Source organism: Centropristis striata, chromosome 8 (genome assembly GCF_030273125.1).
Source record: "Centropristis striata isolate RG_2023a ecotype Rhode Island chromosome 8, C.striata_1.0, whole genome shotgun sequence".
Lineage (NCBI taxonomy): Eukaryota > Metazoa > Chordata > Actinopteri > Perciformes > Serranidae > Centropristis > Centropristis striata.
The window spans coordinates 26,468,192-26,572,967 of record NC_081524.1 but is presented as its reverse complement, the minus strand read 5'-3'; the positions used below and the strand labels follow the sequence as shown (position 1 = coordinate 26,572,967).

Genomic DNA, 104,776 nt, shown 5'->3' with positions numbered 1-104,776 from the left:
AAAGAAGTTAGAAGTTAGGTTCAACTAAGTAAAATGAACATTCGGGGGATGGACATATTGAAATGTTATAAGTATCTTCGTGTTCACCTCAACAACAAACTGGACTGGACTCATAATGCAAATGCACTTTATAAGAAGGGCACCAGCAGACTCTACCTTCTGATGAGACTGAAGTCTCTGTAGATTTTGTATGACACTGTGGTGGCATCAGCAATCTTTTATGGAGTGGTCTGCTGGGGGGGCAACATCTCAGCCCGCGACAGGAAGAGATTGGTGTTGGGAATTTAAGATGCCTCTTTTATGAATAAATTATACCTTGCACGGGCGTCGAATACTTAAAAAAAAAGGGGGGGGGGGGGGGGGGGGGGCATTATCATAAATGCTATCCCTCCCATAAGGATATCAAATATGTAAGGATGAACCTGAGCAACACTTGTGTGGATCTTGTGGTTCAAAAGTGTGGATATCAGAACTATTAATAATTATTAATTATAATAAATGATAACCATTGTCACCTTCAAACTGTTGGCCCCCGTCTTGTTCATGTCCCACTGGCAAACTTATTGCTGACTGGCTGACCCAGTGACCTCCATTAACACAATTTTCTCGGTCAGCTCTGTTGCCTGTTGCTAGCACTGTCAGTACCACTGAAAATACCATCCAGGTCCACAGTGGCAGTACAATGTTATCAGCTAGGTCACCCCAGAAAGTGTGTACGTCGTACTGCCACCCTGGGTCGTGATGGTGTTTTTTAGCCAGGTCACATGATAAGTGTGAGTAAACAGTGCAGTTTAATTGTATGTTGGGGTCTCCTGGGGAGCACATGTGTAAAAAGGAGACCCATGTGAGTTTGGTGTGGGTGAGCCGTGGGAGAGAGGCTTAGCCTGAAGCAGAATATAATATACAGTATGTTTGTGTGGAATGTGTGTGTGAGTGTGAGGTCAGGGTTGAGAACGTATCAATGGCCACTACTCCATGTTGGTTCAATGACCCTTTGCAACATTAGAGCGTGTAAAATCCCAATACCAAACAATGATAATGGATTGGACATCTAGGCTGAAATAAAGCTTGAGATTCTCACTGGTAAAGTGAAGTGTACCTTGAGAAAGGAATATAATTAGGGGTGGCCAGCACTTATACTATTACCTCTAATAACACAAATCTGGAATTGTCATTATGGGAAGCCAGCCAACACATCCAAAGCCAACCACTTTGTGCTTTTAACTCTAAGTATGTACCAAGCTACACTGAACAACACTCAGCTCTGCTTAAATAAGGAATGCACTTTCACTCTTCATTCAGACCACATCAGTACACAGGTTCAGCTGAGCCTGAACGTGGAGGAAATTTATACTGACCCACACTGGTTACAAAAGCCCCTTTCAGGCTGCCGGCTATCCTACACCATCTGAAGGAAGTGGCGTAGTGCCTGTGCTAATAGAACTAAGGTTATAAAGGCATATTGCAGGGCCTTTCTTGGACAGGACTTTCCTTGTCAGACTATCCCGTGACCTTAAAGAACTTGGGAAGTTTTGTGGAATATAAAAGGATTTGGTCTGAGAGTTGCCCTGCAGTGGTCACAGGGATGCATCAAGCAACAGGGATGTACCAACAGGGGGTTAGTTCAAACACTCTCAGCTGATGTCAATGCAAGCAACACAGCTGTCTAGTTCTTGGCAGAGGACACAGAGTGCAGTGTGAGGAGCAGCAGTCGGGGTGTGCAGGGGAATATGGCATCGCTGAATAGGAAAGCTGCCGTCTGTCCTCCCTTGATATGTGTGTGGACTGAGTGTGCAATTTACACTCCACCAAGAAAGAAAATTCAGAACACATTACTGAATTTTTGACAATGAAAATATTAGATACTGGTGCTGCATATTTTTTTTTATATCTGTCAAATATCAGTACGGTTATTGGCCTTTTAGGAAACATCAGTTGAAATCCGTCACACTCTCTTGCTCTCTCTCTTGCTCACTCACCAAACTAATTGTGGACATTCTGTCACCATTTGGACAAACCATACCCAGTAAACTGGTCTTTGGTCTAAAATGTGTCCCCATAGGTGTTTTAAGTCAGAAAAATACACAATTTACAATTTACACAAATTACTTCAGCAGGGTTCTCGGATGTCTGCCGCATCTGTTGCTGTAGTAGCTCAGGACACAGTCAAAACCCTGCACATGGTATTGTGTTTTATATAGTCACATTATAAGGGAGGGAATTTCCCAAAGTTTTATGGACTCTTTTTTTTGGTAATGGTGGTGGTTGACATGAAAGGAGGGTGTGAAGAGAGATGGCGCTTTACTTTCTCAGCAGCAGTGAAGAATGGAGCTGTAGGTTCCAGACCTTGCCCTGGCATTCTGCTATAATCATTTATAGTCCTACCATTGATCTGCATAATTTTTTTATGTTTTCATTGCGGAGGCTGGTAAAAGGTAAGTATTATACTACTTTGATTCTGAGACAATGGCAGAGCAACCACTCAGAACTGTGGTTCAAGAAAAATATTTATGATTAACCTCAGGATTCAGTCATAAAAATTAGGCGAAACAAAACAAGCTAAAACAAGTGGCATAGTTTCTTCCCAGCAACACATTGTTCCTTCAAAAGTCAGAATCGCCAAGTCTGCTGGTGAGTGGTATGTGAGTCAATTCATTGATTTTATAATCATATGTTTCACTGAAATGTATTTATTGAGTGAACTTGTAAAAGCACACTATATACTATCCACCGGGCTTCTTCCTATTTATTCTTCCATTTCTTCTGTGTTTTTTTTTTTTGGTCAACTACTCCTCCCGGAGTTTTGGTTGCACATACAATAAGGTATCAAATCGACCGGCTCGGCCATGACAAGGGTGCAATGACTTTTCTAAGGGTTTTGGCAAATAGTTTGCGAATTATTCGGCAAAAACACAACAGAGAAATATCCCCCCAATGTTACCCTATTGAGAGGCTAGAGTGGATCAGATGCCAAAGCTGTTAGAGTAATAGTATGTGTGTAGGACGCACAGATGATCCACCAACACGCACCCATAGCCTCATAGACCGCCATGGTAAAAGGCGGGAGATTTTCTGGAGGAAAGTAGAGGTACCAGTTTCTTCTGATTGCTCTACAAAAACAATTTCTTTATTTTTCTTTACAAAACACATATGTAGACGTTCATGAAGAACTCAGGATGCTCAACGTGAAGTTGGTTATATGATAGTAACAACGGTTTGGCCAAAAAAGCTTTGTGTTCGAGGGGCACGTTCAGCTGTTGTTCTCTCTCAGTGTCGTTAAATGGGTGAGAGTCACAGGCCAGAGTCAACACACTCAAAATTTCTTTAGAAATGTTCTCGTTTCTCTATGAAATGTACATTTTTGGGACTCCAACACTCTATAACAAAAAAACAAACAAACAAACCAAAAAAAATCAAAATTACTTTATTTAAATTCAGGTAGTCGTTTTTTTGGTCCATAAAGGTTTTGTGTAGTGGATGATCCGGGTATTTCAAGATGGACTCCAACATCTTGACAGGTCATCTCTCCACCACCTCCTCCAGTGTGTCCAACCTGGCTGACATCTGCAGCATCTTAATACAGATGTCCAGAGATCTGAGCTTCCTTAAGAAAAAGAGGCGGCTCTGCCCCTTTTTGTAGAGAGCGTCTGTGTTTAGGGACCAGTCCAACTTATTATCCAGTTATACACCTAGATACTTATAACTTGGCACCACATCCATGTCCACCCCACAGGTATTCACTGGCTGAAGAGGGGCTTGAACCTGCGGAAATCTATGATCATTTCCTTAGTCTTTGAGGTGTTCAGTAGGAGATAGTTGTTGTGACTCCAGTCACTGAAGGCTTTTATCAGATCCCTATATTCAGATTCCTGTCCATTCCTGATACAAGCCACAATAGCAGTGTCGTCGGAGTACTTCTGGATGTGGCAGGACTCAGAGTTGTATTTGAGGTCCGCTGTGTACAGTGTGAACAGGAATGGAGCCAGAACAGTGCCTTGTGGAGCCCCTTTGCTGTTCATTAATGTCCCAGAAACACAGTTCCCCAACATGACATACTGTGGCCTCCCTGTCCGGTAATCTGTGATCCAGGAGATGAAGGAAAGATCCACTCCCATCTCTGTTAGCTTGTTTTTGAGTATTTTGGGTTGGATGGTGTTGAATGTGCTTGAAAAATCATGATCAACATGATTCTCACATAAGCACCAGTTTCCTCCAGATGAGCAAGGGCACGGTGAAGCATGTAGAGGACAGCATGGTTCACTCCAATGTGTTGTTTGTATGCAAAAATGCAAACTCTCAGGAGGCGTAGAATCAGCCGCTCCAAGGTCTTCATGATGTGAGAAGTGAAGGCTACTGGTCTGTAGTCATTAAGTTCAGCTGGACATTTTATTTTTGGTACCAGTACAACACAGGAAATTTTCCACAGTGCCGGCACTCGCCCCAACTGTAGACTGAGGTTGAAGATCTTGTGGAGAGGTTGACACAGTTGGGCAGCACAGTCCTTGAGCAGCCTTGGACACACACCATCTGGACCAGCAGCAAAAAGGTCATGTTACTTCCACCATAGCTGCTGCCATTGTTTCTGATGACAATTGTATGGTGGCAAACACTTGGAAAATGTGACCCTATCAAGTGTCTTGGTCTGGTTTGGTTCTACTTATTAATGTTAATAATTGTATTAATAGGGATCACTAATGACGCTACCCTGGGATATGGGACTGAGATCGGTGCTTCATAATGTAAAATAATCTTTAAATATTGACATTTTTTGTGAACAGTGAAGGGTTGTATCTGAGCAATGACATCTCAACCAGCTGTTATGTGTCTATGGAGAACTGGAGTCCTGGGGTTACAGTTTCACTCAGTACTGTGGATAAAGATGGAATGATTAATCTTCTGACTCTGACTTTCAAAAAAGGTTTTTTTTTCAGGGACATGTTTAGAGCTGGTGGTGCCCCCTATTGGAGGATTTAAAAATAAAATTTGTAGAAGGATGGTCAATACATCTCTGTGGCAAGTTTCGTGTAAATCAGACTCATGGCGTAGGAGTTATGATCTTTCAAAGTCAACCTTTAATTATAGCACCGTATTCAGGCTGATTGGGGTCACATTTGTTGTGCAAGTAATAAACTTCCTTTCCAATCATTAGAGAGAGTTTAATGTCTCTATGATTTTCCATCTCAGGGGAAATTGCACAAACATTTATAAATAATTATAATAAATCAGCCTCTTTAGGGCTTGGATCCCTAAATATAGCCGTAAGCGGCCATTCTGGGTTCAGGCCCTTTTACACTCAACAGGAGAAAGCAGTTCAGTTGCCAAAATTAAATCCACAAGTAATAGTGAGAAGGTGTTGGGCTTCATAAAACTGAGCAAAGTCACTACAACTGGTTTAATTCCCTCTAAAAAAGGAGTGAGAGCAATCATAACCTTCACTCATTTCACCATTATAAAGAATGCAGCCATTTAAGTCCCAAAACTACTCTGGAATGGAAAACGTATGTGTGAATTCACAAAGAATGGATTGCAGCTGCTGATAACATCACTTGCAACCAATATCTGCCTCTTCATAAGATCTGATTCAGAAAAGATATTGCGCTCATATCACAGGCCTATAAAGTTTTGAAGTTGAGTGCAATTTGTCTCCTTATTACACATGATTGCAATTATCCAAGTGGCAGAGTATAAATGCACTAGAGGTTAAAGTGTGGGTTGTGATGGATGAAGCCCTAACAAACTCACAATCTCTGCTGATTATTTAAATCTCCAGAGTCAGACCAGCCAATCAGTCAGGAACTAATGGTATTTAGTGTTCTGTGTTGTCACGCGCACTCACAGACACACAAATATATTTGTTTATTAATCTTATTAATTTATTATGTATTTATATATCTGTCACAGGGTTTCTCTTTTCAAAAATCCAGGCTTAGTCGAAAAAAAATGTTGAGAGTTTTTATTCTCCTATTCACCAGGGGAACAGTGCCAATATGTACAACCCAAAAATAAATAAAACAAAATGAATGAAGCAAAAATGCTCTATATACATGTGCAAAACAACAACAAAAAAGAAAACAAAACAAGTTCTTCAATACTTGATTTTTCTCAATAATCAACAAGACTTCCAATAACTCCTCTGTCACCAACCACTCTCTCCCAGACCAGGGCTCTGGTTGCCCCATTTAGAGTGTTAGCTTCTCCCACTAGGGCTATTACATTTCTATAAAAATAACATAAACATCTTTTAAAAAACATAAACATCAATTTACTTCACATGTGATCATCACCAACCTTATACAAAAATTACCACAGTTTGGTCACTGTTTCTCTTCCATAGAAACTGTCTTCTACCTGGACAATATTTTTAATTAATAAAAACACTTTATTCTGCGTCACATGATCAATAATGATGCGTCATCCTCCTATATAATGACGTCTGTCATGGCGGCTTGTTTCTCCACCGGAAGCAGGCAGATAGGTTGTGGCAGATTTCCATACACCCGGTAGGTTTTACACATGTTTGTTTCTATGCATTAAAATTATCCCACTTCTGACACCAGGCCTCAGGTTGCCACCATTGCAGCCCCGCTCACAGCACTGACCAGCAAGGACCAGCGGAACCCAATGACTGTGAAACAGCCTTCAACACCCTTAAAACCTACATGTGGTCCTCGCCTGTCCTCCAGACTTCAGTCGAAGGTTCCTGGTTCAGATGGATAACTCTGCAGTTGGCCTCAGTGCAGCCCTAGCCCAAGGAAACCTAGAGGAACAGCCAATTCTGTACCTGAGCCGCAAGATGCAGCCACATGAAACCAGGTATTCCACTGTGGAGAGAGTGCCTGGCCATGAAGTGGGTACTGGAGAGCTTGCAGTACTACCTGCTTGGAAGGGAGTTTGATCTGGAAATAGACCATAGAGCTCTCACGTGGATCAACTCCATGAAGGACCACAACAGCCACCTGACTAGATGGTACCTTTCGCTCCAGCTGTACCAGTTCACCATCCGCCACAGAGCAGGCAAGGCCAATGTGGTGGCAGACTACCTGTCTAGGTTGCCGCACATCGCTAACCTCTGAGAGGAGGGGGATAATGTGACGGAGCTGTCCCGTCACTGACCGCGGCCAGCGGCACACGCACACACATGCAGTACACACACACAGACACACATACTACACATCTTTCCCTGTTCCCCTCTGCTCCGCGCTAAATGTGCATAACAACACACACATCCCTCTTCCTTTCACTGTACGATTTTGTCCCAAATGTATGCATATCATCTTATTTAGATACATGCAAATAGAACCGGAGCACGGAGATGAGATGTGCTTGGTAACTCAGTTAGGAGTGCAATTCACCCTTTGCGGTGCTACAAAGAACAGAATAGCAGAGAGAGAAGCAAAGAAATGCTTGGAGACAACTCCTCCCTTTACGTATTGGGGGATGGACTGTTTGGTCCATTTTAAGTTAAAGAAGAAGAAGGGAGTCAAAGCACTATGGTCTGCTATTTACCAGTCTGTGCTCTTGTGCTGTTCATGTTGAACTACTTGACGGTATGATGACCGATGCCTACATCAATGCGGTTCGTCAACCTATATGGAAACGTTCAAAATTTCCGATCTGACAAGGACACTTTAGACAACAGAGTCTGGGCTAGTTGGAGAGAAAGGATAGATAATATGGTGATTGTGTAAGACAACACTGCACCACAAAATGAATGGAAGCTGGCCAAGGTCACTAAGGTGTACCCTGCCAAAGACGGAGACTATCGTTGCTGATCAGTGAAACAACAGATAACCAAGGAAAGCTTGATAATGACTATCCACAAGATGGTCATTACTATGAGAAACACAACACCTTCCGGCTGCAATTCCATTATTTATCACTAGTCTGTACAGGGAGGATGATGCAAGTTATTTTGCTGTGTAGTCATGTTGATGAAGGTTAAAATTAGTGAAGACTTTTTAAATTAAAGTTTATTTGTGTTTAGTATATTCCCCTAATCAGAATTGTATAAGCTTATGAGGTATCTAAGGGCTAATCTGCTAGCAGAGTTTATACGATAGCAAGATGACAATCTACCTATGTTTCAGTGCTACAAGCTAATTATCTTGTAATGTCATGTTTGTGATTTAAACTGTGAGGAGCTACAGCAGCCCCCCTCCCTCTACCAGTTTCAAGGAATTACAAGTGGCAACAGAAAAGCGAGGACTCAATTGCAAGGCTCCAAATCCAAGAGGAATGTGAATAAAAGTCTACGAAGGATTAGATCTGTTAAAAAAGCACAGTTGAAAAACATAACAGCAAAACCACAGGGATAGGCATATGAAAACCTGCAGGGTAAAATAGGAGAGAATATACAAAGGGAGTGTCACATTAGCTTATCAAAAGCAGTGAAGATGAACTGGCAACAGACACAAGGAAAGACCGAGACTAAATACAGGAGGATGAGGCACGGGTGAAACCAATCAGGGTGGGGCAAACAATCAAACTGGAGGGAAAGCAGACTAAGACAAGAAGTTAAACAAGACAGAACACATGAGATTTGGCTATTAAAAAATAAAACAGGAAACACCTAATATGACCCTAAACCAGGAAAACAAAAGCCTTGTGATCAGTAAACTGGGAAACAAAGGAAGATGAACTAACAAGAATTACTATTAACAGAAAATGCAAAACAAAAACATACTGTGCATAAACCAGAATATAAACACTAGAGTGAAAACTAAAACAGAACTAAACTAGGCACTAAACAGAGGGACTGACAGTGACTGATGTCTGTGTCCTTTATTCTTTTTACATTTTATTTGGGATTTTTTTTTCTAGGGAGATATTATTGCGTTTATATAAAAACCATTTTTCATGTAGCAACAATAGTAATAATATTTAAACAAAATATGTCAGTTCTAATCCTATTCTGAAATTAATTATAAAGAAACCATTTTTTAGTCTTATTCTTTTTTGTCTTCTAAGATTACTTTTTGGGGGCATTTTCATGCTTTATTGATAGTGACAGAGAGAATGCAAGGGGGAGACAGAAGGGAAGACCCAGACTCAGTCTTCATGGTCTGTCCCTACCAGTGAGCCTCTTCTTTTGTAATGTAAATCAAAAGTATTAGGGATAACTTAAGGACATCACGCTTACTTCATCAGTGAGCTTATTTGTTTCATCTTTTTTTCTTGCTTATGTCAGAGTGACTCTTAATTACCTGTATGAGTAAATTAGAGCATGAATCTGTCTCTATGTGTCAGCCCGGCGACCTGTCCAGGTCAGGTAAATAAGCTATTAGGATAATGAATGAATGAATGAAATTGGAGGGGACAATCCTATGTTTATGTGTGTCTGAATGACTGGGACCAGTAGGACACAGATTTACCTCTGGGCCTACATAGCTATGTTATACCATAGTGTTATACACATGAAAGGGCCAGGCCAAAGGATCATTAAAGAGACAGAGGGGTGAATTCACTAAAGGATTGTGCAACTTTTGCAGATACTAAACGTGAAAATAAGGCAAAATCAAAGGCAAATGGTATACTGCACCCCTAACTGCGCTGCCAAGAAAATTGTGTCTCAGTGCTCCGATTCTATTTGCACATATTAAAATGAGATAATATACATACATTTTAGTGCTAAGTCTGCTTCTTTCTATCCAAATGAACCTCATTGCAAAAAAAAAGTCCAATTCACAAACACCAGCATAGCCACACACAGTGTCTTCAGAGAGCTGGTGGTAAATGAAGCGTGTTTATAAGAAGGAATATAAGGCCGACTCAAACTCCTTTATTTTGGGATTCAGTGACAGAATACTCCTCTCAGCTCCCCTACATGTCATTTTTGAAAATACACGAGAAAATAGGTTAATTAACGAATAGATTTCTGGCTGAGTCTGACTGTCATGATGTCTACAGCTGATGCGCTCACATACGCTCACTATGTGAAATTGGATTGTGTATTTGTTATCTTTTGGATGTGTAGACAAACACAAAACATTAATAAACATTAGTTCCTGAGCGATGAGCTGCTGACTCTGGAGATTTAAGTAATCAATCTAGATTAATAATCAATAGTGCCTTTATGTAAATAGGCACTGTGTCTTTCTTATCTCCGAAGATACACTTATCTTTGCGTCTAAAGGAGCTGATTCCGATCTATAATCAAACGGCACAAGCCCAGCCCAAGTACGTGTCAGATTGGTGATTCAGGGCTTCACCCCTCACACCCCACACTATAATCTTTAATATGTGTAAAAAGGAGACAAATTGTGCTCAGCTTCAAAACTTTATGGGCATGTTTCCACTGTAATATAATTAGCGCAATATTTTTTGTGAATCTGATCTATGATGGGGCAGATACAACTATCAACAGCTAAAGAAGAACAAAATAAAGGCACATTTTCCTCTCCTTCCCTCTTCTATGAAGGCTAAACAAGATAAAGATGAGCAGACCTGTGGTCCTAAATTACAATAACTAAACACTGCTGTTTCTTCTAAATTCATGTGAATTAAGTTTTTAATCATTCAGCAATACAGTAATACTCAGTATGTTTTCTGCAAAGTTGATCCAACTCTCTGAGACATGAAATATTAAAGTTATATCATCATTGCTTTAAACCTGTTTGTACCACATGACCATAACACCACCTTGTGGTGGTAATGTGTCTAATCATTAAGATTCTTTTAGCATATGCTTATGGGAAACAATACTTTTTGTAATGTAATATAATCCGTTTGCAGTCTGTTGCCAACCAACACTTGACAACCACAGCAACTTCCCCAGATGACTGCTGCCTCATTCCACCCTCATGCTGCAGGACCTCCTTTGCTTCTGCTTGCAGGTCTTCATCTGCCTCTGGTGTTGCCTGTGAGCTTTACTGACAGCTGGGCTTTTTTTTTTTTTTTTTACAACAACCACGCAGCTCTAAAGCCACCAGCAGGTAAATCGCATCTCTAGCTGTACTAACACAACACAGCCACCTGGAAGGCAGCTCAACTTTCCCGCTAAATGTCTCAACAAGTAGGCTTATTTCATTTCTTTCCATGTGATGAGTTCAAATGAAATAAATCTTAATATGTAATTTCTTTAGAAGTTAATTTTCCAGAAGCATCTAGCCATTTTGTTAAGAACTTTAAATTACTTTCTCCCATGATTCACATCACTGTCAAACCTCTTCTCACAATGTAAACAATTTGTTTTATTTTTCATTTTAATCATTTTTTCAATCATAAACACATTTTCATACTCATTATTAATCCTACATTTATAAGGTTATCATTTGGTAGCTATGAATAAATATTGTATTCATCCCCATGGAAGACAAGTGAACATATGTCAAAATAGCTCCTATTGAAAAGAGAGAAATTATTGAAGAAAATGATTTATTCCTTCTAAAAAAGGTGGAGCCCTTAAAGAGTGGTAACTTTGATTTTAAACGTAGTATTACACCCTACAAAATATACTTTGCATATAATTATGTAAATCAGATGTTTTGTGAAGCATGAATAAATATTACACACTATACAGAAGCAGTGCAGCCATCTACAGTACCTCAGTCCCTTGTAGCATCCCTGTGTGATAGAGCATTGGTTTCACATGACCTGTCTGTTATCCTGCAGCCCTGATAGAAACACAGGTAGGCTGTAGGTGTGATGGGCACACAGGCAGCAGCTATTGAGATGTGCACAAAGCAAATCTAGTGCAATGCTAAGTAAGTAAATCTTTTTAGATGACACAACATCCAGACAGCATGGCAGGGCAGCTACATTTTTCTTACAGTGACTGTGGAGCGTTTTCTGAGTAATATTTGACTACAAGCTCTGGAATTCACACTTTCTCAAAGAGCCTTTGTGCTTTCTGTAGATGTGATTCCCAGAATTCCTGTTCCGGAAAGACATGCACCACAACCATATCCTGTAGAGTCCAAACAGCCAGGTCACAATGGTTTGACCACTCGTAAAGATGTGTGTTTGTGTATAGACACAATGCATTTTCCTAAGCTAGAGGTGACAATTAGACAGTTGCAGGCAGAAGTCCTTGTCCTTTCTAAGGCTTGCCGGATGCTGCATGGTCTATATTTGGAAGGACACTTAATTTCCAGGCGGCCTTTTCCACAGCAATCACACATTGTGAGTCCATCAGGACAGGCTCCGCTGGTGTTAATTATGAAACCAAACTTTTAGGTTTGTGTGACAAGGGGCTATGTTTAAAGTCTTTCAAGCATCTTTCTCATGCACCCATCTGGTATGGTGGTTGCAAACCTTATTCATGACTGTCAGGGATGCTCTTTCCAAAGTGGTGGAAAATACAGCATGCATATGTGAGGCTGTAATTCTTCCAGTCTGACGTGCATACCAAGAAGAGTTGTGCGGCTGCTTTGTGCACATCTCAATAGCTGCTGCCTGTGTGTCTGTCACACTTGCAGCTTCACCTGTGTTTCTCACAGGGCTTCATGACAACAGACAGGTCATGTGAATCCATGCTTTTATCACACAGGGATGTTACAAGGGACTGAGGTACTGTAGATGGGTGCACTGCTTCTGTATAGTGTGTAAAATTTCTCTATGTCTGACAAACCAACAGCCTTGCTCTGTTGCAGCATTGTTTCAAGTAGTGGTGACAAGTCCTCAAGATAAGCTGGTGGATTTTTTTTTCGTGGCACTACTCATTATAGCCGATGTGGTAAAGCTTCAATTTATGGGCTGGTCAAGCACCTTCTTCTGCACAGCAGAAGAGGTATGGTCAATCCTGTATCACACAACAGCATGGATCATGCTCAAATTGCTGGATGAAAGCAAGCATGCTGGCACATCTGTGTCAGTCTTTATTCTGCGAATCCTCACAGTAGCCTTTAGTTTGAATAACGAAGCTCCTACATGGGCACATGTCCCTGCTGCTCCGACTATACATGTGCAGTATGCACATTCTACCTTTCCACTGAAACCTACCTACTGTGAAATATTTTTTCAAAGCGCAATACCTGGCAATGTGCAATAATTGTCCCTATATTTTGCAATATATAAATTGGTTATACTGTATATAGCATTATATCTGCTTTGGCAAATGAAGACTGTGCACCTCCCCTCCCTTTCTTGCCCATGTTTATTTATATTGTATATCTTTTACATTTTCTTGCCTATGTTTATATTGTATATTTTTACAATTCATATTTATTTCTTTTACTGTTGCACTGCTTTGTGGAGTCAGCTTTTAATCTTATTGTACATGCGTATAGTGACAATAAAGGCGTTCTATTCTATTGTATTCTATTCTATTCCCATCACATACTGCTGCAGTTGTATGGATGGAAGGAGCTTTCTGTTAAGGTAATCCTGGCCACCTGGTCCTAGGGGGGTCTTCATACGGACATGGCATCAGTGGCACCCACACACCTGGAGAACACTGGACTACTGGCCAGCTGTACAAATGCTTGGCTAACCCAGTCCAGTGCTTCAGTGCTAGTCCAGTTTGGCGCAGGGCTGCAGTTACTTCTACTCCAGACCAGTTGTGGAAGAAGTATTCAGATCCCTTACTTAAGTAAAAGTACTAATACCACACTGTGAAAAAGTACAAAAGTATCGACATCAAAATGTATTTAAAGTATCAAAAGTAAAAGTACTTGTTATACAGAATGGACCCATTCAGATTATTTATTATAAATATAAAATATTACTAGATTATTATTATTGATGCATTTATAGAGTTTTATTTTTAGAGTTATTGGTTATCATAGTTTTAAACTGGCCCATAGTTATAACTGTGTTGAGTTGAGTGAATGTTGTCAGATGTTCCAGTTCGTTGCAGCAGAGAAACTAGAGCAGTTTTTCCAAATTCAGTATTTGTCCGGGAAGCATTTAGCTATTAAGCAATCACTAGAGCATGTTGGAAAATTACTATGTGACCAGTTTAATAAAGTGCTGAGGTATGGTATATGCTGATGTACATGACAAGCCTTAAGACTCTGCTGTCTTATGATGTCATGGAAACAACCCCTATGTTAGTCTTACAAGTGCAAATGAATGAAATGTCATTGGAAATTAGATATATTGGGAAAATATAAATGGAGAGTCATCCAACTCAGAAAGTGTTATATCCGTAACAAGAGAAAGAAAAACAACACATCAGGAAGTTTGGGTGGACAACAGTTAATGAAACAGGGTTAGGTGATATATAATGTTAAGCCCCACTGTGTTGTTTTCCGTTGTCCCACCAAGTTAGTTAAAACATAGAGGGACATTTCTGACTATATTAGAATGTACACTGATGCCTCAAAAGCAGTGAGTAACAGAGAAGGTGCTCCTTTCATAATTCCAGAGTTAAATGTAATGTCAAACAGAAGATCATTTACAGGCAGCTGTTGACTATTCTTCTAGCACTGAAGTGGATAGAAAGTGTCAAAACCAAGCAGTCTTAATTGGCTTAATTGGCTCAGATTCCAGTAGTCTATTCAGATCCTTTACTTCAGTAAAAGTACTAATACCACACTGTGAAATGACTCCACTCATTTTAACTACCTAATAAACTTTTAACTGGTTTAATTTATTAAATGGGTAATAATTTTAAATGTATCATGTTTTTCATTTTAAATCTTGACCTGAAATGTAATTCAAGCTGTCAGCTAAATGTAGAGGAGTAAAAAGTACAATATTTGACTCAAAATGTAGTGGAGTAGAAGTATAAAGTTACATAAAATGTACATAAAAGTACCTCAAAATTGTACTTTAAGTCCAGTACTTGAGTAAATGTACATAGTTACTTTCCACCATTGCTACCTGCCTCTTCTAACTTATACATATCAGTTAAAAGTCCTCCTTCAGACACTGTATGAGGATTAAAGGGATAGTTATTATTACAAAATTGCATTATTATACAAAACTTGGTACAATTATTGTCAATGCCCTCCTGAGGATAACCCTTTAAGGTTTTATTGATCGGCCCCTAGGTGGCACTGTGGTGGCAGTCTAATTTCATATTTGGTACCGTGGCCACACTATAACACTTAAGGCAATGAAATTCATAGGGGTGGTATAGACTGGCCCCTGTAACCAACCTCTCATTGAAAAATAAAAACTCAGTCAACCAAATAGTAAAGTGGTCTAGCAGACTGATTGGTGAGCCACAGCTCAACGTGGAGACCTTGTACACAAAACAATTACAGCGCATTACTGGTTCAATTTTAAATGACAATTCCCATCCATTGCACACAGAGTTTCAGCTCCTCCCCTCTGGGCGTAGGTTTACAATCCCTAAGTGTAGAACAAAAAGACACAAAAACAGTTTTGTCCCTGCTATGCTTTGCACAGGTGTTTATTTATTGTTGCTTTTATGTATGTATTTACTATTTCTATATATACATTTTAACCTTTATCTACGTTTTTGCAGCCTAAACATGTTTTATTTTATTTTGCTGTTTTATTTTGTTTATTTTTCTGTATATTGTCACAGAGTTACGAATCTTTCACAAGCCACGTCTTCTGAGCATTCTGACACAAAAATGGCAATTTTTTTGAGGGACAAATCATGAGGAGAAAATCAACTTTGAGACCTGTCTGTTCGCAACTCACTCTCGCGAGATCTGGCGACAAAGCGAGGCTTGTTACGGTATTAGGTGTTACGGTCTCGCGAGAACAAGTGGTGTTTGCTAAACTGTGTCAAAACGTCTACGAACGTCCTAGCTAACTACATGTCGTACTGCTAAATATGACTGTTAGCTGCGGAAATATCTGAAGTTATAAAATGTGAAAATATAAAACCATTATTATTGATGTTAACAATACCACACCCACTTAGCAGACAGGAAGTGTGCATGGTTTCATAGCATTGGCGAAGCTTGTACTGCGCCATCTCTCCTGTATCCAGTATCTCTGGAGCTATGCTGCTGACTGAGCCATCTCTGCTGTATCTAGTATCTCTGGAGCTATGCTGCTGACGTGTAGCTAGGTAGGAAGTCACTCGGTCTGTTCTCTACTAGCTATTAACTCTTAGCCCTTCATCACAACCCTTTGTCAGATATATACCACTATGAAAAAATCTGGCTTTGAACTTAGGTAGCTATCTGATATAATAACACCGACAGACAAACCGGGCCGGTTGGACAGGTAGGGCTAACAGGCTTTAGTGCTAACTGTAGCTAACATTACAGCTAAACGATACTGACACATTGCTAACTGACACTAAGCGGGTAGTATAATAATAATAGTATAAATAATACGTAGTGTTACATTGTTGCTACAGGACAGAAAGGGTTTTCACACACAGTGACATGTATTTATCCCACAAAGCTGACTGTGTTTAGCCCAGGTAACTTCTGATCAATTGATGGGTTCAGTTTCTAAACCATACATTGTATTGTATTTAAATAATATGTTTTTGAATGAGTTGGTTGGACCATAAAACACAAAAAAAATTGTGAAAATGTTCTTGGTGGCTTAAATGATGTTTCCAGATGTCTTATCTTTTCAAATTCCCAAAGATATTTCATGCACAGAGAAAATTAGCAATTCCTAATATTGGAGAAGGTGCAACCAGGGAATGTTTGATATTTTTCTTAAAAGAAATTGTCTACATTTATTAATCATTTTTAAAGTGTTTTTTTCCCCCCACAACAACAGAGTAATTGCTGTCAATTGAGTCTTTGATTGACTCATTTTTAGGATCTACCCAAACAGCTCTGTTGTGGCAATGATCAGCTTTTTAGCATCCAGTAGACAAACATTCTGTATCTACTAGTATTTTCTGTTTTGGAAGTGTATTGCTTTAGTTTTGCTTTCAGTTTCTATTTTACAGTTTAGGGCTGCCACAGTTGAATATTTTTCTATTGAATCATCCATCGACTATTTTATTGATTAATTTGAATGATTTATTTTCCTTCAAAGAAATCTAATTGACCATTTCATCAAAGTTAAAACTGTATGTCATTGTATAAAGTAGTGTCTTGTCACTAAATTGAGAATAGCTGATCCACATTAAACCAACATTAATGTTACACAGAATTGTTATTTCTTGAGATAACACGTGCCCACAGATCCAGAATGCAGTCCACTTCTACAGTGCTGTTGTAAATGTGAACAGCTGGACACATGCATTTGTGATGATTACATTACTTATGATAAAAAAAAATTCTTGTCCATGCTTAAAACCTCCTCCTCCTAGTGAGTTCTCCAAAACTCGGGTTTAACACAGCTAACTCACTGACATCAGCTAGCTAGCATTACAGTTAACAGCAGTTAGCATGTAGCATCACTTCAGCAACAAGTATGTATTGGAAAAATTATCAATCTCAACTCTAAAACAATAACAACTCATGACACACTGGATGACTTATGTTGAAAAAAAAATATTTTTAAATTCTTGGCCCAGGAGAATCAACCATTCACCACACAGAGAGAGCAGGCATGGTGTCATTTCTGAAAACCTTTCCCCCTCACTTGAGGATATTAAACCACATTTCGTGCCATGGCGAGGACTAAACATTGATAACATAGGACCAAGCAGCCTTGGCTGGCATAGCATAAGTCAAAGCTGACTGCAGCTTGACAGTGAACTAGGATGAAAGTCATAATATAATTTGGAAAACTCCACCACAAGTAAAGGTTTCTGTCCATCAGGAAACTATGTAAATCACCAAGAGTGTAGACAGAACAGTCTGAGGACATCAGAGGGAGCTATAGCGTTCCTGCTAACTCAGTCTCTCTTAACAACCAGTTCAGTGTCACCATAGCTGCCCTGCCAGTAGCCTACATGAGGATAAATGGTGCCATGCTGCAGTGGCAGGAGCTCCCCTGCTAACTTCAATGAGCACTCAATGAGAATGACAAATACAAATTAGATCAAACAAAAAAGACTGGTCGATTCAATATATTGATGTCAACGCATTTTGAGCATTGACTCTATTGGTTATGTCAACAAAATGTTACATCCCTGTTATAGTTGATTATTACACAAATGCTGCTTCATTGATTCCTTTGTACAGATCTCATCGTCATGTTTATATAACAGTGACTGGCCACTGTATATGCAATATGTTTATGCATTCATTGCATTCTTGTCATTGGTACATATAGTCCTCCAGTGTCACAGGATAAGGTCATGAACAATTTGAGTACCCAGTCTGAATTCACTCTATATAGTGCATGGTTGTGTGTTTTAACTTGCTCATGCCTAAACCTTGCTGTTCCAGGGGTTTGTAGCAGACTCACTGGACCACTGTAGATGAAAGACAGAGGATGTCGCACATAAATTAATGCTCTTTGCTTTCCACAGGTGTGGTTGAATGCAGAGGTTTTATGAAGACGTGTGAGTGACTTGCAAAGCAACTATGGGTAAAAGGAAAGTGCCAGATCTGTACAGAGCCCCCTTTCCACTATATTCCATTAAAGTGGACCCTAGAACAGGGCTGGTGATCACAGCAGGAGGAGGAGGGAGCTCCAGGACCGGCATAAAGAATGCTGTGGTAAGAACTAAGGATCAACTGTTTTCCTGATTGAACTGTTTAACAGGATGCTATGGTGGCCCTTAAAGTTCACTGCACTGCAGCACTGCAACACATATGCAGTATTCTTAAGTTGTGGTGCATTAAGCTTTCAGAGCCACCACAGTAGAAGAGGGTATGATGCAATGATGTTAAGTCTCAGTGTATGAATGGAAATCTGGCTTTATAACGATATATATCATGACTGTGTTTCAGCAATTCCTGGATCTCCAGCTGGTTGGAGAACACCAGTTCAGTGCCAGTCTCCTTCACTCTCATGATACCGACACACGCGCCACCATGAACATGGCCATAGGTGACGGTGTGATTGCTGCAGGACAGGACGGGACCTGCTGTCTGATGAAGTTTAAACACTGCACACAGAAGGAAAAAGACAAAGCTGCTGATAAAAATGGTGAGGTTTACTTCCACAATCTGAAATATACCTGCTACATTAAAAAGATCATCAAAATCATGTTACATAATCACATTGATTTGATGGGTGGCTTATTCATTATTCACAGCATATTTTAAATGTGCCAGTTTTGAAATGTATTACATTGTTCTATAACTGTAGTGATGGTTGAAGGGAGGAGTTTGGTCTTTGAGATTCACAAAAATATGTATGACAGACAGTGTCTTTCCACCAGAGATCAACCAGTAAAGATGATAAACAATACAATATAGATTTTTGAAAATGTACACCAAGTGCCTGTATAACTGATAGAAGGGAACTGGTTATCAACTGGAGCGGCTTCTACAGTCTTTACCCAGGCATGTGCAGCATTAACTGAAGCATAAGTTGTAGGGATGACGCCGGACCGATCGGCAACTGATCGGATCGGCCCGATATGATAAAAAAATGATCGATCGAAAAATCAGAATGCAGTAAATAAAGGTCAATCAAGGTAATCTAGTAGAATCTAGTAAATAAATGATTACAAGGTTAACATAAATGAAAGACTATAGGCCTGTGCAGGAGTGGATGAATTGATGGGGGGGTGTGATTGATCGGTTCTGATCGGTAATCGGATCGGTGAGGCTTTAGGTGATCGGTATCGGTCCCAAAAAACCTGATCGGACCATCTCTAATAAGTTCAATATCTGCAGTAATATGGCATTAAATGATATGCCTGTAGGCAAATTAGGTTAATGCAAAAAGTGACTGGAAGTGGCTGGAATAATGTCCAAATATTATAAATTGTATATGTCCAAAGTGAGGCTAAGATTATAAGTTATTATATTGGCCTTTTTAAGTACAGTTGGAATTTTCTGCATATTTGGTAGTGTACAGTGAGTGTGGCAAAAGGAAAGATTATCCTTTTTTTTCATGACATGCTCTTTTTTTTCGCAATGAACAAAGGAATTGCAATAAAAGGAAAAATAAGAGGAAAAATTCAGAAGCGCTTTAAAAAAAGGTCTGTCTGACTAAAATATTGTTTTTATAATTTACTGAGCTGACTTTGTGAGCTGTTCTATTAAAAATAACAGCATGTATCTTTTCCTGCTTACAATTATCAACTTATTAAGTCTTAAAAGTTTCAATACTCACAAAGTAGCCTCATGTTATCTAAACTGCAGTGATGGAAAATATTTTAAAATTAAATATTTTAAATATATTTTAAAATTAAATATTTATATTGTATCTTCTTTAAAATACTAATACTAATGTAGTAAACTGCCTGTTTGTTTGAAGGCCAATTTAAACCCAGGGTGGACACATGGTTGTGCAAAATAACATTCTTCTAACATTCTTCTTCTAATTCTGACAAACGTGGTCGTTCTATTGATGAATTTTAATCTGATCCTCTGAAGTTAAAATGTTTTATAGCAGGTTAGGTGTGCAGCCGAGGTTGTGATTTCCCCTAGATGTGATGGTGGCTTTGATGTCATCTTTTGTGTTTACTTGCATATTCGTTTACATAATAGTGTCACCAACATTTTAGTCAACATGATTTCAGACAGCAGGCTTTTGGACCTGAGCGCTGCACATAGGCACATTTTCACAGTGCCTAAGCCAATTAAACAAAAATACAAAATACTGAGACACGTTTTATTAATTTTTGGTCAGTGCTTATGAGCGATAACACATCTGCACGCGCGACTTATGACTCAAATATGACACCATAACTGCTCTCGTCTGCTCCCCGAATCTGAGTTTGAACCGGTTGTCATTCAAATGTATCACATATGCCCTCTGCGTGTGGTATGTATATATCACGAGTATATCAGTGTTAGGAATTGGAAAGATTACAATTAGATTGTTTATCGAATCATTTCTGCTGGAGTATATCACATTAATACTACATTTCATTTGATTTATTTGTATGCTTCTTTCAGTGACTACAGTCTCTTGTATTGCTATATACGTACTAAAATAAAACTGGCACCAATCAAGCTGTGCTTTTAGACAAGTGCTCCTGTACTAAGCATGACAGTTAAATGTAGCCTGGGAAAATTAATGTAGCTGTAACAGTTCAACTCAAATAGACCATAGAAGTTATTGGTTATCAGATGTTCAGAAAATGTCAGTATCATATATTACTAAATATATGTGTAGTAATATGTCTTTGTTCACAAAATCCCATGTTTTTTTATGAATCCAGTCTTTGTTATTCATAAAAATGAGTGTGTTCTGTGCAGCAGGGAGCAGCGCGGCGCAGGGTAATGCCAGGCGACGAGCTGGGAAGAAAGACAAAGCTGGAGAGGATGAAGCTGCAGCATCTGGAGACATGTCAGATATGAAGGATGAGACGGCTCATATCTCTGTGACTAGTTTGGCTGAAGTGCAGTCAGACCTGAACCCCAAGGACCCACTCCAAAAGGTGGTCCGGTTCAGCCCTGACTTGAGCCTTTTGCTGACAGGTGGCACAGATGGACACATACGAGTGTGGGAGGTAAAGATGTTCTTTTCATTTTAACCTCTTACAGCACAGTTTTAAAACTACTGTACTTGAAAGAAATTGATATCACATGAAACTAGAAGACCTGAGGAATCCATTGGTAGCAACCATGTTGTCGGGAAGATGGGAAACTATTTCTTCAAAAGAAAGACTGAAGTGGCCATTTTTAAAGGGGTCATTTGACCCTTGACCTCAAGATATCTGGATGAAATGGGTTCTATTAGTACCTACCAATCTCGCCTTTACAGACATTCCCACTTTATGCTGTACCATGCAGTTTAAGGCCAGTTTTTGACCTCTAGGATAATAATAATATAAAGTAAAAACATTTAGTTGCAGTACTTAAGTGTTACAATGGAAGGGAAGACCCTGGGACACTGTCCGTAATGTAGATTTTGGCATGTGCTACAGACATGTATGATGTGGTGTGACTGGTTTGTAACATCAGCTGTAACCTTTGGGTTAAGGTGTGTTTCATGTACTTACTGAGCCAACCAAGTAGGGGTCGCCATCTGGCAGGTCATGTTTTCCTGGAGGAAACGTGTACAGTGTAAGCTATTGAATTATTATGTATGCTGTTATATGAATCTATGTCCTGTCTACTCCTCGGAAATCAGCACTTCATTCTCGCATGCAGAAAAATTTGGGTTTTTTCACCGTGCAGCAGATTGTTTTGCTGCTGTTTTGTGGACAGCGAGGGGTTAGCTGGAGCAGCTAGGGCAGTTGGTGGCTAGTGCATGTGCACTTAAATTCAGGTTGATTGGGACATATCAAGAAAGATGTGCAGAACCTGGCATGAGCACAGTTTGAAACATGTGGAAATACATTTGCATATGTACATTTGCATATGTACTGTGTGAGTAAGAAAGCTGTACATGTTTTGATGCCTGAGGCTCCTGCTATCTCACCCTGAAAATCCACCCCACCCACAATCCCAAGTTTCAGGGGTTGAACTGTTGCTTCATTCCATCAGACATAAAATAGGTAATAACTTGTGTTATCAAAACCAAATTGAATGATGGGTTCAGCTACAAATATACATGAGTTGACCTAACTGGACACTGGGCATATGCATTGATGACTTGATTTGGATTGTATGTCCTTGATTCTTCTACAGTTTCCATCCCTGAAGAAGAAGTATGACTTCAAAGCCCATGAGGGGGAGATTGAAGACTTGGATATGAGTCCAGGGAACAAGGTGAAGCATTGACACCTCATGAGAATATTTAATGTAGGCTGGGCAATCCTGGAGTGTGTGTGTGAGAGTGTGTGTGTATAAATGAAGAAAATATCAACAGAATAAAAAAATGAATCTCCTAAAAGGTACAAATAAATATATTTTGTGTTCTCTTGCAGCACCTGGTGACTATTGGCCGAGATTTCTCCTGCAGCGTATGGAGTGGCAGCCAGTTGTCTATGAGTCTTAAATGGCTTGAAACCATGCCTCAGATAGCTGAGAAGACTTATCGATATATGGCTTGCAGGTAAAAAGAAAAAGAAAAATTCTTCTTTGAAAGAGAATGCCAGCTGTTAACCTTACCGTATAAAACATGGATAATATGGCAATGACTCTTCATGATTGTATTTATGTGTATTTCAGGTTTGGGAAGGTAGAAGACCAAAAAGATGCCCTGAGGCTTTATACAGTCCAGATCCCCCATAAACGAGACAGAAAACCTCCTCCTTGCTACCTCACCAAGTGGGATGGCAAGAGCCTCCTGCCCATGCTGACAGCTCCCTTTGACACTGAAGTTGTCTCCTGTCTGGCCGTCAGGTAACTCATACATTTACAGGTACATTTGAAAAAATTAGAATATCATGACAAAGTTCAATATTTTTTGTCAGTAATTTCAGAAAGTGAAACTAATACATTATATAGATTTATTACACATAGAGTGAAATATTTCAAGCCTGTTTTTCTTGATGATTCTGGCTTAGAGAAAATGAAAACACAAAACTCAGTTTCTCAGAAAATTACAATATTGTGGAAAAAGTTCAATATGTGAGTCCACAGTCAGTCAGTGGTGGTTTGGGGCCATGTCCTCTGCTGGTGTTGGTCCACTGTGTTTTCTGAAGTCCACAGTCAACATAGCAGCCATCTAGCAGGACATTTTAGAGCTCTTCATGCTTCCACAAGCTCTTTGGAGATGCTGGTTTCATTTTCCAGCAGGACTTGGCACCTGCCCACACTGGCAAAGGCACCAAAAGCTGGTTCAGTGACCATGGTGTTACTGGGCTGGACTGGCCAGCAAACTGGGCTGACCTGAACCCCATAGGAGTCTATGGGCCAAATATTGGGTGTATAGAACATACTTTTCAGAAGCCTGACATTTGAGTTTAAAATCATTCTGCTTATGTAATATTCTAATTTTCTGATCTTACTGATCTTATGTAATATTCTAATTTTCTGAGAAACTGAGTTTTGTCTTTTCATTATCTGTAAGCCAGAATCATCAAAATTACAAGAAAAACAAGCTTGAAATAGTTCACTCTATGTGTAATGAATCTATAATATATGAGTTTCTCATATAATATTGAACTTTTTCACGATATTCTAAGATGAGATGTCCGTGTATACTATAGCTAGGGGTGGTAATCCGATCCAATAGGTACTGAGCTCTGATACTGATGATTCCTAGTATGTATAAACTGCCTGCTATTTTTTTGTCATCTGTCTTTTTAAACTGACATAGTCACTTGTGTTGCTTTAAATTCTATAAAAATATTTTGGTCTCTTTATTCAAATGGCAATGCATTTTGTAATTGGCAATTCAATGCATAATTTTCTTGCAAAATGTCAATGAAATCCTCAATTCAGTTTGAGTAATTTTGACTAAAAATGCCATTGTTTTTTGGTGTCTTTATTTTAATAACTTGGCATAAACAGCTCACCTACAGTCTATTGCATTGACATTTACATATCACCACACTCTTTTTGTTTCAAAATTCAAATGGAAACACCATCTGTCAGTCCACAAGGTACTTATGACGTCAATTCCCTCACTGTAACACCCGGAACATACAACATTAGTTTTATAGTAAGGCCGTCTCAGGTATTAAATCTTAAAAGAGTGTTGGTGGTTAATATCTTGCTAACCACCTAAACTAATGCTAGCATTGTTTGTTAAAGTTGACTAAGTTCACTGCTGGTTGCTCATACATTTGTAATGCTAGTGACAGCAGCAATGGCAGATTGCAACTTCAGGTGGAATGCACTTATTGTAAGTCGCTTTGGACAAAAGTGTCTGCTAAATGACATGTAATGTAATGTATTACTTACAACATATAAACCAGCTCTCTCAAGTAAGCCCATAGGCAGTAAAAAAAACTATTGGAAGTTTACAATGTAAAAAGCACATTTATTATGCTATACGCTACAATACGACAGCTGGCACATAAGTAAGGGCACTGCTTCATCCCTTTGTCTCACAAAGCTGATGTACCTAAGCACGAACAGGATTGTTATTATATTTTGATAACGGGTTATGGATGATCCAAGTGACCCACCAATCTCCAGGCCAAGTGGAAAATAGTGTTTTCAGGAACTCAAACCTGACCATATTGACCATGACTAGAGCAAAATGACTTCAGATCCCCAGGTTGCCCACTACCAGATGATGTACACCACTTTAGGTGCCATATGCTGTTGACCTGCTATCTCCCCCTAAAAATCCACTGTCCCCTCAACCCCAAATCTGTGTACAGTTGGCAGTTAGGAAGAAAGACTAGGGGCTAAGGTGGTTTGTGAATAACTTTTCTTTACCAATGTACCAATGTATTTGTACAGGGTAGCTTTATAAATACGGCCCCAGAAATCTATTTTTTTCATGCTTAGAGAACCACATACTTCAGATTGTCGTGGTCAGCCCCTGCATGTTTGTGAACTCACACAGTACACTTAATGGAATGCTGGACCCCAAACTAAACCACCAGACCACCTATTTGAACCTCTAAGATCTTAACGTGAGTCAGCAAGATGTAACTTCTGTTACCACTTGGATAGACATCTGTTGTAGATTATCTTTCAAGACAACTCACAGAGGCTGGACTGGTCAGACTAAGTCTTCCCCTGCACATCATGATATTAACTTGAACCTTGTCTTTGACAGTGACTCTGGCACCTTTCTTGGCCTTGGAACTGTGACAGGCTCAGTGGCAATCTATATCGCTTTCTCCCTACAGGTAAAGATAATGTGGGCACACATCTTAACGAAGGGAGCAGGAATTAACCAAGCAGCCCTGCTGTATCATGATAACCTGTCCTTACTCTCTGTGCTTGTAGAAGCTGTATTTTGTGCAGGAATCCCATGGCATTGTTGTGACAGACTTGGCCTTCCTGCCTGACGTGCTGAAAGGCAAAAATATCAAAGGGAATAATGAAATAGCCATGTTGAGTGTAGCTGTGGACAGTCGCTGTCAAATACATGCTGTCCCCAACCAAAGTAAGTCATCATTCAGTCAACACACTCAGACCATGTATAACAGCTTCATACCTTTCACCCTTTAACCTTGGTCCTTGGTTTTCCATTTTCTCTAGGATCCTTTCCTATCTGGCTTGTGCTGTTCTTCTGTGGCCTCATGGTTGTGGGGATCATCGTCCTCCTACAGTACCTCTTTCCAGGATTTATTTAAATCATGCAAGTGTTGTCACAGGTCAGGGTTTATGGAGCTTGGAAACATCTTCACATGACTTATTCACTCTTGACATCAGCAGCCCTCAGTCCAACATCAAAACCTCTGAGTGCTGCATCACATCTCCCAGCTGAGCCTATGAAGGGTCCAGCTGCAGCGCCCACTCTGAACAGCTTTTATGGTGCCCTGACATTCCTCAGCTCTTACTCAGGGTTGTTCCTCTCAGACCTGTAAACCCAGTGGAATCAAACCAGGATAAACTGGGAGATTTTATGTTGATCTATACCAATTACTCTTAATCTTATTCGGATTCATGGTGGAGAGCAGAAGGGTTCAGGTTTATTAATCTTTAAAGTCTGGGATCTTTTTATTGACATGTTTAAGGAAGAATGTAAAACTATATAAATGGTTGATTCTTAATGTGTCTCGTTTTATTTTTTGTTTACACATAGACACTTTGAATTGTCCATTAGTCCCTGAATAACATCTTTTTATGTTTTACATTGTATCTGGTAGTGGGCAGCAGAGAGCGGACAGTCCTCTGGTAAAGGACTGTCATTCAAATATTACATCATTCATTTTTCTCTGTGTGAGGGCTGTTTCTTTTAAGAATATTTTTGTCTAGGTAGTAAAACTGAAGGTGGACAGGAAAGGAGGGAGAGTGACATGAGTTGGAATCAAACCCAGGCTGCTGTTAAGCACTCAGTCTTAGTACATGGGACGTATGCTCTACCGGGGCGCCCCAGTATAATGTTGTTTTTTAATTCAACCCTGATTCCAGAGGAATTGGTGTGCTGTGAAGACGGTAGATTAAAAAAAGAAACATCACCTACCTTCAATTGAATATAGTACAAACATGGAATTTTATTTTTAAACTGATTAACTTTTTTGTTGTTTTTTTGCATTTTGCACAGCATCCCAATTCTTTGAAATCGGTGTATATCAGCAAAACAACATAAGTTTCTATAAGCATATAAGAAGCAGGGAGATGTGTAAACTTAATGTAAATGTTATTACAGTAAGAGTTGGACATTTCCCTTTTTTATGAAGACTTAATTTAAACAATGACTGTAAAGGTTGCCTAGCAGATGTACAAAAATGTGAATACATTTTTTTAAAATGATGCCCATATAATCGCTACTAACTTGATTGAAGAAATGCAATATTAAAAAAGGTAGATTATAAGGAAAAAAATCACTTTTGGTCTCTGTGCTTTATGCTTTGCAATCCAGTCTGGTCTATAAACTTTACAACAATAAAAAAATGAAGTAAAAAGCATGCAATGACTGATTGTTGTTTTTTTTGCCACTTGTGGGCAGTGGAAACAAATTGTTAAGACAACACTGACCTGTCACCTTTATGTTGATAGCAAAACGATTTGTCTTCTTCATCCTGTTTTTCCCCAATCATTGAAAATCATATACATACAAAACAGAACACAACCCTTCAGAAATTAATTCAGATATACAAAGAACATGTATGTAACAAGAATACATGTCAAGGATAAAAATTAAAACTAAACTTTCACCCCTTCTGAGGGTAAAGGATATTCATTTTGTACATTTTTAGGGCCCGAGCAGGCAACGACCTGCGAGGTCCCTATTGTATTTTGAATGATTTTTTTTTTCTTCTTCCCAAATGATCGCATTTTTCACTGCCTGAACATACCCCAAAACTCATGAAACTTTAAATATAAGTCACACCTGGCGAACAATTTGGCGAAAGTGCGTTTTGGCTAATAACTCCCACATACTTTATCGCACATTCAAAAACCTTATATCCACGCGTTCACTGAGTTGTGCTGAATTTCGTGATATAGGCCACGCCCATTTTCGCCCAGAGTTTTTTTCCGCATATTTGCAAAATGTCGTAAACATACTTTTTCGAACTCCTCCTAGGCAATTTCATCGTTTTGCACCAAACTTTGCACACAGCATCTATGGACCCTCATAACAAAAAGTTATTAAAATAATTTTTATTTAATTCTCCACATTGGTGTGTCTGAATGACATGAAACTCAAGATCCTACTTCCCCATGAGCCCCTGAGGCTCTGTGCAAAATTTTGGCCGATGACCACTAGGTGGCGCTCTTTAAATTGAAGTATTTTATATCTCCAAATCGGTTGGTCAGATTAACACCAAACTTGTTATACTTATTGTCAATGCCCTCCTGAGGATAACCCTAGAAGGTTTTATTGATCGGCCCCTAGGTGGCGCTCTGGTGGCAGTCTAATTTAATATTTGGCACTGTGCCCAGACCATAAGACTTAAGGCAATGAAATTCATTATCATTATCATGTTTTTTTTTAATCTTTTTATCTATGTTATTTACTTCATACTGCAAACAAAATCTACCTCTGGGTACAAATAGAGTCCTCATACACACACCCAAAAGAGGAGCATATCACACATCATTCAACTTAAGACAGTAGGAGTTAAGAAATGGCAAGTTAAATAAAAAAATTAAATTAAAAATTATTAAAAGTTCTTAGAGGTCCAGACTATACTTAGATATTGATGTGAACTAAAATACGAATAGCAAAAAAAAGGGAAACAGAACAATAAACAAAATAAAACAGCAAAATAAAATAAAACTTGTTTTGGCTGTAAAAAACGTAGATAAAGATTAAAATGTATGTATAGAAATAGTAAAAACATACATAAAAGCAACAATAAATAAACACCTGTGCAAAGCATAGCAGGGACAAAACTGTTTTTGCGTCTTTTTGTTCTACACCTAGGGATTGTAAACCTACGCCCAGAGGGGAGGAGCTGAAACTCTGTGTGCAATGGAATTGAACCAGTAATGCGCTGTAATTGTTTTGTGTACAAGGACTCCACGTTGGGCTGTGGCGCACCAATCAGTCTGCTAGACCACTTTACAATTTGGTTGACTGAGTTTTTATTTTTCAATGAGAGGTTGCCGTCGGGGTGTGTGCGTTACAGGGGCCAATCTATACCACCCCTATGAATTTCATTGCCTTAAGTGTGGAAAGTAACTATGTACATTTACTCAAGTACTGGACTTAAAGTAAAATTTTGAGCTACTTTTATGTACATTTTAAGTAACTTTATACTTCTACTCCACTACATTTTGAGACATAAATTGTATTTTTTATTCCTCTACATTTAGCTGACAGCTTTAGTTACTTTTCAGGTCAAGATTTAAAATGAAAAACATTATACATTTAAAATGATTACCCATTTTTATAAATTAAACCACTTTCATGTTTTTTTATTTTTTTTTATTAGGTAGTTAAAATGAGCAGAGTGAAGTCATTTCACAGTGTGGTATTAGTACTTTTACTGAAGTAAAGGATCTGAACACTTCTTCCAGCACTGTCTTTTTTACTTCTTTACTTTTTTTTAGCTTTTTTAAAAAAAAATTATTTTTTATTTTTTATTTTTTTAAAACATTTTTTTCTGCGCTTCTGCGCATGCGCGGCCCTGCTGTGCTCCTGCGCATGCGCGGCTTTTTCCAGCTTCTGCGCATGCGCGGCGTTTCTGCGCACGCGCATTTTTCAGAAAAACCGCGCATGCGCAGAAGGGGAAAAAAGCGCAGGAGCACAGAAAAAACAAAAAAATAAAAAAATAAAATAAAATAAATAAAAAAAAATGTTAAAAAAAGTAAAAAAAAAAAAAAAAGTAAAGAAGTCAAAAAGACAGTGGTGGAAGAAGTGTTCAGATCCTTTACTAAAGTAAAATAAACTTTTAAGTGGTTTAATTTATAAAAATGGGTAATCATTTTAAATGTATCATGTTTTTCATTTTAAATCTTGACCTGAAAAGTAACTAAAGCTGTCAGCTAAATGTAGAGGAATAAAAAGTACAATATACGTCTCAAAATGTAGTGGAGTAGAATTATAAAGTTACATAAAATGTACATAAAAGTACCTCAAAATTTTACTGTAAGTCCAGTACTTGAGTAAATGTACACCACGACGTCAGCATGCCCCGACACGCGTGTACTGCGAGGGCCCGTTCAGTACTGCTTGTTTTTTATTTGTTTTTGGGAACATTTCACATCCATAAGAAGAAAAATGGGCGGACTCTAAACCTAATTTAGAATTTTTTCACTAAGCACCAGCCTAAACAATGAGAAGGCAACAAAACCCACTATATTAGTGATACATATTTTCCACTGTTGTTATTTTCAATATTTTTTCGGTAACATGTTTCTTCTTAATAAATTGTTTTATCACTTTTTTTTAAATTTGTCGGTGTTTTATTTATTTGTTTTATTTATTTATATGTATTATTTGTTTGCTTGTTTATTTATTTTACTTTACTTATTTTTTTGTCTGTATATGTGTTTTCTAAAATAAAATGTATTTTTTTAAATAGAGTATATCGGCGCACAGCGTCAAGAACTTGCTGTTAATAAATAAATAAAAAACACATTAACAGAAGTAGCCTTGAAGTAGTAATATTAGTATTTTGTTCGAAGTGGAGCTTTTAGTTTAAAACCGGTAGGTGGCAGTAAATCAACTTGAATGATGCCATCCGCTTCTAAAAAGGGAAGAAGAAGAAGAAAAAACAACTGAGCAGAAGAAGAAGACGAAGAAGAAGAAGAAAAAATGGAGGCGGCAGTGTTCATTCTTTCACTTGTAGACTGCTGTGCACTTATTTTCCTTTCGGTCTACTTTGTATCCTTTTTGTATGTGTTATGTGTTACTCGGCGGGTGTCGAGGTAACCCTTTGAAGCGGTCAGGTGGCCGAGAGCACCTATGAATTCCTTTTTACATGCTAGTAAAGTGAATGTCTTGTTGATGGCGCTTAGTGTGACTAGCTAACCGGTTAGCCGTGACAGGCTAACGTTAGCGTAAACTCAGTTAAGATGAACCTGTTTAAACAGCAGAGTCACTGAATTACAATGTGTTGTTAAAGAAAACCATAAAACCCGTTATTATATGGAAAGGTATACATTGAATCGACTTAACATACTAGGTGATAAAAACAATATTTGGTTGCTAAGTTACCTCTCTTACTGATACAGCCACTTGTCTGCTCAAAATATGTGACCATTACTGTTGATTTGTGAGGCATTTAGGCTACTAATGACCTTAAAGTTATTCATACGACAATAACTTGTAAATTGTTCTTGTCTCTATCGTTGCTATAACACTATATTCAACTCTTGTGGCAAATTAGCGTTATTTAATGAGATTCCCCTTTTGTTCTTGGCATACATGAAGGAAAAGTCACTTTAAGTGCAAATTATATTCATTGGGTCCCGTGAAAGAACCAGTAGTTCACTAGTACTAGTAGCATGGCTTATCACTAATGGATTGTTTATTTAATTACTCTGAAGCGGTTTCGAAAATCCTGTAGATATTATAACTTATAAAGTAATAGAAAGTTAAGATGATATGAAAATGTTCGTGCATGAGGCCCATTGTTTGATCCAAATTGATGTGTAACAGTCTCTTGTAGGGTGTATGCTCTGAACCTATTTTGCCCAGTTGAATAGAGCTGATACAGACACTGATTTGGAAAAAAAAGATTTTCTTTTTGCAAGATTATCACCGCATTGTTTGTGGCAACTTGACTTATAATTCAGATAATCACCCTGTCTGATCTAGAATGTGACTACATCAATGCTCGAGCCTGCTGCTCCAAGCTGAACAAAGTAAGTGACATAGTGATGTCAGTGGGCATACACATACTTGACTTTTTTTTTTTTAACCTGAGAAAAGTTTATTAGTATTCTGATCTATGATTATGTATGTTCTTTTTCTAGTGGGTAATTCCAGAGATGGTGGGCCAGTGTCTCTCCACGATGCTAATGTTGGTCTCAGTTCACTGGTTCATCTTCCTCCTCAACCTGCCTGTAGCAGCCTGGAACATTTATAGGTATGCTCACAATGCAGTAATTTCCTGCATTGTCTCTCTGAGGGCATGCACTTCTTCTGGGTTGTGTTATGGCGATAGATATTCAGTTAAGATAGAATAGATATTTCTTAATTATCCGTTGAATTGAAAACAATATTCTAAATCATCGAGCAGAACCACCTCATGGCAACACTAGATTCTTAGATATCTCATTCACTAGATAAGCCAACAGACATTCCTATTTTATCTCTCAGTTGAATTTTCATGGAATATAAAATATTCTGTTACAATCCTGACTCCAAAAAGCTGGGATGATGTGAAAACCAAAAGCATTAAATTCAGAAAGAGTGTATATTCACAAAAAATAGTTTCCCAGTTTGAACGTTAGACTTGGATAGATATGACTTACAAATCATTTAGATATGTTTATATTGTATTTTACTAAATGTATATGAATAATTTACAAACTACATAAACTATCAACATTTTATCCATATTACACCCCTGTAGTATTCCTCAGGTATGTACTATGCTGTGTTCACACCAAAGGGGAAGCAAATTTTGCCTTTAATTACTCGCGCAAGTTTGACCTGGGATAATTTGTGTTTACATTACTCGAGCAAGACGTGCTGTTGTAGATTGCTACTTTGTACTTACTTTGGAACTCAGATATGTAGGTGGGTAGTAACACGTTGCATTTACACTGTTACAATTAAGTAACTTGGATAAATTGTACTTGCAAAAGTAGTTTTAATGTAACATACTTTTTACATTTACCTGCTTATATTTGTGGAGAAGAAATGCTAATTTCACGTCGTTACATTGGGCTACATTCCGCTCGTTACTTTTCTTTTTACCCATTTTTTTATTCAATGCACAGTCTGTTAATTTCTGTCAGACTTCTGCCAAAGGCTCTGTCACATGACTCCGTTCCACTAAGCAAACATGGCCAGGCAGTCACATGACAGCACACAAAATCTCAGTGCCCAGTTACATACACAGCTGCACCGTGACCACTGTGGGCACGCAGGAAAGGATGAAAGGACAACAATGGCTGAAACAACGGCGTGTGATTCGGGATCGGAAGAGGCAAAGCACCCCTGGCTTCACATTCAAACTATAATAGAATTACAGACTATCAAAAATAACAACTATGTCATGCGCTACCATCTGTGTCTGCCTAAATTAACAAAATAATTTATTTTGTAGATATAGTGATAATTTAATTGATTATGGTTTAAGTTAAAGGGATATTGTTTGGCATTATCTAAATTTGCACATTACTTTTTTATATTTTGTCTATTTGATAACATTCATGCTCTGATTATTGAAGCAGAAGTTACTCAGCAGTTACTCAGTACTCTTTTTTTTATTTGCTTTTTTCCCCACTGAATACTTTCTTACTCTTACTCGTGTAATTATTTGGATGAATACTTTTTACTTCTCCTTGAGTCATATTATTCTAAAGTAACAATACTCTTACTTGAGTACAGTTTTTTACTCTACCCACCTCTGGCTCTATCTGGGTTCATAACATGATCTTGAAGTGCACACAGCTCAGTGAATTCACCGCCTTCTCCAGAAACTCCACATCCAGTGCTACTAGAGCCTGATCTGAGCCTTGTTAGATAGGATTGGTGCAGGATTTCTCAGCTGGAAATTAACTACAGACAATCTGTCTCAGCTGCACCTCTCTGGTGAGTGGCAGTTTCATAATTGGAGTGTCACAAACAATTATATATTCACCATTTCCAGCAAGTCACAAGTTGGCTGAATGAATGTGTGTTATACAGCGGTATGAAACCAAAATAAACACATTTTGCTATGATTTAATGCAATGAACGGACTAAAAGGATTCCAGAATATCCAGATCATGATCATGATATGTAAGAATCTGAATTCATTTCCAGACGACAAGCAAAAAAATAAAAGATTGATTAGGGCTATGCTATGCAGGAGAATCTTAAAACTGACAGGCCTTTGCAACACAGCCTCATATCATGCGAATATGTAGCATTAGCATTTCCCAACGCAAATTAGTATTTTTGCATTGAGTTTGTATCTAATCACACAACACGAAAGTTTTGCTTTGCGTTTGATGTGAACACACCATAACTGTCCAGTAGCAATGGCTGTCAGGCTCTTTGGTTTACTCTATTTTTTGTCCCTGCAGGTATGTGAGGGTTCCAATGGGAAACATGGGCTTGTTTGACCCAACTGAGATCCACAACCGCGGTCAGCTCAAGTCCCACATGAAGGAGGCCATGGTTAAACTTGGTTACCACCTGCTCTGCTTCTTCATTTATTTGTATAGGTGAGTGCAAAAGCTTTTAAAGATAACATTGACATTTAGGCTGCGTGTATATTGCATCAGGCAGTGTGGTGTTTCGCTGCAGGGCTGCACAGCGGTGAGGGAGTCACTCATGTTGTTAACAAAGACTAAAAAGACTGTTGTTTTCCGTCAGGGGTTTTTGATCCTGACATTATCTGCACTTGAAGGCAGCTTCATTCATTTTACAGCAGCTAGATGAGACAGAGGGACTGTGTTGCAGCTTCTGTTGCTGCTTGTTTTTTTCTACTCTCATATTTTTAAAAACTTTCTTGTACCCAAGTTGCCCCCTTCTTATGGTAGCAATAGAGGCAGGCATGTTTACTGTACTTTCTCACCAAAGCTGGTTAACTTGAGTCTGTTTCAACTTTTCTGCTAGTCTTTCTGCACATTTTTTTCTGCAGCTCCACCCACTACCCCCACTCAATTGAATAGAATTACTTGCATTTCGCTGCACTGCCGAATTTGGTCTGAACTTAGTGACATGTTAGTCCTTGTGGTGTTCTGCTGCTGTTGCCCATCTGGTTCAAGGTTGGCATGTTGTGCGTTCAAAGATGCTCATCTGCAGACCTTGGTTGAACAGTCCTCTTCACCATGTCTACATGCCAAAGGCCGCGTTCAGACTGCAGGCGAATCTGATTCAAATCAGATTCCTACTCAAATCCGATTTTTAGGGCTGACTGTCCACACTATTTTTAGCAAGTGTCCAAATCGGATATGGCTCTGTTCAGACTGGGCCACATTATTGACTGATCTGACAAGTTGCCATAGTAACGGCGTCAGAGCGTCTGACGTCGTCAGACGTCATATAATTGCGACAGCGACAAGAACAACAACAAACATGAGGGAGGCAGGTCACCTCAGTATATTGGCCTTATCAATGTCCAGTAGAGGTGCAGAACATCTCAGACGCACCAGGGGAGAAACCGGGCGGATGGACGCCTCCGTCGGGCCCGCATGAGTCGGGCGCGGCTGCCGGTGGACACCTCGTCTCCGCGCTGCCGGCGCTACGTGTAGAGTGACGTCACGGACAGTCAAAACCGATCTGAGTGTTTGGAGCTGTTCAGACTGAGACGCATCTGTCCAAATGCGATCTGAAACTACCTCCCAAAGGTGGTTTTGATCCGGTTTGCAAAAATAGGATTTCATGTGATTTGTGACTGTTCAGACTTCAAAAGAGCCATCCAGTTCCTTTCTGGATGGGCTAAAAATCGGATTTTGGCTGGCAGTCTGAACGAGGCCTAAGTGCATTGAGTTGCTGCCATGTAAGTGGCTGATTAGATATTTGCATGAACGAGCAGTTGAACAGGTGTACCTAATAAGTGTCTGGTGAGTATGACAGTGGAGGCTGTGCACAATCAGTCATGTTTTAACTCAAATCTTTTCCACCCTTGTTATTCTAGCATGATCCTGGCTCTGATCAACGACTGAAGCACCAAACAAGCTGCCAAACTCCAAACTCCAGGCTGTTTCCTCACATACATCCTGCTCCTGTACTGTATGCATAAACTCTTTCAGAACAGAAGTGTGACATTTACCACCACTGTCGTCCTACTGAGGTTTACGCTGTTATTTGTGTTGTCAGAATCCCAGGGTTTTGATTTGACCAGAATTCTAAGATTATTATTGAACCATTTCAGACTTCAGTATCATCATCACAAAATCTTCTACCAGTCGCTTTGTTTAATTGTAAAGGGGATCATTATTGAGGTTTCCTTTAAACCTCTGTTTGCAACAGTGACGAATTACAACATTAACATAGTGGCTGTAACAAATATTAGACATTTTTACACTGAAGAGAGCAAGTAGGCTTCCTAATGCAAAAATAAACTGAAATAGCCAGCCATATATAAAGTACAATGCAGAGTAATATTTCTCTGACTATCTAAATATAAGGTGGATTCTCTGAGTGTTTTTTCCACTAATGCCAAATTCTAAAAAAAAATGCCATTAGTGCTTTAAAGCTCAACTTGCATTGTGTTGTTGAGACCCTGTTCCACTGTCAGTTTTCCCTTTTTTCTTGGGCCTTTTCTTGTTTTCCCCCCCCCAAAGTACAGTAATACTTATGTGCCATTTGTCCCTGTCAGGCATATTTAATTTAGAATCCATACAACAAGGCTGCAGAATCAGATTGACAGTAGAAATGGTTTCCTGGTTTGTTTTTAATGTCACTCCTTAATGTTCTTTGGGTAGGAGCACAGACTACTGACACAATGTTTCCTCTCACACAGGCACAGTGCATACAGGTGACAAATAAGTAAAAATCCAACATTAAGTTATTAAAAGTATTACTTTATTTACAGAGCATTTTTTCAAATACAAAGTTACAAAGTGCTTTACAGTAAAAATAAGGAATATAAAGTAAATAAAGTAAAAAATATCATTGGTAGAAAGATGAATGAGATAAAAGTGAGTTTTAAGAGAAGATTTAAAGACGATACTGATTAACCCTGTTGAACCAAAATCTCCCATAGCTGATTTGCTGACTGAAGGACATACCAAATGATTCACATCATTTTCATCCACTTTCTCACCTCTTTATACGTGTACAATCATCTGCTGCTGATGTAGTGGTGTGGTCAGGGCATTCCTACCTGTTTAATCCTATGGTATTGTTAGGCCTTCATTTTTCTGAACTACCCCAGTTGACACATTTAGTCAAAATATCAATTGTTTTCAAAATAAAATGTTGAAATCAGTGGTTTGCGATGGTATTCAAGTGTATTGAAAACTATTATGCAGTTATCATCAGATGGTGGATTACTAACGGAATGAAGTGCTTCTGTTGTTACCACCTAATACTTTAGCTCATGGAAATGCCAAAATAACTGGTATAATGTGTAAGTAACTGAACTGAGCTTGGTGCTCACACACCTCAAACCTATTCTGAGACTTTTTATGCATACAGGGCCTGCCACACTTCCAGCATCACACTCCATCCCTGACCACCAACCACAGCTCAACCCACATGCATGTACACACAATATTTGATGTATATACAGTTGTATCTGCCTGTATGTATGCGCATGTATTTACACACATTGCTAAATGTGTCAGTTGCAGTGACGTGGTGCTGCACAGTTCAGAGTGAAGGATAATCACACGAAACTACATACACTTCAAGTGTTGTGTTGTGCTGGAAGTGTGTCACCTCCCAGAGCTGGATGCTGCATGAACCCAGAGGTTCATGTGTTTTGCTATTACAAAAAACGGTTCTGTTCAGTCTGAAAAAAATAATACTGTATGTGAGTAATGGCTGTTGTACTTATAGTTTGAGTGATAATTTGACCCCATGGACTTTTTACAGACTGACCTTTGCATTGAACACACACTGGATTTTAAAGTCTGACATTCCTTGTTTTAACATGCCCTCGATCAGCAAAAGCCTCAGCTTTTCACTAGGATGAGAGATGTATGCTTGCACTCCTTTTTTATTTGTTCAAGTGTATCGATAGAGCAGTCATGAATGTTCAATACATTTATACCTGTTCTATAGTGAAGGGACAACAAAGCTTCTTGAACCATTTATTTACGCAGCCCACTAGATGGCGCTCTTTGTTCAACAATGGGTGGAAAACACTCAATTACCATTGCTAAAGCCTTTTTTTTAAGCCAAGACCTCCATCTAGTGGGGTCAAAAAATAAAGCAAATGGTTCACGAAACTTCATTGTCCCTTCACTACTGTTCTGTATTATGAAAGGGTTTTTGGGTGAGCCTCATGTGCCGGTATTCTGGAGCCATGTTTCCCTTCGACAGAGGGTGAACAGAGTATTGCTGATGAATAAGTTTGTCTGTTTCACACCAAACTGTTTTATGTGGTGTCTTTTCTCTGGAGGGTGAGGGTGGGGGTTATAAATAAACATGAAAAGACAAGTTGTTTGTCTGAATCTTTTTCCGGTTATTGTTGTTATTCTTTGTCCTTCTTGATCCTCAAATCTATTCAGTTAATTTCTGGAAGTTCTTTCATTTATGAGAACAAAACACCAAAGCTCTCTAGTTTTGTACTTAACAAAAAAAAACTTAACAAACTGCAGAACCATAACACATTTTAGGTCCCCTGGGAAGAAACTGTAGAGGAAGCATACGAGCGCAAGAAGTTGACCGGTTAAATACCAATAGTAGGCATGTTTTTATGTATCAGGTGAATGTTGTTCAGGGATTGTTACATCGAGTCCTATTAACTAATCCTAAAGTGATTGTGATCATTTCATAAACCCCCAGAATAATATAATTATCAGAAATCTTTGACTGAAGCGTTGAAGCTGGTGATGGACTCTTCCCACAGTCCTGTGTGCCATTTCTACACAGCCTCATAATACCTGCCATAACATACAAATAAACAGCACATATTACATTGAAAATCATATTAGGTGATTGTTCTTTTGACTCTATAAAGGAAAACACTTTATATTTGGTGCCAACCACACCATGATACTTTGTCAGGACGGGGATGAAATAACATGCTAAAATGAAACTATTTTTTTATCCAGGACATGGCAATTACTAATTATTATTATCAAAGCAGCCCTTTGACCTCAGGTTATCTGAATGTTGTATTCTATACAGTCTATGATTTGAGTATTTCTGCATACTGGGGTCTTTGAATTGGGCCTCCAGATTTATATACAATCTATGCTCCAGATGACATTTCAATGTTATTGTGTTGCTCAAAAATTCTGTTGCGACCAAAATTATTGAAATTTTGTTCCAACACAAAGATTCTTTTTACATACAAATCAGGAGACAGTCATTGTTTAATTTAAAGCCATTCCTTTATTATTGGCACTTTCACATCTGTGTTAGAAAACAACAATGTCCCTGTCATTACCAATAAATAAATATGATCAATAAACACTGTATGAACACTTAAGTACAACCCATTCGGTTCTCTTTCCCTTTCTTTAAATAGAACAAAACTTGTACATTACATTATAAAATATGAATTAAAGGGAAAGTATTGAATTAACCTTCATAAGGAGAGGAGTGTCAGGTTTGTAAAATAAACTATTGCACTTTTATCCTGTTCTACAGAGACAGTGATTAACTTTGCAATCAGGCAGAGGAAACCGCTGTACACACTTTACTTGTCCCCAAAACACAAATACACTAAATCTGCTTCCTGTCAGGTCGCTGTGCTCATTTTCTCCTTCATGTCACTGTTGTCAGGTTGAAGCCATGTACATCTGAAATACAAACTAGGGAAAGTAATATCAGAGGTTCCCCAAATGCAGTCTAATTTGGTGTCTTAAAAAGAAGCACTGTGACAGGCTTTACTCCGTGCATGTGTGCAGACTGGCTAGTAAGACCTGTTTGTAGCCTTGCTCACCTCCTCCCAATACATGGTTTGGCTGCATTTATTCCAAAATGCCATTGGTTAGCGAAACATCTTTAAGTTTATAGATTATAAACCATTTGATTTGGAGATTAAAGGTTTGGCATCTGCCAAAACAGTGAGATGAAATACATGAAACTGAATGTGATTGACCAGCAAATCAATTACAATCATATTTAGAATCATGTTACAGTCTGTAATGTACCTATTTTTTATTTGGACCATTGGCTCCATTAACTCACTGGCTTGCCATTGCAAACCAGTTAGCCCTGCCATTCATTACTCTCAGGTAGTAGAAAGCATTAGTTTGTTATACACCTCTGCATTGTACCGGTACATCATATTGTTGGCAGTCCTGGACCACCCAGACCCCCTGCTGGATCAGCAGTCTTTCTGTTGCCATTACACAGGTAAGACTGTAGCTTTTATATTTTGAAGAAAAATGTTAAGAGACATTTACACAGAATCAGTCCACCAGCATATTTACTTATCTTTTAAGATAGGCTAAGTTACAATCTGTTCTCCCTTTGGCAAAGAGATGTAAAAAGTTACAAAGAACCTTTAAACCAGTGCTTGAAGTGGAAACAAGTGCTGGTACTGTCCTTTTACACACTCACACACACGGTTTGCTGATCAAAATGAACTAAAGCAAGTGATGACAAGATAAACATGGGGTTGGTAATGGAATATAATGCAGTAAGGCTCTCTGGCATTCTGTATTGCTTTTAAATATGTATTGTTCTATAGTTGCAATTAACGTGGTGCACCTGAAAGCACCACAACGTCTGTCACCACTCACCATACAATTCCCCCAAAGGAGAAGTGACCTTATGGCAGTTGGCTTCTGCCAACCCTGCTGTACTTGCGCTGTTGTTTACTTGGTGTTCATGACTCTGTAAGTGACTTCCTACCACTGCTCCAGCTGCTTATCCTCAACAGTTTCTTTGAGCTCAGTGGAGCAGACAGCTCTGCAGAGTCATGCAACTGCTACGTCATATTAATGAAATTATGAGGGAGCCATGGCACGCTGCAAAATCTATAAAGGTGAAACACTGCAGTTTATCTAGGGCCATTATAAATAGCCCAGAGAGCCTGGTATACAGAGGGCAGGAAAGATTAGTGGCAGCTTGTGATTAGTGCAGGTACCCAAAAAAGTCACATTAAGCCAAAAAATAATATAAATTGCCAGAACTGCATACCAGTGAGTACTGGCCCACTTCGAGCACTGCTTTAAACTGAAAGTAAGCCACAGAAATGACAAAAAAAAATGGAAAAACTTCACTTTTTCTCTTCAAAGAAGACCTGATTGATTCTCTGTCTACTTATACTTCTCAACCCAATGGACCTAATTTTGGTGATGGTCACCATGTTTCAAGATCTCAGCTATTTTTTGTACAGTGTTATTATAGCGGATAGAATTAAAGACCAAAGTTAGATTAAATAAATTGTAACTATCCTTTCAAATCACTGATAAAGAAATCTAAGAACTTTCCTTGCTTGTAGAATCTTGTAAAATACATGAAAACATGGTGATAGGCACTTCCAACAATCCACAATCAGTGTGAAAAATATTTCTGCCAGGTTTGCTACCCTGTGGACACCGTCAATTGTCTGTCTCCTAAAACACCAAGTACACATATCTGCCTCCATGTTCCCACAGCTGGGAGCCACATGAATGTCCAGAGGTCGGCCATGTACTGTAGTGTGCTGTAAGTAGAGCACAGTACTGACGGACCTGACCTTTTCCTGAATCAGAATCAAGGGGACTATGGAAAAATACACATTGTACACAACCATTACCACACATGTTGCAGGTTGCAAAACAGTCTGTTATTATCACTTCTCATTTGTCCACTTCAAAATCCTCTTCCTCAAAGACAGGAAATCAGACCTCAGATCAGTATGTCAGGCTTCCATACATGGAAGTATTTAGTAAATTGGCTGCGGTCCAGATTTTAGGCTGCACATCCAAAAGCTATGTAGTGTGTTTGTGTATTGTGATCAATGTTTTGTTTCTTATCTGAGAGATGTCTATGAGAAGAGACAAATTCCATCATTGAATTTCATTTTCTTCCCCAAAATTTCCACTAGAATATAAAGAATAGAACAAAAATGTAATATTTTCCGACAGTTATATGAAATGTGACTGGAATTTTATTTAATTAATGGGGTGTCTTAAAGGCCCAGTTGGTAACTGCTGACGACGTGCCCCCCAAAAATAGGGTGCAGTGTGTGCAAGAAATTCATGATTTATCAATTGCAGGGATGACACCAGTCAAGACTGTACAGTTAGACACGCAACAGTGTCTTTAAAATGTACAGTGAACTTTCCAAACTAAATTTAAGACCTGCACCCAGACAGATATTCTGTTTTAAGATACTGTTGCACAAGACCCTGAAGCATCTTCCCAGATAAGATTACTCACTCAGAGAGCATCAGCCCAGAAAAAAAGAGCACTCACAGGTGATGCAGAGTAAAGTTTGGGGACAATGTGGCCTGCTTGCTCTTAAGCTAAAAGTCTTGGTTGTTTTCGTGCAGCCTGTCTTATATCGCCTTAACTTAGCAACCACGCTGTGGTTTGTAATGCCCAGTCTCGTGTCATCCAGCTTGCTGACAAGACAGCAGGCACTGACAAGAATGATGCTTGGTACAGCAGGCTTACGATGGGCTGCTATAGAGAGCAAACAAAATTAAGTATTTTTCTAGGCCAATTCAGAAGTAGCATCTCGATGGGGTCTATTGAGAATTCGCCTATTGGAGTTTTACATTGGATTTTGGATCATGGCAGAAAATAATCTCTGTGGTAAACACATTTCTGATACTTGCACGTTTCGTTAAGCAGGATAATCTTCTCAAATTATCACTACTTTTATTATGCTTGAAGCGTTAATGCAACCAACGAAAGCAAAAAGGTAACGTTATGCTATGGTGAACTAACCAGCGGTACTGACAAGCTAGCAAATCCGTAGCCTAAAAAAATCATTTTTTTTAACATAATTTACAATCTACAAGAGTTCTCAAGAGCCCTGAAAAAACATGTCCAGAGGCTGTAAGGCGGGTTAGTTAGAGCGTTGCCGCTATGTCCAGTGTACCACTGTAGTCTCATTTAGCCACTTGTTAGCAACTGCCTTTTTAAGGGCACGTAAAAACTTCAAAATTCACAAGTGGGGTTATTTACTAAAGTTTTTTATGTCGTACAACAAAATGTGAACATCTCTTAAGCTTGTATTAACCACAAAGCTTATTTCAGGCATCTAACCAAAAACACGTTCAAAAAACTCATTATGTGATTAGACCTCATGGCGTAAAAATGCTACCTTACTTCCGGGTTTAAGACCTCATTCCTGTGGTGCCATATTAGCTTAGCCTGGATCCTGACCAGCCTGTCTCACTCGTGCTTCCTCTCACATCATTGCCTGGGACTCCTGGACTTTTTTTCAATGTACTCTGCTGGATGAGAAATCTTTACACTGAGAAGCAGCTGAACCATTGCAACAGTCTCTTAAGATCAGAATCTTAGTTCATGGATGGGCCGTAATTATAGTTTTAGTTGTTAACTAAAGCTGTTTACTGCTGCACAGCTAACAGTGCAGCTACATCTACTTCTTCCACCTCTCTGAGGGCATTCTGGACGCTAGAGGGACTTACTCTCGCCTCTCGAGGCACAAGTGATATTACATGACAGGACAAGACAGGGTTAGCTGGTTAGCATGCTAATTTCAGAAAATATCTCTGTAACAAAATACATATGTCTTTGACATAATGTCAACACTGTCAATTCTTCCCACTTTGTTGATAATGTTATTTATTTTTATTTTTTAAAATTAGAAATCTGGCCAAATACTACACGTTGCACCTTTACTTGCTGAATGCCTGAGGTGCATACTAAAGGAACCACAACATTCCATGTTTGATAAATAGCTCCTAAAACAGATTTCTCTCCTTTTATTGACCTGTAGCAGAGGCTAGTGTGTGTGTGTGTGTGTGTTTCCAAAGGTCTGACAGAATTGCAACATTAGTCAGCACGGAGACTGTTTTCATTCAGGAGACACTGTCAGTGTGGGGAAGAATGCTGCTGAACAAGTTTCATGTCATTTTTTGGAGGATGTAAAAAAAAACTAATCATTTGAGCTTACTCATTACTTCAATTACTAATGAAATCCAGGATTTCTTTAAAGAATTTCATAACATTTCAAGACAGTACATATATTTTAAGTTTTATGAACAGCTGCCATAAATAAAGAAAAATGTGGCCACCAATCTATTAAATATTTGGGAGGCATTATTATTTGTCATACTTAGGCAACAATTCCATAATATTTTTCAGCACATTGTTATTGAAGTGTGTCCGTTTTTTTTAATGGAAAAGCTGGTTTTCTCCCAGACCACTTGAAACACAATATGCTGAGAAATTAATTTTAGTTTTTGCCCAATGACACCAAAACCTTATTACAAACCTTACCTTCAAGTGGCATGATGTTACTTGACTTGACTGTCGTCAGTCTATCATCATTTTTAACGCTCTAATCTTATATAGGGTCTGAATCTAGATGTCTGGTGTTCCTGTCAGTTTCTAATCTCTTCTGTTAAGTCATTAATCTATCCACTTATTCATGATTTGAATTATGTTCTTCAACTTGAACATGACATTCACATTTAAATACAATCTCTACTGGAACATATATCTTCCAACAGACCGTGGGGCAGGTGTGTGTTCAGTAATGAGTGATGTGTTGTCACAGGTGTGCATGAGGTGTGTCAGTGGTATTTTATTTTGACTTGTAAACATTCAGTTTAGTCCAGGTACTGGAGTGTTTTTGGCAAATGACTTCTCATTCAAAAAACTCTCTCCTCTGTGTCACTCTGCAATCCTCACACACTAGATGTGATTGCTGGGGAGCGTTTGTGGGTGTGTGGTCCTTAGCTGTCCACCACCTGGTGTGGCAGAGTGACAGAGGAGCTGTTGATAAAAGAGCCTTGTTTGTCTCTTCCCTTCAGAAAGTAGGTGAGCAGTTCCCCTTTCCCCTTCACAAAGATGGGCCCTCTCCTCACAAAGCGAAAGCCGTACTCCTTCAGGATGTTGTAGCAGTCCTCCACTACCTGAAGGCAAGACACACACACAGTATTTGAGTTTGTAGACCGAAACGAAGTAAAGCTGCCCTGATGACACTATGGACATTGGATTTTTTGACAACCTCGAGAACAGAAGCAGCACTGAACTCAGATTTGGCACACGTGATGGTTTGTGACTAGGATGGACTCCTTTCGCATCACACTTAATCATTAAATCTGACGTGGATATAAAAATATTAATGAGTGGAGCTTTCATTTTATAGTCATGTGGAACTGCTGACCAAGGTGGTTACCTAGAACTAATCCACTGAAAAATCCACTATTTTCATCCTAATCCTTTACTAGTCTCCAATACATGAAGAAAAGCACTGAGGTAGTTTAAGTAACTTAGCCAACATTTAAAATTGTGTGAATAAACAAAAACTACATCAATGGCAAGCTTCAAATCAACATCTGTTAAACAAGGAATTAGCCATGCTTACATGGCTAGCGGCACACTAGCTAACAAGACAGCATCCTTAACAATGGGAGCTAACACACTAGCTATTGCTACAAATGTGTTGAAAGAACTTCAAGCAACTCTACAAAAGGCCTTGCAAGAAATGTCTTGAGTTAGCAGCAGGCCTGGAATTGCTTCACTTTAGGGGCAAGGCCACTTGGTCTTTGGTGTTGTCAATTTTGATCACAAAGGTCAAACGCCAGGGCAAGAACAGCATCAAATAGAATGATTTTAGGTCCACAGAAATAATGAAGTTAACTATCAGTGAAATAAATAAATAAAGCTATTTACAAAACAATGTGGATAATTAACTTTCGCAAAGTTTAACAATTTTACTTAACAGATTTTAGAGAGAAAAATCTTTTTGTGATGTGTGCATCTAGTAGAATGTTGTGAGGGAAACATGTCCCCTAGTCAACATATGTACAGTAAACATACACAGATACAAAGACAGAGTTTCCTTTAAAAACACTTTGGCTAAGCAATTTTGAAAGTTGTATAAAAAGTGTTAAGAAATCAAGAGAGCTGCAGTAAAACTCCACACAGTACCTGAATGTTTCCCATCACCCCTGTGGACTCCATGCGGCTGGCCACGTTCACAGTGTTGCCCCAGATATCATAGTGGGGTTTTCGGGCACCGATCACTCCTGCTAACACACCACCCTTATTCAGACCTAGAGGAGAGTGTTGACACATCTGACAAGTAAGATTAAGACTGTTATGTGAAATGTATAATTGCTAAGGCTCTATCTTATAGTATAGAATCTGCCTCATCATTAACCCCACCTCAATACGATTTCTTATGCTAATCAACCTTGAGGACCATGGTTTCAAGGTTCCACCCAACTTTTTTTGTTTTCATAGTGTTGTTGTCGATCATTCTTTTTAGTTATGGTAACAATTTATTCATCGGTTTTACAGTGGAGTTCTGGGGAGTCAGTGACACCAGCAGCCTACATTTTATATTTGTAGGACAAGTGTTAAGGTCCTGAGTCCTGGGGCCACAAGTGCCAAGAGCATATCCACCTACTGCTGCTGGTTACACCGTGCACCAGGGGCAAAGGGATTGCATTTCATTAATTAAATCAATTGGAGTATAATCTCCCATTCCCTTTACAATACCTGGTGCATTGCTATTTACATTGCAGGTTTGGCAAACTAGAGAAGTGAGAGTCAGTACGTTTACATGACACAAAAAAAGGAATTATTGCCTTAATCAGACTGTAACTGGACAACTGAAGTGCATGTAAACGTGTTAGTCTATCTAATGTCGGAGTTCTCCAACTCCGATTAAGACACCCAGATAATGTGATTGGAATAGGATTTTCGCCAGCATGTAAGACAAGACAACACATGTGCGCTTGCTTCAGCCGCCCAACCACCCCGGAACAAAAACATCCAAGAAAGCCGGTCACAGTAGCCAGTCACGCTAGCGGGTCAGTAGCAACGGCACAAAGTGTCGAACCGAAGACAGGCTTCTGTTGTAACCCTCCAACAGCATCCGGCATTTTTGTCTGCCCCTCAAAATCACCATGCATGTTGTTGTTCATGTTGTTCGAAAATGCCGGTTTCCCACCTTTCTCCACTTGTTTATTATGACGTAATAGATCAACTGGAAAGGGGGACGTATAAACCCGCTGAAACTATGCATATCGCCTTCCAGTGCTGAGGAGGAGGACACGTTCCCGTCAGTTATTCAATTTTCTCAGTTGTATGTAAACTGGGACTAGGACAAAAGTCCGATTAGCTCGACTAAACTGTGCATGTAGACACACTGACTTATAGTTTAATAATAACACCAGTGGACAAAGACAGAAGTACATTACACACAAATGTACACACACAGGAAAAAAATGAAGGGTTAAGCACGTACCGATGCGTAGCATGAAGTTGTTGAATGACTGGTAGTTGATGTTCATCAGTGTGACCTTCATGGCCAGAGCAAAATCTGCCAGGTCTGCCAGGTGCTGCCAACGCTCCCTGTCAGACTGCTCCTCCTTCTGTCAGACAAAAACCAGGTAAAAACAATCAGTGCAATGAAAAGACCAACACTCTGTACTGCATCACAATGTCCATACAATATCTATTCTCATTTTAAATGCAGGGTTATTTTTATTTTATGTTCAGAAAGAATTTTCATGTTGGTTCATTCACACACTGAAGCCGTGGGAAGACAGATCTGACCTTCATACAGCTGTAGCCGTTGCTGATGTCGGGGGTGACGCCCGATGCTGCCATGTAGGTGCTGCCGATGGTCTTGATTTTTGTGATGCAGCGGAACTGAGGCTCATCCAGCAGCTGACATGATAACAGGTGAAAGGTTACTTTAAAACAGACTGAGGGTGGAAGAACAGGGATTCAATCTTCAAGTACTTCAAAAACAACTGTTCTTTTGTTCAAGAGGAAACATATCCCCAGAGCTAAAACCAGCAACACATTCCATTACTCTATTTATGAATGACTTTAATTCTATGCCACTAGCCGTGTTTCCTTTAGGGGGAAGAGTGGCCACAGGGAAAGTCTCAGGCCACGCTCTCTCAAATGTCCGCTCACTCTGCGTGTCTCCATTACAAAAAGGCCCCCAGAGGGATTTACGAGACTCCAAATGATGTGGTTTGATGTGAGGTGATGTATGGTTTTCGATTGTCACGACGGATTAAACATGGGAGACGCAACTGTGGCCTCCGTCGCTAACTGTGCAAAACGTCAGCAGCTGATCATAAACAAAGCACCATGGCTAATTATGCACAGCATCTCCGCTGATCATAAACATAGTGATCTTGAATTAACCGGCATCACTAACTGTGCACAGAGTGTCCGTTGCTTGTTGTAAACAAACAGAGATCGCTAAGTGAACACCTCCTGCAGCAGCAGCAGCACATACACACTGTACTGCTACAGAGCTAACTGTTAGCCTATTAGCAATTTGCAGACTGGACGCTAAGGGGTTAACATCCCCTCCGGCTCCAGCTGCAGCTGGGAGAGACTGCTGCAGGAGGACTGTGCCGATTCGACTCGTTCTTACTCTTCTTAACGAGCCGCTGGCCCCCACAGCTTGTTAAGAAGAAGAAGAAGTCTCCAAAAGTCTCCAATAACACCAGAAAAAGTCGCTGGATTTTTCGCCAGTCGCTTTTTTGAAAAATATTCGCTAAGGGCGTCTGAAAAGTCACTAAATATAGCAACAAAGTCGCTAAGTTGGCAACACTGCTTCGCCGGCTTTTACAAACGGTGCGTGTTGTTGTGGCATCGAGTACTACGTCACATCCTGCTTAGCGTTCTATCCAATCAGCAACCAGGCTTTTTTCAGGGGAGAAAAAATGTCCCTGCTCAAAAAAGTCCGGTCAAAAGACCGCTCCGGACGGCTCATATTCACGTTAGGGTTTTTCGGCGAGTGAGACCTGCCTCATTCCGGGTATTGGGCTGGAGTGGAAACACCCTTTCTGTCAAAATTACAGTCTTATGCTGTGTGTCCACGCCATTCCTAACAGCCAAACACACAAAATCAGAATGAAGAAAGTTGCTTACACTATCAAAGTCTGAGATAATCTCATTGAGGAACCGTAGGCATTCAATTCCTCCATTATTGATGCTTTCTTCTGTGTAGAAGTCAGAGAAGTTAGGAATTGAGGCAAACATGACTCCAATCTCATCATAGGACTGGCTGTACAGCTCCTGGAAAAGGTGGAAATAATAATGTGTGGAGCAAGACATCAGGCATTTTGTGAACAAAGGAACCAAACCTGAATGTTGAGGAAATACTGATGTATAATTTTATATGAAACAGTTATGATCCTGTGAGGATCTTACCTCATCCCTTTTTTTGGAGCCCAGGAAGTGTCGTGCAACATGTTCAGGCAGCATGTTGGTCACCAGTGCTTCATTCCAGCGCCTCATCTCATACACTTTCTCCTTCTGCTCGTGGACCTCAATCTTCCACAGGAACAGGGTGCGGGCAAGCTTCTCCACCTTCAGGTAGCAACAGGGACTGATTTAAGCATTTGCTGCACCAGTATATGTATTTAAAATCAGGACTGACTGAAATATTTTGCTGGTAATTGATACACAACCATGTTAAACCCAAAAAGTGTTTGCTGTTTTACTTAACAGGTGAACTTTTGGAGAAGCTTTCAAAAGAGCATCTATTTGTGAACTATTTTGCATTTGCAAATGCCATAGAGAATGATGGATACAAACAAATATAATATTTTGCACACATATTTACACTTGGACTACTGAGCAGAAATCCATTGAGAAAGGAAAACACAACACAAACACAATATCAGGAAAATATGTCTCAAAAGAACTTTGCTTCCAGAGTTCAAACAGATCCATTCTGAAGCATGGATAAGGGATTTAAGATCATTTGTGACATTCACCTGTTTACTTGAATTTAGAATCGAGAAATTTTTCCTCGGGACAAACAAATTGTGTCATCTAGAAATATAATTTTCCTTAATCTGAATAAACTTTAAAATACCGAAACTAACTCAAATACAATTTAGAAAATTAGAAACTAAAGAAAAGATACAGCAAAATTAAAATGAGGTTTAAGCTATTCTGTTAAACTGAATTACTAAGTTTTAGGTTTTACATTAGATTTTGAGATTCTGAGATGTAGATATTGTATTGGCATGATTCAGCACAGAACAGAAATTGTTGCACCTGACAGTGTCACAATGACTTTCATGTTCCCCCTTTAAATGGCCCATAAATTAGTCAAGGAATGCTTTACAAATACATTACAAATAATGATAATAAAGTATAAGGAGTGTTAATTAGTTTAGTTGTCTTGCCATCAACTCTTAGCTGTAATTGTAATTGCTACTAGGTGTTATCTGCAACTAGATGCTGTTCTTTTTAGTAACTTACCGAAGGCTAGAATATTGGCTCTTTGACTTTCACATTCCAGAGACTAAAATATATAACTAAGTCTTCAGCCTTGATTTAAATGACGTGAGAGAAGCAGCATTTCTGGCTTGTTCTGTAAATTTTTAATATTGCAAACTGAGCGCTGACTTTAAATCGTTCCGCCTTGGCTCCAAAAACAACTACCCCAGTCTGTCTGTTTATTGAATTAATTCTGGCAAACCAATCGTTGATGTGTTCTATGCACTTACTCATCACTTGTATTGGACCGAGTTCAAATGTAGAAAATGCGTTTTGTCTCCATGTTTATGGTAACCTATTTTGTGTTGTGTTTTTGTTTTGTTTTTTATAATTTGAGCCTGTGGAAGCATCTACATGACAATAAGAAGAGGCCGCAATGTAGAGGCTTGGGGAACTTTACATGTCACTTCTGTCTGACACAAAGTAGTCCCTGCTCATTAAGTAGGATGAAGTTGCAGAACGCAGAACTGAGAACCCTTAAGTACTAGTCTCAGTTCAGGCCATAAAAATGATCACCTATGATATCTACAGTATATAAGTATAATATAAGTATGGAGGAGCTGCTGCTAGTAGTTCCTGATATTCACAATGAAGCTTTTATGAAATAGAGTATTCCAAGTGACCAATAAAAAGAAGATTTTTGTGTCTTGAAAATTTGAAGCACAAATGGATACAAAACAAACAGAAGTGTTCACTTTTACAGAGGAAGTACCGCATACTTCTCTTTTTGTCTCTGTTCTGGGTCCGGTTTGGTGGAGCTCAAATGGTGAGTTTGTTATTAATGTAAATTAAATTTAAATTTTAAATGAATTTATTCTAAAAGCCGCTGGTGCACAATTGTGACATTTAAGAACTTGGATTGCCAACTTGCACACAGTGCAATGAGGAGCTTAATTCATTTGGAGGCGGGGGAAGTAAGTTATAGTTAAATGAGTATTACTATAACAACAAACATGGCATGACATGTTTATGTGTTCATCATCATCTGGACTTCCATATGAAAAATAATAAGTGCTGCCCGATTGTTTACTTTAGTACAAATCAAGCTTCTTGTAACTTCATCTCACACCAATCAAAATTTTTTCCAGTATCCAGCACTGCTCTCATGTCATGTTGTTAGCAGCTGTAGTATTAATATTTGTAATATTTTCTTGGGGTATTTACACCGTTACTACATTGCTAAAAAACATGTAAAAGGGATAGTTTTTTTTTAAAAATTAGGTTGTATGAGGTATTTACCCACAGTCAGTGGGTCATTTATGTGTGCGTTATATTAACACTATATTCACAGATTTCTGTTGTCATCCACAGCCGTCTCATTTGGCACTACTTTTTCTCAACCGTAGAACTTCCATGTCATCGCAGTCTCTGTCTGCAGCAATACATTTATTTGTTTCCTGCCTGGAATATCTGGTTCTCCAAACGCAGGCCATCACCTACTGCAGGTAACACATTGACTGTGGGTAAATACCTCATAAAACCTCACTTCAAAAAATCCAAACCATCCCTTTAAGCAATTCTTTCTGCATACTTAGGCACATGGAACACAGTAGACATTTACTTACATGTCGGGAGAAATAATAGAAGCTGACCATCATAATGAAGATCATAATTGTCATTGTGAACTTGGAGGGCACCAGATATGACCTGCAGAGAAAACCATATTGCCAACTGTTAAAAAAACACCACATTACAATCCCTGTATCTTCTCTAACACACACACACACACACGTTTGCTTTTTCAGTTGAATGTTGGTATTTAACTACAATAAAACAACTAAAAGAGTGCTGCTTTAGATGGGTGACACTGTCTTTTTTTGCCTCACCTGTAGTCTTGGAAGCGGGACGTGTCATATCGGTCGAAGATGTCCTTCCAGCTGTAGATGTTAACGATGCCGGTGGCCACTGTGATGAGCAGCATCAGTGTGAGCTTGACCATGTGACTGACCTGCACCAGCATCGTGGTGGCCATTAATGCCAGCACAGCGATGTAGCTGTAATATTTGGGGTTATCCAGGCATCCATCAGGAGCAGAAGAGGAAGAAGAAGAGGGAGCTACTGTGGCGCTGCCTGAGTTTGGAACTTGAGGCAGACAACTCAGCTAGAAAGTGAAGAGACATAAAGTCATGAGCTCAGTACTATAACTATTATTTCTAAAGCTGCACTCTCTGGTCTTTGCCCAGTTCTCCTTCAACATTTTTATAATAGCTAATATATATAACAAAAAGCTTCCTGAAAACTGGGTCTATTGGTGTCAAACATTTGCTAATGGAATGAATACAAATCTACACATCAGTTTTGCTTTTTGAGGGGGTGTAAGAAACAGCAGAGAGCAGCTCACCATGTCAATGATGTCAGCCATGGTGAGAATGAAGATGGCGGCCATGGCCCAGGTGTTACGAGCCCAGCGGGTGTGGTCGATCCAGGTGGAGAAAGACACCAGCTTCTTGGGAAAGACCTGACACAAACACCATAGTAATAAGGATCAAACTGTTGCAGTGTAGTTAGGCCTAACAAATACTTTAACTCAGCTGAATCCCAGTGTCATGCTATTAAAGGGGGGGTTAGATATAACCCTCCATAGGGCTAGATAGCTTTTGATCAGTATCAGATTGACTTATTGGATCCAAATAATTTAAATATTTGTCAAATCTTATTCGGTTTATCTTCCAACTCTCTCTACTCACTAGCAGTGGGTGATATGGCCCTAGGAGAATATCACCATATTTCACATAACTTTTGCAATAACAATAATCTTGACGATATGACAAAATACTGAAAAATATCCCTACACACCCCTACTACTTACCTTTGTTGGTTGAGCCATCTGAAGTTTATAATGGCAGCCTATATAGAGCCTGACCATGCAAAGCAACATAGTTCCCAGCACCAGCAGTGCTAGGAGCCCTATCGAAATTGTTACATCTTTATTAAGGGTCCTATATTAAGGGGCTGGGGGCCACGCTCCATTTACTACGTGGCATTGTGTTGCATTTGAAGCCAATCAGGAACTACATGGCACTTTTCCCCCTGAAATTGCAAAATATGCAAACCCTACTTCTTTTCATTCCTTCTAAGCTGTGAGTCTGATTTGTACAAAACTTTACACATAGAAACTTTGGACACTCTTGATCAAAGGTTATTAAAAAAAATTCGATTGTACTAAAAATGTGCATGTTATTGAGAAATAACTTCCTACATCAGTGCCTATGTGTTATGCCCAGACTGCACACCAGTCTCACCTAATGCAAGCCTTCTAATACTAAAGCTACGATGGCCTTGAGAAAACACATGCACAAAGCACAAGCAAATTGAGAAAACATCTTCATCAATTTGACAACACAAGCGCAGCATTTAGAAAACGCACTGCAAAGACAACAACAAAACTCAATAAGAAAAAACGCTGCAAATAGACCACAACACAACAGAAGTGTTTCCAGAGGACACTTAAAAGTGATGCACACTTCTGGACATTATCATGCTATTTAATCATCAAGATTAAATGTGAGGAAACACAATAAATATGTTCAGTTTCAGAGTGTAAAGATGGCAAGGTAAAGGTCAGAGATTGTTTTATTCTCACTGTGAGAACATAGTTGCCAACAGACATCTGTTACATTATTTGTCAGCCAAAGTTGGAGATGTATTAGAAAATACAGTTATCAAACATGTCAACTTATTTTTGACTGCATCATCTGATTGTGTTCACTATTAGTTGAGTGATGCAAAAACAGACTCCGGTGCTGATGAAAATGTCAAACCTTTAGGCCTTCTTTCTAGCTCACATTTTGACCTGACGGCAGGAAAATCACAGGTGGAACTAAAACATGAATGATGGCTCTAGTGAAGCATACCAGAGCCCTGGACCTGGGACACCAAAATGGAATTCAGCCATTATGAACATTTTTAGTTACAGCTATACATTTTCTGGTACAATATATAAAAATGTCTGTTGTTAAAAAGTTCTATTGGTGGTAACAGTGTAGTGTCAAGATAACCACACCCATACACACGTGCCACTGTTAATGGGCCGTCATGAAGAACGTTCTGTGGGCTTATGACACTGTCATATTGGGTGTGATATTGATAAGTGCTGAAGAGCCCCAAGCAGTGTTTACAGTGACTCTGGGTTTTCAGTCCATGTGACTGTGTGCATGTTGCTGACTGACTTGAGCTGACAGCAGCAGTCAATACTGGCCTGCCTGCTAGATATCAATAGATCTGAATTTCCATGACGAGGTGAGATCAAAAGTACTGCTCCATGCCAAACACACCCGAATGCAGGCACACAGACACATGCGCAATATTTCCACTAAAGGGGAAATAACATTCACTCATTTAGAACTTCTAGCAGACATAAAAAGTGCATGCCAAGGGGTAAAACTGAGAAAAACTGCAGTTTTTTAACGTGTTTTAAATGACCAGCCAAATGGGTTATTGGTAGGTAAGTGATATGAAACCTATTTCTACATGTATTGATGATGGAATTTTCATGCTCAAAAATCATGACGATTTATTTGACCTTCGACCCCAAAAATGTAGTTACTGCACTCTGGTTTTGCTGTAAAAGGTTCCAATAGTAATGCATAAACAGAGTGCAGTAACTACAATGTTGTTGTCTTCTTTCAGCTTTTATACTTTATTATCAGTAAAAAAAATGTTTTAGTTATTAGAGTTTAACAACTCTATTCAAATATTTGTGTATTTTAGACATAATATTATAAAGTAATGTTATATTTTAGTCTTAATATAATTTTAGCTCACTTTTTTCGGGATTTTGTAGTTACTGCAAGTTTTATATCATTTTTTCTCTGAAATAAAGCCAAACTGAAATCTGAAACTTTGTCATAAGATAAAACAGCAATTAAGCAGTTCATTTTTAGTTTTTACTCAATTTTGACCAAAAATGTAGTTACTGCAGTTAGGCTTTGTAGGGCAGTATAGCACGGCTGTCCAGATGTGGTCCATGACCGTAAGATTTGGTCTCTCTGTACATTCATCACAGAGGTACCATAGCAGACAACCAGTGAAACAACAGCCACTGCTGTTTATCAGTATTAGTTCCAGCATGTTGTTTCCCCCGCTTAAACAGAGAGAGACAGACGGTGTCATTCTGTAAAGGTTGTAAAGCTCTGAGAGGCCAAATTAAGGGTTTAAGAGCTAATAAAAAGTCCTATTCTGTGTTTGGCCATAAGGGAACACAGTCTCTTGGGTAACAGAGCACAAGTCATGTTTCCTGGCACAGAAGATCCAGCAGCAAAAAGGATACACACTCTGTTGGTTTTCTGGGTTTTGGTCATCTTAACCTAAGGCGTTAACATCGTAAATGACAGAGCTGAACTTGTTCAAGTAAAAGCTCCTTACTTCATTAAATGTTTTACATCGTAGGAATCGAGGAAGTGCATCTCTGTCCCAACCTCAACCGTCAAACAGTGACCACATATCCTGTTCTCTCTCACACACACACACACACACACAGACACAGGGATGTGCCATATTGTGTCATTCACGATAATACCTGTATATTTTTTTTATATGATAAAGAAAAATGCAATTCGGGATCATGGCAACATTCCTACTTCTTGATCATTGCATTCAAACTTACTGAAGATAAAGTACCAAAGTAGCAGCAACAAAATGTACTTAAAGTAACAAAAGTAAAAGTACTTCTTGTGCAGAATGACGCCACTTAGATTGTTTTCTATATTCTATATATATTGTTGGATAAATATTTTTGATGCATTTATGTTAGCAGTATTTGACTGTCGTCAAGGTAGCGCTCTTTTTAAGTACTCAATATACTGTTATGTGGTTTTATTTATAAACAAGCTTAATTACATTTTTTATGTTAAATCTTGATGTGAAAAGTAACTACAGCTTGCAGCTAAATGGAGCTGGTTGTTTTTGTATTTTATTGTATGATTTGAATTTATACAGACTGAAATATTTTTAAAAAAATCATATTTTCTATATATTTCGCAGTATTTTGTCATATCATCAAGTAATATTCTTTTAGGGCCATATCGCCCACCCACCCACAAGAGATGCATAGGCCCTGCCATTCTCCATATGACCCATACGTTACTCTTACAGCATGAAGCTTGAACACAGAGGGATCAATGAGCAAAAAGAATTTTGACTATCAGTCGACCATGGGCAAGACTTGACAAATCACATTTGTCTATGAAAATCCTTAGTCAGGAACACACCTGCCACCTGGTAGTCAAAAGTTTTAAACTATAAAAATGTAACTTACTCTGGGGAAGATGGCGGCCAGAGAGCAGATTGTCAGGATGAGCAGCAGGACTTCTCCCACTGCAAAGGTGATGTAGTTCGCAATCAGCCTGTTCCACAACACATAGACAAGAAATATCAGTGACTGCAATAATAATAATAATAATCATAATAATAATAATAACTTTATTTATATAGCACCTTTTTAAAAAACAGCAGTTTACAAAGTGCTTGGACAGAGAGCAGTTAATCACAACCAGAATGAAGCCATAAGGCTAAAAACAATTCTTAAATTAAAAGAAATACAATGAGAGACAGAGGAGAAACAATCACAAGACATTCTCCAATACACAGAAAATAAAAGGTCAAAGGAGTAAAAAAGTAAAAAGTGAAGAAGTAAAAGGAGTGGTGAGATAGACAGCATTACAGAAAAGCAAGTCTATAAAAGTGGGTTTTAAGAAGTGATTTAAAAGAAGTTACTGACTCTGAGCGCCTTATCTCCTCGGGCAGACCGTTCCAAATTCGGGGCGCTCTGGTGGAGAAAGCCCGGTCACCTTTGGTTTTCAGTTTTGACTTTGGAACGGTCAGAAGGACCCGAGGATCTAAGGACGCGGGTTGGCTCGTATGGAGTTAGTTATTCTGTTAAATAGCTAGGAGCCAGACCTAAATCAATCCTAAAACGATCAGGGAGCCAGTGCAAAGAAGCTAAAATCAGGGTGATGTGATGTCGTCTGTTAAAACCGGTAAGAAGCCGAGCTGCTGCGTTTTGAACCAGTCAACAAGTCTGGACACTGGACACTGCAGAGAGTAATATTCCAGTGAGTTTGGCTGTGGACTGACCAGGGGTCTATGAGGGCCTCCATAGCTGCAGTGAAGAGGAGGACCACACAGGAGCAGCAGAAGGCAGCTCCGCTCTGTTTCTCCTTCTCCACAGAGTAACGAGTCTCCAGGTCTGGATCCACAAACCTCAGTGAGAGCCTGTTGGTGTGTTTCCCCTTCAAACTAATGAGACAAGAGAACCACAGCACTTCAATTTAAAGACGATAGTATTCCATTACAAAAGAAACATATGGAGAACTGTCATGCTACATCATATTATTACACCAAACTAATAAAGTCTACTTGCCCCTAACACGGGCTTTTGCAAGTCCTCCAAACCACACAACCTAATATGTCGTTTCCCTACCCTCATACATGAGCCACAGGAGCATTTCCAAAAATAGCATGATTATCATTACATAAATGTAACGATCACTGTGATGAAAGTAATGCAGTTTCGTTATGATTTCACTACACATCTACTCGTCAGGTTAGGTTACTGCAAAACAAAAAGTTCTTTTAGTTTAAAAGTAAAATAAATAAGCATATATTCTGGAAATGAGGTAGTTACAAGGACGACAAGTGACATAGTTACGTTGGTTTCATAAAAACATGATGCACAAAAGTTAGTCGACGTTACTTTTGTATGTACAGAACGCCTGTCTCCTGGATGAAATATCATACAATAAATACAATTTGAATAATGTTTGTGGCAGTTCTTTTGACAGCCCCTCATTTGATATATCTTCTCCTTTTCCTCATTGTTGCATTCTTCTTCGCCTTGGTGTTCAAAATGCACTTTCTGCAGACTGTAAGTTCAATTTTGCCACCTCTGAGTAGCTCTACATGTTCACATCGTGCCACTGGGGGCAATAGTTGTGGGTTCAAGACCCGGTTGATGCATAATGAACAACTCACACCAACTCAAGCACTGTGCTGTTTGGATTAGAGACACATGGCGTCAAGGTTTAATGATAACTGGCAGTTCTGTCCTTTATTATTTACTCTTTTGTTTTCCATCTTTCTCCTCTTCATCCTCCTCAAAACACCAGGTCTTGAATACCACAATGATTCAGGGCCCGAGCGTTAAAGTGCCTGGGGCCGAAACAATTCCTGGCATTGAAAGTGCAAAGAAGCTATTGTTTTTGTAGCTATAGTGCCACCAAACCCATGCAATGTTTGGTGTAGAGTTAAAAATGTCTTATAGAGAATGAGAAGATGAAAAAGTCAATTTTTTTCACAAAATTTGGTACACACTTTGCTCTCGTGGTAATGGTAAATGGAAGATAAATGGAATGGATTGACACTCAAAGCGCTTTACACTACAGACAGCACTCATTCACCCATTCACACCATTGACTGTATATGAATAATGGACGTAGTGACCGTGCTCGTCACCATCTTGTTTCTGATACGGGGAGCAGACCATATTTGGACTGTGGAGGAGCGAGTGCAGCGACTCCTTGGAGTGTCTGTTAGTCCAACCAAAAGACATTTTTACTGAACAAAACGTTCAAATAAACTGCCATTAAGTGAAAATACAATGAAAGGGTCAAAGTTAGGAGACCAAACAGGTAAATGTCCTTTTTTTATATCTATATAACGTTATATATAAGTTTAATGACACGTTGCCGTGCATAGGCATTGTTCTGCTTCTCTCCTGATGACGGCTCGTCTGTTAGTGACCTGTCAATCAAAGGTAGCCACCCCCCAAATCATACGATTCTTTATCTTCTATTTTCTTCTAAATGGGGCCATTATTTACACCATTAACATCAAATTATCTTGAAGAAGATTTTTTACTAGCAATTGAGACCATAGTGTCCTAAAAAAAAATTCTGAGGTGAAAAGTGAATCAAGTGAAAAGTTTTCTAATTTTGCATTGAAATTAATGGACAGAAATGTTTTTATAGCCAAACTTAGCACCCCCTGCTGGAATTTTTCGGTAGAATGCAACTTAAGGCACTTCCCGGTTTGCCTCCCTGCTCAGACCCGGAGGTTGCTGCCTGATTCACACACACATTCATACTGGCCACCTGCCACCATCAGGAATTCACACACACACCGATGACACAGCATCTGGAGCAATTCAGGATAGCAAGTATCTTGCCCAAGGACACAGATGTTTTTCACAATGTTTTTTATTAACCCCACCGACCTGCAATTTGGCTATTTTTTGTGTGTTTTTCATGTATTACCAATAGCAATAGTGACAGTTTCTCAATGCCAGGGCTCCTGACAACCACCAATAAGATCATGTTTAGGAAAGCAACATCACAAAAATGGTTGGCATTTTGAAAGAAGTAGTGCCTTAGTGAAATACAAGTAAGGATGTTGACTTACGCCTGGACTGTCTCTCTCTCCAGCAGAGCCTCGTTGAGCAGTTTGTTGAGCTCCTGTTCATTCTCCTGAGCATCGATCACCCTTTCAGCCAGGTCCCGCAGCCGCAGCCTCCTCCGAGGGTTAGGGAAAGATGGATTAACCACCTGAAGTCCCAGAAAGAAAGACGTTGGGAATGGAACACCCACATACTTCATTACTGTATCTCATATATACTATTTCATTTCCATGTCAGCTGGAAAAGTAACTCAGCTGGTCTACCATAACACTTCATTCTACAGTATGAACCTTCTCCGAACATTTTCCAGTTAATCAACACCAGGCTTCATAAACTTTGCTTTGGATTTCCCCTAGTGCAAAATAAACAGGGCCAGGAATACAATATAAGAGTAACTGTACTCCTTTACAGTTGCAGTTTAAATTGGTGGTATCATAAACTGAATTACTTAAAGGGGTTAGTTACGACTAACCTTTCTTACATAAAAACTACCGGCAATTTTCATGAACATAGTGGAAAGGTAGAGCACAGCTTATGGAAGATTCCATTAAATTTGGAGCACATCAAAATCGTGGCAGTTACACAAAATATTTTTCATTTTGTTTAACACAGGAAATGGCCTTGGAAGAGGTCTGCGCTCTACAAGTGCCCTCTTAGTTTATTGTTCTTTAATTTTCTCAGAAAAATGTAGATGAGGCACGCTTTTCCCATATACAGATTTTGCAGAACAAAAGGCTCACAAACATCTTCTTCTATTTAAGTCTGTGATTTAATAACAGAATAAGAATGTGCAAAAATCTGTGCGTGCGCAGTGCACCTCACACATGACAATGAAACTGGAGATGCTTGTCAGGCGTGTGTTCTTGCCATGAAAGTATAAGACCCTGACATGGAGCTCAGCAAGATGATTTGAAATATTCCAAACATACTCCACGTATTTATAATTTGTGTCTTGATTTGAGCAAACTAAATCACTCCAGTTTTACTGAATGTATCCAGTAATCTGTATTAGACTATATTTTAAAGTAACCCTTCCAACACTGATAACAAATAATCAAATAGCTGTCATGACATACTCAGCACATTCACAATGTGTAGAGGATAAACACTCCATGACGTCAATGTCAGCACTGAACAAATTACCACATAGTCTGCTGTTGAATATTCCGGAAATAACTGTCTCATATGTCTTTTCCTACCTACTTTTACTTGATGGAAAAGGAAATATTTGAAGAAGGACAGAAAAGATTACCTGCACTTACAGTAGGTTACGTAAAAATGTGACAGGAGATGTTATTGACATGGTGAAACTACAATGTTCAGTAAATGGACAATAAAAAGCTCATTCTTCCCATGTTGTCTCATGTAGTTACATAAAAAGTAAAAGTGTAGTCATGTATTCATAACAGTGTATTCATGCACAGTCCTGCTGCTGTGTCAGATATTACAATGATCATTTACTCATGTGCAGTATCATTGGATGTTATACTGTGCAATATCAATATTACCTATGTCCCATACTGTGAATTCAACTGTTACTTTATTTTGCTTTTTAAATATTTACTTTTTAATTATATCTTGATTTTTTTCTCACTTATACTTGTTGTTACTGAACTATCCCTTTGCTGTAGCAACACATCTGAAATGTCTCACCCTCCAGTCCATATTTACTGACATGAATCCTCATTAGTGTGATTGTATGAAATAACTGTTTATGAAAGATAGGCAAAACACATTAGGTCTTAATATCGGACTATCGGACAGCTTTGAAAAAATTGGACCATCTGTTATCATGGCTGCCACTCATACTTACAGGCCATTTTACTGAGTTGGGACCCTTTCTAAGCAAAAGGAAAATTGGACCATAGCCATAGTCTAATGTAATCAATGTGCTCAGCAAATGTCATGGCAATCTACCAAAAGGGACGACCTTTCATGACTATGATCTTTACACTAGCGCTGTCCTCATGATAAACTTTAAATTTGAGCTCTTCTACTAGTAGAGCTCAGAGTTCCTTAAGGGTGCTTTCACAACTCAAAGTTTAGTCTGTGTCAATCGAACTCTGGTGCGGTTAAATCCTTGTTACTGTTCATTTGGTTGCCTGTGAACGCTCCAATCGTACTCTGGTGTGGACCAAAACAAACGGTCTGAGACCACTTGCAGAGAGGGTCTCCTAGTGCCGTTTGATTGCCAACACCCTAGTGGGGTCCCATCATAAATTAAAGATGAAATGTATGTCCTTCAGTTTCACTCTGTAGGCTACCACTGAGCTAAAACTAATTTCTCATTGCAGAATGATCAATGTATTGGCTCAAAACAATGTACAATAATGTTTACCTTTGTGGTAATAGCAGATGGTGGTATGAGCATCAAGGCTCTCTAATTATACAGGTATCTGATCGCAGCACGTCGGAAATACTGGATTAACACATTATTGACGACTGGAGCATCAACAGGGGCTCGTTCTGAGCATTTCTTTACTTTCCAACCAATAAGAAATAAAACTGCACATATATTTCCAGCCCTCCGCCTTTATACAAGCCCCTCCACAAATCTTTTCCTTTTTCTTTTCTGGTCCGCTTACATTTCTGCACTGTGAGGGCAAAGCAGACTGAATACAAAACAAACTAAAAGTATCAATTTCACTCTGATTTGGACTTTGGTTGTGAAAGCTCCATAAGAGACAAGATACTGACACAAAAAATTTGTGTTTTCTTACAAAGTAAATGGTGGTCGAAACTTGGTGATGTAAAAACTACTGATGGGTTAGTTGTAGTTGTTGAACCACTGTAGCTGGTCACAAGCTAGCTTAACAAGAAAGTGCTGAAACCAGCCAAACACGGTTTGGATCACAGTTTACCAAAGTAGAACTCTAGACAAAAGCTCCATGAAGATTTACTATAGACCTATATACTTATACCTATATACTATATACTTTCTGCTCTTATAAAGGCTGTTGTGACCAGGCCCAAATAATAGCTAAATCATCAGTATTTAAAGACATTTTTACCATTAGACACTTTTCCATTATGAGTTCTACTATGAAACCTGCTGCTTTTTGGCTGCCACTAGGTAAATTATTGTTACAGTACATTCTGATGTAATTCTAATCTAATAAGCACGGTCTTGGTTACCCTTGCATCCAGTTCTTCTGGTTCCTCCGGTGTGGTGCAGGCTGTGTTAACACTGCCGTTACACTCTGTGGTGTTGATCAACAGCGGGGAGTTTCCATTGGAAGAGGTGACAGAAAGCTTCTAATGTGAAACAAGCAAACAGGAAAGGATGACTACTTTTTACATTCCTGAAGACACTCATGTATTCTGAATGCTGAACATACAGTGTTTTACATTTTGAAATGATATTCAAATCTATTTTAAGAAGTATGCAGATGGGATTTAAAATACAAACACATTTTATTACTTTTTATAATCCACAATATCTACAGTGTGGGTGTGCGGCAAGTGTGACTCACTACAGCATTGATGCCATTCTTCCCCACAGGTCCTTTGGGAACCACCACCAGGTAGGTCTCGATGCCCCTCTCCCTCAGGTAGTCACAGCGCTCACCTCCGTTTCCTGGCTCTGCATCAAACTCACCATGGAGACATTCCATGGTGCTCTGTGAGATGTGGACACGACTGGACCACGGACACAGAGGGGTCAAAGATCAGACGGGTCATTGATCTACCAAATACCATGGTGGTGCTTGTGTAGATCCCATGCAGCTGTGAATAGTCCTCACAGCATAATTATTTCCTTATCATTTGAAAATGTGGTATATTGTCTTGTATGCATTCAGTCAAAACCCCCTTGATGAATTCACAATGATGCTTTTATACACATAAAGTGATGGATTGCTACAGTAGACTACATTCCACCAAATTAATAAAGTGTAAATATTTGAAAAACAACACAGAGTGGAGATGTCTGGTTGGATGAGTAGATTTTCTTTTCTGCCTATAGACATTTATATTACATGACATTTGAGTTAACTACATGTCTTGATGAAGGAAGTGAGATAAGGATTAAAGCTCTGAAAACCCCCAGTACCATTTATATAAAGACAAATAAACATTTATGCTCAATTATATATTTTGGATTAGAATTTGGATATCAGCAATGTTTTATATTAGAACAATAGTTTAAATTATTAGGGGTGATGTGAAATGTGGTGCTTGTAGTGGTGAAACCACAGAAAATTGTATCATCACTTCCGCAGTTCCCCTCAGTTCTGTAGAGCATTTAACCTTGAACTTATCAACTGAGATTCCAGCAGTAGCATAATACAGCTGCAAGTTCCCATTTTTGAAATTCTAGCTCACCATGAACTATCAGACAAAAGCAATGTCTGATCGTTGACTTTAAAAGCTATTTTTACCTCTTAAATAAAACTTGGGCTGCCTACTTCAACATAAGAGGCTTAGCAACAAAAAAAGCTACTGTACTGTCATCAATAGCTGTGTGGAATGCCTTTTTTGGGTGAAACATTCGTCCAGCTTTGCAGCTACAGGCCAGGCAAGGCAAACAGAACACACAAGGGAAAACAGGAACTAGGGCCTAAGGCATAAAATCAATTCAATCAGGATTTTCTGAAAAAAATCAGAAACAAAGGGCAGGCAATGGTGCAAAGGTAAGATGGTAAATAATCAAAGGGAGCAATAAAGAATGGGTCTAAAGTAGTTTTCTTATTTCAAAGCCAGGGATATAAATACAGACAGATACACATCATTTAAAAAGGTGTTGTAATGAAATAAACATAGGATTGAAGTAACTTAATTTTTAAAAACTTACTCCAGTACAATGTGTTCTTACCCTGGTATACCGCCAGCTTCCATTTTGTTGGCCACAGTAACGTCTGTGGACCAGACATCGTACTGCCAGCGTTTCTGACCCAGCACTCCCCCCAGGACTGTTCCACTGTGCACTCCCACCCGCATGTCAACATCCGTCTTGGTTTTCTCTCGGACATACCTATGGTTGGTTTAAAAAAGCAACCATGTTAAATAAAATTGAGCAGGAACAAACAACTATCTTCTACTTTAGTTACAATCATCAATCCAGCTCCAAAACGCAGATTGCCATGATTCCACAAATACATTCTCAACCTATGGGAAAACTGTCTCTGATACATGTCATTTAGAGCAGTAGTTCTCAACCTTTTTGAGTCGCGACCCCCAATTTAACATGCATGTTGTCCGCGACCCCCGCTCACTGAACAGAATCTCACACGCACAGTTCAGATCACCCAAAAAAGAAACAAAATGACCAAAAAAAGGAAACAAAATTACCAAAAAGACACAAAATTACCAAAAAAAGACACAAAATGACCCAAAAAAGAAACAAAATGACCAAAAAAAGACACAAAATGACGAAACAAAAAGACACAAAATGACCAAAAAAAGGAAACCAAATGACCAAAAAAGACACAAATTGACCTCAAAATGACCAAAAAAGACACAAAATGACAAAAAAGACACAAATTGCCCACAAAGTGATCAAAAAAAGACACAAAATGACCAAAAAAACACACAAAATGACCAAAAAAGACATTAAGTGACCAAAAAGACTAAAACACATGAACACTTTAACACAGTGGAGCCAGAGCTGACTTCCAAAATGATTTGGCGACCCCCAGAAATCATCTCGCAACCCCAATTGGGGTCTTGACCCCAAGGTTGAGAATAGCTGATTTAGAGCACCAGCTAACACGGGGACATCAAAACTCAAGTGAATCTAGTCGTGCACATTTGTCTGGAGTTTGGCCAAAATGTTCCATCGGTATGGATTTGGGCTTAACGACCTCTCATTGTTCAATTCACTCTATTTCACCGATGTAGTTCACAGAAGGTCAATAACAGTGCATCAAAATGATCAATTCACATTGAGGACCAAGTGACTAACCCACTGCATCAGATCAACATGTAGTTGATACTGATCTTTAGTACAGGCCAGCATCATCCAGAGTTACTCAGGCAGCTCTCCCCAGCTCCTGACCCCTCATCCCTGTACTCACGAGATGGCCTCCACCATGGCCAGACCCATCATGATGGAGCAAGCAGCATGGTCGTCCCTGTAGTCCGGCAGCCCACAGATACAGTAGTAGCAGTCTCCCAGGATCTTAATCCTCAACTGGTGATATTTCTGACAGGGTAGATAAGATTTAGAGCAGGGCTTTTCAAAAACACATTCAATTGGGCCAAATTTTTAAACCTGGAAATATAGATGGCAGATTTGTGTGTGTGTGTGTGTGTGTGTGTGTGTGTGTGTGTGTGTGTGTCTGTCTCTCTTTTACTCTTTTACTGTTAAGACACAACTGACAAATATGTTGAAGAAGTACCTTTAAAATACAATCACAAAAGCAGTAATACTATGGTATTTCAAATAAATATAGTATATACCCTTTCCCTCTATGAGCAAATCAGGCAAGAAAATACAGTGATAATCTATTATTAACAAGCCAATTATGTATGAAATAAATTAAGAGATACTCCTTGGACATGTCAAGCTGATTAGGTGGGGTTACGAAAGAGCGATGGACCCAAAAATTTGCAAAGAGCAGATTAACATATCTACATCCTTGTCGAACTCTCTTTTTCAGTAATTAATGAAATGAAGGTACAGGTCATCTTTAAAGCATTTTTATCGTCATTTATGGATGCACAGATCAGGGCAATCAATATGATTGCTGTAAACCTAAATACCCATTCTGCATAATGGATGGTTGGTTGTTGCTATGATTCGTCATACATAATCCTATCAGCCGTCTTATTTCTATGCACCAACAGTCATGAGGTGTTTTGGTTGACCATTTAAGGTTGAATGTGGGCATGTAGAGGGTGTCCATGCAACAGTTTATCTCTGGACTAATTGTGACAATGTTTAATAATTTCAAACATGACCCAACCCAAATTAATCACATGAAAGATGGATAACAATTCAAAATGTCTCTATAACAATCAAAATATGTCATCATTTCTTGTATCTAAATGTCATGAGATAATTTTTGTGATGTATCAGTGTGAAACTCACTGCAGCCAGTTTGTCAAAGCGAGCAAAGAGCTCATTGAGCAGTTTGACCAGCTCCTGAGCGCTGCAGGACGACGATAGCTGTGTGAAGCCCACGATGTCTGCAAACAAAATACTGCATGACAACAAGAGACAGATACAAGATGGTACATTAGTACTGATATTATGTTGCTAAAGTCAGAAACTGTATTCTTCATGCACATTTTTGCTGTTTCAACAAGTCATATTATTGCAAATAATTTGTTAGAATCCAGAGCAGGAGCCATTGAGTCAACACGGTTGAAGTATTATTCATAGATCCTTACAAAGCTAATGATTGTGATAGGCTTTAAAATGTATCCGCTTTCGCTAGCTAATACACAGAATGTACTCTAGCTAGCTAATATTATGACTGAAATTGTGTTCAACATTGCAAGATGACGGCCATTTGTAGAATATTCATGAGATTTTACAAAAAACTATCACAGTCAATAGGGATATCGCCTACATAATACTCATAACATTCTAGTTTCCAACTTTTTAATACATTTCTAAGTAACGAAATTGAGAGACAGTACAGAGTTGACATTGGTCAAGCTGCCAAGCAACAGCTTCTGTAGCTTCCTAGAACCAGGAGTAATATTAATGAAAAAAAGTTTTTCCAGAACTATGATTATATTTGCCAATCATTTTTTCAACGATGGTGAGTGGTTGCATCTCTTTAAAAAAAAAACTCAATATATTGGGCAGGACATTTTGGGCATATTTGAATATTACTCCCTAATTTGCATCTGTGAACAGTGAACTTCCTGAAAGCTGTGACTTCCCGGAAAATGTAAACTCTTTAACAATGACTTGTGAATGTGAACCTGTGAATTCAGCAACAACAAGCCAAGTGAATTATGTGTTCTATTTCACCCTTTCTGACTGCCACATGCGGTGCTTTAAGCAATCCTTCACTTTAATGTGTGAGTATGTATACCAAGTTACCTGTGACCCCTGGATGACCTGAAAGAGGCTGTATCTTCCAGGTCATCCAGGGGTCACAGGATCTGTTCCTCTTTTATCGCCTCACTTCGCAGGTCTACTGGTGTGGTAGCATTGGCGGTGTTCTTGCTTCTATTCCCAGCATACAGTACGCTACATTCTGTCTTGTTTGCTTTTGTTGTTGGCAGGTCTTTCATTCTGGTTAACTTTAGGGGTGTGCAACCACCAGGACTGCCAACATCCTTATTGCTGTACTGCCTGTATGACCCCTCCTCAGCCCAACGATGCCCATGATCTCGGACCATCTTGCCTTGGCCTTGAGCACTTGAAGGAGGGCCTCCTGGAGGACCTGTGCATGAACTGCATTTATATGCCCAAGGCATTGAGAGCTGCTTGACTGGCTGACATGAAATTCTCAGTGTGGAAAGTTGGGCTTCCCTCACCAGTTCATTTACCTCCAGCCAATCTAGCTTTCCCAAGCTTCAGGCAGAGGTTCCCTGACTCAGATCTCCCTGGGTCAGTTAGAAGAGGGCTCCATGCAGGCCATCATTTGCATGGCCCTGGCTCCTTTGCAGCCAGATGCACCGAAGCAATGGGAACAAGCTCCATCTAATGCCTTCTCGAGATGTTCATAATTGTCCAGACTAGCCATCAGGACTGGCTGGTGCGGTTACCCCTGAAAATGGCATGTAGGAGTACCCCCCGTTGCATTCCAGTGGTATCAGTTCAGCTACTTTGCAGGTACTGGAGCAGACTGTTCAAGCTAGGCAGACCAGGCAGCAGCTTTCAGGTCTTCACAAATGCAAACCTTCCTCAACAGGCCTAAGGGCCCTCCGGCTGCCTATATTAAGAATAATATCCCAGCCGGTCCTTATCGCCTACAACCGTGGTTTCGGCAGCTGGAGAGCCTGAACCATTGCTGAGCAGTTGTGTGAAACCTGGCAGATATACCAGCCGTCCATCAATTTGCAGTACGATAACAGATGGAAGCTGTATTCGGACTGGTGTGCAGACTGGAGTGAGGAGCTGTTGCTTTGCTCTGTACCTACAAACCTCACATTCTTGCAATCCCTACCCGACAACAACCTGTCTACCTCTACCCCTCATAGAGGGCATGCTAAAGTCAACAATGGCATAATGGAAAGGCTGGTATTCCCCTTTTTAAGGGTGGCTTTAAGGTTGCATCCTGAAAAGCTCCAGCATGGGACCTGGTATTGGTTGTTCTGTATTTGCCTCCCTTTGAGCCTTTGGTGTACACAGAGTTGAAGTGGCTATCTTTGAAGATTTCTCCTTGCCATAACTTCAGCAAAGCTCGTCTGTGAGCTACATGGGTTACCTGTGAGTGATTAGTGTCCGACGTAGAATTCAGGTGTTACTCTGTGTCCGAATACAGCGTGCTTCCCTAAAATGAAATAAAGCTTATCAGGCTTGCTCAGTTTGTCCCTCTACCGAGAGAGAGGAAAAAGTCAAAACTGTTGTGTCCGGCCTGTGGAACCCATGTTGCAGCCACTGCGTGCATACAGCTGTCAGAGCAGTTCTTCCTCTTCAACAGAGGCCCTAAGAAAGGTGTGCTCTCTCCAGATTTTTATGTTTTCTAGCCATGTCAGCATGTGGCTGGTAATGCTAACCAGAGCTGTCAATGTCATTGGCAGCCCTGAAAGGAATGCCCCTGGAAGCTATATGTGCTGTGGCTTCATGGGCATCACCAGGCACATTCTCCAGATTCTACAAAGTCGATGTTGCCAATCCCCATCCACTGGGTGTGATCTCCTTGCTGTAGCCCTCAGCTTCTAACCACAGCATTGTATTTTGGACTCCTCGTGACTCTGTTAGTATAAGTCATCCACTGCTTAAAGCAAAACCTCTGGCAGTCAGCATGAAATGATGAAATGGAACTCAAGTTACAAATAGAACAGTGGTTCTATTAATCCTGGACAGCACTTATTCAAAGTCTCATGAGGATTCTTAAGGAAGAGATCCTCTGATGACACCAGAACATACAGCCTCCGTCGGATCATCCAGGGGTCACAGATGACTGATTTCTAGAACTCTAGTTACATTTTTAACTTTCACTTATTAGTCTAATTTGTTTATGATGCTGTTTGAATGAAAACCAAACCCCAACCAGGTGTGAAGAAAACTAAAGCCATCACACATCTTTAAGTTATCGGCCCTTTTATGTTTTCCAGTCAACATGTGGCTGGTATTATTTTCAACTTGTGAATCCGTGATCGTGTTTGTGTGTTATCAAATATGTGGCCCTGGAGACACCTACTGTAACCGAAGTGTTTTTGAGTACTTTGCCAGGTGTCTTTGGACAGTTTTTTTTACGATGCAACATCGCTGTTTTCAACTACACATCCACATGTGAACATATAAAAAAGTAAATGTGTATTGGCTTAACAATAATAGTTTTGAGAATCTACAATGTCTCTGTAACCCTCTCAAGGATTAATGTTGACAACTTGTCACAACTTTGAGAAGCCGCTTGCTGCATGCCAGGAGAAACACAACATCAACAACATTCAAGTTTCATATATTAACTTGAGGCTAAAAACTAACGCACATACAGTACCCTGAATCAAAAGCCTACAGAAGTATCAAGTTACCTGACATTTTCATGTCTGTACATGTACATGGTGTTGAACTGCTGCATCTCTTTCTGACTGGGCTCCTTCTTCATGTCCTGAAGCATCTCGTCAGCTATATGCTTGGGGAGGATGGAGAGTAACAGACGCTCCTGTATGGAAGACACAAAGACAACATCATACATAGCTACTAAAAAAAAAGAGACCCTCCTTTGGATTTTCCCTGTCAGTATCACTGGCATGATGAAAAGTTTAGTTCAATTTAAATTTGCAATTGTAGATCTTATTGTACACTGTAAACATTACAGCTAGGGCTTTAAGTATTGTGATTCAATATTGTGATTAATTGCTTTTATTTGTCTTTTGATTTGAAGGTTTATTCTGTGAACAGAATACATGTTTTATGCTTTATGGTGATGTTTAGTCAGAGACTAAATACATTCATATTAAACAGATCATTAACTATAAAGGCTTAGTGTATAATCATTGATCTGTTTTTGGTGATTGATGATTTTTTCTTTCGGTGTTAAATATAGACTGACAGAATTCTACATGCAGGACTTATAGGATACTGTTCCCATTTATTGTAGTCCTGCTGACTGAGTGGACACCAAACTTTGAGGCCATAAAGGGCAGTTGGTTGGATAATACTGTTGTTGGAAGTAATATTTTTAATCCAAATTCTAATTGGTATGTTTATTATGTAAAATTGTATTCTAATTGCATGAATTGCTCTGATTGATTTCTGTGTCAGTGCATTCACTGCCGGACCAAAGTTACCCGAGGCACTCGTTTCCCAGATAATCATGATATAGGGTGCGATCGTAAACCCAATACGTTTCTACTATGCCCAGCTATTGCTGTAGTCCTAGTTCAGTAGGAGACATTAGAACAAGCTCATCAGCATGAAAGAGACTTCACCTCTCTGTCTAGAAGAGGACACTGACCAAATGTGGTTATTGCGCTGTGGGTCGATAGTGTCAGGTTCAGTTCCTGTTCGTACATTCAGTTCTCCTATTAGAAGCACATTTCCTGGGGCCTGGAAATCTGAATATAGAGTTTCAGGAATGCATTCTTCACAATAAGGATCATTTATTGGCGGTATGTAAATAGCAAAGAGCTAAAGGTATCTTTCAGTTATACCCAGGGTTTGATCCAACTTTAACCAAATGTGAGGTATACTGTTTTACTGGTGAGATCTGGTGGCAAAGGTCTCAGTTATACCAAACCAAGACCCATGAATACATGTCCTTTGTGCTTGCAGGATTATAATTATTACTGAATAATACTATTGGTATAGTACTGTTACTAACCAACAATCAATATATTTCCATGCTGTTCAAGTGTGAAGGTGTTTCTAGTATGGGCATCTATACATACTGGGCCTCATTCATGAAACGTTAGTAGATTTGTGCGTAGATTTGCACATAAAAGCCTACGCTACTAAAAACCTACTCCGGATTCATGAACGCCGCGGGAAACTCAGATCTGATCGTAAACACGTATGTATGATCATTAATGCCAATCCATCGTAAGGTGGCAGCGCGCTCCCGATAATCAGCAATTAGCATGAACCCCGCCCATGAATTGCTAATGACCACCATATAAGGAGGTGTGTAGAGGCATCCTGTCAACCTGTCAGTCATGGCACAAAGAAAAAAAGAACGAGAAAGAAAAAAGAATTTTTCCGAAGCGGAGATTGAAGTTATTTTCCCAAAAAAAATTTTTATTTTCATCTGTTAGTAGTGGTGTGACAGGGACAGGCAAAGCGAAAGCGTGGAGGGAGGTGACGGACGCAGTAAATGTGGTTTCTGTAGTGCAAAGAACTACGTCCGAGGTTAAACGTAAATGGTTTGACATTAAACTTGACGCAAAGAAACGCATTAGCGCACACAAAAAAAGTACATCTGCCACAGGAGGAGGACGCTCAGAGTCCAAATACCCCGTTGGTGCGCTCTACAACGGCCCGAGTAGCCGCGTGCGCCTCATTGTATGCTCCTGTGGTGTCTGCGGGCTGGCCAGTGGGGTCATAAGCCACGGCGTCAGTGGGTAACCCCTATCCCCTATGGATATAGAAAGGTAAGTCCATATATAACACACACATGTGATTATGCAGGCTATATTCTTACCAATGAGCCAGCCGTCTCTCACAGCTCCATCCTCCAAACGCGTGCCAACTGCGCAATTACGCAGGATGAATGCGTCATGCGTCCCACCGGGCCACCGTGCCACAACGTTTAACAACACACACTTTGCGTCACAGATCAGTTGCACATTCAGGGAATGAAAGTTTTTCCGGTTAATGTAAGCAAATGCATCACCGGATGGAGCCTTGATGCGTACGTGTGTGCAGTCTATGGCACCGATAACACCTGGCATGTTTGCAACTGCGCTGAACCCCTGCATTACTTCTGTCTGCCGTTGTGCGCCGTATGGAAATTGGATATACTCTGGCATTAATTTAATGATACCTCTGAGAACTGCAGGCAGGATGCGTCAATTTACATAGATAATTCACAATTATGAGTTTAATCTGAATCTTAATCCCGCCAATTGCCAACTAATTTAACTAAATATGTTATATTTTTAATCGTTTGCCATGTTTATATCACATGTTTCAAAGGCATCTGCGTATTGTGTACATAACAGAACGCATTATGAATTAAAATTGTAATTTCCAACAGTGACGAGCATTATTTATATGCGTTCTTAAATTTACACAAGCACTACGTGTGGTCAGCAGCATGTGTAGATTTTGTTAGTAGCTACGAAAAGATCGGCGCTACTAAAATATTGATGAATGCGGAGATGCACGTAAATTTCCGTCTGCGAACGGTTTACACACAAATTCGTTCTGCTCACGTTTCATGAATGAGGCCCACTGTGTGCAGCTTCTCCCTATAATGTCTTAATGCTTTGATGTAGCAGGAACAGATAATGCATAAAAGCAACTCCACAAAAGATGCTTAATTCTCTCCACTGCTTGTTTGATCATCATCACTGCAAAACCTCACCTCAGGGTGCTCGTGACTTGCCGCAAGTTTGTTTATAGGGAAGTTTATATTTATATTAGTCCACTTAAAAAAACAGGTTGTTAGGTCAATGGGGCATACTGATCATTACGTTAAGTTGATTGAAAGGTCCCTTCTGTCCATAATTTCTTGGCCTCAGGATTCCTCAGAAAAGGAAGATTCATCTGCGAAGAGGATTTCTGGGCCACTTTGCTTAGCTTGCTGTCACCAAGACCAAACTAATAGGTGGCAAGAACCCTGTACCCTGATAGATGTGTACATGGTGTACACAGAAGTCTTTGTTGAGAGCACTGTTAACAGGGAGCTAAAAGAGCTCACGCGACCTGTGAGAACATATTTTAAAAATAGGCGTTTACGCACTTACACAGTGTGTACATGGGGGGTGGGGGGTTGGTGGTGAGAGGTTGGTTGACAGTGTGGTAGACAACAAGCAACAAACATTTGAGATTACAGCTGACACTGCTAAGGGGGCTGATTGCCATGGCAACCACCTGCGACCGGATGCTCCTTGATTTGTTAGCAGTTTTTGTCTTCCAGCAGTCTGTTCTTCTATATTTGTATTCTTGGAGTTTCTCCCCCCCATGGTTCAATCAGTTCTCTGGTTGTTTCCCCCTTTATCAGTTCAGTTCTCACAACACCTTCACTCTCTCCTATACCACCATAATCATTTTCTGGCTTTTTCTTGCTCCATCGCCCTCTGTAGTACAAACCATCTGTTCCATAAATAGTAGCGATGGAGAATGCCCAGTGGGCATAGATATGAGGAGAGAAGGGGAGCTGACTGCTGACACAGTACCAGGTCAAACAAACATAAGCCAAACAAACCAAACCAAGCCAACACACACACACACACACACACACACACACACACACACACACACACACACACACTGTTGTCATGGAAACATATCCCGCCAGACACTGGAGTGGTCCTGGTCAGGCTGATTTTCAGGTTTATCTTTATTTCAAGCTTGATGAGTGCTACAGTCAAGGTACCGGACTAAAAGCCATGCTAACGTTCAGATAAAACGATTGTCATGCTCATCTCTTGGATTTAGCATGTAAGCATGCTAGCATTAGCTAATCAGCACAAACCATAAAGTATGGATAAAGCTTGGAGTTGGCTAAAATGTCTTATTGAAATGTGCCTTTTTTAATTATGTAAAATCAATTTTAATTTATTTTTATATGTGTTGTCTGAAGTTGGTTGTGGAAATGATGGAATTGTACTGGACACTTCAGGATGATATAGATATGGATCTTCGGTCCTTCGGGTCTGATAAGTATATATTCCCCAAAGTGAAAATGTTTTCTTAAAGTACACATATAAAAACAAGAATTTGTCCTCTGACCTGTTGTTGGCTTTGCTCCTCCAGGTTGAGTTTGACCTCCAATGACTGTCTTGCCTCCAGAAAGGCCTTTCGATGCTTCCGGTCAGCCATGTAGTACGACATGACTCCCACAGTGATGGCACAAACATAGATCACTATGTTGGCCAGCAGCTTGAAACAAAAAAGAATGCAAATGTTAGGGCTCAATACTTAATGAGCGCATGCACAGTAAAGAATAATACTGTACTACAGAAAGTTTTTAGAAAGCTAGCTTTAAAAGGTAATATGATATATATATATATATATCATGCATAATGCACTGCTTTTTCAACATGTGCCCCTAGTACTATGTGACCCTGTGTCATGTGTACTTTATATTTTAAAGTGATGAGTGTGTAGAGTTGCATGTACCAAGCAAACACTGAGATGTTGTTTGAATATCATATCAAGATGTCCTGTTATGGTTCGGATATAGTTCCAAAATCAAAGTTCTACTGACGCTACATGTCCTCGCTGGGAATTTTAGCAACATGAAATTATGTTGTTACCACAAAGGCATATTCAGCAGCTTTAGGCATCATAGAAACTGAAATTAATATAGCAAAATTTAATTGAAAGTTTATGTTTATTTAGGCTCCAGAGACTTATATATGATTAAACACAGTTTGGATGAAGACTTTTGGCTATTTTAGGGATAAAATGACAAGACAAGAATGTGTTTCACATGCATCTGCTCTTTACTTAGCAATATTATTTTTATTTTCTCGTTTGTAAGAGAGGGTCTGACTGAACCATTATTGGACATGGAAACGTCATCATCTGGGACGAGTTCAAAGGGTTAACAGATAACTAGGGATGGACCTGGAGCCTGACAGACAGATAGCCGAGACCAGGATTATTTGTAAAATGGTGCAATTGTGACCCATTCAATTCCTCAATTCCTGATGACACTTAGGCTAGGGCTGAGTGATATGGACCAAAAGCCATATCCCGATATATTTAGGCTGAATATCAATATACGATATATATCCTGATATTTTTGTCACAAAGTGAGAGCAAATTTTCAGTCAAAGTCAAATATGACATGGCACAAGTAGTTTATTTAAGTTTAAGTGAACATAAAAACTGTATAACAGGAGATAAATATATTTATTTGAGAAAAGAATATCAAACATTACAAAATAACTAAATATGACAAATCCTAGTAAGAATTTGAACTATATTGATATATGCAATATGGTCTAATTCCATATCACATTTAAAAATATATCGATATATCTTTTATATCAATATATCGCCCAGCCTAGCCTGTAACTTAGGCTACATATGCTCAACAGGAAACTCCTGCTGCCAGTATAAAAGTAGCAAGATCCTTTCACCTGAATTAAACTGATTATGATTCATCAAAACAACATTTTTGGATGTACAGTATTTTCCCTTTGTCTAAAGTTAAATTACTGCAAATTAAAACCTACACCAATTTCAGATTTTAATTACCAATTTTAAAGGATTGGTTGGTTTTCCAAACCAAACCTGATTTACGGTTGCTTCTTATTCTTTCTTAAAAACAAATTACAAAAGACAAAGGATTTATTCAAATACATCGTTTTTATTAAGTTAAAAATGATTAACCATGGACATTTTCATAGAAAACAATTCACAAATGTGTACAAGCTCACTTACATTAGATTAGAGAGATTTTTTACCAAATTATCTAATGGGAGCTAGCTGGTAACATTACACAACTACCAGAGCTTACACTAAATTAAGCTAGCAATTTGTAGGTGAGGCCAGTAACAGGTAAGTAAACAAGCACAGCAAACTCAGCTGGAGAGAACAATGATGAACCTGATCTTGACCACCAGATTAAATAAAGATGCTCCATGTTGAAGCTAGGCTGCTGTACTTGTTGTTTACTGTTATACAGATTTGGATGCTAACGTTAGCAAGACTTCTTCCAGTGCAAACTGTGGTTCTGTCAGCTCTGGCGTTACTGGTAGCTGCAGGTCACACTATTTATTTTTCTTCTACAGATTGGACAAAATCTGTAGATGATGATAAAAAAGTTATAAAATGCCACATGACCCAAAGAAAGACAATGAAGCGTTTCATAAATGTGCAAAGCCCATTTTTCATAGTAAAATGTCTCCACAAGTGTATAAATGAAAATATAATGTAAAGTTCAAAATACATATATTTGTGGATATTTACCTTTCATAAGAGAAATAAAATATATACAACAATACAATGGTAAGCATTTGTGGATTATTTTATGTGTTACACATAATAATGACCAGTAAAGCCACCATACAAAAACTAGGATTAAATTCCCTATTGGGATAAATAAAGTGCAAACCTCACTTCAACCAAATTTCCCTTTTTATTATTTTATTTTTTATTATTCACCCTTCTTGAAAACAATGGGGTGAATTGTATTGAGAAACACCTGCAAATAAAACGATATACATTTGCATGCTAAATAATAAAAATCATACGTCAGTGCAAGCCGAAATTTCACCAGACTTCACTTTCTTTTAAAATAAATAAAAGGGGGCATTTAAAAAAATGTACTGCATGCCTGGATGAAAAAACACTTTGCTTGCCGAATAACAAAATTGTAAATGTGGTGCTGTATGGAACAAGCCTGTTTGCTGTAGCATGTTATAATGCCCCACACACACACTAAAGACGGGACCTTGTAGCAGGGATAGGGAGGCTTTTCTTGGCCAGATTACCTCTGACTGGGAGGAAGATAGCACCTTCTTCTTGAAGAAGCTTGCTAAAGTTGTCTTCTTCTTCAGTTCAGGCTGTGGTATGATTTTGTCAGGGGGCAGAGATATCAGCTCTCTTTTCCTAATTTTTTTCCACCTTCTCATGACAAAATGTAGATGACCTGAAGTCAGTGAGGCTATGTTCAAGAGTTCACTTTTGACAGGTTTGCTGTATTTGTTCTCAAGGTACCACAGTATGTCCTTTTTTTATCGTTTTTGTAAGTTCGGTGTTTTCCAGCTCTGGCTCTAGGTGACTGCTTCTGAACAAATGGAGGACCGGTTGGATGTAGGAAATGTTGACATAAGCCTCCCTAGACAGGGCGTCAGTAAAATCTTGCAGTGGTTTCACACCAACTAGGACTTGCCACGTGAGCACAAGGTGCCTGCTTTTCTTCTCTGACCCCAGGACATGGAATATGCCTATGCCTGCTGTTCTAGCATGAACTCGATCATCTTTTGTCTTGAATCCCACCTCACTGGGGATGCTGTGATAAACTGATGAGTGGGTAAACTGAGTTCAGCCTGTACTATAGCCATCTGTCTTCTTTTTTCCCCCAACTGGACATCCTTTTCACCACCTCCAATGGCATGTTCAATATGTGGGTCCTTTACACCATTCTCTGTATAAAAAGAAAGAAAGAAGAAACAATCAATATCAAATCAACACAGTCACACATAGCATGTCCATGTCTTAATTTTCTGTTCGACTAATTATTTCACCTTTCAAAATTGTATTGCATACACAAAAGACTCGGACACAGACATACATACATCCACGCACATACGTGTGCAATATATGATTTTATTTTGTGGAAATATTTAATTATTAAATATTTATTTAATAATTGATTAAAATGACAAATCATGTTAATATAAAACGTATATATATATCTATATATACACACACACACACACACACACTAGGGCTGGGCGATATATCGATATAAAAAATATATCTACATATTTTAAAATGTGATATGGAATTGGACCATATCGTATACATCGATATAGTTTAAAAAATGTCTTTTATGTATAAATGCATGTATAAGGGGTTTGTTATATTTAGTTCTTTTGTAATGTGCATTATTCTTTTCCCATATGAATATATTTATTTCAGAAAAAGACTGGCCTATTTTATTTCATAGGTTATTTTTATTTAAGATATTTCTTTATTTAAATGACTTTTGGTCCCTATCGGCCAACCCTAACACACACACACACAGACACACACACACACACACAAAATGGGTGTGTGTATATGTGTATATATATATATATATATATATATATATATATATATATATATATATATATAATTTTCATGCTTGTGTACATTTTGTGGATGCTTGAATGGTTTGATTGAAACAAATTCACATAAAGACAAAAATCACCTTTTAAGAATGTTTAGACACTTACCAATGGCACTGTGCAGTTTGTGTCCAAAGAACTGGAGGTTCATCCACTCATTGGGTGTGAGAGCTTTAAGCATGTTTGTACCGCTGTTTGTCACAAAGACCGGTCGGTCTTCCGAGGTTCCAGGAGCCCAGTGCATCTTTCAGCCCCTGGGCAATTATTTTGCTGGTGTGGTCACTTAGGAAGTTTGCTGTTTGGAGCCAGAAACTTTGCAGAGTCCACATGTTGGTAAAACAAATCCGTCGTCAAACCCATGTATGGCTACTTGGTTCTACTCAACCATAAGTCTGCCATTGTGGATGATACATCCTCCAGCCGCTTTGTGATTTTCTTACCTGTACTATTATACACACGAGGCAGGGCAACTACAGAAAATACTTTGAAGCTTGTATCTGGGTTGGTTGTTTAAGCATGTGGATAAACTGTGTTTATCTGTGTATAATATTCTTTTTTGAGCTGGTGTTTTTTGCCGTACAGCTGGCAGTGGCAAACACTCTGAAATAAGACATTCCTGCTGCTGCTGTAAGTCTCATTAGAGACTTTAGACAAACTTTACAGTGGACAGTGGTTGGGCTTTTTGGCAAACTCCTCATCAGCTGTTGACATTTCACCCGTGTCTGAGGTAAACACTGAGCTCAGCAGTGGTGTACCGTATTTACCAAAGTTAAGTGAAAATCAATTTTTATTTCTAAACATTGTCCTTAACCATAAATTCAAATTAATTCACAAAATCGATTTATTGGACAGCTCTACTTGTAATGTACAGTACATTTTGAGCAGCTTTTCTCTTTCTCTCGTTTTTACTTCATTCAAGGGTAAAAAGGACAGAGGGTGTCCTATTCTGTAGGGATTGTGAAGTCCTCTGAAGCAAAATATGTGACTTATGATTTTGGGCCATATAAAAAACAGAAAATTTAGAATTATATTGAATCTGCCTCCGATTTGTGATTTTTTTTAGCTGTTTGGCAAATGCTTGTTATGTAAAAATAGTTTAAACCACATTTACATATTTTTACAAGTGGTGATTTGACAGTCAGGAGCTAAAAGGCTAAATTTAGCCTTTTAACTTAATTATGATTTGACAATTGTTGTGATACTTATCAATAAACTAGCATGACATTTCCATGGCTGTGAGCTCAATTTGGACAAAACTTTGCACTTAGAATCTTTGGAGCATCATGACCAAAAGCTAATAAAATAATTTTAGTAATCAAAGTAATGCAACAACATCTTCCGAGAGTTAGCAGTCCAAAAAGGAAATGTTGTATATCACAAATAGAACAATAACTCCTTAATTAAATCAAACTCAGCTCAGTATTTCTGCATTCTCCATTGAGGCTCTTGCCAATAAGGTGCCGCTTTTGGTGCAAAATCATGGACTGGTAAAATTATATTTCCAAACTACCTCTTAGGCTGCTAGTTCAATCTGCATGAAAACCTGTCAGGTATTAAACTCGGGCTAGTAGTTTGTAATTGGCGTATTCTGACTACTAGGCAGTGCTTCTGTACAAAGTTGAAAATATGTGAAACCTACTTTTTAAAGCTTAAAGATCTTAGTATATTTATAGTATATGTCCAATCTGCATAAATTGTTGCTCAAAGCATCTAAGGACTCTTGAGAAAAAAAATATCTGGGCTGCCCAAAACCTTGGACTTGCATTGCATCTATGACCGTGCAGGTCCAACTTGCATCTCCTCTCCCGGCCTTAAACTGAAATAAATAATCTTGATCATGACTAGAGTTGAGTATCAAAGCTTAAACTTGGGTATAGTGCAATAATGATTATCTAGCTTAGGCTTCAGCCTGAAAGTGAAATCTGAAGTAGTGGTCCGATATTGGCCTACAGCATCTTTGAACCTATTTTTGTGTTCAAAGCCTTAAAATGTATGTAAACGTGATCGTTGGCTTCATGAGATTACAAAAGTACCATATATACCTGTCCCTCTGCACCACCTGCCACCGTCCCTACCTACTACAGTTGTCACAACAACAGATTTTTAAACTTTTTAATGTCATAATACTATCAGAAAAAACAACACCCGATACTTCCTTCAATACCATGCCAAAACTTTTTTTTTTTTTTTTTAAATGAGCAATTTGCACACAGGGCTGATGCAGAATAAGTCACTGAACACATTCAAACATGTGTGCAGCCTTGGGATGAGAATCTGATTGTAGTCTAGATCTGTTTCTTTTATGGCTTTCGTGGTTCGTGGCACTATTAAATGTATATTTAATAGACATCCTAACCTTTTAAAGACATGGTATCAATAAAGGATTGCAGTAACTTTTGACAACCTTACTTTGCACTCTTACCTGTCTGCCAAGAGCTGCCCCCTGGATGTCCTCCTGCTGCTGCTGGGCTATAGTGACGCCCAGAACCAGGGTGTGGACCCCGCAGGATACAGTAGTGATGAGCACAATAGGTGTCAGTCTCAAAGGCAGAGTGAGGAAAAAGGAGAAGCTGAAAAAAGCCTGCCATCCAACCGTGTCACTGGCCTGGTGGAAGCGAGCATAGTTCAGACCCAGGTAGCAGAATATCTGAGCTGCTATGAGCACCCATAGGGCATAGGGCACCACCCGTCTCGAGATGCGGTCTGGCAGAAGCCCAAAGCAGCAAAGCAGGTAGAGGATAATATCTGCTGCCAGTCCCACTGATGCCACTAAAACAGAAGCTAGCTTGTCAGTTGTGTAGACCACTGCACACATGACGATGATGTAGCTATCGAAGAGGGCAGCAAACACCACGAGCACCAGCAGGGTTTCGTGTCTCTGCCGTCTAAAGTAAGTCTGGTAGAGGTTCTCCAGAGACTCGGGCGCGAAAGTGAGGCGCATGAAACGCGGAAGGCAGAGGCAGCATCCTGAGCTCCGAACGGTGACCTCATGCGTTTGCCCAACCGCCTGCCCAGGGTCGGACGGCAGCGTTACCGAGCAGTCCGCCGAATACTCTGCTGAGTACTCTGGCTCGGAAAAGGCTCGGTTCCGAGGCATGGTGCACACTCAAAACTTCTGCTTCCTGCTTTTCCTTTAAAAAATAGAGGAGCTGCTAGTTGTCCTACAGGAGAGTGACAACCTTTTCTCCCTGGGAGTCCAAATATGTGGCATTGATCACAGAGGATTGTTGATTGTCAGGACCAGTACACAGGAGAGATGTATTCTTACATAACTGTGTCTGTGGTCACTCCATCCAATGCTGTCATTTGACTCAGTAAGTCCTGTGTCATATGCCAAGATCGAGCACGCCTACTCGTTTCAGCACTGTGATCCAAAGAATGTTCACCTTTGTTTCCTCATCATGCTTTACAAATGTGACTGTTTCACCAGCTCCTTTCCAACTTTGTACTCCACAGCTGTGTACCATGTCGCGGTTGTTGAATTCATTAACATCGGATCAAATAAGTTAATGGTTGTATGACTCCTTTTTCTCCATCATTCTTCTGAATTGGACAGCTTTTTCCATTTTGGCCTTCCATCGTCCCTCCTCAGACAGCCTAAATAAAGAGGAAGAAATACACCACAGCTTAGTCTGTCAGCACACAGAGGCATTGGACACAGCACTAACAGTGAAATGCCAGCATTGGAAGATCAGGGTAGGTATAGTACAGTCCAATTCCTGCACCTGACGGCTAATTGGCCGCTGTCTCGTCTGCAGACACAAAGTCACGCCAACATCCATGTCAAAATTAAGCGTTTTATTACATGTTTTCTGCTCCTTGCATGTAACTGGCAGCAGGCAGAATTATACATGTCTCAGCTGAATATTTGAAGCTGGTTAGTCGTATTAATGCCGATTTGTTTTGATTTTTGAAAAACTCCTTAAATTGTCAGATTTGGGCGTTAGGATGTGTCCATGCTAGAGCCAGGCTCTGTGTTGTAGGCCTACCTAGCTACATGTTGCGCTCTGTCAAATAACCAGGATGTGAAAACACATTCACAACATTACGTTCAGAAGAAATGTACACAATAAAACAATGTCAACGCTATTAATTGTTTGAGCGCTCTGAGGTGATACAGAAGAGCAATGTCCCTGATGTAATCACCCAAATCTCACCTTACTGTTTAATGGATGCTTCAGCGTCTCGAAGCTCAACTATGTCTACTTATCTGATTTAGATTTTCACATCGACTCTTTGCTTTCCTAGTGTGTACATTACATTCACCTGCTATACTGTGAGCCGACATTGTGTCCCCATTCTCCCAGATGCTGTGAATCTTATCTATACTGTTGCTTCCGCTTACCGTGTGTACAGACAGATTTGGTCTCTCTCAGTGCCAACGTTATTCCGTTTTGGCAGAAACGCGTGCTCTCAGCAGCCGACTTTACGCAGCCTGTATTAAACCTGATTAAAAAAAAAAAAAAAAAAAGCACATGGAAACTCGCCTCGACGGGTACACTTAACCTCGCTTCTGTCTGTGTGTTTTCCGCAAAAGAAGCATCTTTACCGTCAAGCTGCACGCAGTGAAATCCAGATTTCCAGTCACTTTCAAAATAAAATGCAAAAAAATTGCAAATGTGGATTTCAACCCTTTTTATTAACGTAGAATAAGAGACATGCACAGATTCATTTAAATGTATTTAAAAGTCGATTTTGAATTTCCATTTATATGTTAAATTTTTTTTTTTCACAAAATATAACAAGCTGGATAGGCTTAATGATTTACTTACTGACTTAATATGTACTTTCCCTGTTGCAAAACATGTGTGTGCATACGATATTACTGTTACATTGTGTTAAGTAAATTGCATTATATTTGCCACATTGTCAATCTATGTTCTGGAAACTGAATTTGGATTATGATTAGATGGGGACACTCACCACAGCTATGCATAAATGCTTATTCATGATCTTGACAACGAGTAAACTTCTTTCAGTGATGGAGATCTTGAGATACATTTTGAAAGCTATGGTAAAAGCTGGTTAGTAAACCTTGAGTTAATATTCGGGTTATTATGCCATCTTAGCACATGATTATATAAGCTACAACTCTGTAGATTTCACGAGGTTTTATTAATATTCTCGAATAAGTCTGTTTCACCTTGGAATAATTTAATATCCCAACAAATAGCCATGTTTTGATATTTAATGGTGCACTAGCTCTCACGCTTTTATTTTGAAGGTGCATTTGATAAACCTTCAGGCTATTTACTCCAGCATTTTCTGGCGAGCTTGACACGGCCACCTCTACATGTCCACATTTTTACCCAGTATACCCGCCCCCTTAACCAACACCGCCTCCTTACCTTGGTCCTCCTGCAGACGAGAACAAGAGGCGTTATTTGCACAAGATGCTCACTCTACAGTATGAAATGGGAAAGTTGGTGGAAAGAATATTTCCCAAAAGGGGCTTTAGTTTTTGAGAAACCTCTTCCCGAAGTAAAGTAAAACCCAATAATGTGTTTTTCATACATGTATTATGTCTAATTTTAAAAATGGATAGTTGCGCAAAAATATTTTCTTGCAAAATTACGTCTGCCATTATTAAAATGAAGAGACCAATCGCTTTTATCTCATCATAAAAATTGGTTATTTGATACCACGCAGTAACCAGTGCAGCACTTGATACATGATGGAGCTCTAGTGACACAAACTGTAGATTGAGCCAAAAAATAAAATGTAATATAACCACATATTGTTATATATCCAACAATAAGCATTTATTTTTTTCTCAACACATTGTCGCTTTATATTCTATTTATATTGATTATTCACAGTACAATTCTATGAGAATAAAACATCATATACCGTAATGATACATATTCTGTATTTGCATTTGCTTCATATAGCTTTCTGTTTGTGTTTTTAATTCAAATCAGTGATGAATTCCTACCTACATGATTTTCATAGTTTGATCTTCCATGGGATACACTAGATAACTGGATCTTTATATGATATGCTATATTTCATGATACATATCAGGGAAAAATCATATCAGCCAAATCCTTCATCATCTTGTGTTTCTATTAAATGGAAAATGTGCCACCTGCTGGATGTCCAATCACTGTATTGAAGAAATACAATACTCAGTGTGTGCTATATTGACAGAGAAAGCTGATTTATCCTACTTGTAGAGCCTTGCTGGCTACTTATAACACGATGCATTGCACACAAGCTTCTTTCCAAGATCACCACCATCTTTTTCTGACGTGCAGGCTGAGCAGCTGCCAACTGAGCAGCAGCTCTCACTCCTTTGGAGGCTGACCATAAAATTAACAAATTAGCAAAATAAATTGACAAAAATTGCCCCACTGGTCTTGGTTGTCTTTTCCAGTTTACCTTTGGGATCCTGAAAAATGTCTCCAGCACACCACTGTCCAATTGAGGAGTAAAACTTTCATGCGTAGTCCATCACACAGGCTTTCTTGGTATATGTTGTCAGGAATGGGGTGAAATAAGCTATTTTTAAGCGAGGACATGGCAACTTTCAAAGCAACCCTCTGACCTCCTACCTCAAAAAATCTGAATGAAAATGGACTCTATGGGTGCCCTCAAGTCTCCTCTTTTCTTATACTCCTGCATACTCAGGTCCCTAAACAGTCTTGGAATTGTATAAATTGGGTATCACTGGGAAGCTGAGACTCTTATGGGTTCAGTGAGCCCAATTTTATTTGTGTTTGGTGATGTTAGTCCCCATAGTAGCCATTTCATTGCAGTCTAAAACTGCTAAACTTCTCCTCTCCATATTAAAATAACCAGTTGTGACCTCTAGGATGATCTCAGCCTCATGAACCTTTGCAACCACAAACTAGACACCTAGAGCATTCAGAGGACGTGCAGCTTTTTTTTTAGGTATATTAACAATAAGGAGCGGAAGTGCTCACCATGCAATTGCCATGGATTTGTCAATGGTGTCCCATAGGTCTTGGTCTATTTGATATAATATTATAGAGGGTTTTTTGATCTTATCATATTTTGACCTGTCTTGATATTATAAAAATAGCATAATTCAGCAACATACTGTATGTGTTAAACAAATGGTATCACCCAAAAAATGCTGTAATAACTTATGGGAAACAATTGAGCATGGAACTGGGCTTCAGAAAGCCATACCATAGTGTCCTGAGCCCTTAAACACCTTAATATATTTAATTAATTGATTAATTCATATTTTTGTAATGACAGATTTATGACTAGAACAACTTGACACACAGTTGTCTTCAGGTTCCCAGCTTTCAGATGGTATACTCCAGTTCCATGTGGCATCTAGTGTTGATCCACTATCTCTCCCTAAAAATCTACTGCCCTCACCCCCAATTCTGTGTCCAATTGGGTCGAATGACAAGGGTTTCCTGACGCTAAAAACATTGCAGGACAGATTTTCCTGGATCTGTCGCTGGAACTCACTGAAGAAGGGTCTTGGAGTTACCTAACAGCCACTTTTTATATTGTTCTCGATGCATGAGCTATGGCAACATTTAAGATGAACACCACTCAGTTGTAATCTACAGGTCTGTGTCTGATCCATAAACTGTTTTTAAATAATGGACATTGTCACCCATTGGTTTGTGGACTGCCCTTTTGAACCAGCAAATATGGTGAGAATCACAATCCTTCCTATCACTGGTAAAAACGCACAAATGGACCAGCCTTACGAGTATGCAGGTGTGAGTCATTGTGTAATTGGACGTCCTGATTAAATTCAACGCAGCAATTTCAAAACCAGTTCACAACAAGTATGTGGTTTTGGCATCAGCACTCTTCCACATTTTTGTGGAAATGGTAGAAGATGCTTTAAAGTTGAATCTCCATACGATTTAACAAGTACAAACCATAAAGTGGATTAAGCCTGAATATTTCACTGATCCTGGCTGAATTTGGCTGCTACTCAGTTTGATTAAAGCAGTGGTGCATAACTCTCCGTGGAGATGTGTTCTGTTCTGTTTCTTAATATCACAGGGCAGTACAATCATAATTATTTATGAATTTAATCAGGGCTTATGCTGCCTTTACCTTAGGAGGGCACATAACTGAAAAGTTGAGACTTAAGTACCTACATTTTCCCCCTCAAATACAACTGCGAGTAGCCCTGCTGTTCTTGACAGCCTGTCCCTAGTGTCTAGCTTTTTCCATCTGACCTATTTGAGATCGACCTCACCACAGGGAGTGGACCGTAATTGGAAGTGGTAAGAAAAATCAAGCCTGATCGGCTGGCAATGTTTACCAAAAAGAGAAAAACTTAAAAGCAAAATCTCTTTCAGTATCTCTTTATTTGGCAGATAGTTAGAGTTCCCCTACAGAGTCTACTTAAAGTTTAAGAAGAACAAAAATTCAAACATAGGCCCTTAAAGAAGTAAAAAAAAACTAAGGGGCAAGATGCTACCAAAGTACAGGTATTACAAAGAAGGGAAAGCTTTGTGAGTGTGTCCAATTCTATATCAGTCTATACTCTGATATACAGAGGGACTGTTTCACAGTGTCCTCCTTTACACTGTTTCTTTCATATTTCTCATCACAATTCCCCAGTTTACTAGCTCAGTCTTGATGCACAGGCAGTTACAGGCCTATACTTATAATGGAAAATAATGATCTCAACAGCACATCATTTTCCAAATATATGATCATATGAGCATACTAATACATGGATATTAAGTGATACGTCGGTACAAGGATATGAGGGTAAGTGAGTACATTTGATAAATGAGATTAAAAGAAACGTAACCAGAAGTATATAGCTAACAACTTCAACTTCTATGGATATATGAGGAAAAAGGACAAAAATGTATAAAGAAACCCAATCAACTTATTGATGTTACTAACCCAACCCAACTCTCAAATGAATTAGTTGAGATTGTGAGATGGCCAAGCGCTGAAAGTTCACACTTTTCCCTTCCTTTAACTGCTTTCAGTCGCCAGACTATCACGGGGCTGACACATGACAACCATTCACACTCTCATTAACTCCTACGGGCAAATTAGACTCACCAATTTAACCTAAGCTGCATGTTTTTGGATAGTGGGAGTACCAAGAGAGAACCCCAAATGTTTTGGTCTAGAATATTTGACACGTTACAAAAAGCTTACAAAGTACTGATATATCCAAATGCCCTTTTCTGCCATTTTTTGATATCCCACTGAACAAGGGCTCTTGATTGAGTCGTGCCATGCCCTGGCCTTCATCACCCTGTTAGTTTGGATGGCTTTCACAGGTACACTAATAATAAGGGGGGACTCATCAGTTTCCATGAAAAAAGTGCTTGCCATCCAATTGGCAGAAATACAAAAATCTCCAAAATGTGTGAGTTTTTGTACATGTGGCATCTACCTGCCATCTCCCCCCAAAAAATCCACTGCCTCCCACCACCAATTCTCTATAAAATGGGCCAAAACGCAAAAAGGCTACTTGCCACTTATTTATTAACTTATTGCTAAAAGAGTGCTGGAAATATTGCTATATTATTAATATAGTGGGGAAAGACACTTATATAGCAAGTTATACACAAATTACCATGACAGCTCATAAAGATGTCTGCAGTGTCTAGTCTAAACAACCATGTAATACTCACCCCCAATCTCATAGAGTGTTTGAAAACTGGTTCTAGAGCTGATTGAACCGAATGCGTACAATAATGAGACTATATCGCTCGAAAATTAACAATATTGCCAAGTGGTGCAAAGAAAACAACCTTCTGCTCAACTTCAGCTAAAGTAAAGTAAAGGTGCTAATCACCGCTCGTACAAATGAATATCTATGACAGATGCTCCGCAAAACAATAATGATTGATCACAAATCCTTTCCCAGATTATGTATCTCATCCAGGACAAAGTCCATGTCGTCCCTACTGACTTGAGGGCTGATGATAACCATCCTGAAAAAGTTGGGCTTGTCATGATGGATCTGGTAGCCAATCATCATACTGCCCTTCCTCATCATGCGTTCTTTCACCACTGGAGCCACCTGCAGGAGAAGGCAGGGAACACCAGTTATCTGTTACTGTCATATACAGTATTCATGACGGGAATTAATATACGGACTGGTAGAACACTGAGAGAGACAACACCCAGTTTCTCTCTTTTTACTTTGCAGGTTGGTGTGTCATTGTTTCTGTGTAACTAAGGTTCAACGTCCTGTAATTTCCTGTTATGAAAAACACTTCATATAAGAGCACACTTGGGATTTCCTAAATCAGAGCTGTTCATATCTCAATCAAGCAGAAGTTTCCTGTAAAAAACTGTTGGTCAGATTTCTGTGTGCTTATCAAAACATGTTTGATGCATATTTAAACCGCTATATGTTTGATATTTTAGTACATTTTCAAATTAATTTACAACATACTCTAGTTTTCACTCATATAAATCAAATCGTCATTTAAGTGTTTACTGTTACACCTTAATGTTTCAGTTGGACTTGCATTCTTCCTTTTTTGTTTGTTTTAAGGACCCAGTGCTTTTTTATTTGACGACAAATGTTGTCCATGCTCGCTATAATCAGTAGACAACAAGGTACAGGTGTTCAATGTGTATACTTTGTTGATGGCAAAGTTCACATGATGTCTTCATGTTACAAGTTAAAGACTGTGCCAGATTAGGTCATGTTCCACTAATTGATTGAATGGTTTGGCTCAACAGAATTCAGACATCAGTAAAACTGAATATAGTCACATTTTATTAATTTTCTTATGCCGGTAAATTAAAATTTTCAGTTCCTCAGTGATTCATTACTTACAGCATGGAGTTTTTTCCAGAGCTCTGGGCCGTCTGGAAGATTCTTCAGACTTGGTGGAATGTACCAGAAGCAAACATTTGCATATTCAGGCTGTAGGAGGAAAAGTTTAAAACATGAAATCGCAAACATCAAGATATAATCGGTCACATAAATATGTCAGAAAACCTCATTAAAATCCATTCACAGTATTTTGATGAGGAGCCTTGAATATCTATATAATTTTTGTGTGTGTGTGTGTGTGTGTGTGTGTGTGTGGGTAAACTTACTTCCATCAACAGAGTGAACCCTTCTCTTTTCTTGACCTCTTGTGCAAGATACCTGCAAAAAAAAGAACTTTAGAATAGGGATTATCACATGACATATGGCTGGAGATATACAGAATGAAATGAAAGAAATGTTAGTTCTACATTTTTTATCGATACTAACGCATGAATATTCTTGTTGTATATTTAACAATGACTGTCAGTTTAGGTCAGGAATTCATTAAACACAGTATTTTAATATTAACTACTAAATATGAAATATTTACAGGTTACAGACAGGAGACCGTGTGTGCGTGTGTGTGTGTGTGTGTGTGTGTGCAGCAATTATCTATATTGTGTTTTAAGCCACTGAATGCACAATGTTACCAGCTCTGTCCAGTGAGTTCAACTGTGGGTCAGAGAGCCATTGATTTTTAAGTGAACATAAAATGCAAGCAAATGCTAAATATTCTCCTGCATTAAAACACTGCAATAAAATAACTTTTACCACTTGGGCAGCAGAAACAAGTTGTCTTTACAACACTAAAAGCAGGTTCTTTGACATTAAGTCTCACATAACATTATAGGCACCAATAATACTGGTTAAGAGAAAAATAAGTAAATAAAAAAAAACACATGGGTGTTTCCAGTTAATCTGACTGATTAGACCTTTTGTGTGGCCGTGTATAGACTGTAATGAGGAACATCTTCCTGAGTCTCCTGTTTGCTTTGTTGCAACTGTTAGGGTGGGACAAATAACACCTGTATCATTATAATAATAAATTGCCATCAAAGCTCCAGCCCAGCCAGATAAAGTGGAAATACCTGTTTGGGTGTTCAGAGCCTTTGACATTTACACATTCATTCACCCCAGTGAGTGTCATATAAATGTTTACAGCATGTTTATTTTGCTACAGTATAACAGAAGACCATCTTTTTAAATTGCTGTCCCTCTTGAGTTGCCATATTGTAGTTATGTTCATATAGTTCAAGGCCTTAAACCTTTGGGTCCATTGGCTCATGGGTAGGGCTCATTGTCTTACATGATGGTATTGTATATCCAGGTTCCGAAATTTTGATCATTTTCTTAAAGCCCTTACCCTGTGTTTGCAAGGGATAAACTTGCAACTACACTAGAATGAAAAATTGACAACTTTATTTTTCAACTCACAACTAGGAAATAAGGGCAACAACTCATTTGTGTTTCATCAGACTGACCTGGCCATGGCCAGGGCTCTGTCTACCCTCTGCTCCAGCTCTCTGGTTCCCAAAGCCTTCCACATAAGCCAGAACTTGAAGGCATCTGGCTTCCTGCTGCATTGGATGGATTTGTCCCCTGTGTCGTAGCTAGTGTCATAGAATTTATCCTGCTGGAAGAGGTAGGAGGCCTGAGCCGAGTGGCAACGCTGGAGTAGGCTCTGAGGAAGCACAATGACAAGAATGGTGTATATAGCACATACACTGAACATCAAAAACTCAATTCATTTAGTTGTATATTGAAATTAGATTTTATTATTGACACCATAAAGACAGAAAATAAGGAGCGTATCTGTCCTCTATCTGAAGAGCTATCACACATCATCTGTATTTGTTGTTACTTCTTGGACCAACACTGCTCACATTCACATAAACAAGTTAGATGATAAACTTCTCTTACAGTTTTGTCCCTGACCAGGAAAGCACAGCACTGCAGACATGCCATCAGCATTTTGTGGGGGTTCCAGGCCACAGAGTTGGCTCTAATAAGTCACAAGCAACACAGCAGAGAAGGAATTCACAGTCATTGTGCCATCACTTAAAAAAAGGCATTAGCTGGCATTCCACCAACAGGAATATTGCTTTGATGTAATCAAACTGTTCACCTATTGATGCCCTTCACCAAGTCTTTATGCTTCTTAGACAACAGAACTGATCCTCCCCAACAAGCCTGTGGGACAGGGAAGAGAAAACAAGCATTTCTATAGTTAGTGGGACATGATTTTTGGAGATTTATACCAACAAACTAATTAAGTTACTCACGCACATCAACATGCAACCACAGGTTGTACTTCTCACAGATGTCTGCAATTTCCTCGATGGGATCAAAAGCTCCGAGCACAGTGGTTCCTGCTGTAGCGTTTACCATGAAAGGTACTGCACCCTGAACACACACATAGTTTTTCTGAATGATTTTGCAAAATGTTGTACTATAGAATATATGTTCGAATGTCTCTCAAAGGGAGGCCAGGTTAGATAGCTTCCTCACCTCACTTATGGCATTCTTTATTTGCTCCTCCAGAGCTGAGGGAATCATTTTCCCTCTGACAAACACAAAATCATTCAGTTTGTGACGAAAGAACAAAAAAAAAAAAAAAAAAGAATGATCAACTGTATTCAAAACTTGAGTCAAACTACAAAATACAGTGCACTTCAGTTTATTAAGTTGGACATATTTAATAATTTCATTTTTGGAAATTGACTTGTCCAACTGACTATAATTTCGAAATAAACAGCACGGGAGATGTGTCAACTGTCAAAGTACACTAGAATCTGGATATCAGGTCATCAAGCAGTTTACCTCTTATCAGATGGAACCGTGTAAATGTTCTTTGTGCCTATGCCAAGGAAAGCTGCTGCTTTGGAAATGGAGTAATGGCACTGAAAAAGATAAAACAAGATTCTTTCAACCGCAAGTCATGGTTAAAACCTAGTGTAAGGCTGGTCAGTGTGCTTGATCATGGTCAAATTGTTACAGGGATAGCCAGCACTGGTGTCTATAATGTGAATTCCTGGATATTAAATGTTCATCTGTATTGGTCCAAGTAATATTTGTTACTAAAGTGACTGAAGTAGAATATCACATTGCATGGTTAAGCTAGGTTTGAGACAAATAATGCAGTGTAATCATGCTATTTAAAAAATGTGTTGCTCTTGATTTCTTATGGAAAGTCTTATTGTGTAATTAATAATGACTTTGTTCAATAGACCTGACCTAGGATACAGTTTAAACAGTCATAATTGTATATTTACTGCCACATGATAACTTTACCATTTTTTTTTTTACTGCTCCTATCCAATTCTGTAAATAGGCTCATTGGAAACTGAAAGTCAACCTAAGATCAGCTGATATAGCTTTGTTGCGCTACTTCCAGGTGGTTCTTAAGATGTTGCCAGAGGGGCACAGGTTAGCCCATGCATTAAATGGCAGTGCGTGCAACAACAACCAAGTGTTTTGATCAGCCATCTAGGAGGCAAGGACATTACCAGCTGACTGTCTAACTGGATGATTCATTTTGAAAGAGCGATGGCCAATGGAGAAGCTCCAACTTGACCATCGTCATCACTCACTTTGACCAATGGTGTAAATTACATCACTCACTCATAACTCAGTGACTTTTGTGTTCATAGGTCTGACTCCAGCCCTCAGCAAGTCCAGCCAAAAATCTATGGAATTTGTAGCTATTCATTCATTTATTCAAACAACCCATTTCTGATGATGTAATCACAAATAAAAGATCTAAAAAAGGGTTGCCATACCATCATCTCTCATTTAGAGAAGGAGTGATGGTGAAGGAGAGAAGTTATATCAAGAAAATAATACATAGAACTCTAAAAACACCAACAAACATGTATATATAAAACTATTTAGTCAGACAATATACACAATGTAGTTTCCCGAACTGGTTTGTTTGAGAGAAAGTGGTTCCTGCAAATATGTTTTGATAAAAACGAACCATCTACAGTTATTCTCAAATGCATGTTTGATGATGTCCTATAAAGCTGACCTCCTGAGATGTGAGGATGACCAGTCGCACAGCAGCAGAGTTGCCAACTTCTTTAATGTCAGGACAGTGACGAAACCTGGCTAGGTTCACAGCGTACATGTTGGACATTGAGCCACCTGAAAGGAAAAGAGCATGCAGGTGTCAAGTGTTCAAACAGAGGTACACTGATGCTCAGGGCTCTGCAGACATCACATTCTAAGTTGGATAAAATGATTAGCAGACAATAAAATCTGTCAGTGATCGTACCTGCATTGAAGATTCCATCTCCCCCTTCCTCCCACCCAACCAGCTCCACCATCTTCCTAAGCACAGCATCCTCCACCAATGTGAAGACTGGAGCCACCTCATATGTGTACCTGAAGCAGATATTCACAGATTTGCATGTTTTTTAAACTTTGCTTTAACATATTTAAAACAATGACTTACTGTATATGAGAATGAATTGTGACTTACATACTAGGTTTGAGGGCCTCTGTAATGAAGCTTGCCGCCAAGGAATAGGGCTCCATCCCTGCATACAGCTGGTTGAAGAAACGAGGATGGGCTACACAGGGGATAAAGAATAGGCCGTTATTTGGGGGTGCTGCAGTCCAACATCTTTTAATGCATGCTACTACTAGCCTGGCTAACACCAGACTAATCTCAAATGAGATCTAGTCTGGGAACCAGCCGTTCATTTCTCCGTAGAGGAGGTGTGGTTTACGATCCTCCGGAGCCGTTTATTGGGCGCTTAGAATGTCTATCAAAAGCGTCTGTAGGTAGCTCTTAGCCAGTCGTATCAGTTATACCAGATGACGTAGTAGAGCTACAGAAATTGATGTTTGTTGTGTGTGTGTCTGTGAGAGAGTGTTGCTTGCTGCTTTGCTTCTCCAGTTCTCGCTTTCTGCAAGATTATTTATTTTCACACTTTATTCCCCCTCATGTCATTCAGCCACACACATCCACTGATTTTATGGGCAATAAACAAGCTGCTGCGGGTCTCTTGGCGGCTCCGCTGTCCCCCGGCTCGTAGCGAGATCACTGGCGTTACGGTAGCGCCGGTGATTAGCGCCGCTAGCGGCTAATAGCCCCGCTACCGTAACGCCGGTGATCTTGCTACGAGCCGGGGGACAGCGGAGCCGCCGAGAGACCTTTCGCCTTTCAACTTTCACTCTAAACTATTTAAAACACCATCTACAGCTAAAGAGAGTTTCGCGTCTGCTGCAGCCATGTTGGATCCGTAAGAAAACTACAAGCTTCCGTCTGCCGGGTAGTACGCATCATCGTCTTGCCGCCCCTCCCCGTTCTGTGATTGGATCCCTAAAACAGGGCTAAGAAACCTCTCTGGTTTCCAGCCCCTTTGGCAGTTCGAAATGAAATCGAGCGTGCAAGGCAGTCTCGGTATACCCAGGCTATGCTACTACCCTAATTAATTCGTAGTATATTTTATGTTACAAGTGGTATATTTTATTTTTTACTTTCAATGTAAGTCTGCTGCTTTAGTTAAAGGCCCATTGTGACTATCTGGGTGCATAACAGCCAGCATTCAGCCAGAGTCTCCTTGTAAGGTAATAACTTGCTATAGGACTTTGGGATTTGTCAGATATTAGAGGCGTTTGGGAGCATAATATAAACAGTATGAGTTGCATCCTTTTAAGGTTAAAAGTAGACAGGTTAAATACCACGTCTGGATACAGAGAAACTCAGAGAACCCAGGACTGAATTGGTGACGGGACCCTTAGCAGTTCTTCAAATCTGACAAGTGTTCTCCCGCTGTACCTAAGCAGTGTAATTTGGAAGTCTGATAATAAAGAAAAGGAAAAGGAACATCGACATGCTCTTTGATTCATTTTCTCACTCAAGAGAGGTAGAAATTCCTCTACACATTTACAAAAGATGGTGACAGTATGAATTATGGCTTGCCCCTGAGAGTGAGTAATTGCTTGGTAACAGAACAATTATCAATGACTGTCTGTAAGATAACACTAAGGATGTGTTATTTAACACCAGTGGTCAGTTCCATTTGCCAATGTTGAGTTATTGGTACAGGTGAGGAAGGCAGTCCAAGCGTCATTAAAAATCCCTGGGGACACCAACCAAGATATCTAAACAAACCTGTTTGCTACACTGTTGCTGCTACAGTAAACAGTAATCAACTCACAGACCTGGTTAACAGTAATTTATCAAAGTTAAAAGACTTACTTGTCTTGACGCTGTATCTGATGGCATCTCTGCAGCGCTGCAGGATCTCGGACTCAGACTCTCCTCCATCTCTCAGCGTAAGGTCCAACAACTCTTTCAGCTGCTCTGGGGAACGCCACTCACACACCTGGTCAGCATTGACAATCATTCCACTGTCAGGGTCAATACTGAATTTGAATATCATGAAATATTTTCTTTCAGTCATTTACAGAAAGTGAAACTCATACATTATATAGATTCATTATACATAGAGTGAAACATTTCAAGCCTGTTTTTTTTGTAATTTTGATGATTCTGGCTTAGAGATAATGAAAACCCAAAACTCAGTGTCTCAGAAAATTAGAATATTGTGAAAAAGTTCAATATGTGAGTCCTGGGTCAGTCAGTGGTGATTTGGGGCCATGTCCTCTGCTGCTGTTGGTCCACTGTCCACTTTTCTGAAGACCACAGTCAACATAGCAGCCATCTAGCAGGACATTTTAGAGCTCTTCATGCTTCAACAAGCTCTTTGGAGATGCTGATTTCATTTTCCAGCAGGACTTGGCACCTGCCCACACTGGCAAAGGTACCAAAAGCTGGTTCAGTGACCATGGTGTTACTGGGCTGGACTGGCCAGCAAACTCTGCTGACCTGAACCCTATAGGAGTCCATGGGCTGTTGTCAAGAGGAAGGTGAGAGACACCAGACGCAGATGACCTGAAGGACGATATCAGAGCAACATGGTGCTGTAGGCTGATCTCCTCAATGCCACCAAGTATTAATGCAGTAATTCATGCAAAAGAGCCCAACCAAGTATTGAGTGTATAGAAATGAAAGACTTTCAGGAGCCTGACATTTGTGTTTAAAATATCCTCATTTTTATTGATCTTATGTAATATTCTAATTTTCTGAGACATTGAAATTTGTGTTTTCATTATCTGTAAGACAGAATAATCAAAATTACAAGAAAATATTTCACTCTATGTGTAATGAATCTATGTAATATACAAGTTTCACTTTCTGAAATAACTGACAAAAAATATCAAACTTTTTCACGATATTCACATTTTTTGAGATGTACCTGTATACTAAATGCTTGCAGAGGAGTAAATAATTCCACCATTTTACCTTTTCTCTGACATTAGTAGCTTTTTTTACTGCTTCATCCATAATCATTTCCATGGCTTGGGATATGAAGACCTCTGATGCATGTACATCCACCATGGGGCTCTGAAGGCCGTCGTGGCTCTGGTTCTCACTGGGATTCATGGCTTCAACTGGAAAAGAAAAAAGTTTTGTGATCAATGTTAATAATTACAACTGTGTCCCTCACAGCTTTTGCAAATACAACTTGCATGTAAACCAACTTTCTTTCTTTGAGTCAAAGCTGCTTATTGAACTATGAGCTGGCTGACCTCTTTTCATCTTTGATTGTGTTTTTTATATAAAGTCAAGTGCCATGTTAGCCATAGCACTAATGGCTGCCTATTTATGTTAATGCATTAAGCAAACCACCAGCAGTGGAATGTAACTAAGTAAATTTACTCAAGTACTGCACAACTTTTAGGTAACTGTACTGTACAACATTTAGCTGACAACTTTAGTTACCTCTCAGGTCAAGATTTAACATGAAAACAATAAGATCAATTTACTACATAAAATACATAATAATAATAATAATAATAATAATAATACAGTAAAATGCTGCTTAGATAAATGCATCAATAATAATAACAGAATAATATATTTGGAATATATATAACAATCTGAGTGGCTCCATTCTGCATAACCGGCACTTTTACTTTTGGTACTTGAAAGTACTTTTTGATGCTGATACTTTTGTACTTTTACTTCAGTAAGTTTTAATGCAGGACTTTTACTTGTAGTGGAGTAATTTCATAGGGTGGTATTAGTACTTTTATTTAAGTAAGGGATCTGAATACTTCTTCCACCTTCCATTGCAACAGTAAAGTATAGCAGCAATACATAGTTCTCATCATTTAAATGCTAAACTTGCCTTTCTAAGTTCTCCTGTCCTAATTAGAGTTATAATTCATTTAGCAGCGTTTTTATAAAAATGTGAGAAATCATGTCATATTGGACCAGGGAAAAAAAGCATAATATGCATTTTTATGGATAGAACATTGAAATTTGCCATCCAATTAACATTGCCTTGGCTGCCTTGATATGCAATTAAGGGTTTATACAGATATGGCAGGTTTGACTATTTTTTAACCAAGGAGAGAACATTCTTATATTGTAGCTATAATATTTGAATAATATTCCTTTACAGGCTTGTCTCATGAATATTTTATAGCTCAAGTGTTATTGCAAGAAATAGCCTTTTCAGTAACATTCCTGCAGGACTGCAGGAATTATAATATAGCTGTTTTACATCTCTAATATACATTACATGCTGTTAATCTAACAAAATGCATCACTTCTTCTGTCCACCAAGTTATAAAATTATCGTAGTCAACATGGCAGAGCAATATTCTAGGCTGTTGGTTGTAAATAAAAATGATTTAATAATAATATCAATGCTACCTATAATAATAATAATAATAATAATTATAATAATACTAATTTTACACTTTTTTAAATTCTCAAAGACGCTTTAAGTCTCCCTCCTTACCTTTCAAGTGTCTCTCCATGGTTGTTCTCAGCTGCAATGTTGCTGTATTTCGTCCTTGCGGTGTATTGCATAAGGTGTCTGTCTGTATTTAAGTAGTTCTCTCCTGAGTCATGGAATTTTTTTGATTGACATATGTTCTTAGTAAAGATGATCAAGCATTCCAACAAGTCATGACTGAGATTATGGCAAATATCTATATGATTAATCCACCTTCATTAGACCATGTCTGTCTTTAAAAACATTCCCATTAGGTATGACAATACAGTGTCAATCAGGATATAACAGGGTGCTGCCTACTGTGAATGGTCTGTGGGAAACTCTTTCTGATGGCAAGCCCTCTACATTCATCAAACAGCTGACAACCAAGTAATAAATCACAGCTGGGGGCAGGGCCGGAGTGGGGCCTCCCGATTACCCACCCCGGGCCTGGCTGGGGGTCAATAAGAGTCACTTTTACACATTTCCTGCAAATAAATTTGTTTCCCACTCTATCTGGTAAAAAGTTATAATGTTTTTAGGTCACTTGAGCGGACACTTTGGCCAGTCAAAGTCAGATTATGTAAAGTCAGTTTTATTTATAAAGTCCAAGGACACAAATCACACATTTTACAATCTATGCAGTATGTGATGCCCTCTGTCTTTAGACCCTTGATGGAGAAAAACTGTACTTATAAGTTACTCTGATGGTGACAAGTCATTTTGTTAAAAAAACTGTTATGCAATTGACTGTACTCATCCTCTTGTGCCATGATTGTTCTTAAATATTGCGTAAAGAACATTGAATAACCTCCTGTCTTAAGCCACAAGACCAGCTGTTTCTTAAGACCAACGGCTGTTTCTACAAGATTAGGACTAGGGGATTAGGGGAAAATTCAACTAAATGACTGGGCGTGCTTTTGTACGCCCAGTCATTTAGTTGAATTTTGTAATTTTTAAGCTCCTGATAGAGGGGGCTTATTTGCCTGTACTTGTAGACCTTTTTATTGACTAAAGTGTATCCAAGTTGATTCTGGGTGTATTCTGGCAGAAGATCATTTATGATTTTAGTGAGCTTTGATGGAAATTTCCATTCTTGCGACAATTCTTTTGTTACACAACAAAAGAGAGTCAGTGATGACGCTAAATATGTGAAGAAACTAATTTATTTCCAGTGATTTCATTTCTGTGGAAACTATCTATCTATCTATCTATCTATCTATCCATCCATCCATCCATCCATCCATCCATCCATCCATCCATCCATCCATCCATCTATCTATCTATCTATCTATCTTAGCCAAGAAATCTAATTATGATCACTCACTCCGCTCAGCCTACCTATAAATTCTGAATTAAACTGCTTTGATCCAAAGAACTGGGGAACTCATGTATCAAAGACTACGCAGCCTTCATCATGAAAGATGGTGTACTCCCGAAAACTAGAAAAGTACCTATGCAAATTTACTTCCACATGTATCTAACTGTGCTTGAGCCAGGTTCTGCACCTTTCCTTGATACATCCCAATCAACGTGAAATTTAACGCACATGCACAAGCCACTAACCACGGCCCGGCTGCTCTCACAAATGAAACGTTAAAAAAGCGACATTGAGGTGAGTTCTAGAAAGTTTTACATTCATGTAATTACAATAATGTAATACATTGTACACATATCCTTGTGGAAGATGCAGGGTGGATCCGCTGCATCCACTTTGACCTGTTAATTAATCATCACATACATCAATCAATTATGCACCACACCTGCCTTATTCTGAATGCATTTGCCCACCCACACTGTTTGTTTTTCTGGGGACAAAGGGATCTGTGCATGCATCAATGTGCATCTGTAGTGTTAAAGTCCGGATAAAGCAAAAATATATATATGATCTGATTTCCACACCACAGAAAAATGTGTTATTAAACACCAAGCCAAAATTGAAGCAGAAAATAATCGCCAAGTGTAAAAAATTGGGTTTTAAAGTAGTGAAAAGATGCTGCTGCTCTGAAACGCTGGGGGTGTGTCCGCTGAAGGCGCTAAAACCTGATACATGTTCATGCCAAACGAAGTATGGAGAATAAAATCCTGTGTTTCTGTTTGGGTGTTCTGCAGTGCAGAGATCTGCTCTCATAACGGTTTAATTTTAGTTATTTTTAATTTTATAAATTGCTGCAGAAATAGCGCGTATGTAGGATATTACTTCAGACATTATAATCTTTCGTCGCTACGAGTTAACGTTAGCTTCAGCAAACGTTATAAGTAAATGTATCAACGTTAGCCACCGTTGGTCTAGATACTGATATCGTGTTGGGGGGCAGAGTTATGATAAGGAAGCTCCAGTGCTTCATTGAGCCATGATTTTAGACACGCCCTGAAAAATCCTGAACGCAGAAATGGAGAAAAACAGTTTTATGGTCTTACTCCAAAATTCAGTCATATATATAGTTTAAGTTTTTTTGCATTTTTTCAGCTATTATTTTGTACCTTGTAAAATACATTTACATACAAATCTCTGATTTTACCTTACCCGAATATTCACATCTCCATAAAAAATAATAGAGAAAACAGTTGGCAATCTTGACTTTGACAGTGATTAAGACATGTTATCTGTGGGACATTTGTTTCTCTAGGTTTGTATTGTGCTCCATATAATGATATTATATATGATAATATTTAGAACGGGTTATGGAGGGTGGAGAAACGATATTTTCCTCCAGTGTTAGGGAGCTATAAACTGTAAACACAGTGTCAGCTGGATGCAGATTTAGTTTAGTTTGTGTGCAAATTGTTATGAAACACATTTTAAAGAGAGCATAAAAGACAGTCTTTTCTCTCAGACAAGAGTTTGTGCCAATGTCCACACATTCTCACGCCAAGTTTCCTTTTCATATGTCAGTCTATACAGTATGACAATCTACTTGAACCTGACTAAGAGAAGTCGCTGCTAATTCATGTTAGCATTAACTGTAGCATGTTCATTTTGGCTATCAAAAAACAAAACAAAATGTACGTTACTTACCTAAGAAAAATGAATAGACTCCTGTCTGTTAGTCCAACCAAACGCTGAACATTTTACTGTTTTTTACATTTTACTGAACAAAACTTTCAAATAAACTGTCCTTTTTTATATCTGTATAACGTTATATATAACTTTATTGACAAGTTGTTGTGGAAATACGTTGTTCTGCTTCTCTCCTAATGATGGCTCACCTGGTTAGTGACCTGTCAATCAAAGGCCACGCCCCAAATTGTCTTGAAGAAGATTTTTTTACTAGGGATTGAGGTTATAGTGTTGACCTAAAAAACATTTCTGAGGTAATAAATCAAGTGAGAAGTTTTTTCTCATTTTGCATTGAAATTAATGGACAGAATTTTTTTGCAGCCGAACTTAGCGCCCCCTGCTGGAACTTTTGGTAGAATGCAGCTTAAGGCACTTCCTGGTTTGCCTCCCTGCTCAGACCCGGAGGTTGCCGCCTGGAGCAAACCAGGGAATGAAGAGAGTTTGGAAGATGCAAATTCCATATCCACCCATGCAGGGCGCTCTTTGTCCGCAGTGCATTTTAAAGTTTATGAATATTACAGGAATAGTGTAAGAAAGAAAGAAATAATAGTGTAAGAAATTGGGCAATGCTAAGCCACCAAGAGCCCTTGGGAGCTGGAGCACTGATTTTCTGATGCATGGATTTTTATTGCCCTAGAAGAATTTATTAATCTATTGAGCAATCTAAAAAAAGATTATTTAATAAGGATTAGGATATGTGAAAAAAGTTATAGACTATTTATCTAAACTAACACGATAGTGGGAGACCATCTGTACTAAATTTAATGCCAATCCATCCAGTAATTGTTGAGACATTTTAAAGAAACTTGCTTGTCATACTACAAACAGGATTTCCAACAAAATGTTATGAAAATGTAATAACAGAATGCAATTATTAGCAAATCCTCTGTGACCTATTCAATTAGAATACAGTACAAATACAAAATATCTAATACTCAAACTGGAAAACTATTGTTTTTTTGTAAATATATTTATTCTTTCCGAATTTGATGCATTGTGTTTATATCAATGTTTAACAGCAAAGTCAAACCAATCCATCCAATAGATGTTGCGATATTTTAGTCTGGTCCAAAGTGGTGTGCGAGCCAACAGATGGACATTTCCCTGGAGCCATAGTGATAGCAAGGTAAAAAAAAATGCAAGAATGCATTAAAGCCCTCAGTTAATTTGGTATTATGTTTCACCACAGACTCATTTGCAAAAAGTAAATCTGGGCCCTTCAGGACAGGAAGAACAATTCAACAGTGCTTCTGATTTACATATTGTAGGTGATGATTGCTTCATGATGTCACAATAAACGTGAACCTTTCCTTTAACTTCCTTTAACTGTGTTTCTAACTTCATAAACTAAGTAATTATTCAATCGTGAGACTTTGTCTTTAACTTTTCCACTTCCTATTTGTTTGCTAGTGATGTCAGTGTCAGTTTCTGAAAATGTTATGAGTTATAAAAAGTGAAATCTCAAAAGTGCATGAATCATGCAAAGACAATAAATTAGTGAGTATAACATGGCTTTATGCATATAATGCTCAAAAACTTTTTTGTTGTTGTTGTAAATATATACACTCATACTGAATCGGGACACAGCGTCCAAACCTTTATTCATATCAGGGTTGTTCTTTATCTAATCTTCCATGGTATCATTGGAGGATCTTCTGTAGTTAGAGTAAAAATGGTTAAAATTGAGAAAAATAGTCTCTATAGTATTAATAATGCGCATAAAACCCAATTCATGTGTAAAATAATCTGAAATTGATAATTTTCTATGACCAATGTTTTCCGAGCCACAAACAAGTAAAACCAAGCTTGAACAGTACATTTTTACTTTTTCTATCACAATTCCCAAATGCACAATCTGTCTGCTGTTGATATATTTTCTGTGATACTCTTAATCCCCTTGATATTAATCTCATTAATCCTTCACCCTGAGTCAGTTTTCTGACATTGTCAAGCTTTTGATGCATTACAGTTAAGAGCTTAGAGTGTTAATGGATGGTGTTTTAGACCAAACAGGACACAAAATATCCTGATTATGTTCACAATGACCAGGGTCATCCATTAGTCGCCCAAACACTGGAGTTAGGAGAGGAAGGGAGGGAAGAATGAAGGGACAGATGGGTCCATGGGATGGGAGTTTTGTTCCCTCTGGCACTGACTTTCTCTCTTTCACTTCATCTTTAGATTTCAGCAAATATGACACATTTGACTGCTGTTACTGTACATCATGGTTTCTATGAATACTTTCTGTAAATAACTCAGATATAAGAGGAGGATTTAGAAGATTTGAACCTTGAGGTGAATGGAGTCATATACCAGAACATCAATTTAAGGTGAGTAACAGAACCTTTATGACTACTAGTTTAAATTTTTAGGTAAATTATTATTTATTATTCTGCTTTTGAGGTGAAAATAATTAACAGAAAGAAATAAGAAGCTTAAATCCCAGAAAGTGTTAAAATAAGACGAAGTTAAAACAACTTTAGAGCTGGATTTCATTATTTTTGCCCACTTTGAACAAGCAATTTGTCATATTACCATTTTACCTTTTGAGAGTGTGTTTTTTAATTTGCACTGAGGAACAAATACATGAAAATACCATGGTTTCTTCAGTTTTTAATTTTTGGTTCAAATGAGTGGTTTTTCGTTTTGTTATCTGCTGAGAAGCAAACCTGGTCAGGAGCAGGTTATGTTCTCGATCAGAGATCAGTATCTATAAAGCCAATCTCTGAGGAGGGTGAGAGTTTTTAGACAAAACGCGTAAGAAACCCTGAAGAATATTTATAAGAGATACAGATTCTCAACTGGGAGGATAAGATATACATGTAAACGTGTTGAGCCATAACGTTACATTAATGTCACCAAATGGAGCCATGCAGTTACAGTAGAGTTACTGTGTGTAACATAGCTACAGTTACAGTAGAGTTACTGTATGTAACATAGCTACAGTTACATTAGAGTTACTGTATGTAACATAGCTACAGTTACAGTAGAGTTACTGTGTGTAACATAGTTACAGTAGAGTTACTGTATATAACATTACAGTAGAGTTACTGTATATAACATAGCTACAGTTACATTAGAGTTACTGTATGTAACATAGCTACAGTTACTTTAGAGTTACTGTATATAACATAGCTACAGTTACAGTATAATTACTGTATGTAACATAGCTACAGTTACAGTAGAGTTACTGTATGTAACTAAGCATAGTGTGTATCTCTGTAGCAGTCAGCTGATGTGTGTGGTTGTTTCTCACTGAACTAATAAATCAGTTTGTAGTTCTCTGGACATTTAACCACAGTATCTGAATATACTCTCCTCTAAAATAAGGTTGCATACATTAATACTTCACTAGATTATTAATCACTATGATGTTTACTTCTATATGAAATACTGTATAATTCAGTTAAAACATAACATTATCACATTATGTTTTATGCTTTATATTGATTTGCTGATGTTCGTTTTAAACTTCCGGTATTATTACAGCTAATAGAATACTGATTTGAAAATGTCTATCGTCAGCCTGTTTATCCAAGATAATAGGCCTAAAAATAATTTATTTTTGAAGTGAGCAAAACAAAATAAATTTGATGTATCCTTCATTATAGAACAGTTTCAGATCGAAATCCACTTCATGATTATAATGTTTAAAAGTCAGTTTTCAGTGTAACAGTGTGTGCAGCTGTCAGATTAGAAATCAACAGCAGTCACTGAGAGTGCATGGATTCTGTAATAACTTAGTGGTCACATCAAAACAATCAATGCAAAATTGAGATTTCTGTAGATAAATTATGAATTACATT

At 38.9% G+C, this 104,776-nt stretch overlaps 4 protein-coding genes across 8 annotated transcripts; 2 read left to right on the top strand and 2 right to left on the bottom strand.

Moving 5' to 3' along the window:
* The first annotated feature begins 15,758 nt into the window (after positions 1-15,758).
* On the top strand, positions 15,759-27,271 carry preb (prolactin regulatory element binding). Of its 4 annotated transcripts, none has more exons than XM_059340000.1 (10): positions 15,759-15,931; positions 18,254-18,443; positions 18,678-18,876; positions 21,105-21,358; positions 22,482-22,562; positions 22,721-22,848; positions 22,965-23,138; positions 25,474-25,546; positions 25,647-25,806; positions 25,902-27,271. In XM_059340000.1, the coding sequence occupies exons 2-10, from the start codon at positions 18,309-18,311 to the stop codon at positions 25,994-25,996; spliced, it is 1,299 nt and encodes a 432-aa protein (XP_059195983.1). In that variant the 5' UTR covers positions 15,759-15,931; positions 18,254-18,308; the 3' UTR covers positions 25,997-27,271. The 4 variants fall into 4 exon arrangements, with proteins under 4 accessions (XP_059195983.1, XP_059195985.1, XP_059195982.1 ...); XM_059340002.1 differs by lacking the exon at positions 15,759-15,931 and adding an exon at positions 15,938-16,089 and having other exon boundaries at positions 21,108-21,358; XM_059339999.1 differs by lacking the exon at positions 15,759-15,931 and adding an exon at positions 15,938-16,089.
* A 3,226-nt stretch (positions 27,272-30,497) lies between these two features.
* cnih4 (cornichon family AMPA receptor auxiliary protein 4) lies at positions 30,498-37,065 on the top strand. The gene is made up of 5 exons (XM_059339836.1): positions 30,498-30,642; positions 31,557-31,625; positions 31,737-31,849; positions 34,002-34,142; positions 35,561-37,065. The coding sequence occupies exons 1-5, from the start codon at positions 30,574-30,576 to the stop codon at positions 35,586-35,588; spliced, it is 420 nt and encodes a 139-aa protein (XP_059195819.1). The 5' UTR covers positions 30,498-30,573; the 3' UTR covers positions 35,589-37,065.
* Positions 37,066-38,908: 1,843 nt separating this feature from the next.
* adcy3a (adenylate cyclase 3a) lies at positions 38,909-82,853 on the bottom strand. 2 transcript variants are annotated; one of them, XM_059338818.1, is made up of 21 exons: positions 82,710-82,853; positions 80,787-81,961; positions 74,307-74,456; positions 69,944-70,074; positions 66,372-66,483; positions 65,356-65,483; positions 64,155-64,313; positions 62,815-62,980; positions 62,477-62,596; positions 59,347-59,489; positions 57,025-57,186; positions 56,207-56,294; positions 52,292-52,408; positions 51,777-52,051; positions 51,516-51,597; positions 48,871-49,029; positions 48,589-48,735; positions 47,248-47,361; positions 46,937-47,063; positions 45,613-45,737; positions 38,909-44,591 (listed from the first exon to the last, which is right to left on the bottom strand). In XM_059338818.1, exons 2-21 carry the CDS (start codon positions 81,459-81,461, stop codon positions 44,412-44,414), a joined length of 3,360 nt encoding a protein of 1,119 aa, XP_059194801.1. In that variant the 5' UTR covers positions 81,462-81,961; positions 82,710-82,853; the 3' UTR covers positions 38,909-44,411. The 2 variants fall into 2 exon arrangements, with proteins under 2 accessions (XP_059194801.1, XP_059194803.1); XM_059338820.1 differs by having other exon boundaries at positions 62,477-62,593.
* Positions 82,854-86,682: 3,829 nt separating this feature from the next.
* LOC131976371 (acidic amino acid decarboxylase GADL1-like) lies at positions 86,683-97,999 on the bottom strand. Its single transcript, XM_059339384.1, has 15 exons — positions 97,934-97,999; positions 96,427-96,575; positions 95,320-95,446; positions 93,592-93,682; positions 93,385-93,494; positions 93,139-93,254; positions 91,932-92,011; positions 91,620-91,674; positions 91,398-91,514; positions 91,237-91,301; positions 91,032-91,113; positions 90,593-90,792; positions 89,399-89,450; positions 89,133-89,222; positions 86,683-88,364 (listed from the first exon to the last, which is right to left on the bottom strand). Exons 1-15 carry the CDS (start codon positions 97,950-97,952, stop codon positions 88,191-88,193), a joined length of 1,527 nt encoding a protein of 508 aa, XP_059195367.1. The 5' UTR covers positions 97,953-97,999; the 3' UTR covers positions 86,683-88,190.
* Positions 98,000-104,776: the final 6,777 nt, after the last annotated feature.

Excerpts from the sequence above, each read along its gene's own strand:
- adcy3a (XM_059338818.1), bottom strand. The coding sequence starts at position 81,461 with ATGCCTCGGAACCGAGCCTTTTCCGAGCCAGAGTACTCAGCAGAGTAT. Across the intron at positions 51,598-51,776 it reads TCCCGCTTCCAAGACTACAG|GTCATATCTGGTGCCCTCCA; the intron begins GTGAGGCAAAAA and ends TTTTCTCTGCAG. Across the intron at positions 47,362-48,588 it reads TTATCTCAGACTTTGATAGT|CTGCTGGATGAGCCTCAGTT; the intron begins GTAAGCAACTTT and ends TTATCATGTCAG.
- preb (XM_059340000.1), top strand. The coding sequence starts at position 18,309 with ATGGGTAAAAGGAAAGTGCCAGATCTGTACAGAGCCCCCTTTCCACTA. Across the intron at positions 22,849-22,964 it reads TATCGATATATGGCTTGCAG|GTTTGGGAAGGTAGAAGACC; the intron begins GTAAAAAGAAAA and ends TGTGTATTTCAG. Across the intron at positions 23,139-25,473 it reads GTCTCCTGTCTGGCCGTCAG|TGACTCTGGCACCTTTCTTG; the intron begins GTAACTCATACA and ends TGTCTTTGACAG.
- LOC131976371 (XM_059339384.1), bottom strand. Across the intron at positions 93,255-93,384 it reads AGATGGAATCTTCAATGCAG|GTGGCTCAATGTCCAACATG; the intron begins GTACGATCACTG and ends TTTTCCTTTCAG. Across the intron at positions 89,223-89,398 it reads GGTTCACTCTGTTGATGGAA|CCTGAATATGCAAATGTTTG; the intron begins GTAAGTTTACCC and ends TTCCTCCTACAG.
- cnih4 (XM_059339836.1), top strand. The coding sequence starts at position 30,574 with ATGGAGGCGGCAGTGTTCATTCTTTCACTTGTAGACTGCTGTGCACTT. Across the intron at positions 31,626-31,736 it reads GCTGCTCCAAGCTGAACAAA|TGGGTAATTCCAGAGATGGT; the intron begins GTAAGTGACATA and ends TTCTTTTTCTAG. Across the intron at positions 31,850-34,001 it reads GCAGCCTGGAACATTTATAG|GTATGTGAGGGTTCCAATGG; the intron begins GTATGCTCACAA and ends TTGTCCCTGCAG.